General features: G+C 41.3%; 2 protein-coding genes and 1 long non-coding RNA gene across 10 annotated transcripts; 2 read left to right on the top strand and 1 right to left on the bottom strand.

Annotated features, from left to right (window-relative positions):
- The first annotated feature begins 29,237 nt into the window (after positions 1-29,237).
- Positions 29,238-80,091, top strand: UGT3A1 (UDP glycosyltransferase family 3 member A1). 5 transcript variants are annotated; one of them, XM_009208268.4, is made up of 7 exons: positions 29,238-30,519; positions 42,488-42,589; positions 65,243-65,357; positions 67,454-67,985; positions 75,866-76,097; positions 77,426-77,645; positions 78,712-80,091. In XM_009208268.4, exons 2-7 carry the CDS (start codon positions 42,556-42,558, stop codon positions 78,986-78,988), a joined length of 1,410 nt encoding a protein of 469 aa, XP_009206532.2. In that variant the 5' UTR covers positions 29,238-30,519; positions 42,488-42,555; the 3' UTR covers positions 78,989-80,091. The 5 variants fall into 5 exon arrangements, with proteins under 5 accessions (XP_009206532.2, XP_009206531.2, XP_009206529.2 ...); XM_009208267.3 differs by lacking the exon at positions 29,238-30,519 and adding an exon at positions 39,412-39,873; XM_009208265.3 differs by lacking the exon at positions 29,238-30,519 and adding an exon at positions 39,412-40,095.
- Positions 80,092-92,854: 12,763 nt separating this feature from the next.
- LOC116274880 lies at positions 92,855-94,076 on the bottom strand. The gene is made up of 2 exons (XR_004183687.1): positions 93,952-94,076; positions 92,855-93,111 (listed from the first exon to the last, which is right to left on the bottom strand). It is a non-coding gene; the product is annotated as an uncharacterized LOC116274880 (long non-coding RNA).
- Positions 94,077-94,241: 165 nt separating this feature from the next.
- CAPSL (calcyphosine like) lies at positions 94,242-131,118 on the top strand. 4 transcript variants are annotated; one of them, XM_021939284.2, is made up of 6 exons: positions 94,242-94,335; positions 102,881-103,034; positions 117,567-117,703; positions 124,854-125,031; positions 125,326-125,535; positions 130,766-131,115. In XM_021939284.2, exons 3-6 carry the CDS (start codon positions 117,567-117,569, stop codon positions 130,865-130,867), a joined length of 627 nt encoding a protein of 208 aa, XP_021794976.1. In that variant the 5' UTR covers positions 94,242-94,335; positions 102,881-103,034; the 3' UTR covers positions 130,868-131,115. The 4 variants fall into 4 exon arrangements, with proteins under 4 accessions (XP_021794976.1, XP_003899624.1, XP_031521966.1 ...); XM_003899575.5 differs by lacking the exon at positions 102,881-103,034 and having other exon boundaries at positions 94,246-94,335; XM_031666106.1 differs by lacking the exons at positions 94,242-94,335; positions 102,881-103,034 and adding an exon at positions 114,276-114,547.
- The last annotated feature ends 1,866 nt before the right edge of the window (positions 131,119-132,984 follow it).

Below are 132,984 nucleotides of genomic sequence, written 5' to 3'. Positions count from 1 at the left end.
TGAATCTCATTCCCAGGAGTTGCATATAGGGGCACCCCCAGCATGCAGGACCCCACCATCCACTAGATTTCCAGGCACAGACATTGCTCATCCCATTCTTGGGTCACCTTCAGACTGCCCATAAAGAAATATGTAGCTCTCAGGTGTACATAGCACCCTTTATCCCGTTTTATTGTTCAGTGGCCTACTCAAGGGTATGGAGGCACAGCCATTTGCAGCTAAGTCATAGTTGCATGAGCTCAGTTTCACCCCTACACTATTGTTTATAAGGTCCCTTCAGAAAGGGCTAGCATTATTGCAGTCCTTGTTTTCATCATTGCCACTGGGACACTTATCTTTTGTGTAATCAAATAAAATAGTGTGTCAGGCCGGGCACAGTGGCTCATGCCTGTAATCTCAGCACTTTGGGAGGATGAGGTGTGTGGATCACCAGAGGTCAGGAGTTCAAAACCAGCCTGGCCAACATGGCGAAACCCTATCTCTACTAAAAATACAGGTGGGCGCCTGTAATCCCAGCTACTTGGGAGGCTTATGCAGGAGAATCGCCTGAACCCAGGAGGCAGAGGTTGCAGTGAGTTGAGATCACGCCACTGCACTCTAGCCTGGGTGCAGTGGCATGATTTTAGACTCTGTCTAAAAAAAAAAAAAGAAAAAGAAAAAAAGTAGTGTGTTAAATTGTTAGCCCACCAAGGTTTTACTAATTGTAGTCATGACATTTTGCCGCCTTAGGTCAATTAAGCTGAAACAGGGCACCTCTGGTTCCTTTTCATGGCAGGATGAGAGGGCCACTGTGGTCTGCAACAGAATAAGGTACAGGGTGGCTGATCCAACAGTTCATCAGTTGACCCATTGTATTAGGCCATTCCTGCATCACTATGAAGGAATACCTGAGACTGGGTAACTTACAAGAAAAAAATGTAATTGGCTTATGATTCTGCAGGTTTCACAGGAAACATGGCATCAACATCTGCTTCTGGGGAGGCCTCAGGAAATTTTCACTCAGGGCAGAAGTTGAAGTGGGAGCAGACACTTCACATGGCAAAAGCAGAAGTGAGAGGGTGGAGGGAGGTGCCACACTTGACAACAACCAGATCTTGTGAGAACTCACTAACTATCGTGAGGCCAGCACCAAGCCTTGAGGGATCTTCCCCCAACACCCAAACACTTCCCACTGGGTGGCACCTCCAACACTGGGGATTGCATTTCAACATAAGATTTGGTGGGGACACAGATCCAACCCATATCACCCATGGTGACCACAGCTTGGGAGGACCTAAAGAAGGCATTGTGCTTCCAGGCCTCTGCTGCCATGTCCTTGTGGAGAAAATAGAATGACAGGTTGGTGCCCCACCCCCACCCCTTCTGGAGTATCTCATGTTCCCTACCTATTGGATAGGAGTTGGTCTCAGTTGGTGTAGCACCCAGTCCAGAGGCTACTATCTCTTTGGCACCCACTGCCCTTGTTGCTTAACCTAGACCTGTCAGCCTCTGTTTTCCAGTCCAGAAAGGGAGGAAACACACTGTAAAAACTTGACATGTCTGAAAACACCACTCACCTGACTGGAAAGATCAGATGTCCCTGGAGCCAATAGAGGGACCTGTGCACGGTAGTATTCCTTGGTCCTATCCATTACTCTATGAGACTCCATATAGGGGAGTTAACAGCAGAAGCATCAGCTCCAGGTTAGATTTCGTAAGCCCTGTCTGGGGTACTATGGAGGCCCAAACCACAATCCACCCCTGGGAGGTGCATTCTAAAGGGAGAAAGGAAAAAGAATGGTTGAGAATATTGTGACTGGGATTTCACAGGTGCAGCCTAATCAAGCAGCTGCCTGATCCACCTCTACCCTCACCAAGCCCAGTGTCTCCCGACATGCACTCAGGTCTGTGCTTCCCTGGCCCTAGAGAGCAGTGTTTGGTGTCCTTACTGCCCTACTCGGATAGGGGTGCTATCCCACTATCAGACTGTTCCTTGGTCAGAGTGAAGTCCTGCAGTATATCCAAAAAGATGATATAAATTCTTTTCATGGGTGGCCATGGTAGTCCCAGCATCCACACAAGTGACAGATATTTCTCCCTTTTAGGCAGCGAGCTGGTTGTACTCTTTGTTCCCACGCGGAAGTCCTTTAATAGTTCAGTCACTCGGTTGCCATTTTCCTGACCTGATAGTGAACAGCCTGTCGGTCAAAAAGTATGTATTAAGATATGGTAGCAGGGGTGACTGGCATGGCCATCACCATTGTGTGAGGTTGGCCTGGGCAGAACATCTATGTCCTATATAAGTCAAGAGATGGCCATTCACTGGCTGGCCATCTGTAAATTACATCTGGGAAACCACAAGAGACCCCGTCTGCTTGTAGTTTTCCAGAGCCATCTGTAAACCAAGAAATGCCAAGTGGCCTTGGCATTCAGCCTGCAACAGTCCACTGTTAGTCTTCATGCCCTGAGGCCTTTTTGACCAGTCAAATTGGGCTGTTAAATTGCAATAGAATGTTTTGTATCAAATCCAGAATTAACAAAGCAATGTGCAATTCTGCACTCACTATGCAGTACGGCTTTTGTTGAATAACCCACTGGGACTTGGGTAGCTTAGGTGATAGGCAGGAGTGGATATGTCCCATTGTTATGGCTTAAATTCTTGGCTGTGAGGGGCAGAGCCTCTCAGGCAGCAGTGATGTTCTGTACCAGAGCAGCCAACATGTCAATGCCTGTAACAATGCACTCAGGGTAGGAACCGCAGTCGTTGCCACACAAAATGGCACAAAAAGCTCCTTTTATGCTTGACAGCAGTATAGGACCACTGGTGTCTTGTGGGCACCTGGAGACCTTAACCTTACCCCTAATTGCACCATCCAGCCAGACATTTGGGTCTGCATTATCCCTTTATCAAACAACCACACCAACCACGCTGTGTGAGACTTCCCTGGACTTTCTCCGTATCTGCCTTTTGAAAAGAAAGTCTCCCTCTTGGTCAGGTCCCACATCTCGTGTGCATTCTCACTCAGAGACCTCAGGGATCATCTGAGACTGTCTTTCCTGTTCCCTCTCAAGTGCCTCAGGCTGCTGCTGAGTTCCCACTCCTGGAAGTTGCTGGCCCCAGTAATGAGTGATTACATAAGTGCCCCCAAACCAGAGGATTATGAGCTGCAGTCATGTTTCCACATCCCTTTCTGCTGCCTGTGTTCATGCAGCCAGCTCATTCACATCTTTGTGGGTGACTTTTGTTCCACTTCTCACTGTTCTGTCCTCAGAAAATTTCCAGATGCATGTTCAGACCCTGCAACCCAGATTGGCCTTTCCACCATGTGTTAGAAACGGTGGGGTATCACCCCTCCTGTTTCACTAATAAGCCATGCTTCTGTCAGACCGAGCCATGCTTGCTGTGCCAACTTTGTTAAACAGGTTCACTGTGCACGGGTTAGTAACTTATCTGAGTCCAGTGAGACAGAACCCAGCCTTCACCTCTAGCAAGCGACAAGAAGTGGGTTTATTACTTACAGATAGGCAGCAAGGAGGCCTAGATTCACTGGGAACTGATTCCCCACAGCTCAGGAAAGCTGCCCATTGTTGACGGAATCTCCATTTAGTGCGCCACACTTGCGCAGCAGATGAGAGACCCCAGAAAGCAGCCTAGCCTGGGTTTTATACCTGAAGGCAACGTGACATACTGGGCTAAAGACTGAAGGACATCCTGTTCTAGAGGTGGGGGCATGGGAACAGAGCCTGGGCTGTCCCAGTCAGCTCCTCCCTGTCTCAAGATGTTGCATTCCCAGTATACTATTCTACAATTATTCTTGAGATCTACAGGAGAGACATGATAGGAGAACTGAATCAGCCCAAGGCCATCTAGAGAACTGTCCTGCAGTGTAGGGAAAGAGAAAAGGACTATGGATGGCCTACAGATGAGTTAAATGTATGTCCAGGAAGAGACGGTCTACATTGCATATGAAAATTCTGAGAAAAAGTCCTCGGAGATCAAAACTTTGATGATAGGAAAAGGACACGAAAGCATTAGGGACCCTTGGTGACAGTCTGGAGAAGTCTTCATTTCCAAGGGAGGAGAGGGTGAAAGAAAAGAGGGGGCCATTCTTTGGATACTGGATGATGAAGAAAAAATATGCAATAGGAGGGAATGTGTGGTTCTGCAGAGGACAGACAAGTAGGAAGTTGGACAATGCAACCTCCTAACCCCAATCACCCCACAACAAAATCCATGCATTAAGGAGATCGCAACTCACCATACTCCACCCTACCATATAGAAGTCTTAAAATTGAGGGAAAAGCTTCAGCGAAAATCTCAAGTGAAAAATGGGCAAGTAGTCAGGCTCCTTGCCACCATGTCTCAGCTGGAGCAGTCACCAGAGCTTTGTGAGTCCCCGAGTCCACAGGAATGCCCACCTCTGCACCTGCCATGTCCCAGAGCCTGCTGGAGCCACTAGGGGCTCCCGGGGCCTCAGGCCTGGCTCAGTGCAGGCCTCCTCCTTTCTTTGCCACCCCAGGCTGCAATGGATGCCTTCCCTCCTCCAGGATGGTAGGCAAGGGTGACTGGTGGTCGCCTCATTCCTCTGAGGGGGATGGGGAATCAGGAATGTGAGGGTCACAGGGAGCTCCCTGGGCTGCCTGCTAACTTCTCCATAAAAGTTGTTGGTGTTGAGCAAGACAAAATAACTAAACACTGGTGGGTCTGCTCTATTCCATTCTCTTCTGTTCTGTTTTAGGGGTGTGTAAGGGTGGGAGAGGTGTGATCTTGCTGTGGTGTGACTCTGACAAGGAAGCAGCCTACCAGACCTCGTTTCAGAATCTTACTGGATTTTTGCTTCCTCAGGCTGGACACTGAACTCTGCTGTGCTTTATGATTGAGCTGAAGTAGGTGTTTGGATGGTCCAATCAAGTCTGCTTTCCACAGCTTCCAAGCTCACTGAGCACAGAGACCATCTGTTTTCTGGACACTCTGTTTATCTAACTGCAATTGTACTCTCCTTTGAGGATTCTCGACACTAGTGTTATTCAAATATTCCAATAGACTAACAAATGAGAAGAAACTTGAAAAAAATGGGCAAAATCTAAGAGCATAAAATTTACACACACACGTCTGTGTGCACACATGCATCACGTAAGTGACCCTTAAACACATGAAAAGATGCTTGCCTTTGCTTGCTTTCAGAGGAAGGCAAGTTAAAACTACATTATGATACTGTTTCTCACTAGATCGGCAAACATTAAAAAGATTTAGTAACACTCTGTGGTGAGGCTGTGAGGACACAGGCTCTGTCAGCATTGCTGGTGGGGAAACAAAATGGTAGAACCTTAGGGAGGAGAATTTGGCAATATTTAACAAAACTACACAACACAAACATCTAGGAATTTTCCTTGAAGATTTGGATCTCCAACAAGATCCAAATACATCTGCTTATTGCAGTATTATTTACCATACATTGAAAAATATTAGGAACATCCTAAATGCCCATATGTAGGAGATTAGTTGAAGAATCCATGGCACAGTCATACAATGGAATACTACACAGCCATGTAAATGAATTAGAAAGCTTTCTATACAGTGAAATGTTGTGGGTTCTAGGAGACGGTTTATTCTTTGAAAGAATTTATAATACCTTTTGTGTATCTGCTTAGTTTTGCAAAAAGAAATAAGGAAGGATAAATTAGAAAAGAATGAGACTGGCTATCTCCAGGGGCTGGGTGGAAACAAGGAAGGGATTGGGGAGGAGGTGACTTTTCCTTTCTAGATAGGTTTGACATCTAGAATTATGCTATTATGTTACACAGTTGTAAACCTAAATTAAAGAATGGAGACTAAATGGAATCAACATAAAAATAAATTGGCTATATTTCAATAAATAATATAACCATACTTAAAAAGAAGATAAGTAATATATATATGTTTTGAATCTATCTATCTATCTATCTATCTATCTATCTATCTATCTATCTATCTCTATCTCCCCAGTCTAAAGACAAAAAAAAGTACAAATAAATCTTGAAGTCTAACCAGTGTTGTAGTGTTGTTTAAATCATGATGAAATACAGATTACATAGAATTTACTACTTCAACCATTGAAAAGTGCACAATTCGGTGGCATCACATAGAGTCTTATTGTTGTGCAGCCATCACCACTATCTATCTTCAGAACTCTTTCATCATCCCAAACTGAAACGCCTTACTTATTAAAGAATAACTCCCCTTATTTCTTCCCCCTAGCCCCTGGTAGTCTGCATTCTACTTTCTGCCTCCATGAATTGACTATTCTCCATACCTCATTAAGTGGAAGTAGGTTTGATTTTACCAGTGGCATGAGTTAGAAAATTTGGCATTGTGTTCTGATTGTAGGACTGAGCAAATGTGTAAATATATTGAAGATGTCAGGAGTCAGATTGCTTACTGTCAGAAAGAAGACCCAATATAGAGAGGAAGAAAACTGGCAGGAATCCTGTGGTATTGAACTGAAATAATGGAACTCGAGTTATTAGTATGAACTCATGGTTTTTAATAAATATGTATAAATAGATGTAAATATATTTGTGTATCTGTACACTTCAGGGCCTAGACCTTCTTTTCTGGCTAAAAAGTAAGAACGTGCTTAAAAACAGAAGGAGGATGTAAACAAACCTAACAAAAAAACACACAGGCCCATTTTGTAAGGCTACAACAACTCAAACCTGGGACAATTTTAGCATTAAAATAAATACGATAGTTCTTGCAGTGCTGGCTTAGTAGTGGTGAATTCTCTCAGCATGTATTTGTCTAAAAAAGACTTTATCTTTTCTTCATTTATTAAGTGTAGTTTCTCTGGATACAGAATTCTTGGTTGAAAATTGTTTTGTTTCAGGAGGCTAAAGATAGGACCCCAATTCCTTCAATTAGCTTGCAGGGTTTCTGCTGAGAAATCTGCTATTAATCTGACAGGCTTTCCTTTATAGGTTACCTGATGCTTTATCCTCATAGCTCTTAAGATTCTTTCCATCATCTTGACTTTAGATAACATGATGACTATGTGCCTAGGTGATGATCTTTTTGTGGTATATTTCCCAGATGTTTTTTAAGCTTCTAGTGTTTGGACGTCTAGATCTCTGGCAAAGCTGGGGATGTTTTCCTCAATTATTCCCTCAAATATATTTTTCAAACCTTTAGATTTCTCTTCTTCCTGGGGAACAGCAGTTATTCTCAGGTTCAGTTATTTAACATAATCCAAAACTTCTTGTAGGCTTTGTTCATCGTTTTAGGTTCTTTTTCTTTTATCTTTGTTGAATTGGGTTAATTTGAAAGTCTTGTCTTCGAGGTCTGAAGTTCTTTCTTCTACTTGTTGATTCTATTGCTGAGACTTTCCAGTGCATTTTGCAATTATCTGTGCCCTTCATTTCCAGAAGTTGTGATTGCTTTTATTTCTGCTATTTCACTGGAGATTTTTCCATTCATATCCTGAATCATTTTTTGGTTGCTTTGAGTTCAGTTTCACTTTTCTCCGGTGTCTCCTTGATTGGCTTAATAGTCAACCTTCTGAGTTCTTTTTCTGGTAATTCAGAGATTTCATCTTGGTTTGGATACATTGCCTGTGAGCTAGTGTGATCTTTTGAGGGTGTAAAAGAACCTCGTTTTGTCATAATACTAAAATTGTTTTTCTGATTCTTTCTCATTTGGGTAAACTATGTCAGTGGGAAGATCTAGGACTCAAGGGCTGCTGTTCAGGTTCTTTTGTCCCAGAGGGTGCTCCCTTGATATGGTACTCTCCCATTTCCCCTAGGGATGGGGCTTCCTGAGAGCCAAACTGCAGTGATTGTTATTTCTCTTCTGGATCTAGCCACTGAAGAAAGCTACCAGCCTCCAGACTGGTACTGGGGAGTGAGTGTTTTCAGAGTCTTGCAATGTGATCTGTCTTCAGGTGTCTCAGTCGTGGATACCAGCACCTGCTCCAGTGGAGATAGCAGGGTAGTGAAGTGGACTCTGTGAGCGTCCTTGGTTGTATTTTTGTTAAATGCACTGGTTTTGTGTTGGTTGCCCTCCAGTCAGGAGGTGGCACTTTCAAGAGAACATCAGCTGTGGTAAAATAGGAGGAATCCGGTGGTGGGCAGGGCCATAGAAGTCTCAAGAGATTATATCCCTTGTATCTAAAAGAAGCTCTAAATATTGAAACAAATCTTTGAAATATACCAAAATAGGATCTTCTTAAACAACACAATGAAAAAAAGAAGCCAAGGCATACAGGCAACAAATAATGTGATGAATAGAATAGTATCTCACATCTCAATACTAACGTTGAATGCAAGTGGCCTAAATGCTTCACTCAAAAGACACAGAATGGCAGAATGGATAAGAATTCACCAACCAAGTATCTGCTGGATTCAAGAAACTCACCTGACACATAAGGATTCACAGAAACTTAAGGTGAAGGAGTAGAAAAAGATATTCTATGCAAATGGACACCAAAAGTGAGCAGGAGTAGCTATACTTATATAAGACAAAACAGACTTTAAAACAACAGCAGTTAAAAAAAAGACAAATAGGCACATTATATAATCATAAAAGGACTAGTCCAACAGGAAAATATCACAATCCTAAATATATATGCACCTAACACTGGTGCTCCCAAATTTATAAAACAATTACTATTAGATCTAAGAAATAAGATATATGGCAACATAATAATAGTGGAGGACTTCAATACTGCACTGAATCAGCATTAGACAGGTCATCAACACAGAAAGTCAACAAAGAAACAATGGACTTAAAGTATACCCTAGAACAAATAAACTTAACAGATATTTACAGAATGTTCTACCCAACAACTGCAGAATATACATTCTATTCATCAGCACATGGAATAGTCTCTAAGACAGACCATTTGATAGGCCACAAAACAAGTCTCAACACATTTTAAAAAATTGAAATTACAGCATGTACTCTCTCAGACCACAGGGAAGAAAACTGGAAGTCCACTCCAAAAGGAACCCTCAAAACCATGCAAAAACATGGAAATTAAATAACCTGCTTCTGAGAGATCATTGGGTCAACAATGAAATCAAGATGTAAGTTAAAAAATTATTTGAACTGAATGATAATAGTGACACAACCTATCAAAATCTCTGGGATACAGCAAAGGCAGTGCTAAGAGGAAAGTTCATAGCATTAAATGCCTACCTCAAAAAGTCTGAAAGAGCACAAATAGATAACCTAAGGTCACACCTCATGCAGCTAGAGAAACAAAAACCAAACCCAAACCCAGCAGAAGAAAAATAACAAGATCAGAGCAGAACTAAATGAAATTGAAACAAACAAACAAACAAAAAATACAAAAGATAAAGCAAAAAGCTGGTTCTTTGAAAAGATAAACACAATTGATAAACCATTAGCAAGATTAACCAAGAAAAGATGAGCGAAGAACCAAATAAGCTCAATTAGAAACAGAACTATTGGGAAAAAGCTGAGTGTTGGAAAGAAAACTGAGGCAGGGCATGCATGTCTGACATAATGTCCTCTGGAATGTGTCTAGACTTGCTGGCTCCTTGCTTCTAGCCCTCCTGGGCTCCTAGATGGATTGTATTCACATTATCTCAAGTAGCAGAACATGTTCCTTGTAAATGCTAAACCGTCACAGCTGTAGCTCATGCTCCTGCCCTTTTGACCCCCACATTCTCACCACCTGTTTCTTTGTTGGAATACCAATAAATAGCGTGGGCTCCCAGAGCTCAGGGCCTTCTCAGCCTCCATGATTGTGATGGCCTCCTAGTGCCCACATTTCTGTCTCAAACTGTCTTTTCTCAATCCTTTGACTCCGCCGGACTTTGTCACCCCCAGGACCTTGTGTTGGATCTGATCACCCAAACACTAAACAGCAGATATTACAATAGATACCACAGAAATACAAAAGATCATTCAAGGCTACTATGAACAGCTTTACACACATAAAGTACAAAACCTAGAGGAGGTGGGTAAGTTCCTAAAAATATACAACCATCCTAGAGTGAACCAGAAAAATATAGCAATTCTGAACATACCAGTAACACTCAGTAAAATTGAAATGGTGATTAAGAAATTAAAAAAAAAAAAAAAAAAAAAAAAAAAAAGCCAGGACCAGACAGATTCACAGCTGAATTTTATCAGACATTCGAAGGATTGGTACCAATCTTATGGACACTATTCCAAAAGATAGAGAAAGAGGGAATCCTTCCTAAATCATTCTGTGAAGCTGGTATTACCCTAATACCAAAGGACAGAACGTAGCAAAGAAAAGAAAACTACATATCAGTATCTCTGATGAACATAGAGATGCAAAAATCCTCAACAAAACACTAGCTAACTGAATACAACAGCATATCAAAAAGATAATCCACCATCATCAAGTAGGATTCATATCAGGGATGCAGGGATGGTTTAACATCTGCAAGTCAATAAATGTGATACATTACATAAACAGAGCAAAAATCACATGATCATCTCAGGAGATACAGAAAAAGCATTTGACAAAATCCAGCCTTCTTTATGATTAAACCCTCAGCAAAATCAGCATAGAAGGGACATACTTTAAGCTGATTAAAACCATCTATGACAAACCCACATTCGACATTATAATAAACAGGGAAAAATTGAAAGCATTCCCCCTGAGTACTGGACTAAGACAAGGATGCCCACTTTCACCACTTCTATGCAACATATTACTGGAAGTCCTAGCCAGAGCAATGAGACAAGAGAAAGAAATAAAGGGCATCCAAATCAGTAGAAAGGAAGTCAAATTGTCCCTATTTACTGATGACATAATCGTATATCTAGAAAACCCTAAAGACTCATCCAAAAATCTCCTAGAACTGGTAAATGAATTCAGCAAAGTTTCGGGATACAAAATTCAAGTACACAAATCCGTAGCCCTGCTATACATCAATAGCAAACAAGCTGAGAATAAAATCAATAACTCAATCCATTTTATAACAGTTGCAAAAAAAAAAAAAGTACTTAGGAATATATTCAACCAAGCGGGTGAAAGTCCTCTACAAGGAAAACCAGACAACACTGCTGAAAGAAATCATAGATGACACAAAAAAATGAAAACACATTTCATGCTCATGGATGAGTAGAATCATTGTGAAAATGACCATTCTGCCAAAAACAATCTGCAAATTCAATGCAATTTCCATCAAAATACCACCAGCATTTTTCACAAACTAGAAAAAAAATTTGAAAATGTATATGGAATCAGAAAAGAACCCACATAGGCAAAGCAGGACTAAGCAAAAAGAAGATATCTGGAGACATTACATTACCTGACTTTAAATTATACTATAAGGCCATAGTCCCCCAAAAAACATGACACTGGTGTAAAAATAGACATATAGACCAATGGAACACAATAGAGAACTCAGAAATGAATCCAAATACTTACAGTCAACTGGTAGTCAACAAAACCATCAAAAACAAAATGTGGGGAAAGGATGCCCTATTCAACAACTGGTGCTGGGATAATTGGCAAGCCACAGGAAGAAGAATGAAACTGGATCCTTATCTCTTACCTTATACAAAAATCAACTCAAGATGGATCAAGGACTTAAATCAAGACATGAAACCATAAAAATTCTAGAAGATAATGTTGGAAAAACCCTTCTGGACATTGGCTTAGGCAAAGACTTCATGACCAAGAACCCAAAAGCAGATGCAACAAAAGCAAAGATTAATAGATGGGACCTAATTAAACGAAAAATCTTTTGCACAGCAAAAGAAACAATCAGCAGATTAAACAGACAACCTACAGAGTAGGAGAAAATCTTTGCAATCTATACATCTGACAAAGGGCTAATATCCAAAATCTACAAGGAACTCAAATGAATTAACAAGAAAAAAACCAAACAATACCATCAAAGTGGGCTAAGGACACAAATAGAAAATTCTCAAAAGAAGAAATACAAATGGCCAACAAACATGGAAAAATGCTCAATATCACTAATGATCAGGGAAATGTAAATCAAAACCATAATGTGATACCACTTCACTTCTGCAAGAATGGCCATCATCAAAAAAAAAAAAAAAAAAAAAAAAAAAAAAATAGACCAGGCATGGTGGCTCACTCCTGTAACCCCAGGACTTTGGAGGCCAAGGCAGGCAGATTGCCTGAGGTCAGGAGTTCGAGACCAGCCTGGCCAACATTGCAAAACCCTGTTTCTACTAAAAATACAAAAATTAGCTGGGCATGGTAGTACATGCCTGTAATCCCAGCTCCTTGGGAGGCTGAGGCAGGAGACTCGCTTGAACCTGGGAGGCAGAGGTTGCAGTGAGCTGAGATTGCACCACTGCACTCCAGCCTGGGAGACAGAGCAAGACACCATCTCAAAGTAAGTAAGTAAATAGAGAGATAAATAAATAAATAAAAGATGTTGGCATGAATGTGATAGATGTGGTGAAAGGGAACACTTCTTTTCTTTTTCTTTTTTGAGATGGAGTCTCACTCTGTCATTAGGTTGGAGTGCAGTGGCGTGATCTCAGCTCACTGCCACCTCCACCTCCTGGGTTCAAGCAATTCTCCTGTCTCAGCCTTGTGAGTAGCTGGGACTACAGGCACATGCTCGGCTAATTTTTGTATTTTTAGTAGAGATGGGGTTTCACCATGTTGTCCAGGATGGTCTCGATCTCCTGACCTCATGATTTGCCCTCCTCAGCCTCCCAAAGTGCTGGGATTACAGGTGTGAGCCACCACACCCAGTCAAAAAGGGGACACTTTTACACTGTTGGTGGGAATATAAACTAGTACAACCACTATGGAAAATAGTGTGGAGATTCCTTAAAGAACTAAAAGTAGATCTAACACTTGATCCAGCAATCAATCCTTCTCCTGGGTATGTACCCCAAGGAAAAAAGTCATTATACAAAAAAGATACTTGCACATACATGTTTATAGCAGCACAATTCACAATTGCAAAAATATGGAACCAGCCCAAATGTCCATCAATTGACAAGTGTATAAAGAAAATGTGATATATATACACACACCGCAGAATACTACTCAGCCATAACAAGGTACAAAATAATGGCATTTGCAGCAACCTGGATGGAATTGGAGACCATTATTCAAAGTGAAGTAACTCAAGAATGGAAAACCAAATATTGTACATTCTCACTCATAAGTGGGAACTCAGCTATAAGGACACAAAGGCATAAGAATGATACAATGAAATTTGGGGTCTCAGGAAAGGTTGGGAAGGGTGTGAGGAATAAAAGCTCACACATTGGGTACAGTGTACATCGCTTGGGTGATGGGTGCACCAAAATCTCGGAAATCACCACTAAAGAATCTATTGATGTAACCAAACAACACCTGTTCCCCCATAAACCTATTGAAAGAAAAAAAAATGATAGTAATATATTATACCTCATTCAGTGAATTTAATATTCATGATTTGCTACTGATATGAAATAGATAGGTAAATAGATGAATTGACAGACAGAGAGATAAGGGATAAGGGAAAGTTCTTCCTTACAGCTGAATGCTAATCTAAAAAATATTGAAGGAATAATGGGTTTAGAAAAATCACCATTTTGCAACCATCATCCTAACAGCTAACTTTGCAAGAATCATTCATGGATGCTAATGGTAGTGGATACAAATTTGATGATATTTCATAATTTCAAAATATCGCTTCACTCAGTAATTATAAGAGGGAAAATAATAACTACCAATAAATGGACTTAATGAGTGTAACCAGTTCAACAGTATCACCAACCTCAGAACAGACAGACATCACATGACTGGGTTGTTGAGTGAGGTCTCTTCACTGTGGCTCATTGGAACTTCCCTGTTTTTAGCACTGAGGTTCATAAAATTTCAAATCTTCCAGGGCAGTTATTGTAGAAATATTCATACACACAAGTTTCAGATTATTTGCTATAGAGTTTATAGATATAGACAGATATCTCTATTTTATAGATACATACAGGTATCTATATCTGTCTCTTACTGGATAACGATATTATTCACTATGACAGGGAACATGAATGAAATTGTGACTCTTTTCCCACAATTTGAAAACTTCAATTAGCAATACATATACAGACTCGTATGTCCCTAAGCTTCATAACTGTCAAAAATTAACAACTATAGAATATTTTGACTATGCTTATAATTTGTTTTTGATAAAAATCCCACCCTGCACTTTTGCAATCCATGATTTGGTTTAAACTTTAAGGAGACTTGCATACATGTTTATGCATGCATGGCAGTTTTCTCACTGGTATTCTGCCCAGCAGTCCTGGACTTTGATATCTGATTTCCCAGTTCTGCAAGTTCACTGTACCCTGCCTGGGTTCCTCCTCTCTGCACAGCAGTTCAAAAAGAACCTCCGGGGAGAAAATAAGAGCCATTGGGAGGCTCTCCTCAAGTATTTCCCTCCTTTCAGGCATCACAGTTCTGCACCACTTGCTGTCCGACATTTGAAAACAATTGTCTCCTAGGTACCTGACTAGTTTTGTAGGCAGCGATGGCAGGAAGGACAATCTGGTTATAATAAGTAGTCTGTTGTGAATGAAAGGAGGAATCTACTTGTTTGAGTTTTAACTAAAACTTTTAATACTTTCTTAAGGTTCTAAGTGAGGCTTCATGGGTAAAACAAAAGAAGACTGTAGTAGTTTTCTCCTTCTGTGTGATAAATTATCACTAACTTAGGAACTTAAAGCAATGCAAATTTATTATCTCATGTTTATAAACTCAGATTTCAGTTTGTGTGGGTCTAGAGTCTGGAAATGGTTCAGTTAGGTCATCTGTTCAGGGTCTCACCAGGTGAAATCAAGATTTTGGTCAGCTGTATCCTTATTTAAAGGTTTAATTAGGGAAATGTTCAGTTCCAAGCTCCCTTAGATTGTTGGCAGAACTTAGTTATTTGCTGTTGTAGGACCAAGACCTTCAGCTCTCTAGAGGATGATAGCTGTTTCCATCCACATGGTCCACTCTACAACATGGTAGGGTGCTGCCTCAAAGCCAGCAGGAGAGTGTCTGCTGCTGCTTTCAATCTATATTAAGGACTCACCTGATTAGTTCAGGCATACCCAAGATAATCTCCCTTGTTATTAACTTAAACTCAACTGATTAATGACCTTAATTTCATATGAAAAATTCTTTTGACATATAAAGTGACATAATAACAAGAGTAATGTCCCATTATATTCACAGATTCTACTTACATTTAGGTGAAGGCTGTATAAGCCCACTCCTACATTACTACACAGAAGTATTTGAGACTAAATAGTTTATAAAGAAAAGAGGTTCAATTGATACTGGTTCACAGTTCTTCAGGACATATGGGAACCAAGATTCTGGCATCTGCGTAAATTATGGGGAAGTCTGAGGAAACTTACAATAATGGCGGAAGCCAAGGGGGAAGCAAGGCATCTTCATATACTGGAAGCAGGAGCAGGAGAGAGACTGGGGAGGTGTTATGCACTTTTAAACAACCAGATCTCATGAGAACTCACTGTCACAATGATAGCACCAAGAGAGATGGGGTTAAACCATGACAAACCACCCCCGTGATCCAATAATCTTCCACTAGGCCTCCAACATTAGAAAATACAATTCAATATGAGATTTAGGAGAGATCACAGATCCAAACTATATCATTCCATCCCTGGTGCCTTCAAATATGTCCTTCTCACATTGCAAAATACAATCCCAACTTCCTCATGGTCCCCCAAAGTCTTAACTCATTCTAGCATTAACTGAAGTCCAAAGTCTCATCTGAGACAAGGCTAGTCCCTTCTGCCTATGACACTGCAAAATAAAAAACCTTAGTTACTTTCAAGATACAATGGGGGTATAGGCATTAGGTAAATACTCCTATCCCCCATGGAAGAAATCTGCCAAAAAATAAAAGGGGGGCTACAGGCCCCATGAAATCTGAAACCCAGCAGGGCAGTCATTACATCTTAATGTTCCAAAATAATATCCTTTAACCCCACATCATACATCCAGGGGATCCCAAAGCCTTGGGCAACTCCAGGGATGTGACTTTGCAGCATTCAGCCCACAAGACTACTCTCACAGGCTGGTGTTGAGGGCCTGTGGCATTTCCAAGTACAGGGTGCCAGATGCTGGTGGATCTCCATTCTGGGGCCTGGAGGACAGTAGTCCTCTTCTCACAGCTCCTCTTCTCACAGCTTCTCACAATGCAGTGCCCCAGTGGGGACTCTGTGTGGGGAATACAATCCCACATTTATCCTCTGCTTTACCCTAGTAGTGGTTTACACTACTCCCTCCCATGAGAGCTCCACCCTTTCAGCAGGCTTCTGCCTGGACATCTGGGCTTTTCCATACATTTTCTGAAATTTACAAAGAAGCTCCTAGTATCAACTGTTGCACTCTGCACACCTGCAAGCTTAACACCACAGGGAAGCTGCCAAAGATTATGCTTGCATACTCTGAAGCAGTGGCTTGAGCTGTACCTGGGCCTGTTTTAGCCATAGCTGGAGCTGGAGCAGCTGGGATGCAGGTACCAGCATCCCAGTCATCCCAAGGCTTCACAGGGCAGTAGGGCCCTGGGCCTGGCCCACAAAATCATTTAGTCCTCTTAGGCGTCTGGGTCTGTGATGTGAGGGGCTGCTGCAAATGTCTCTGAAATGCCTTAGAGGCCTTTCCTCGTTGTCTTGGCTATGAGCACTTGCCTTCATTTTAGTTATGTAAACTTGTGTAGTCTGCTTGAATTTCTCCCCAGAAAATGGGCTTTTCTTCTTTCCCACATGGCCAGGCTGCAAATTTTTCAAACTTTTATACTCTGCTTCCCTTTTAAATACAAGTTCCAGTTTTAGGTAATTTATTTGCTCATGCATATGAACATAGGTTGCTAGAAGCAGCCAGGTCACATCTTGAGTTCTTTGTTCCTTAGAAATTTCTTCTACCAGTAACCCTAAATCATCACTCTCAAGTTCAAAGTTCCACAGATCCCTAAAGAGGGACACAATGTAGCCAGGCTCTTTGCTAAAGCATAGTAAAAGTAAACTTTACTCCATTTTTCAGTAAGTTCCTCATTTTGATCTGAGAACTCCTCAGCCTGGACTTCATTGTTCATACCACTACCTGAATTTTGGTCACAATAATGTAACAAGTCTCTAGGAAGTCCTATATCAGTCCATTCCTCACTGCTGTAAAGAAATACCTGGGCTGGGCATGGTGGCTCATGTCTGTAATCCCAGCACTTTGGGAGGCCGAGGTGGGTGGATAACCTGAGGTGAGGAGTTCAAGACCAGCTTGGCCAACATGGTGAAACCCTATCTCTACTAAAAATAAATCAAAAATTAACTGTGAATGGTGGTGGATGCCTGTAATCCCAGCTACTTGAGAGGCTGAGGCAAGGGAATCAGTTGAACTGGGGAGTGGAGGTTGCAGTGATCTGACATTACGCCACTACACTCCAGCCTGGGTGACAGAGGGAGACTCTGTCTCAGAAAAAAAAAAAAAAAGTAAAGAAAAAAAAAAAAGAAAGAAATACCTGAGACTGGGTAGTTTATAAAGAAAAGAGATCTAATCAACTCACAGTTCTACATAGCTGGGTAGGCCTCAGGAAACTTACAATGATGGTGGAAGGTTAACAAGAAGCAAGGACCTTCTTCACTTGATGGCAGAAGAGAGCAATGCAAGCAGGGGAAATACTGGATGCTTATATAACCATCAGATCTCATGAGAACTCATTCACTATCATGAGAACAGGATGGGGGAACTGCCCCCATGATCCAATTACCTCCCTCCCTCGACACATGGGGATTACAAGTTCCTCCTTGACACATGGGGATTACAATTTGAGATGAGATTTGATTGGGGCCAAAGAGCAAAGCCGTATTATTCTGCCCTGGCCTCTCCCAAATCTCATGTTCTTTATACATTTCAAAACCAAGCCTGCCTTCCCAACAGTTCCCCAAAGTCTTAACTCATTCCAGCATTAACTCAGAAGTCAAACTCCAAAGTCTCATCTGAGACAAGGCAAGTTCCTTCCACCTATGAACCTGTAAAATCAAAGCAAGTTAGTTACTTCCAAGATACATTGGGAGTATAGGCATTGGATAAATACTTTTATACCACATGGGAGAAATTGGCCAAAACATAGGAGCTACAGGCCCCATGCAAGTTCAAAACCCAGAAAGGCAATCATTAAATCTCAAAACTTCTAAATAATCTTTGACTCCCTGTCTCACATCCTGGTCATGCCGACACAAGAGGAGGGCTCTCACAGTCCTGGGCAGCTATACCCCTGTGGCTTTGCAGGGTAAAGCCTCTCTCCTGGCTGCTTTCATGGGCTGGTGATGAGTGTCTAGAGTTTTTCCACATGCACAGTGCAAGCTGTTGGTGGATCCATAGTACTGGGGTCTGGAGGATGCTGGCCCTCTTCTTACAGCTCCACTAGGCAGTGCCCCTGTGGGGCTGCTGTTTGAGGGCTCCAGCCCACATTTCCCTTCTGCACTGCCCTAGCAGAGGTTGTCCATGAGGCAACCACCCCTGCAGCAGGCTTCTGGCTGGACATTCAGGTGTTTTCATACATCCTCTGAAATCTAGGTGGAGGTTCCCTAACCTCAATTTTTGTCTTCTGTGCACCTGCAGGTCCACCGTCATGTGAATGCCTCCCTCCCTTGACATGTGGGGATTACAGGTCCCTCTCTTTATTTATTTATTTTTTCTTTCTTTATTATTATTATTATTATTATACTTTAAGTTCTAGGGTACATGTGCATAACGTGCAGGTTTGTTACATATGTATACTTGTGCCATGTTGGTGTGCTGCACCCATCAACTCGTCAGCACCCATCACAGGTCCCTCTCTTGAAATGTGGGGATTAGAAATGAAAATGAGATTTAAGTGGTGACACAGAGACAAACCATAACAAGTCCCAAATGTTCCCTCATCTTCCTATCTATTTCTGAGCCCTCCACACTTTTTCAACCTCTGACTGTTACCCAGGCTCAAAGTTACTTCCACATTTCAGTTGTAATACCCTACTCCTTGGGACCAATTTTCTGTATTAGTCTGTTTTCGCATTGCTATAAAGAAATTCCTGAGACTGGGTAATTTATAAAGAAAAGAGGTTTAATTTTCTCATGGTTCTGCAGGCTGTACAGAAAGCATGATTCTGTCTTCTTCTTAGCTTCTGGGGATGCCTCAGGAAACTTACAATCACTTTGTACAAGACAAAGGGGAGCAAGGCATTTCACATGGTGAGATCAGGAGCAAGAGAGAGTGGGGAAGAGCTACACACTTTTGAATAACCAGATCTCATGAGAACTCACTATCACTATACAGCACCAAGGGGGAATGTGGTAAATCACGAGAAACTGCCCCCATGACCCAGTCACCTCCCACCAGGCCCCACCTCCAACATTAGGAATTACCATTTGAATGAGAATTGTGCAGGGTGCAGATTCAAACCATATCAGAGGGCATAATACAGGATGTGGGCACCAGGGAATGGTAATCTCCAGAGCCATTTTTATACTTCTTCCTACTAGAAATACGAAAAAAAAAATCACAACTATAAAAACTGTTACCGTAAAAACACACACACAAGTTTCAGATTATTTGCTATAGAATTCTGTATATCGTTAGATATCTATATCTGCCTACCGCTTATTTTGTTCTCATACCGCTATGAAGAAATACCTGAGAATAGGTAATTTATAAATGAAAGAGTTTTAATTTATTTCCAGGGAGGCTGGGGAAGCGTCAGAAAACTTACAATCATGGCAGAAGCCAGAAGCCAGCTCTTCACAGAGCATCAGTGAGAGAATGAGTGCCAATAGGGAAAATGCCAGATGCTTATAAAACCATCAGATATCATGAGAACTCACTCACTGTCAGGAGAATAGCATGGGAGAAATTGCCCGCATGATTTAATTACCACGCACCAGGTGTGGATTATGGGGATTACAATTAAATATGAGATTTAGGTGCGGACACAGCCAAACCTTATAATACATTATTCACTCCTATGGCAGGGAACATGAATGAAACAGTGACTCTATTTCCACAATTAAAAAAATTCAATCAACCATGTATGTAGTCTCATGTCGCCTATTCTTCACATCTATCAAAAATTTACAAATTTAGAATATACTGCAAGCTCCATCTCCCGGGTTCACGCCGTTCTCCTGCCTCAGCCTCCGGAGTAGCTGGGACTACAGGCGCCGGCCACCAAGCCCGGCTGATTTTTTTTTGTATTTTTAGTAGAGACGGGGTTTCACCGTGTTAGCCAGGATGGTCTCGATCTCCTGACCTTGTGATCCGCCCGTCTCGGCCTCCCAAAGTGCTGGGATTACAGGCTTGAGCCACCGCGCCCGGCTAGAATATACTGCTTATGCTGATAATTTGTTTTTTATCAACTGTATAATGGAATATTAAACTTGTGGAAAATGACTCCATTAACAGATTCCAAGATGTACTGGAAATATGAAAACTAAGAAATTACAAAAATTATGAAAATTGGTTCTTTAAGAAAGGAATTGACTAAATATCTTTTTTCCTCACAATAACCTTATTCAATATTTTTGAAGGTTTAAAACTGTAAGTAAAATTTTATCATGTTCAAATGCAAATACAGTAATGAAACTATATATTCTATATACTTCAATGGCAATTATAGAGAATTATTATCTAATACAACTAATTTGGTTTGGATCTGTGTCCCTACCCATATCTCATGTCAAATTGTAATTTCCAATGTTGAAGGTGGGACCTAGTGGGAGATGATTGGATCATGGGGACAGATTTTCCCTTGGATAGATACTGTTTCACAATAGTGAGTGAGTTCTCATGAGATCTGGTTGCTTAAAAGTGTGTGGTACATTCCTCACCCTTTCTCCTACTCTGACCATGTAAGACTTACCTATTTCCCCTTCAAATTCCACCATAATTGTTAAGTTTCCTGTGGCCTCTCCAGAAGCAGAAGTCACTATGCATCCTGTACAACCTGCAGAAACATGACTCAATTGAATATCTTTTTTCTTTATAAATTATCCAGCCTCAAGTATTTCTTTTTGTTTCTTTTTTTTTTCTTTTTTTTTTTTTTAGACGGAGTATCTCTCTGTCACCCAGGCTGCAGTGCAGTGGTGTGATCTCAGCTTACTGCAATCTCTGCCTCCTGGATTGAAGCAATTCTCCTCTCTCAGCCTCCCCAGTAGCTGGGATTACAGGCATGCACCACCACCCCTGGGTAATTTTTGTATTTTTACTAGAGACAGGGTTTCACCATGTTGCCCAGGCTGGTTACAAACTCCTGACCTCAAGTGATCCACCTGCCTTGGCCTCTCAAAGTGCTGGGATTATAGAAGTTAGCCAGCACTCCTGGCCTCAGGTATTTCTTTATAGCATTGCAAGAATGAACTTATATAGAAAATTGGTACTGAGAAGTGTGGCATTGCTATAAAAGTACCTGAAAAGGTAAAGATGACTTTGGAACTGGGTAATGGGCAGTGATTGAAAGAGTGTGGAAGACTCAGAAAAAGAAAGAAAAATGAGAGAATGCTTGGAAATTCCTAGAGACTTGTTAAATGGTTGTGACCAAAATGCTAATAGTGATAGGGACAGTGAAGGACTGACTGAGGAGGTCTCAGATAGAAATGAGTAACTTACTGGGAACTGAACCAAAGGTAACTTTTGTTATGCATTAGCAAATAACTTGGAGGTGTTGAGTCCTTTGTCTAGGAGACTGTGAAACTTTGAAGTTGAGAGTGATGACTTCAGGTATGTGGTGGAAGAAATCTAAGCAGCAAAGTGTTCCAGAGATAGCCTGGCTGCTTATAACAATCTATGTTCATGTGTGAGCAAAGAAGTTACCTTATAAGGTAATTTAATGTATAAACTTTATATTATAAGGTAATTATAAGGAACTTATGTTTAGAAGGGAAGCTGTGTGAAAATTTGGAAAATATGCAGCTTAGCTATGTCACAGAGAAGAAAAGATTTTCAGGGAAGGAATTCAAAGAGGCTGCTGAAATATGTGTAATTAAAAGGAAGGAAAATGCTGGTAGTCAAAACAGTGGGGAAAAGGGCTTGAAGACATTTCTCAGACCTTCATGGAAGCCCCTGCCATCACAGGCAAGGAGGCCTAGAAGGGAAGAATGGTTTCATGGGCTAGGTCCAGGGCCTCACCATCCTGTGCAGCATCAAACACTGCCTCCTTTGTCCCAGCTGCTCCAGCTTCAGCCATGACTAAAAGGTGTCCAGGTACAGCTCAAACCACTGCTTCTGAGAGTGCAAGTAATAAGCTTTGGTACCTTCCACAAAATGTTAAGACTTGGTGCACAGAGTGCAAGAGTTGAGGTTTGGGAGCCTCTGCATAAATTTCAGAGGATGTATGAAAAAGCCTGGATATCCAGGCAGAAGCTTGTTGTAGAGATGAAGCCCTCTCAAGGAACCTCTACTAAGGCAGTGCTGAGGGGAATTGTAAAATGGAAGCACTGCCTAATGGAGCTGTGGGAGGAAGGCCACCATCCTCCAGATCCTAGAATGGTAAGTCCACTGGCATCTTGCACCCTGCTCCTGTAAAAGCTGTAGGGACTCAATGACAGCCCAGGAGAGCAGTCTTGGGGGATGAACCCCACAAAACCACAGCGTTGGAGCTGTTCAAGGCATTGGGAGCCCACCCTTTGCACAAGTATGCCATGGACATGTGATATAAAGTGAAGGGAGATTATTTTGGAGCTTTAAGATTTAACTACTGCAGTGTTGGGTTTCAGACTTTCTTGGCACAATTAATGCTTTTGTTTTGGCTGATTTCTCCATTTTGGAAGATGAGTATTTACCCAATCCTTGTAATCCCATTGTCTTGAGAGTAACAAACTTGATTTTGATTTTACCGGCTTATAGGTGAAAGAGACTGCCTTGTTTCAAATGAGACTTTGGACATTTAAATTTGGTGTTAATGCTGAAATGAGTTATGACTTTGGAGGACTGTTGGGAAGACACAATTGTATTTTGCCATGTGAGAAGGACATGAGATTTAGAGGAGTCAAAGGGTGGAATGATATAATTTGGACCTTGTCCCCATGCATATCTCATGTCAAATTGTAAATCCAGTGTTGGAGGTGGGGTCTGGTGTGAGGTGACTGAATCATGAGAGGAGATTTTCACCTGGGTACTGTGTTGCAATAGTCAGTGACTTCTCAATAAATCTTGTAGTTTAAAAGTGTGTGGCACCTCCCCATGCCTTCCTTTTTTTCTGCCCATGTAATTATTGGCTGATTCCCCTTCACCTTCCATAGTGATTGTAAGTTTCCTAAAGCTTCCTCAGAAGCAGAAACAACTATGCTTCCTGCACAGCCTGCAGAACTGTGAGTCAATTAAACCTCTTTTAAAAATTACCCAGTCTCAGATATTTCTTAATAGAAGTATGAGAATTTTCTAACATAAAAAATTTTTGATGGGGCCTGGTGGCCCATGCCTGTAATCCTAACACTTTAGGAGGCCTAGGTAGGTGTATCACTTGAGGTTGAACGTTCAAGACCAGCCTGGCCAACATAGTGAAACCTTGTCTCTATTAAAAATATAAAAATTAGCTGTGCATAGTAGTGCACACCTGCAATCCCAGATACTTAGATGGCTGAGGCATGAGAATCACTTGAGCCTGGGAGGCGGAGGTTGCAGTGAGTCAAGATATGCTACTGCACTCCAGCCTGGGTGACAGAGCGTGACTCTGTGTTAAAGAAAAAATTGGTACTGAGGAGTGGGGCATTGCTCTAAAGATATCTAAAAATGTGGAAGCTATTTTGGAGCTGGGTAATAAGCAGAGGTTGGGAAGATTGTGGAGGACTCAGTAGAATATAGGAAGACAAGGGAAAGTTTGGAACTTCTTAGAGACTTGTTGAATGGTTGTGACCAAATGCTACTTGTGATATAAACAGTGAAGGCCAGGCTGAGGAGGTCTTGATAGAAATGAGAAACTTATTGGGAGCTGGACAAAGGTAGCTTTTATTATGCATTAGCAGAGAACTTGGAGGCGTTGAGTTCCTTTCCAAGAAAACTGGAACTTTGAACTTGACAGTGATGATTTAAGGTATCTGGTGAAAAAAGTTTCTAAGCAGTAAAGTATTCCAGAGGTAGCCTGGTGGCTTGTAACATCCTATGCTTATGTGTGTGAGCAAATAAATTACCTGAAATTGGAACTTATATTTAAAAGGGAAGCAGAGCATAAACGTATGGAAAATTCTCAGACTGGTCATGTTGTAGAGATGAAAAGCCCATTTTCAGGGGAGAAATTCAAGCAGGCTGCACAAATTTGCATGATTAAAAAAGTAAATGCTCATAACCAAAACAATGAGAAAAAGGCTTTAAAGGCATGTCGGAGACCTTTGTGGCATTTCCTCCCATCAGGTGATGAAGGCCTAGGAGGGAAGAATGGTTCATGGACCAGGTCCAGGTCCTCACCACCCTGCGCAGCCTTGGGACACTGCTTCCTACATTCTAGCTGCTCCAACTCCAGTTGTGGCTAAAAGGTGCCCAGGTACAGCTCAAGCCATTGCTTCAGAGGGTGCAAGTCATAAGCTTTGGCAGCTTCCACCTGATGTTAAGACTGTGGGTGTGCATAGTGCAAGAGCTGAGAATTAGGAGCCTCTGTATAAATTTCAGAGAATGTATAGAAAAACCTGCAGAGTCAGGCAGAAGCTGCTGGAGGGATGGAACCCTCATTGAGAACCACTATTAGGGTAGTGTAGAGGAGAAATGTGCATTTGGAGCCTCCACACAGAGTCCCCACTGGGGTACTGCCTGGTGGAGCTGTGAGAAGAGGGCCACCATCCTCCAGACCCCAGAATGGTAGATCCATTGGCAACTTGCACTCTGCCCTGGAAAAGCTGTAGGCACTCAATGCCAGCCCATGAGAGCAACCTTTGGTGTTGAATTTTATAAAGTCACAGGGGTGGGTCTGCCCAAGACTTTGTGAGCCCACCCCCTTGCCCCAGTTTACCCTGGATATGTGATGTGAAGTCAAAGAAGATTATTTTGGGGATTTGAGATTTAATGACTGGTCTGCTGGGTTTTAGACTTGTATGGGGCTAACAACACTTCAATTTTGGCTGATTTCTTTCTTTTGGGATGTGAGTATTTAGTCACTGCCTGCCTGTACTTCCATTGTATCTTGGAAGTAACTACTTGCTTTTGATTTTACAGGCTCATGGGTGGAAGGACTTCCCTTTTCTTAGATGAGACTTTGGACTTTGAACATCGATGTTAACTTTGGCATGAGCTACTGTGGCAGGCCAGGCCTCACTAACAACTGTTTCAGTCCTGACTAAGGGGTAAAAGCCAGTGCCCTTATACAAAGGCTGGGATGTAATGAAAGCCCATCAAGGGTTTTGTCTAGACCTTTTCTGGGCCTTAAAGCATGACAAAATAATGACGAAATTCTTAACAGGACCCAGTTAGGGTTAAACAAGTTTTATTGTGCGTCTGAAGAACCCTGCCAGGCTTTCACAGTCAAGTTTATTGGGTGTCTGAAAAAACTCCTGAAACCTCTGTGATTTTAGCAGGAGACAAGATAAGGATAATCACCCCAGTACCTGGACCCATTTAGATTAAGTATTTATTGAGGCTCTCAGATGAAGGTCTTCAGGACTTAGACCTTAGTTATTCATTAAAAGAAGTTAATATCTTACATCTTTAGATGAATGCACAGTTACATGTAGACATATAGCTTAGAATGTATATAAGCTCTGGAAAACGTTGAATTTTGAGTTGGTCTGGTGATAATTTCCAGGCCTTCTCTCTGTAACCAGTTACAGAAATAAAAACTCTCTTCCTCCCCAGTTCATCTGCATCTCATTATTGAGTCACGAGAAATAGCAGCCTGACCTTCAGTTTGGTCAGGGAACATTATGACTTTGGAGGACTGTTGGGAAGGCATGATTGCATTTTGCAATGTGTGAAGGACATGATTTTTTCAGGGGCCAGGGGTGGAATGATATTGTTTGAATTTGTATCCTTGCCCAAAACTCAGTTTTAATTGTAGTCCCCAGTTTTTGAGGTGGAGCATGGTGGTAGGTGATTGAATCATTAGGGTGGATTTTCTGCTGGGTACTGTGTCACAATAGTGAGAGAATTCTAGTGAAATATGATAGTTTAAAACTGTGTGGCACCTCCCCTGCCCTTTCTTCCTTCTGTTCTGGTCATGTAAGATGTGGCTGCTTCCCCTTCCCCTTCCACAATGACTGTAAGTTTCTTGAGGCCTCCTAAGAAGCGTAAGCTGCTATATCCCTTGTATAGCCTGCAGAACCATGAGCCAATTGAACCTCTTTTTTTAAAATAAATTACCCAGTCTCAGGTAATTCTTTGTAGCAGTGAGAGAGTGGACTAATACAACTATATTGCCCAAAGTGACTTAGCTGGATTTCTGGTTACAGAAACATCAGGCTAGTTACCTCAGTAATTGGGCTGTTGTCTCTCAGCTTTGGCTTTGATCCCACCTTTCCATGTCCTACTCTGCATCTTCACCCCATGAAGATGGGGTGAAGACTCTGAAGATTGCATCCCAGCTCACTCCCTATTGGGATCCACTAATAGTGGACATATAGGGATACTGGAAGTCTTCAGGGGCAAAAAAGGACTTGTTCCTTCTTGCTGGCTCCCTGTTCTTCTTGTAAACACAATAGCTATGTTTTTTTTGTTTGTTTGTTTGTTTTTTAATTGTGGTAGTGATGGTTTTAAGCACAAGAATTGTTTTCTGCTTGCAGCTTTTCTAAATAACTGGAGTTAGCCTCACTGGGCCCCTTCACAGATATTAGAACTGGCAGGCTGGTGATCCCTCCTCAAAGGTCTAATTTCAGCTCTGTGGATTCCCTCTCTGAGTTCCTAAGGCATTAGTACCAGCTAAGCAGGATTCTTATCCTTCCCCACAAGCCTTGCAGAACCTCCACTTGCAAGGCTCTAACTTTTATCAATTCTTTCTTCTTCCTTCTGTTTCCTTAGCCTTAGGAGTGGTGGTTGCTTTCCTTAGCTACTAACTCTAATATCTCAGTGTCTCTTATTTGCCTTCTCAGTTCTCCGGTATCTGGTTAACAAGTCTTTATTTTCAATTTCCTTGGTTAGAATAATTGAATAGTTAAATAATTGAATGTGGCTTCTGTCAATGAAATAAGTCAAACTCTGTAAAATATTTAAAGAGATTCATTCTGAGCCAAATATGAATGACCATGGCTCATGACAGAGCCCTCAGGAGGTCCTGAGAACATGTGCCTAAGGTGGTTGGGGTGCAGCTTGGTTTTATATCTTTTAGGAAAGCATTAGACATCATTAAGAAATACATTGATTTGGTCCAGAAAGGCAGGACAACTCGAAGCGGGGGTTGGGGGTAGGGTTGCGCCGGGATGGTGCTTCCAGGATGTAGATACATGTAAACATTTTCTGGTTTACAAATGGTTGAGTTTGTCTAAAGACCTGGGATCAAAGAAAGGAATGTCTGGGTTGAGGTTGTGGAGACCAAAGCTTTATCACGCAGATAAAGCCTCCAGGTAGCAGGCTTCAGAGAAAACAGGTTTTAACATGTTTCTTTTCAGACTTAAAGTTGGTGTTGATATTAATACTGGAGAGGTATAATGAGGTATGTTGGACCCCCACTTCCTGCCATGGCCTAAACCAGTTTTTGAGGTTAAGTTTTAAAAGAACCCTGGCTGAGGAGGAAGTCCATTTAGATGGTTGTGGAGGGAGGGGGCTTAGAATTTTATTTTTGGTTTATACTTCTCTCTCCATACTGAAGTTCAACTGACATATCAAGTTATTCAGACCATTCTCCCACAGGAAACAAGTTTTAAAAGTTGGATAAAAAAGAAAAAAAGAATCTTAAAAGCACCAAAGAGCTAACAGCATAATAAGAAATTACCAAGCCAAATTCAAAAGAAAAGCTGGAATTCTTAGAGGCAAAAGGAGGAAAGAAACTTTTGCCCCAAGGGTTTGTTGATCCCTGGTAGATTTGGACTTAGGCTTTGGTTGTGAGAGGGGTAAATGTCAAGCCCAGAGATGAAGAGGCTGCATCTTCAAATTAATGATGAACTAGAGACAATTCTCTCCCTCCTCCCTTACCTCCATGGGTCTGCGCGGCATGCTGTCTTGGTGCTGAGCAGAGTAGGAGTTAAAAAAAAAAAAAGATAAATAGATAAATAAATAAAAAGAAAAGAGAAGAAAAAAAGAAAAGGAATCTTATCCCTGAGAAGCTGTCATTATGGGTGTGGAAGGAAAGATAAAATGGGACAGAGAAATATGTAGAGGAATAATGAAAATGTTTGGATACTTCTCTAGAACTGATAAAATGATATCAATACATAGATTCAAGAGGTCAAAGTAAGAGATACATTATACAGAAATTTTAGAACCCCAGCAACAACAGAAACATCTTTAAAGCTGCCATGGGTGGGGGTGGAGGGAGATAGATTAAACTCATGGAGCCTCAGTTAGACTCCCAGCAATTTTTCATGATACACAAAAATGGAAACAGAAAAGATGGTGGAAGGATATCTTCAATGTGCTAAAAAGAAGTAGTAAATGTATCTTTTAATTATGAGGATGAAAAAAGTCACTATCAGGGAAAAGAAAAGGAGAAAATTCTCACTGTCTGATTCTCAATAAAGGAAATGCTATAGGATATACTTTAGGAAGAGGTGATTCCAGGAAGAAGGTCAGGGTGGAAAGAAAATACAAAGAATAACAGGATTATGGTGGCTCACACCTGTAATCCCTGCATTTTGGGAGGCCGAGGTGGGTGGATCACTTGAGTTCAGGAGTTCAAGACCAGTCAGGCTAACATGGTGAAACCCCGTCTCTACTGAACATACAGAAAAAAATTAGCTAGTCATGGTGGCAGGCACCTGATATTCTAGCTACTTGGGAGGCAGAGACAAGAGAATCTTGAACCCAGGAGGCAGAGGTTGCAGTGAGCCACTGTACTCCAGCCTGGGCAACAGAGTGAGACCCCATCTTAAAAAAAAGTAAATGGAATGGAAAATACATGGATAGATCTAAGCAAGCATTGGGAATAAAAAATTTAAATAATAATATATGATGATAAAATTATTAAGTTTTATATAATTTGTTTGGGTGCAGTAGATCATGCCTGTAATCCCAGCACTTTGGGAGGCTGAGGCAGGTGGATTGCATAAGCTCAGGAGTTTGAGACCAGCCTGGGTAACATGGTGAAACCCTGTCTCTACAAAAAATACAAATATTAGCCAGGCATGGTGGCATGCACCTGTAGTACCAGCTACTCGGGAGGCTGAGGTGGAAGAATGACTTGAGCCTGGGAGAGGGACGTTGCAGTGACATGAGATCACGTCACTACACTCCAGTCTGGGTGACAAAGCCAGACCCTGTCTCAAAATACACACACACACACATACACACACACACACACACCCCTTTCACAATATAGTTCATAATAAAGTTTACACATTAGGTATTCCAATGGTATAATCACTTAGCTTCAATCTTTGTACCACAGACAAGCATTGAAGATGTTGATGGCATATAGAGGCATTAACAAATTACACCCCAAAAGCCCTAAATGATAGCTGCATGATCTCTCTTTGCTAAATAATGAAGTCATGCTTATGAGGAAAGCTGTGCTGCCAAATCTTATGGCTTTAAGTATACTCAAGACAGCCCAAGGGGGAACCTGCACCACCATAAAAATTGAATGCTGTGTTTATATTCCAGATGAATCTAAGAACATAACCTGACTTATGACTAATATGAAAACCCAGATAACCAACCTGTCAGATCCAAAACCCTCACTAATCAATTGGTTAAATGGTTGGTTTAAATCCTTGGGAACTTGGTGGCAGAAGCTAAGTGATCATACCATCGGAATACTGAATGTGTCCAAAAAGATTGTAAATAAAGAAGATTTGCTGATGTTTGCAAGGTTTGAATTACTTATCGTGGTGCCCAAGCATAACCTGAAAAACATTGTCCTAACCACCCTGGAAGTAACCACAGCCATAAGTTAGTGCCACATAGCCAATATGTCCCATCTGGAGCTAGTCAATAAATACCTAGTCACTGCATACCATCAGTGGCATGCTAGTCAGTGTCTTGTAAAACGATAATGTGGTCACCGCATTCTCCAGGTATCCACCCCATATCTCTTGTACTTTTTGGCCATAGGTTCTTGGTGTGGTTTCTTTGCTCCCAGTATAAAGAAGCATTTTGACTGAGTTGGCCAAATGAAGGGGTGAGCCAGATAAATCCATCCCAAATTTGCATTATCTCATTTTGAAAATGGGCTGTTGTTTGGGGTGTGGTTACCACTTCCTGTTTTTGTTGGGGGGATGCTAAAGTGAGAGCTAATGAGCTGATCCTTTCCCTTGAAATACTTTTCCTATGTCCCTTGTTCTTAAACATGTTTTTAATGGGCCAATTCTATATATTGTCTTTTGTTATGCCATTACTAAGGATACCAGGCCATTTCTGTGATGTAATAAATTTTTGGTATTCTATCCAGTCCTGACCTCAGAAGGGGGATACCCACCATGGCAGACCAGAGCCACTGGAAAGAGGCGTGAGTCCACATAGCCAGTAGGTATCCTTTTATAATCTGTCTGCATAATCCTGAGCCCATTGTAGAAACAGGTTCATTTCATTGGCATCTGTGATTGGGAAGAAGGTGTATGGACCTAGGATCAATGAATCAATGATAGCAAGGTTGGGAAATTCACTTTAGTTACTAAAGGATGTTAAATCAGACCGTTTAAATGCCCTGTTCTTTATAAGACAGGAGTTGCTGTTATATCTAGGACAATAATTGTAATGGTTATTGTACAGTAAACATAGGCATTCCTTTGTATACATGCCTGGTCCTGTGTCTTGGGGTTAAACAGTCCACAACAGCTGTCATCTGCTTTTAATCCTGGGTCAAAGATTGATGTTTAGTAAACTAGAGGTAAAAGTCTTTGTTGGGAGTTACAGTCCACTCAGGAGGTTGTGCCTTTCTAAGATAAGAGATGTGAATCCATGAGTCTATACCCTCTAATTTTGCGGTGCATGGATTTGTCAATGGTATCTGGTATGGGACCTTCCATCGTGGTTGAAGGGAATCCTTTATTAGATGTCTTTTCCAATAGACAAAATCTCTGGGTTACAGATCATGACCAGGCATCTCATCTTCAGGGAGCACACTGTAAAAGGAATTCTTTAATGAATCTTGGCTTTTTGAAGAGATGATAAAGGAGTCCCTCACAATATTGCAATATATCTCCCTTGGGAAAAGTTGGATTGGTTATCTTCATTTCCATATACATGGCCTTCCTGTTGTAATTTCATAAGGGGACAGTTAATGTTTACCAAAAGGGGTGGATTGTAAGCAGCACTAGGAGGAGTGCTTTGGGCCAGGGGAGGTGAAATGCCTTTGTGAACTTAGATAGATATGTTTTAATTATTCCACTGAGCCTCTCCACCAGGCCTGAGGACCAGGGATAGTAGACACATGGAAATGTTAAAATATGGGCCGAATTTTACAAATATTTTGAATAACCTGGCCAGTAAAGGGAGTTCCCCTGTCATTGTGAAGTACGCAGGGGACTCTCCGCGGTGGCATAATTTTTTTCTAGTAGATTTTTTCCAGCTGCCATAGCTGTTACCTGCCTGCAGGGAAAAGTTTCAATTCAAAGGGAAAATATGCAGACCATTACTAAAACATACTTGTAATTTTGAGATGATGGCAGCTGGATAAAATCAATCAATACCTCAAAAGGTCCAGCTGGAACAGGAAAATGACCCTTGGCCCCATGGAGAGACTTTCCTGAGTTATATTTGGACAAATATCACATGAAGAGTAAACCATTTGCCACCATGAAGGATGGTTTCCAGTAATATTTTTTTACACCAGGGTTTCATTTTATCTGGAATCCAATGGGTCAGATTATGAATATATTCCATAAGGGCATCTGATATCCCATTGGAATAATGGATTTATTATTAGGTCCACACCATATTTTAGTTTCGAAAGTCAAGGATCCCCCTGCTTGTTTCCAAGTGGATTTCTCTTTTGTTGGAGCTATGCTCTCGGTTTCTTTCAACATGTTCTTTAAGTGTTTCAGGTTTTATGGCCATTTCCTGGATTGGGGCTGGTGGCTCGAATGCTGCTTTTTCAGCTGTGGCATCAGCCAATTGGTTGCCCTGACTTTCTGTGGAGTCTAATTTTGAGTGACCTGGGATTTTTATAATTGTCAAACGTTTTGGTTTTAGCATAACTCCTAACAGCTCTGATATTTATTGTACATTTTATTATTATTATTATTATTTTGAGATGCAGTCTTGCTCTGTCGCCCAGGCTGGAGTGCAGTGGTGTGATTTCGGCTCACTGCAAGCTCTGCCTCCCGGGTTCATGCCATTATCCTGCCTCAGTCTCCCGAGTAGCTGGGACTACAGGCTCCCACCACCACACCTGGCTAAATTTTTTGTATTTTTAGTAGAGACAGGGTTTCACCGTGTTAGCCAGGGTGGTCTCGATCTCCTGACCTCGTGATCTGCCTGCCTTGGCCTCCCAGAGTGCTGGGATGACAGGTGTGAGCCACCGCGCCCGGCCTATTATACATTTTTTATGGGTTGCTTTGAGGAGGTTAAATACTCTCTCTCTTTCCATAGCATCCCAAAGTCATGAGCAACCCCAAAAGCTGTCAGTGTAAATGTTTGCAGCCTTCTCTTTTGCCAATTGACAAGCTCAGGTCAGTTAGGGCAATCAATTTGGCAACTCCACTTGAGCTGATCTGGCTTAGGGAAGAGGACCGGCTTCAATTACCTCTCATAAGGAAACCACAGCATATCCTGCTCTAAAATTTCCATCCTCTCCTCTTAAATAAGATCCATCTGTATACTATTCTATCTTAGCATTATCCAGTGCCATCTATTGTAGGTCTGCCATGGGGTAACAAGTCGGTCAGTCATTACAACACAGTCATGAGGGGTTTTGTCGGAAGGGCCCAGCAAGACAGTGGCTGGATTAAGATCACTATAGTGGGAAATAGTTATATTGGGAGATAATAAAAGCAAAAATTTATAAGAGGCTAACCAGTTGACAGACAGATCTTGAGTGGGATGACAGTTTAGAAGGGTCTCCAGAGAATGTAGCACAAAAATGATAAGGGGGTAACCCATAATAATTTCTTCAGCAGACTTGTACAGAAGGGCCATAGCTGTGATTGCTGTCATACAAGGAGGCAGCCCTTGAGCCACAGGGTCCAGCTGTTGGCTACAATAGCCAATAGGTCTCTGATGATCACCTTGTTTATGGGTCAGTACTCCAAATGCAGCACGTACAATTTCGTGTGCAAAAAGGGAGAAAGGAAATTTGTAGTTTGGGTTTTCTAAGGCAGAGGCATTACTTAGGATTTCCTTTATTTGTTGTACTGCTGATTGTCCCTCTGGAGTCCACATGATGGGATCAGATTGTTCATTTTTTTAGGTATGCATACAGAGGTTAAGCCATAGGGAAAAAAGTTGGTATCCAGTTTCTATAATAGCCTGCCAGGCCCCAAAATCCTCTAAGTTGTTTCTTAGTGACAGGCATGGGGATAGCTGAAATTCCTCTTACACTGTCAGGGTTCATACTCAGTCCTTTGACAGAGATAATATGCCCCTGATACTTAAGTCTCAGTAAACATAGCTGAAGTTTGTCTTTGGACACTTTGAGTTCCTTGGTGGCTGTTTGAGTAAATATAGTCTATCTTCTTAAGAGGAAGAGAGTGTGTCTGAACAAAGGAGAAGGTCATCCACATACTGGATGAGTGTTGAGCCCTGGGTAAAAATTAAATCCTCTGGTTTGGTGCTGTGGTTCATGCCTGTAATCCAGCACTTTGGGAGGCCAAGGTCAGGAGTTTCAGACCAGTCTGGCCAACATGGTGAAACCGTGCCTCTACTGAAAATACAAAAGTTAGCCAGGCATGATGCTGGGCCCCTGTAATCCCAGCTACTCTGGAGGCTGAGGCAGGAGAATCACTTGAACCTGGGAGGCAGAGGTTGCAGTGAGCTGAGATCTGCCATTGCACTCCAGCTTGGGTGACAGAGTGAGATTCTGTCTCAAAAAAAAAAAAAAAAAAAAAAAAAAAAAAAATTCAAATCCTCTAAATCAGCTTTTAATATTTGGGAAAAGTAAGTGAGACTTTCTGTATACTCTTGGGGCATTTCTGTCCATGTGTATTGTTATTCTTTCCAAGTAAAGGCAAATATCCAAATATTGGCAGTCCAGACCTACAGAAATACTAAAGAAGGCCCTGCAGAGACCCACAACTGAGAAATACTGGTTGTAGTGAGTATAGTTGATAGAAGCGTATGTGGGTTGGGGACTACTGGGTGTCTGGGTATTATGACATCGTTTATTGCCCTCAAGTCCTGCACACGTCTCCATCTTCTCCTGCTTGGTTTCTTTACAGGGAATATAGGGCCATTGAAGGGGATTGTGCAGGAAATAATGAGCCTCTTTTTCAGATAATCTTGTGTGATAGGGACAATTTCATCTATGGCTCCCTGTCATCGAGGATATTAAGATTGAGTAGGGGTTTCTTCGGGTTTTTCTCTACCTTTATTGGAGTAGTTGAGAATGTATTCCCTATATCTGTATTTGACTGAGACCATAAGTGGGATGGGACATCCTTTAGCAAGTGCTCTGCTTCTGTTGTTAACAGGAAGATTGGGGAAGCTAAAAGGAGTTTTGCTGCTTTCTACTCTTTATTCCAATGTTCTTTCTTCTCCCGTAATATTTCCTTCTCTGTCTTCACTTCACTTTCCTGGTCACAAGATAATGTTTTAACATTACTAGTACTAAATTGTGGTACATTGTCAGGACCTTTTTTAATTTGGTATTTTTGGTCCCGTGACTCTAATTCTTAAAAAAGTTCAACTTTTGATGAAAAAGAGATATGGGCATTATGGATGTTGAGGAGATCACAGACCAAAAGATTGACAGGGGCCCCAGGACATATTAGAAACACATGGGACCTACTAAGCGTGTCACACTTAGAGCCTGTGTCAAGGGGGCTGATTCCGATGAAATGGTAAGGTATAAGTTTTGACTTAAAACATGAGATTGTTTTATTAGACACACCCAACATGTTAATTATTTTATTATGCTGAAGAATGAGGTTTCTAAATAAGGTGAGATTTATCAGAGATATAGTCATGCGTGTGTCAGTTAAGGCAGTTGTAAGCTCATGGTTTATTATTATATGAATCTCTCCCAATTTGTTTGTCAGGGTAGAATATTTGGAGAAGTGAAACCCCTGTACTTTCTCAGAGCATCCTAGTCTTCCTGAGTTGCATTCTTCTGCCTTTTCTTTTGTTTCAGCCTAAGACAGTCTCTCTTAAGGTGTCCTGGTCTTTTACAGTAGTAACAGACTGGGAGGCAAGAGTCTTCAGACGGAGGGAGCTTAAAATCTTTCTGGGGCTGAGAGATTTGAGAGGTTAATTGCTTTAGCTGTAAATGCATAACCCGGGCAATCTTCTGTTTCTCCTTTTTTTCATCATAGTGCAGGATATTTGATTAGCTAAGTTAACTAGTTCATTAGTCCAATCATGGCCCAATTTGTCATGTGGCATTTTATAAGGGTGGCTAAATCATCATCCAGTCTGTTTAAGAAATTTGCATTTTATAATGTATCATTTTTTATTGTTTTCAAAGCAATGAGCTGACATCCTGCAATACTGTCTTAACGTTTTATTGAAATGTGTTAAATAATTTAAAACTGATTCATTTGGGTTCTGGCAGCATTGTCGAATTTTATTCCAATTCACAACCCTTTGGAACACTGAAGGAAAAATATTTAACAGAGCGGTCACTCATGCCCATGCCTCTTTATGCCTGTCTTCTGGCTTTTGGGGGGTGGGTTGGTTGTGGCTCTATTGGGCCTTCAGGGGTTAAATCTGCTATAGGGTCTGACTATTGTGCTTTTTCCCAGCCATTCCTTAGCTTTAGCTTCTGAGACCAACATGTGGACTAGCTGATAAAAGTCTGAATGACTTGGGTCATAGCTTCTGATAATGATCTCATATTTTTGGGCAAACCCAATTGGATCTTCATGGAGGTCAGGAAATTCTTTAACTATGCCTCGTAATTCAGCCTTTGACCAGGGTTGGTAAACAATTGGCAGGGATCCCCTACCTGTTACAGGTTGTTCCTGAAATGGGGCAATCATGAGAGATGTCCCTGCCAGCTCCCTCTTTTTCACCCAGATGAGATGCTGCCATTGGGGCTGTCAGAGAATCGTCAGGGAGTGGGGTCTTTGAAGTCAGACTACTGTTGAGTGGTAGACATGGAGGACAAGGGGGGAACAGATCTTATCAGGGAAGTTCAGAGAGGTCAAGGTAGAGTGAAGGTGGAGATGGAGGTAGAGGAGGTGCCAATAGCTCTTTAAGAGAGAGAAAAGATTAGAGAGTTCTTGGTGAGCATTTCTAAGTTTTTTGTTGGCCTCCTGTAGGGAGATGAAGCAGTCTTCCTCCCTTTTGTGACTCTCCAGATACCATTGAAAGTAGCTCCCCCATTCTGGTTACTTAGTTTTTGTGCCTGCGTTTTCCACCCTGGTTCACAGGTACACTAATTTGGGCATATCAAAAGATCCCCATTTAGGTCATGGTAACTTAGAATCTGCTTTAGTTATTGTGGTCCACTTGGTTAAATATTTGCATGACTATTTGCCACAATACCCATCTGGAGTTTCTGAAGGGAGAACTTTATGTTCTTCTAGGGTCTTAGAGACCTCATTCTCCATAATTTAGAGTTCCTTTTTGGATTTCACCAAGTTGGGATGTATGTTGGACCCCAAATGTGCTGCTTGTAGACCTAGCTTTTCAGGGCCATCACACCCTGAACTGGTTTAGTCCACCCATATCATGGATACCTGGTATATGTGTCAGGGGCCCAAGGTGTGGGAGGGGTCAACTCCTTATATGCACCTGTCAGTTGAGATTAGACCCTAAGTATGTTCTCCTGAGGGGGAAACCTATTCACTGGACATCTTAGAGGGTGTTTCTCTCCGTCACCCTCACATGATTCTCAGTCACTTGAGAATGCCCCAAAAGGCTGAGAGGAGCAAGGTGCTCTTATTTCTTTTTCAGAGTGGAAAATTCCACCCTCATGAGCTAGAGGGTTTGGAGTTGGTCAAATCTGATAGGGGAAAGAACCAACACACACACACACACACACACACAACAAACAAAACTGGCAACAAACAACAAAATCGTTAACCAAACTAACAATAATGACACAAATTATATGATTTCTGAGTGCTCTGTTAGCGGGAAATTAACACCAGCTGATTGTTGATGCTAATTTTAGTCATTTAAAAGAATTTGCAAGGCAGAATCCCAAACCCGTTCTTTACTTAGTGATGGAGATCCAAGCTGAAGTCTGCTTTCTGCTGATACAAAAGCAGACAGGCTCACCTTCCTTGATGGAAATGAGTGGCAACTCCCACAAAAAAAAGGATTTTTTTTTGGTTTTTTTTTTTTAACAGCAAATAATAAACCTCAGACCCCTAGATCCCTGAAAAACTTTGGAAGATCAGGGATCCCTGGAGGAAAGAGGTCCTGGACTTCAGAAAATTGTCCTATTGGTTTGGGCTATGAGGTGCCCAAGCTGGTACCAAACACCGAGAGATGAGAGACTGCAGGCTGGGTCACTTTCACTCAGGATCCCTCCATGGTTACTAGATGTCTATAGAGAAGAATGATGAGACAATACTCAATCATTTTAGGAGATTTATTTGCCAAAGTTAAGGATGCGCACCAGGAGATAGGTCTTTGCCTTTCTCCAAAGATGATTTTGAGGGTTCTAAATTTAAAGGGGAGATGGTAGGATATTGAGAAGTACACAATTTTCATGTGAGGGGTGGGTAGGGAAAAATAGTCATTCACACCTTTGTCTGGCTCAGTGAATCGGAGTCTCGCTCTATCACCAGGCTTGAGTGCAGTGGCGCGATCTTGGCTCACTACAGCCTCTGCCTCCTGGGTTCCAGCGATTCTCCTGCCTCAGCCTCCAGAGTAGCTGGGGTTATAGGCACGTGCCACCATGCCCAGCTAATTTTTGTATTTTTAGTAGAGACAGGGTTTCACCATGTTGGCCAGGATGGTCTCAATCTCCTGACCTTGTGATCCACCCACCTCGGCCTCCCAAAGTGCTGGGATTACAGGCATGAGCCACTGCGCCAGCCAATCTGCATTTTTTATATAAGATGACATAAAACAAATGGAGCAGAGAAAAAAATGCAGGGAATCTGCATTTTTACATAAGATAACATAGACAAAATGGGGCAGATATGCATTTATGTCTGGTGGACTGGGGGTGACTGCACCTGTAAAATTAAGCTATCAGTTTGCATTGCCACCACAAAATTTTAAGAGCTCATTAGGAATTTCCTTGTGGGCAACATATGGGGGCGGTGTGTAGCTTTCCATCTTGTAGCCATCTCATTTAGGAACCAAAAGGGAGAGGCAGGTTTGTGCGACCCAGTTCCAAGCTTGACCTTTCCCTTTGGTCAAATGAGTTTGGGGTCCCCAAATTTAATTTCCTTTCATAATAACATAAAATTCTTCTCCAAAGCAACAGTAACTACTTAATATCATCAAGTATTGTGCTCATTTTTCTCTCATACTCCAATAATTTTTTTAGAGTTGGTTTAAATCATACTATTTAATATGTTAACACTTCTAATACTTGACCTTTCATATCTCTTTCCTTGTTTGTTTTCTCTTGGTAGCATTTCCCAAGAATATATTATGTATTTCATTTCTTATTGTGTTTAGCATCTGTCTGACAAGCAAACAATAACTGGTGTAATAATTAGCTGTCAAAATAATTGCTGAATAAATGAAGAGCTTGGAGCTTGATAGCAAGTCCTTTATTTTGCTAATGCATTATAAAAGGTATAAGAATAGATGGACTGGAGTCTTGTGATGGCCGGTAAACCTTCCCTCGCCACACTTCTCTTTCCCCTTCTCCCTTTCCCTTCCCCCAGCCCGTGTGTGTGTGTGTAAGTGTGTGTGTGGGTGTGTCTATGTTTGTGCATGTGTCTGTCTGACTCTCTCTCTTTCTCATTTCCTCCCTCTCCACAATGGACATGTCTAGGTGAGGGATGCACAAATGTAATGCTTTAAATAAAATGTAATGCTTTAAATTCAGATTAAAAATATAATACTTGTAAACTGAAGGCAGGAATAGGACAAGCAGAATTCAAGGGCCCATTGCAGCCGGTAGATATAATCCATGGAAGGATTTCTCTGCCTATGTAGAATTGCTCTGAAAGCCTTTCCTAAAGGAAATCTTGGTTTGAGGATAGAGAGTACAAAGGTGACCATATCTGGTATAGTGATCCCTGTCCTTCCCAGGGTTGGTTGACCTTTCAAGGGGGCGGAATTACAAGCTATTCTCAGTTTGTGCTTTGGGGAGATTATCAAAGTATCACCAGGTCTATTTTATGACACACATTCAGAATCATAGTCTCTGTGTTTGAATTTCAGTCTCCAGGTACAGACCCAGAGTGACTTCCAGAATTAGAACACTAGTAGCTCCTCTTCATGAACGTTATCGTCTAAAGAGGCCCTCAGAGAGGGTAGATCAGTTTCCCTTAAGGATTTGCTCTCAGGGACATCTTGAGCTTGGGACACTAGCTAGAGATGTTCAGCAGGTTTCTGGGGAAAATGGGGGCATGGAGATGGCACTATGAGGTAATAGAGGCAGCTGGAAGGGAAGTAGAGTATCATAAGTTCAGACAGCTCCACAAAAGACAGGCAGTTTCCTTGGGGATGGAGCCTTCATTAACGTGGTTTACTGAGGCTCCTGTCATTCCTGGCTCTTAGTAAGGATTTTCCAGATAGGACAGCTGTGATTACACAGGCAGAGAAAGATTACAGATCAGGTTACCAACCCCCTCCTACTGACTTCAGGTAGTTTGATAGGGTGAGGGCAGATTAACGCATGGAGCATGCACCCAGGGAGGAGGGGCAGAGGGAAAGAGAACGAACAGAAGGGCAAGAGAATTGGCAGAATCCTCTCTCCTACGTCTTCCTAGGCCCACAGCCGGTGCCTTTGGCGCACTGAGGTGCACAGAGTCCCTTAGCCAGGCGCAGGGCGCGCAGCCCAGGCTGAGATCCGCGGCTTCCGTAGAAGTGAGCATGGCTGGGCAGCGGGTGCTGCTTCTAGTGGGCTTCCTTCTCTCTGGGGTCCTGCTCTCAGAGGCTGCCAAAATCCTGACAATATCTACACTGGGTGAGTGCTTGGCCGGAGAATTCCCAGACAGGCGCGTCCCGGATACCCGCACTGCCAGGGCTCCAGCGAACCGCGCTTGATCAGAGTCATCCAGGCGATTTTCCAGGCTGGGCTTGCGGACCCGGCTGGAGGAGGGAGAAGCCCATCCAGCTGTGGGGCAGAGAGGGGCCTCTGTTGCTGAGGTGGGGAAGATAGTTTTGGAGAAAAGAGACTCTCCTTTCCTCTCTCTTCTTGTTCAGGACGCGCTCCCCATCCCGCAGGGTTGGGGCCAGAAATTTGAGACCAGGACCAGAGCTTGAGTTCCTGCGCTGCCTTCTCCAGAGCGCAGTGGGACTTTCAGAGGCTCACCCTAAGCTCCATGGGGCGGGGGTGCGCAGTAGCTTCCAGTAGAAACCGTGGTGAGCGTTTTCAGGCTCTTGGAGACCAGGGAAAGGCGCTCCTGAGGGCAGCACCGCAAATGTTGTGAAGCTGCGTCCGGAGCCAGGGTGGCGCAGGCAGGTATTTCATGGCTGCAAGGCCAGTGGAGTGTTTTCCTCCACGGGAAACCTGGAGAACTGCCCAGGGCTGAGGAGAGGACCCAGGTCATTCGGATCTTTTGGAGCCTCATTCCTTTTACCTGTGCCGCTGACCGTTTTTGCGGGATTCATGGAACTGTTAATTCAGCATTTTGGGCCTCAGTTTTATTTCATTTTTATTTCAAAGGAAGTAGAAGATGAAAGAGAATTATATATGAGCTCGATCCGAGGATCGAGCCTCCCCAAGACTTTATTTCAATCCGTAGTGGGCTCTAATGGAGTCCTTTTAGATCACGGAGAATCAGGGCTTGTAGAGCTGGAAGGAACCACGGATCATCTAATTTAGTGTCCACTTTGGTTTTCTGAGAGGGCAACTGAGGGACAGGAAGTGAGATGCCTTTCTTAAGAGCCCACGAGGCCTCCCTAATGTCCCGTGAAGAATTGTTTAGGGTTTCTTACCCCAAGACCACGCTCACCACAACTTCTGCTCTGAAGCCCTTTTCACTAAGGATTTTCAAAAATCACTAAGAAACCGTGTTAGTCCATTGCAACAGAGCTTCTTGACTTCTTGAAAGTACACCGTCCTCCTTCCTCAGACTCCAAAAGGAAGCTGGTGTCATTTCTGAATCCAGGGGCTGGAATCCTGGTCTTTGCCCCAGAAAGCCATTTGACCTCTTAAGACTCACTATGAATGGCTGTTTCTGTGAGGACCCCTTCTTCCCGATTCCCTGTTCTTACGTGGATTAAAATTTGAGCAAGTTGCAGATTTGTACTTTATACATCCCTCGTTGCTTTAGACTATTCACGTCTGGGTATAAGTAAACCGAGTCATTCAGAGAGCTGCACAGTACTTCTCTACTCCCCTTCCACCTCCATCCTCAAACTCTTGGCATTTTTCCATTAATTTCTCTTCTGATCTTCCTTTTTTTTTTTTTTTTTTTTTTTTGCTGCTGAGACCCTTAGATTCTAGTGAAGGATCTTCTAAGAGAAGATATTAACATGATAAAATTTTTACCTCTTTTGAGGACCAAGCTTCTCTTTCCTTAGCGTGGTAGGGTTTTCCTAGAATCAGTGATTCCTTAGTTTTTGGTGCAATCAGGATCTTGTAGGCCCACCCCAAGGGCTCCACAGTTGTCCTCAGATATCTTAATTATAAGTTGAATACTGGCCAAATTGAGTAATTTCCTGCCAAATACATTTGAATCACAAAGATTTGGGCTCTAAGTAGTAGCTTCTGTCCAATGGCAGTTTCTTAGACTCACCTTGTAACTTCTATATTTCTGTCTGCTACAGTAGCATACTTTTCCAGAATACAATGACAGATAGCTCTGACTGATTGCTCATTAGGAACTCTTCATACTAATGTTGACACTACTGTGCTGTATTTTCTATCATTGCAGTTATATTTTGGAGACAGTGTCTCTCTAAGGCTCCAATTAACATGCAGTATGTACCTTAAGATGAGCAAATTTTACAGGCGTAATCACAGAGAAGCTCATTATACTGACACAGAGACTTTGAGCCACAAATGGAAATCTTTGATGGAGGATTGCCACAGATCCTGCACATAGGACAGGAAGGCTTTGGGTGCATGTGCCGGGCATTACCCAAAGTGAGATTGAGGAACAGGAAGCACTTGTGTCCATCTGCTCACTGTTCACCTTTCCTCTTCCCTAAACTTTTTCTGCTGAATTTCCATTCCCTCCTGCCAACTCCCATATTGTCATCAGAAACTCTATTTTCATCTGTACAGAATGACATTGTGCATTGTTTCTAGGTGGAAGCCATTACCTACTGTTGAACCGGGTGTCTCAGATTCTTCAAGAGCATGGTCATAATGTGACTATGCTTCCTCAGAGTGGAAACCTTTTAATCCCAGGTATCTTTTTAAAAAACTAATTGTTATATTCTTTTACTCTAAGAAAAAAGTGATAATATCTTTTTTATAGAGCTGCATAGTAAAATCTTTTTTGAATGTGGTCTTATTTCGGGATGAATAAATGTGTGTGTGGGTGCGTGTTCATGTTAAGTATTGGAATTCTCATTGGGGTCTGTAGACTAAGACTTCACATGCCATACTTCTGTGTTTTACCACTTACCTGAGTGTCATCCTATTCTAGACAACTTTCCACACATTATTATTAATAATTTTGAGGAACACTACACAATAGTATGGCTTAAATTTTTTTTGAACAGAAATATTTTGCCATATTTCAAGCTTTTATTATGTAAGTATAGAAGTTCTTCCTATCCCACAGGTTACTTTCTATTCTTGAGAGACTTGAAATTTATGAGAGATTTCCCAGGGAGCCTCTTAATTATGAACTGAGATGGGAATATATGATTAACATGACCTCATATGCTTGAAAAATTTGTAGCTATACATAAATTGTGCATAATGATGTCAAAAGTTCTTAATTGATTCATTGCCTCCAAAGAATGGTAACTGAAATGAAACTCATCAAATTCTGTTGACAGACAAGGAGAAGGAGGACCAGAGAACTTAAATAATTTGTTTAATGTCAAATGGGAAATTAATAACAGAGTTGGGTGAACCTGGGCCTTCAGGTTCTGGGTTTCTCATTCTGAGGGTTTCTGAAACTTTGAACAACATCAAAAATTAACCATCTTGGGAGAAAAAGTCTGAGTCATTATAAAATTCTGAAGGTAAACTTCAGGCCTTGTTAATGTTCAGATAGTTTTAATGCACTCTTGATCACCCTCTAGATTGAGTTTCAGAATGTTCACTGAATATCCTTTTTATACATTTCCCTTTGTGTCTGCCTTATAGTCAATCTGATTTCTCAGCAGTAATATATGGTCATCTTATTTTGGTGGTTCCAATAGCCTTTGAGAAACTGCTGAAAGCTATAGACCCACTACTTTAACAGACCATGCACGCCAAAATCTACAAATGATTCTGTGGATCCATGGATCTGTTCAGTTTTATCTTCGGGTTCAAGTGTTGGAGTTCAGTTGTTCTGGAGTTTCTTTCAGTATTTCTCAATCTTTGGACAGTTCTGAGGTTGAGATGAAATATTCTTTCTTCTATTTTGCAGTCGTATTTGGGTAGAGCTCTGAAAATAGGAAAAACACTTGATTGGGTTGTTTTTGATAGTCTGATAGCCAAATCAGTGTATTGAAATATTTCAACACTTGTTAACTACATGTTTCCATCACTTCCTTATTTAAAACTTTAATAACTGAATGACTTCAGGGATACTGAAGAAGTGTAGGTTTCTTGTGCTCACATGTAATATTTTTCCAATTCATAACTGAAATATCAAGTATAGGATAGCAGCCTAAAGGAGAACATAATTATTTGAGGTTCTGACTCTTTTTCCTTTTAAAAAAGATTTATACTTTTTTATTGCTGCATAATAGATGTACATATTTTCAGGGTACATGTGATAACTTAATACATTTATATAATTTGTAAGGATCAAATCAGTGTAATTGGGATATGCATGACCTTGAATATTTGTTCTTTCTTTATTCTAGAAACATTCAAATTATTCTCTTCTAGCTACTTTGAAATATACAATAAATTATTGTAAACTATAGTCACCCTACTTATCTTTCAAACACAAGATCTTATTTCTTCTGTAAAGCTATAGCTGTGTACTCATTAATCAACCTCTATCCATCTCCCCTCTACACTACCATTTCTGGTCTCTAGTAATCACCAGTCTACTCTTTACTTTCATAAGATCCACTTTTGTAAGCTGCTACATATGGATGAGAACATGGGATATTTCTCTTTCTATGCTTGGCTTATTTCACTTAATATAATGGCCTCTAATTCAATCCATGTTGCTGTAAATTACAGGATTTCATTATTTTCTATAGCTGAATAATATTTCATTGTGGATTTAAATCACGTTTTCTTTATCCATTAGTCCACTGATGTGCACTTAGGTTGATTGCCTTATTTTGGTTATTGTAAACAGTGCTGCAATAAACCTGAGAATGCAGCTATCTCTTCGACATACTGACTTTTTTCTTTTGGATTGTATATCCAGTAGTGGAATTGCTGCATCATATGGTAGTTCTGTCTTTAGTTTTTTGGAGATTCTTAGTAGAGTTTTCCATAGCGGCTGTACTAATTTACAGTGTATGAGGGTTCCCCTTTCTTGACTTTCTTGTCAGCATTCATTATTCCCTGTCTTTCAGATAAAAGCCATTTAACTGTGATGAGATGATATCACATTGTGATTTTGATTTGCATTTTTCTGATGATAAATAATGCTGAACATTTTCTTATATACCTGTTGGTTATTTTGAGAAATGTCTATTCAGATCTTTTTCCTATGTTTAACTAAATTATTTGCTATTAAGTTGTTTGAGCTGCTTATATATTCTGGTTATTAATCCATTGCGAAATGAATAGTTTGCAAATATTTCCTCCATTCTTTGGTTTGTCTTTTCATTTTGTTGACTGTTTCCTTTGCTGTGCAGAAGCTTTTTGGCTCAATGTAATCCCATTTGTCTATTTTTGCTTTGGTTGCCTGTACTTTTGACGTCTAACTAAAAAAGTCTTTGCTGAGACCAATATCTTGGAATAGTTCCTCAATGTCTTCTTCTAGTAGTTTCATAGTTTTAAATCTTAGAATTAAGTTTTAAATCCACTTTGACCTTATTTTTTTGTATGGTGAGAGATAGTGGTTTGGTTTTATTGTTTGTATCTATCCAGTTTTACAGTTTCTCCAGCATCATTTATTGTAAAGACTGTCCTTTCCTCATTGTATGTTCTTGGTATCTTTATTGAAGATAAGGTCGCTATACATGTGTGAGTTTTTATCTAGGCTCTTCTGTTCCGTTGGTCTATGTGTTTGTTTTCATGCCAGGACCATGCTGATTTGGTTACTATATGTTTGCAGTGTATTTTGAAGTCATGTAGTTTGATGCCTCTGGCTTTAATCTTTTTGCTGAGGATTGCTTTGGTTACTTAGGATCTTTTATGGTTCCATATACATTTTATAATTTTTTTTCTATTTCTCTGAATGATGTCATTGATAATTTGATAATAATTGCATTGAATTTGTAAGTTTACTTTGGATAGTTTTGGCATTTTAACAACATTTATTCTTCTAGTCCATGAACAAGGAATAGCTTTCAATTTCTTGTGTCCTCTTCAATTTCTTTCAGTGGAGTTTTACAGTTTTCCATATATATCTTTTACATCTTTTGTTAAATTGATTTCTAGGTATTTTATATTGTTTTTGTAGCTATTATAAATGGAATTTCTTTATTGCTCTCTTTTTCAGGTTGTTTGCTGTTGGCACATGGAAATGCTACTGATTTTTGTATGTTGATTTTTTTACCTGCAGCTTTACTGAATTTGCTTATGAATTCTAATAGTTTTTTTTGCTGGGGTCTCTAGGTTTTTTAAGTATAAAATCATGTTTTCTGTGAACAAGGCTAATTTGACTACTTCCTTTCCAATTTGGATGTCTTTATTTATTTCTCTTGCCTAACTTCTCTGTCCAGAACTTCCACTATGATGTTGAATAAAAAAAGTAATGGAAGTGGGCATCCTTGTCTTATTTCAGATCTTAGCTATTTTCAATTTTTTGCTATTTGATATGATGTTAGCTGTGGTGTCTCATATATAGCCTTTATGATTTTGAGGTATGTTCCTTCTATACCTAGTTTGTTGAGGGTTTTTTTTAAATCATAAAAAGGTGTTGGATTTTGCTGAATGCTTTTATGCATCTATTGAAATGATCATATGGTTTTTGTTCTTGGTTCTGTTAATGTGATGTATCATGTTTGTTGATTTGCATACGTTGAACTACCCTTGCATCCCTGGGATGAATCTCACTTGATCATGGTGAATGATCTTTTTAATGTGTTGTTGAATTTGATTTACTAGTATTTTGTTAAGGATTTTGCATCTATCTTCATCTGTTATATTGGCCTATAGTGGTTTTTTTTTCTTATTATGCCCTGGTCTGATTTTGGTATCAGAGTATGGCTGCTCCTATAGAATGAGTTTGAAAATAGTCCCTGATCTTTAATTGTTTTGAAGTCTTTGAGTAGAATTGGAATTAGTTATTTGGATGTTTGATGAATTCATCAGTGAATTCATCAGGTCCTGGGCTTTTCTTTAATGAGAGACTCTTTATTATGGCTTTGATCTCATTCTTTATCATAAGTTTGTTGAGGTTTTCTATTTCTTCATAGCTCAGTCTTGGTAGGTTTTATGTGCCTTGGAATTTATCCTTTTCTTCTAGGTTTTCCAATTTGTTGGCATATTGTTGTTTGTAATAATATAGAGACTTTTAATGATTCTTTGTATTTCTGTGGTCTCAGTTGTTATATCTTTTTTTCTGTTTCTGATTTTATTTTTTTGATCTTCTTTTTATTTTTTAGTCTGGTGTATTAGTCTGTTTTCACACTGCTGTAAAGAACTACTTGAGACTGGGTAATTTATGAAGAAAAGAGGTGCAATTGACTCACAGTTCCACAGGATGTATAGGAAGTGTGGCTGGGAGGCCTCAGGAAACTTACAATTGTGGCAGAAGGTGAAGGGAAAGCAAGCACATCTTACCATGGTGGAGCAGGAGAGAGAGAAAGCAAGGGAGGAAGTGCTACACACTTTCAAACATCCAAATCTCATGAGAACTCAGTCACTGTCACGAGAACAGCAAGGGGAAATCTGCACACATGATCCAATCACCTCCCACCAGGCTTCTTCTCCTACACTAAGGATCACAATTTGAGGCGAGGTTGGGTGGGGTCACAAAGCCAAGCTATGTCATTCCACCCCTGGCCCATTCCAAATCTCATGTCCTTCTTATAATTCAAAACAAAACCATGCCTTTTTAACAGTCCCTCAAAATCTTAACCCATTTCAGCCTTAAATCAAAAGTCCAAGTGCAAAGTTTCATCTGAAGCAAGACAAGTCCCTTCTGCCTGTGAGCCTTTTAAATCTAAAACAAGTCAGTTACTTCCAAGATACCATGAGAGTGTAGTCATTGGGTAAATACTCCCATTCCAAATGGGAGAAATTGTCATCAACAAAGGGAGTATAGGCCCCATGCAAGTCTGAAACCCAGCAAGGAAGCCATTAAATCTTAAAGTGCCAAAATAATTTCCTTTGATTCCATATCTCACATCCAGGGCATGCTGATGCAAAGGATGGCCTTCCAAGACCTTGGGCAGCTCTGCCCCTGTGGCTCTGCAAGGTATAGCCCCTATGACTGCTTTAGTGATCTGGTGTTGAGTGCCTGAAGCTTTTCCAGGAGGATGGTGCAAGCTGTTGGTGGTTCTACCATTCTGGTTCTACCACTAGGCAATGCCTCAGTGGGGACTTTGTTTGAGGGCTTCAGCCCCACATTTCTCCTCTGCACTGCCCTGGTAGACGTTCTCCATGAGTGCTCCACCCCTGCAGCAGACATGAAGGCATTTTCATATGTCTTCTGAAAACTAGATGGAGGCTTCCAAATCTCAACTCTTGCCTTCTGCACACCTGCAGGCCTAACTCCACACGGAAACCACCAAGTCTTGGTGCTTGCACCCTCTGAAGCAATGACCTTAGCTGTACCTGGGCCTCTTTTAGCCATGACTGGAGCTGGAGCAGCTGGAGGTGCCATGTCTCAAGGCTGAACAGAGTAGTGGGGTCCTGGGCCTAGCCCACAAAACCATTTTCCCCTCCTAGGCCTCTGGGCCTGTGATTGTAGGGGCTGCCATGAAGGTCTCTGACATGCCTTAGAGATATTTTCCCCATTGTCTTGGTTATTAACATTTGGCTCCTCTTTACTTATACAAGCTTCTGCAGGTAGCTGCTTGAATTTCTCCCCAGAAAATGGGTTTTTCTTTTCTACCACATGGTCAGGCTGCAAATTTTTCAAAAGTTTATACTCTATTTCCCTTTGAAATATAAGTTCTCTTTGCTTATGCAAATGAACATGGGCTTTTAGAAGCAGACAGACCATGTCTTCAATGCTTTGCTGCTTAGAAATTTCTTCAGCCAGATACCCTAATTATCTCTCTCAAGTTCAAAGTTTCACAAATCTCTAGAGCAAGGTCACAACGCCACCAGTTTCTTTGCTAAAGCATAGCAAGAGTGACCTTTGCTTCATTTCCCAGTAAGTTCCTCATTTCCATCTGAGATCACCTCAGCCTGGACTTCATTGTCCATATTACTGTCAGCATTTTGGTCAAAATCATTCAACAAGTCTCCAGAAAGTTCCAAACTTTTCCACATCTTCCTGTCTCCTTCTGAGCCCTCCGAGCTGTTCCAACCTCTGCGTATTACCCAGTTGCAAAGTCATTTCCACATTTTCAGGTATCTTTATAGCAATGCCTCACTTCTCTGGTACCAATTATCTGTATTAGTCTATTTCCACACTGCTATGAAGAACTACCTGAGATGGGTAATTTATGAAGAAAAGAGGTATAATTGACTCACAATTCCACAGACTTCACAGGAAGCATGGCTGGGAGGCCTCAGGGAACTTACTGTTACATACAGCAGAAGGCAAAGGGGAAGCAAGAATGTCTTACCATGGTAGAGCAGGAGAGGAAAACGAGCAAAGGAGGAAGTGCTGTACACACTTTCAAACAACAAGATATTGTGAGAACTCACTCACTATCATGAGAACAACCAGAGGGAAATCTTCCCTCATGATCCAATCATCTCTCACCAGGTCCCTCTTCCAATACTAAGGATCACAACTTGAGATAAGATTTGGATGGGAACACAGCCACACCATATCATCTGGCTAAAGATTTGTTGATTTTGTTTATTCTTTTAAAAAGTCAACTTTTTGCTTCATTGATCTTGTGTCTTTGTTTTAGTCTCAATTTCACTTATTTCTGCTCTGATGTTTTTACTTTTTTCTTTCTACTAATTTTGTTTTTTTTTTGTTCTTGTTTTTAGAGTTCCTTGAAGTGTATCATTAGATTGTTTATATGAAGCCTTTCGAACTTTTTAGTATAGGCATTTATTACTATCAACTTAACTCCAGTGTTTCTTTGTTGACTTTCTGTCTAGATAATCTGTCCATTACTGAAAGTGGGATGTTGAAGTTCCTTACTATTATAGTATTGCACTCTGTCTCTCTCTTTAGATCTATTTATGTTTGCTTTGTATACTTGGGAGCTCTGGTATGAAGTGCACAGATATGTAAAATTGTTATATCTTTTTGTTGAACTGACCCTTTAATCATTCTATAGAGACCTTCTTTGTCTCTTTTTACAGTCTTTTATTTGTATTCTTTTTTTTTTTTTTTTGACAGAGTCTTGCTCTGTCAGCCAGGCTGGAGTGCAATGGCACAATCTTAGCTCACTGCAACCTCTGTCTCCCGGCCTCAAGCTATTCTGCCTCAGCCTCCCAAGTAGCTGGGATTACAGACATGTGCCACCACACCCAGCTAATTTTTGTATTTTTGGTAGAAACGAGGTTTCTCCATGTTGGCCAGGCTGGTCTCGTACTCCTGACCTCAGGTAATCTGCCTGCCTCTGCCTCCCAAAGTGCTGGGATTACCGTCGTGAGCCACCACGCCCGGCCGTATTCTATCTAATCTGATATGTAAGTATAGTATTCCTGCTCGTTTTTGGTTTCCAGTTGCATGGCATATCTTTTCCCATCCCTTCACTTTTACTCTACTGTGTCTTTATGGGTATAGTGGTTTTTTTTTAATGTAGCATATAGTTGAGTCTTGTTTCTTTCTCCATTCAGCTATATGCCTTTTAATTGGATAATCGAGTCCATTTACATTGAGTGCTTTTTTTTTTTATGTGTAATTACTTTTTGTTGCTTGTTTTCTAGTTGTTTTGTAACTCCTTTCTTTCTTTCTTCCTTTCTGTCTTCATTTGTGGGTAAGTTGTTTCCTCTGGCAGCATGTTTAATTCATTGCTTTTTATTTTTAATGAATCCTATTATAAATTTTTGTATTGTGGTTGCCATGAGGCTTCTAAAATATCTTATAGACATAACAAATTATTTTAAATAAATGACAACTTAAGTCAAAAAGAACAGAATACAAACAACAATCAAAAAGAGAAAAATGACCTCTGCACTTTAACTTCATCCCTCCCTCATTTTGATTTTATGCTATCTCAATGTGTATACTTTTGTATTGCCTATTTATTAATAGGTTGCTGTGGCTATTATTTTGTTTTCAATAGATTTGTCTTTTGGGCTTCGTACTAGAGTAATGAGTGGGTTTCACACCACAAGTACAGTATAGTGTATTCTGGGTGCATCCATGCACTTGATTTTACCAGTGGATTTTATACCTTCAAATATTTTATTTTTGCATGTTAGTGGTTTTTTTCCCCTAGATTGGAGAGCTCTCTTTAGCCTTTCTTATAAGACAGATCTGGTAATCCAGTAGTTGTGAATTCTCATAGCTTTTATTTGGGAGATACTCTGTCTCTCTTTCGTATTGGAAGGATAGCTTTACTGGATACAATATTCTTGGGTAACAGGTGTTCTTCTTTCAGCACTTTGAAAATGTCATTTTACTCTCCCTGGCATGTATGGTTTCCACTGTGAAGTCTATTTTCAGACGAATTATACCTCTTTTTTATGTTACTTGGCACTTTTCTCTTGGTGCTTTTAGGATCCACTCTTTGTCCTTGATCTTTGAAAATTTATTATATACCTTGGGGTAGTTTTATGTGGGTCTGTTTGGTGTTCCCTGACCTTCCTTTTCCTGGATATTTATCGCCTTTTCAAGTTTTGGAAAGTTTTCCGTTACTATTTATTCGAAGATTTCTATCCCTTGCTCTTGCCCAACTCCCTCTTGAACACCAATACTTTTTACATTTGGTCTTTTGAGGTAATTGTATATACCTTGTAAGTAATCTTTGTTCCATTTCATCCTTTTTTTCTGTCTTTTCTCCTCTGACTTTATATTTTCAAATAGGCTGTTTTTGAGCTTACTGATTCTTTCCTCTACTTGATCCATCTTGCTGTTGAACATCTCTAATGAATTATTCAGTTCAGCAAATGTGTTTCTCGGTGCCAAGATTTGTTTGATTTTTTTCCTATTATTTCATTTAAAACATTTTTTAGAGATAGGTCTTGCTCTGTCACCCAGGCTGGAGTACAGTGGTGCTGCAGTCATAGCTCATTGCAGCCCTGAACTTCTGAGTTCAAGAGATCCTCTGCCTTAGCTTCCTGAGTAGCTGGGACTATAGGCCTGTGCCAACTAATTTATTTTTTGATTTATTTATTTTTTTTTGAGATGGAGTCTCACTCTGTTGCCCAAGCTAGAGTGCAGTGGTGCAATCTCGGCTCACTGCAACCTTCACCTCCCAGGTTCAAGCAGTTCCCCTGCCTCAGCTCCCCGAGTAACTGGGACTACAGGCACACACCACCACGTCTGGCTAAATTTTTTTGTATTTTTAGTAGAAACGGGGTTTCACCATGTTGGCCAGACTGGTCTTGAACTCCTGACCTCAGGAGATCCATCCTCCTTGGCCTCCCAAAGTGCTGGGATTACAGGCACGAGCCTCCGTGCCCAGCTGATTTCTTTTTTTTAAAGATGGGGTCTCTCTATGTTGCCCAGGCTGGTCTTGAACTCCTGCCCTCAAGCAATCCTCCCACCTCAGCTTCTGAGTAGCTGACGTTACATGCGTGAGCCACTGTGACTGGACTAATTCAGTTTTTCAAATTAAATTTCTCTGATAAATTTCTGAATTCTGTGTTATCTTGGAGATTGACGAATTTCTTTAAAACTACTCTTTTGAATTCTTGGTCAGAGAGTTTACATATTGCCATCTTATTAGGGTCAGTCACTGATTTCTTGTGTCTGTCTGGGGAGGTCATGATTCTCCATTTCATGTTGTTTCTTGTGGATATAGGTCTATGTCTTTGCATTGAAGGATTAGTTATTTTTTCCAGTTTTCTTTGTCTGTCTTGTCTTGGTTTCAATTGGATATGTTTGGTTAGAGATTCTTTGCACTTTGCCTGTTGATTTTTTTTTTTCTTGCTTTTTATTTTCCACTAGGCTGCTGCCTCCTTTTCAGCTCTAGATGGCACCTTAATCCCAGGTTTGCCTTGGTTCTAGCACAGTCAGAGTGCCACTCATCCTGAATCAAGAAAGTCCCAAAAGGGATATATTGGTAGTGTAGGGAGGCTGGTTAGGGATTTGCGTCGAGAAGACCTGTGGAATGGACCTTTTACAGCATGGTGTTACTGAACATCCATTCTGATTTGGCATCTCCTTTGACTGAGTTACAGAGCAGAGTATCCAGAGTTGGAAATGGTAGTCCTGCCTCCTCCCTTTGTTTCTGGGCTCCCTTTGTCTCTGTCCTCAAGGCTATTTCTCCTTTCAGACACTCTCATGCTTCTTGTGGGTTGAGGCAGGGACAGGTCTTCTATCAGAGGACCCAAGATGGTGGGGAAGTTGGTTGTCCACCTCGACTTCACTTTTTTCAGTGTAAAAGTGAGAGACAGGGGAAAATTTTTGACATGCTTGGTGATGGGCAGATATGGGGGAGGGGCATCATAGATACGGAATTTCAGTTCTCTTAATGCCTATTTGGAGTTTTTTCACTCTTCTGTGGCCCTTGGAACTGTCTCCTTCTCATATTTGAGTTCTGGGATATTGCAGGTGATAATCTCAGCACTGTATATTTATTTTTGGTTTTCTGTAATTGGGGAGAGAAGCTAGCTTGATTCTCTGACACCATTTTGGAAGCAGAAGGCCTCTTTTTCTTTCTTTCTTTAAGACAGTTTTCTGTGCCTCACCGTCTACCTGGTATATTTTTCTCCAAGTGACAAGTCCTCATTGTTTGTGGGTGACTGCCCAAGTTATATCAGTGATCTTCATGGGCTGACTCCAAACACTCAGGGCAGTGATTTTCTTCTCCTGACCAGAAAATTCTCATCCTGACCGGCAGGTCAGTTTTGACTTTTTTAGTAACTAGGTAGGAGAGCAGATCAATAGCTAATATGAGGAAATCCATAATTGCAATTCAGGTTTCTAATTTGGCCACTGGGCTTTTCTCTTTCTCTATAAGTGGTGTTTACTGTAGCCCTGAGGAGTGAAATGTACAGCATCTTTATCTATCATAAAAGGTAAAGTAAATTTCATGTTGTTAAGATTTATGGAACTTAATAAAGTAAAATTGCCTTTCTTCTGAATATCAGAACCCATGGATAGGTAATGACAGGAGTTAGATAATGATCAAAATGCCATACTTTTTCCAACTGCTTGGAAAACTTATCTTTAGATCTTTACTAAATATCAAGAGTTGAATCCAAGATGAGTAGGGGTTTGAAGAGAGGCCTTGTATGATGTCTGGGTATTATGCTACCTGATTATTTCTGGTAGCCATTCCTGACCTTGGTAGTGTCCATGAAAATGGACTAATAAAGAGTGGTTCATGCTTGTAATCCCAGCACTTTGAGAGGCCGAGGTGGGTGGATCAGTTGAGGTCAGGAGTTCAAGTCCAGCCTGGCCAATATAGTGAAACCCCATCTGTACTAAAAATACAAAAATTAGCCAGGCCTGGAGGTGTGCACCTGTAATCCCAGCTACTCAAGAGGCAGAGGCAGGAGAACTTCTTGAATCCAGGAGGTGGAGGTTGCAGTGAGCCAAATCACACCACTGCACTGCAGCCTGGGTGACAAAGTGAGACTCTGTCCAAAATAGAAAAAAAGTAAACATTAAAACATATATACAATTTGATGTTTGAACATGTGTATATACTTGTGAATCCATCAACATAATTAGGATATGAATATTTCCGTCATTCCAAGAAAATTTCTCTTGTCCCTTCACAATCCCCACTATGTGTCATCCCACCTTCCAGCTCCCATTGCTAGTTAGTCACTAACACATCACTATGTGTTAGTTTGTATCTTTTATATTTTATGTAAATGGGATTATAAGATATGTATTCTTTTATTTTGCCTTGTTTTAATTAACATTATTGTATTAGTCCATTTCACATTGCTATAATATGTCTATTGCCTGAGGCAGCATAATTTATGAAGAAAAGAGGTTTATTTGACTCACAGTTCTGCAGGCTGTACAAGCACGGCACCAGTATCTGCTCAGCTTATGGTGAGGCCTCAGGAAGTTTACAATCATAGCAGAAGACAAAGGGGGAGCCGGCTAGTCACATGATGAGAGAGGGAGCTAGAAAGAGTGGGTGGAGGTGCTAAGCTCTTTTGAATAACCAGCTCTTGTGTGAATTCACTACCATGGTGACAGTACCAAGCCATCCATGAGGTATCTGATCCCAAGACTCAAACACTCCTCACTAGGCCAACCTCGATCTTTGGAGGTCACATTTCAATGAGATTTGGAGGGGGCAAACATCCCAAGAATATAAATTATTATTTATAGATTCATTCATATTGTGTTTATGAGTTATTTATTCATTTTTATTGTTCTATTGTATCAATAGTGTTCTATTGTATCCATTACTAAAATGTGTTTATTTAGTTTTCTGTTGATAGACACTTGGTTATTTTCAGTTTGGGAATATTACAAATAAACCTGCTATGAACATTTTGTGTACAAGTCTGTTATAACTTTCTTTCTTTCTTTCTTTCTTTCTTTCTTTCTTTCTTTCTTTCTTTCTTTCTTTCTTTCTTTCTTTCTTTCTTTCTCTTTCTTTCTTTCTTCTCTCTTTCTCTTTCTCTCTTTCTCCCTTCCTTCCTTCCTTTCTTCCTTTCTTTTCTTCTTTCTTTCTTTCTCAACAACAACAACAACAACAACAACTTCAAACAACAACAACAACAACAACAACAACAACATGGCGCCCACACATCACTCCACTCCTCATCCTCCTCCTCCTCCTCCTCCTTCCTTCATTCGGCTATTCCTTCATTCCTTATTATTCCTTCCTTCCTTCTAAGCTATTCCTTCCTTCCTCCTTCTCTCTCCTTTGTACCTTTTTCCTTCCTTCACCATACCATATATATACCTTCCCTCCCTCCTTCCTTCCTTCTTTTTCTTTCATTGTTATTTTTGGGGTAGGCTCTTGTTCTGTTGCCCGGGCTGGAGTGCTAGCACAATCATGTAATCACTGCTGACCTCAGACTTGGGCTACAAGCAATCCATCCTACCTCAGCCTCTTGAACATTTCAGGGTTCTGGATGTGCACCCCCAATCAACTAATTTATTTTTATTGGAGTCAAATTAATCTCTTTATGTTGCTTGGGCTAATCTCTCAAACTTCTGGTATAGTTGATCCTCACCTTGACTGGCCTTTCCAAAGTCAATTGGGATTACAGACATGAGCTACTATGCCTGACCTACATTCTTTTCTCTGGGTTAGCAACTAAAAGCGCAGTGGCTGAATCGTATTGTTTAACTTTTTAAAAAATGGACATACTTTTCCCAAAGTGGCTGTACCATTTTAAATTCTTACCAGAAGAAGAAAGTGGGGAATGAACCATTAGTTATCCTTCTTAAATTGGGTTGTTGCAGTTTTTCACTAATTTTAATCACAGGGCATATTAATATTTAGAGATGCCCTAAGAGATCTTCTATAATGCAAACTTACCCTTTTTTACCTCCAATGTGTAGGAGCAACACAATTTCAACTTGATAATCAGGATCACCAATTTCAAACAGTACAGTAACTTCTTTCTTTGCCATTTGATTCAGAAGCATGGGGAGCCAAAAATGGCTGGATTGCATTCTTACTTTTCTGTTTCATAGAATTATTTTTGTGTCTCTTGGTGGAAACATTCCTTCATTTGGAACTCAAATCCCTAGTCTGAAAGAGCATAAGGCTGCAGGAACAGGAAGCAAAAACACTGATAGTGGATCACTAGGGGAAATAGTGAGTGGTGATTCTGCCATTTCTACCCCTTGATACCTGAACCCATGAATCCTGGCTATAGGAGAAGCAACATCATATATTACATGTGATTAAGCACATATATAGTCTCCTGGAGAACACTACCCCAGGCTTGTAATGTATTTCCACCACCTGTAGCTGTAACTTCGTCTTTTAAAAATCCTTCACTGTTTCATTAAGTCAGCCACTTTAGGATGGTGGCGCACATGGTAAGACGATAAATTCCATAATTATGCACTCATGCTGCAGTTCATTTGCAGTGAAGTGAGTTTGTCAGAGTCAATGCTGTGTAGAATTCCACATCAGTACACAAGGCATTTTGTAAGTGCATGGATGGTAGCTTTGGCGGAAGCACTCCATGAAGGGAAAACAAGTCAAATCCAGAGTAAGTGGCTTTTTGAGTAAGAATAAAGTTCTATCTCTTTCATAATGGAATTGGTCCAGTGTAATCAATCTGCTACCCAGATAGCTGACGGGGTTACCCTGAAGAATGATGACAATCAGGCAATCAATGCTGTTCTCTGTTGCTGGCTGACTGGGTACTCTGCAGTGGCAGTATCCAGGTCAGCTTGGTGTGTGGAAGTCCAGTTTGATATGCCCATACATAAACTCCATCCCTGCTACCATAGCCACTATGTTTATGAAACCATTAGGCAAAAAACAGGGTTGGCTGAGGAAGGAACTTAGATGTTATCCACAGACAGGCCAACTTCTCCACTTGATTCTTAACGTTCTTGTCTGCTGAGGTCACCCTTAAGTGAGCATTTACATAGGACACAAATTTATTTATGTTTTGCCCATTCAGTTAGGTCTTACAACATACCTCTTCCCCAGAACTTCTTGCCACCAATTTTTAAGTTATGTTCCTTGCAGGTCCATGATGATCTAGCCGAACCTTTGGCCACAGACAATGCAATGGACAAGTGTGATTTGTTGTGGAAGAGAAATGTTAATAAGTTTCATGCAGACTAAATGATGTCACAGGGCTGGAACATTGATATATCCTTGAGGTTAGAGAGTGAGGGTGTATTGCTGGCTTTGTTAGATAAAAGCAAATTGCCTTTGATGGCCTTGACTAACGGGTGTCAAGACAAATTTGCCAGATCAATAGTTGCATATCAGGTATCAGGTATTGTGCTAATTTGCTCAAGCAATGAAACTATTATCTGGAAGAGTAGCTGCAATTAGACTTTCCTATGTGGTTATGTTTATGACATCTATCATTCTCCAAGATCCATTTGTTTTCTGCACAAGTCAAAAATGCAAGTTGAATAGGGATGTGATGGGAATCATCACCCTTGTAATCTTTAAGTCCATAATGGTGCCATTAGTCTTTGAAATCTCTGTAGAGTGCAATATTGCTTTGGTTTTCTGTTTTTCCAGATACAGGTCATTTTAGTGACTTCTACCTGGACTTTCCAACCATGATAGTTTACACTCCACACTTCAGGGGAGCAGCATGATTATTCTGCCACTGCTGAGTATATCTATTCCAATTACACATTTCAAATCTGGGGAAATAATCACAATCAGTTTGGGGAATTAGACCCCTGGAATTAGGGTCTGATTTCAAGATCTAATGTTCAGTAGTCTCTTGAAAAATATAATTATTTTATTTCCCCAGTGCATAGCCACACTGGTAAAAAGCTGTAGGTTCCTTTGGAGAAGGCTGGAGAGAGGGTAACAGTATATATTTCTGGTAGTGTAGTGGGGTATTTTCCCAAGGGACCTTGCCTCCTCTTTGTTCCAGGGCTTTTGTGTCTATAGATTGTCTGAGGTCTGTGTGTTTGAACTGAAGTTATACTTTTGTTTAATCTATTTAGGACTCCTTTGCTTGTACCAATCAAGTAACAATTTTGTAAACTTCTCATTTTCTTTTCTTTTTGGGACGTCATGATGAAGTAGCTAATGCTCTAGGTCTCCATGAATCAGATTATTCTAATTATTGCTTTGACTCTACTATTCCTCATGGTAACCATGCCTACCTTGATTTTGGTGCTTAAGTGCTACCACTTGACCCCAGCCACCCCAAGATGCAATTAACTCCATTATATTTAGGGATCCCACTTCAATGGCATCATAATTTCCGACCATGAAGAAGAACAAACATAGAGCTCTCACCCCTTGCAAACTCACACTCATGGTGAAAAAAAATGTGTCCTCTTGTTCTGTTTCCTTCCTGCACTGGGTTAGCAGGCCTTACATCTTCATTTCCCTAAGCTGTTTGATACTTTTCAGGGTACCAAGGCAGATCTGGCATTTTATTTTTATTTAGTGTAGGCCACCCTTTCATCCATGTTTAATTTAATTAACCAAACAGATCCCCTTTTAACCTATTGAGCTACAATGATGAATCAAGAATCTTTGTCTAGTGCCTCATATCAATAAATTCAATCTAATCAAACTTTACATGCCTTTCACCATTACCTCACATACTCTCCTACACATGTACCCCAGATTTTTGTCATACATATTGTTCTTTTGGTGTATAGTGAAACTTCTTATGGGTAACCTTTGACACTTCCTTGAGCTTGAGTCTATTTTTGAATCTAAAAGTAAAGAGGGATGCTAAAACAGTATCTTTCAGCAAAATAACTGAAAGAGACTGTACAGTTTCTCATGCAAATGAGATTAACTTCTCCAGATAGGTGTAGGAAAGTTGCTTCTACTGATAAAGAAGATTCAACAGAAGTTAGGGGTTCAATAGCCCCAGATTCATAGGATCTGCCCATATGTCCCCATCTCAATTTTTAGGATCTCATTTCCCAATCATTGCCTGGACTTCAACAGAAAATACCTTGCAAGGTGGGGAATTAAATTTCATTGTAATTCAGTCTCAGTAGGAGACTGGGTTTGATTTTCAGAAACATTCAACTCAGTAGCTGTAGGAGATTTTTTTTTTAGGGCAGACAAAGAAGCTTTCAGGTCATTAATGTGGAGATGGAGCTTGGAATTTAAAGCCTTGACCTCATTCTTTTCTTTCTGTGCTTTCTCTATCAAATTAGGAGAAACCAGCTATACTCATTATACTCATGAGTTTGGTTTAAATATCCCAGAACATTGCCTTTTAGAAACATTTGCTTAGGAGTATCCAATGATGATATTTTGCCACATATCTATTGCCACCTAATGCCACAGGATGAGTGCCCTCTTTAACACTGAAAAGAGTTATTGACTTCAAACATAATCAATATTTGAATCACTTGGTCCTTATAATAGAGAACCAATCCTAGGAAATCAGAATCTTAGGAAATCAGAAAAACAGTATCAATTGGAGACACACACACCCACACCCACACGCACACGTATTTCAAGGACTTGGTTTACATAATTTGAGGTGTTAGCAAGTCCAACATCTATAGGTCAGGTAGGCAGGCTGGAAAGTCTCAAGCAAGATCTGATGTTGCAGTCTTGAAGCAGAATTTATTTTTCCTCTGGGAAACCTCAGGGTTTTTTGTTTGTTTGTTTTTAAAACCTCTCAACTGATTGGTTAAGACCCACTACATTATTGAGGATAATCTATCTTACGTAAAGTCAACTGATTGTAGATAATAAGCATGCTATAAAATATTTTCATATCAACACCTAGATTAGTGTTTGATTAAATAACCATGTACTCTATCCTAGCCAAGCTTACAAATAAAACTAACCATCAGAGAAGAAAATTTGGAGTGCTCTATTTTATGGCTTCCTTCTCTACTTGTGAAAAAATCTTTGAAGTACAGCTCTGGACTTGAGGGTGGTGCTCTTCTTTCTGAGTCACATCTCTACTTTGGTATCTGAGTGCTATGTGGAGGGGTGGGCAGTAGGCATAGGTCTCCTTGCTTTCCTCCCCCAGCAGGAAACCTCACACTTACAAGGTGGGTCATGGTTAAGTGGCACCCCAGTATTCGCAACACTGCTGTGCCCAAGGTAGAGCTCATGCTTCACAAGTGGGGGCGGGTTGGTAGAAGGGAGCCCCTACCTCCTGGACACATTTGGCCAGAACTTAGCTGCAGCAACAGGTAGAAGAGGGCAGGATGAGAAATGTTTACATCCTGCTCCTCCCAGAAAAATAACTCTGTGGCTGAGAGCTGGGGTAGGGGCAAGAGGGAGGGAGCCTGCATTCTTGGCTGCAGTTTGGGAGTTGGTGGGAGCAGTCAGAGGAAGTCGGCCTCTCAGAGTTGGTTGAGTAAAGGGAGACAGTGGGTGTTCATTCAAATACCACAGACCTTAGGCTCAGTTTTCAGTGAATTTTTGTAGATTTTCTTGAATAGATATTTCTTCTTTTTCTGTATGCCCTATAACAATGTCCAGCATTTGTGTGTGTGTGAGTGGGTGTGTGTGTGGTTTTCACCAGTTTTGGTATGAACAGTGTCTGAAGAGTTACTCATGCTATTATGCTGGGAATGGAATGCTGGTAATGATGGAGCATTGTTAAACTTACCAAGCAATTCTTCTCAGGAATGTAACTGAAGCACCATGCCTTCTACTTTGTGTGTGGCAATGGCACATCCCTTTTTGTGAGTTCCTTTTTATATATAGTATGTCTTGAATAAGTGCACCTTGTGTATGTCTTGAATGATTGTGCTTGATGAATCTCCTCCAAGGAGGACATCTTCATTGTAATGTCATAACTGCTCCTGGATATGGTTGGATATGGTGATGGTCTTCCTGGCAGTGAGTGTGGGCCAGGATATTAAGGTTCCCCACAGTGAGCCAGTTACAGGTGATTTATGGCCTTTTAAAGATAAAAATAAAGGGAAACTGACTGAGATCCTATTGAAATAGGCCTTGAATGGAGCATATTTGCAAATCTATGGTTGCAAAATATTAGTTAGTTAGTATTCAAATGTAGTAAGCAATTTTTAATAACCATGGGTATGAGGTTCTAAATGTGATGGATCCTGGCATTAAGGCTATAGTAAAATGTTGTGAGGCATCATTAATTCTTGCTAGGTTTAAAAATAGTCCAATGTGGGCTTTTAAAGGGAGAAAGAATGGAGAGAATCAACCCTTTTCTAAATAGATCTTTCATAATGGAGTTTAATCCTTAGAAGCCCTGTTTTAATCTATTTTGGACAGTGTTAATAATTTTAATATGTTGAAGCAGATCCACAGCATCCCTTTTTGTTAAGCCAATTCTAAGTGCCAAAGAAATAATTTTATGTTAGTTTTTTAATTGTTAGATAGGAGTAGCCATGCCCAGAATGGAATGGAATATTTTAGGAAATGAGTCTTAAGACTATGGAGTACTGATATGGTTTGGCTGTGTCCCCACCCAAATCTTATCTTGAATTCCCACGTGTTGTGGGATGGACCTGGTGGGAGGTAACTGAATCATGGAGACAGTTCCTGTGCTGTTCTTGTGATAGGGAATAAGTCTCATGAGATTTGATGGCTTTTTTCTTTTTCTTTTTTTTTTTTTTTTGAGATGGAATCTCGCTCTGTCACCAGGCTGGAGTGCAGTGGCGCTATCTCAGATCACTGCAACCTCCGCCTCTCAGGTTCAAGTGATTCTCCTGCCTCAGCCTCCCGAGTAGCTGGGACTACAGGTGCGTGCCACCATGCCTGGCTAATTTTTTTGTATTTTTAGTAGAGGCAGGGTTTCACTATATTAGCCAGGATGGTCTTGATCTCCTGACCTCATGATCCACCTGCCTCAGCCTCCCAAAGTGCTGGGATTACAGGCATGAGCCACCATGCCCAGCTGAGATATGATGGTTTTATAAGGGAGAGTTTCCCTGCGCAAGTTCTCTCTCTCTTTGCCTGCTGCTACCCATGTAAGGCATGACTTGCTCCTCCTTGCCTTCTGCCATGATTGTGAGGTCTCCTCCGTCGTGTGGAACTGTAAGTCTATTACATCCTTTTTCCTGTATAAATTACCCAGTTTCAAGTAGGTCTATTGGGAGAACCCACTCCCGATGTTTAACATGGGTTCTTTTCTATTTCCCAAGTGTCTCGGCTGGGTGAGAAATAAAGGGAAAGAGCACAAGAGAGAGAAATTTAAAGCTGGGTGTCCGGGGGAGACATCACATGTCGGCAAGATCCGTGATGTTCCCCGAGCCGTAAAACCACAAAGTTTTTATTAGTGATTTTCAAAAGGGGAGGGAGTGCATGAACACGGTGTGGGTCACAGAGATCACATACTTCACAAGGTAATAGAATGTCACAAAGCAAATGGAGGCAGGGCGAGATAACAGGACCACCGGATGAGGTAAAATTAAAATTGCTAATGAAGTTTTGGGCACACATTGTCTTTGATAACCTCTTATCAGGAAACAGGGTTTGAGAGCAGATAACCTGTCTGACTAAAATTTATTAGGTGGGAATTTTTGTCCACCTGATAAGCCTAGGAGCACTACAGGAGACCGGGGCTTACTTCATCCCATCGGCTTCGACCATAAAAGACGTCCCGCCTTAAAAAGGGGCCCTCTATAGGCCTACCTTCAGGGCGTATTCTCTTTCTCAGGGATGTTCCTTGCTGAGAAAAAGAATTCAGCGATATTTCTCCTATTTGCTTATGAAAGAGGAGGAATATAGCTCTGTTTTCGTCCAGCTCACCGGCGGCCAGTTCAAAGTTACCTCTCTTGTTCCCTGAACATCGCTGTTATCCTGTTCTTTTTTAAAGATGCCCAAATTTCATTCAAACACACATGCTCTACAAACAATTTGTGCAGTTGACACAATCACAGGGTCCTGAGGCAACATTCATCCTCCTCAGTTTACAAAGAAGATGACGGGATTAAGAGATTAAAGACAGGCATAGGAAATCACAAGGATATTCATTGGGGAAGTGATAAGTGTCCATGAAATCTTCACAATTTATGTTCAGAGATTACAGTAAAGACAGGGGTAAGAAATTATAAAAGTATTAATTTGGGGAACTAATAAATGTCCATGAAATCTTCACAATTTATGTTCTTCTGCCGCGGCTTCAGCCGGTCCCTCCGTTCGGGGTCCCTGACTTCCCGCAACATAGGTCTTTATCAGTAGCATAAAAACAGACTAACACAGGTATTTGGTACCAATGCTTAAGATGGGGCATATATATTTGCCCTCTATATTATATTGGATAACTCCTTAAGAGTACAGAAGATGATATTACTTAAATTTAGTGAAATATTCTGATATACTTGTAACTTTTGCCCCATTGTTGATTAAGGTTATTATGGTTTGCATGGGTGTATTCGATCTGATGTTAATCTAGAACTTATAATGTAGAGAGAAAACAGCCAATCAGTGTCCTTTAATTTTTCTGTAAAAATAAATGTTAGATTTCCAAAAGGTTAAGTTGTAGACCTTTGTTTTAGTTTTTGTTCTTGCATCCCACCTGTCCCCCTCCCCACCCCTTCTGGCTAACCTAATTCTCTCTTTCTCTTTTTGGTTGTTATCAGGTGTACTTTTGTGGTGGTGGGTGGGTGTCGTTTCTAACATGCTCATCTTTGTAAGTTTCTTTCTGAGAGAGTTCCAGTGAGTATCAGCAAGGTTAGAGACCTTCTTTCTGGTAATTTTGAGAGACCCAAGGCTTAAATTGGGTTTGAAAGTACTCTTTGGCTGTACAGTGTTGTCATGGGTGCTTTTCCTGATAACTCTGTTCATCTGGAGCATTTTTAGCTACAGAGATATAATCAAATACATTTTCTGAGGTCCCAGTGGACCATCTGAGGTCCCAGTGGACCATCTATTTTTAGGATTGTGGATGTGAGCATGCCATGCAATGACTGCCATTCTTCCCACCATTTGGTGGGATCATATATTGCACTGATGTCAGTCTTAACCCTGAGTGCTCTTTACAATGATGTGTGTGTGGGAGGTAATATCTGATTGGGACACATAACCAGTGCTCATAGGGTAAGAGTTACTCAACTGATCTAGTGTCAGCCACAGCTTGTGCTGTAATTGAGAAACACAATTCCATCTGAGTCATACAGATAGCTTTGGTTTGAGACACATCACCCAGAGCTACTGAAAAGAGGGTCCCAATTTGTCATTCCTGTCTCACAATGCAAATTATTGAAACTTCTGATTGAAACTTGAATTGAGGTGAGGATTTTCCCACTTTGGCCTGGCTTGCTTGGTTTGAAGTTCTCATTAGTAACAAGGGAGAATGAGTTGAAGTTTTCTTCTTAGTTTGCCCAGATGTGACACAGAAAGTGAAGTAGGAGCTGAGGCTGGAAAGGAGTCAGCAGTCGAACTCCAAGAATGGAGTCAGACTTCTTATTACACATGGGTGATGGGGGAGGGGTGGGACTGGTAAATATAGTGAAGGGAACTACCATTTTTAAATTTTGCCCTTTAGAACTTTTTGACTTAATAAAAACCTATTTGTAGGTATCATTTTAAATAAAGAAAATGAATTTTTTCTGAAAGAGAAAAGAGTATGGGCTCTGAAATCAATCTGACCTATATTTAAAAACAAGCCCTACAGGTCATTATGTGTGCAAAGGAGACAAATTACCTCACACTGAATTACTCTCTATTGTCTCATCTATAAGTGTAATAGCTGTTCCTTTAAATAAAAACTTTAAGTGGAAACTTTTATAACTTTAAATTGAATAAAAGTGCCTGGATAATGATAAAGTCTCAACATTATCAGGTTGTGCAATAGAATGAATGAAAAAGAAAAACAAAACCAAATCAACATAAAACTTTAAAAGTAAACATTTCCATAAATGTAAAATTAATAGAATAAAACTTTAATATCATCATGCTAATGTTAATCCATGTTGTATGATATATTTACCTTTTTAACCAATTGGTATTTTCTTAGATATTAAAGAGGAGGAAAAATCATACCAAGTTATCAGGTGGTTTTTACCTGAAGATAATCAAAAAAGAATTACGAAGCATTTCAATAGCTACATAGAAACAGCATTGGATGGCAGGTAACTTCTTTTTATTCTATGAAGCAAAGAGTCACTATTTTAGTAATACAAATGAATAGAGAGATGCATCATATTTGGAGTGAGTTTTAGAGAAATGGATGGGTGGGTGATGGATAGATGGAGGAATAGATGATATGTGAGTGGATGAATGGATAGATGGATGAATGGTTGGATAAATGAGGGGATGGAGAAATAGAGGACAGGTGGGTGGTCAGGTGGATAGAGTAGACAAGGTTTGCATTCCCAACAATTGAGTCTATATTGTCCTTCTTCTACCATAAAGATTCTATAGAAAGCAGGAGATTGCTCCTCTGAGCCTTCCTTACAACACTTCATGTATAATCTTTGTATGCATTCTCCCTAATAAAGAAGCTAGGATCTTCAACTCTTTTGTTTGTCAAGAAAAAAGAAACACCTATTCTCACTTATTTTCCCTCCTTTGTCCTTTCATAAATTCACCAGTGGAGAAAACTCTTATGAATATTGATTTTTCACACCTTGAACCTTCACCTTTTAAACTCCTTAAAGATAATCAAATACCTGGATCGTACACAATGAGAGATGAGCCTGAGACTTTTTGACCTCACCTGGAATACAAGGAATCTCCTTCATCTGCCACATAAAAGAGGAGAAACACAAATCCATGCCATTCTTAGTTAATTATAGTGGCTTCATCCTTTTTGCTTTCCTTGAAAATTCTACTCAGTAGTCAAGGTGGTGCTCAAATCTAATTATTCCATAAAGCTTGCTTCCTCACTCAAGCTGGAAGACCACATGCTCTCCTCCATAGATCTGGTATATAGCACTCATTTGATACTTAGTCTATGGCATCTTGTGTTGTTATATATTTTTAAAGTGTATGTCTTGTCTCTTTTCTTCCAGCTTGATTTCTTTGAAGACAGGTTCCAGATACATGTTAAATATTGACTAAGTTACTGGGATCAGTGCCTTCCTGTGATTTTTTAAAATTTATTTACTTGAAATATGATTAATGTTATACTTTTGAGAAGTTTATACTGTATACATTGAATTTATCCACAATATTTAAAAATCATTCTTTATGTAAAATCTTTTTAAAAAATGAAATAGTGGATAATTTCAGAGAATCATCATTGTTGTAATTTAAAGTTGATTCTTAAGAACAGGCAGAGATCTGCATGTCACTCATGAGTTCTAAACCTGTAGGCCTTCTTTATGTGAAGTGACAGGCTTGCTGGGCTATTGCTTCTTCCTTTCTTTATGTGATTAGGAGGTCTGTGGTCTCCAGAGCACCTGTACCTATTACCACTGCTCAGGAACTTCTTCATCTATTCTTCTGGATTCTATACAAACAGGATCATTTTCTATGCAAGCAATGATGGGAAGACATTGAAGGGCAGTAGCTTCTGGAATAGTGACATAGGCAAGAGTCTTAACTAGGTGTCAGTAAAACTTTAGCATTATTTTATATGAATGTTCCAGCCAGCATGAAGTGAAAAGACTGATAATAAACTTCAAACCAGGCTTTCATTTTTATTTGTTTTTTACTACTTAACTCCTAGGCTAGGAAGACGAATCTCATTTCAGCTGAGATTTTGGATTCTAATATTGTGATCAAAAAGTTCACTGCACGAGACAATCTGTCAAATGCAAGATACACAGTATTTTTTAAAAAGACTACGTCATCAATAGTTAAGGAGCCTGTCAAATTACTTACATAGATTTCTGGAGAAAAGATAGTCACTCACAAAAAGTCAGTATATAAATGAGGGTTAACAGAGCATCACAGGATTTATAAAGGAGACATAGAACTCTGAGGCCTGCTATAGTCAGAGTTGGCTCCCAGAGTAGAAGGACGTTGAATTGGCATTGATGGTGGGTGGGAATTGGGTCAGGGGAGGAAATAGGATGGGAGCAAGTGGGGACATTTTAGAGAGCAGAAGTATCTGGACCAGAGTGACCAGAGCTGAGAGTATTTGTTGAAACATTGTAGAATGGGTGGATGGATACTGGTTATATTCTTACATACCTGAAATATTTTTTTGAGTCCAACATTCTCCCAAATACTGTAAAATTATACTTTCCTAAATATTTACTATTTATTTTCTTTATTACAGAGACGAATTTGAAGGCCTTCTAAAGTTAATGGAAATATTTGGGATTCAATGTAGTTATTTGCTAAGCAGAAAGGATATAATGGATTCCTTAAAGAATGAGAACTTTGATCTGGTATTTGTTGAAGCATTTGATTTCTGTTCTTTCCTGATTGCTGAGAAGCTTGTGAAACCATTTGTGGCCATTCTTCCCACCAGATTCGGCTCTTTGGAATTTGGGCTACCAAGCCCCTTGTCTTACGTTCCAGTATTCCATTCCTTGTTGACTGATCACATGGACTTCTGGGGCCGAGTGAAGAATTTTCTGATGTTCTTTAGTTTCTCCAGAGGCCAATGGGACTTGCTGTCTACATTTGACAACACCATCAAGGAGCATTTCCCAGAAGGCTCTAGGCCAGTTTTGTCTCATCTTCTACTGAAAGCAGAGTTGTGGTTTGTTAACTCTGATTTTGCCTTTGATTTTGCCCGGCCCCTGCTTCCCAACACTGTTTATGTTGGAGGCTTGATGGAAAAACCTATTAAACCAGTACCACAAGTAAGTGACCCTCAGCATTCAGTTTGGGATTCACACAGAGTCCTTGGGTGCATAGTTGGTGGCTGCCACCTGCCAGTGGATTCCTGAAGTTGAAGTAGGGATTGGCAAGGGAGGCACCTAGCGTATGTTCTTAAAGGAAGTGCTGACTTTCAGAGTTTGGCAAGTACAGTGTCAGGTCTTGCAGGATCCTGAGATAGAAGATTTCCTTAAATTGGCTCTTCTCTTGCCATGCCCTGGACTTAGAATCAGTGAGATGAACCCTTCAATTAAAGTTGCCATTTTAATTTTTATTTTGTGTGATTATGTGTAAAATAAATATGTAGTTAGTGCCCATTACATGCAATAATTGTTAAGGAGATGAGCTACTCACAGTGAAACAGACAACACTGTGGATTCGGAGTAAGCAGGGTGGGACTGCATGGGACTGACAGCAAGAACTGACAGTGGTATCTCCAGTGTTCCCTGCCTGTAGAGCCCTGGCTCCTGGCTCCACCTAGACTTTCTGACTTGATTTGTCTGGAGTGGGCCCCTGCTATTGTAATTTGTAAATGCTGCCGGGTGATTCAAATGTACAGTGCAGACTCAGAACCACTGCTATAGAAGGTTTTCAAAGGGAGGAGAACTCAAATGAGTTGGCTGCCTGTTGCCTCTGAGCACTGGGTTCCCATTTTACAGAAATCATCATATTTAGTATCTTGCCCTCTATAGGGAGGTGTGGTCATCTTCATTTTTATTAATGGAGGAGGACAGAAGCACAGGTGATGTAGGTGACCTTCCCACCACTGTGTAGCGCAGAGGTCCCCAAGACCCTGGATTGGGCCTGGGCTTTCCAGGTACCAAAGTGACTATTCTTCCTCTCCTGATCTTATATTGAGTAAGCAGGAAGAGTTGGGGAATGATCTATGGATGAGATGGGCTTTGCATTAGTGGTAGGTGTATTTAGGAATGGAGCTGGGAGGGAAAGCACCCCAGGTCAGAGAGCAGGGGACCTAACGTGTGGAGGTGCAAGTGAGATGGCCATAACACTGGGTTCTCTGGGTGACGCTGGCTAGATTAGTGTAGTAGAAGATTCGTTTGCATTAATAAAACCATGGGGATTTAGCCGAGGTCTTAGCTACTGGGAGGGTGGGTCAGGTCTTGGCATTGGGGCAGTTGTGGAAATTGTTAAGAAGAGAATAAAGGGAGTTGAGATTATGAGATAACAGATGCTTATTTTCAAATATTTTTTCTCTTTTTGATTATTTTAATTGCAGTCAAATATATATAATATAAAATATACCACTTTAACCATTTTTAAGGGTATGCTTCAGTGGCATTGAGTACACTTATATTGTTGTGTAACTATCATTACCATCTGTCTCCAGAACTTTTTTTTTATCTTCCCAAATTGAAACTTCCTGTGGATTAAACAATATGTTAAATAGAATGAGCATTTGACTCAGCCGTCAAAGATGCGATTCAGAATAAAGTGGTTTCCATTTTTTCTTAGAGGTGCCATACCCACCCCACATTCCAACAACTACATGCATGAGCAGTGCACAGCACCTCCCCTCTTATCCCCTACCTTCCCACCTCGGTACCTGGCTGTGTCCACAGCATGAACAAGCCATTCCCAACAGCTACAAGGGGTGGGGAAAAACGTGGGACTGCCATTGTGGCCCCATGAACCAGCTGGCCAGCGCCTCCCAGTGGGACTTTTTCTCCCCTGGCCAAGGAGTTCAGCCTGGCCTGAACTGGGGGAAGGCTATAGTGATTAAAGGAACCTATTTGCACAGAGCAAGAGGTTCGTTCTCCAGGACCTCCCCCTTTTGCCCCTTAAGCTGTGTTTTTCTTTCTTTATTTTTTTCGTTTTCTAAGCGAGAGGGTTCCTTTTCCTAGCACGCTGCTTCTGATAGAGAAAATAATGGAGGAGCGACCCCTGCTGGCTGATAACTGCAAATTCGGCAGGGCCCATTTGAGACAATCTGAACAGACACACGCAACCCCTGAAATCTGTTTTTGTCCCAAACTCAATTCCAGGTTTCAGGCTGAGGCCCTAGAAAGGAAAACCTGATTTGAGGGATCAAAAGTCAGGCAACAGGCACAATGTAAATGGGCAGGACCAATTCCTGCTGACTAAACCCCCACTTCATGGAGGGAGGCTATGCTCCATGGCATAAATGAGGCCCAGGGAACTCAAAGGTTTTCAACAGCAGGGGAAATAGAGGCATAGGTGAGGGGAGATAATTCCTATTCTCTAGTCCCACCCTGCTTCATGGGTGCAGACCACAATGGCACCTGTGGGTGGCATCCATGAGGTTGCCAGGACTCAGGGACAACAGATGGAAGAGAAAGTCCCTTGCTTTCTCTCTGCTTCACACCCTGAGTTTTCGTTGAAAGAAGGAAGGGAAATGAGGGACACCTCTATTTCCCTGTCTTTCAGAATGGGCCACCAGCTCTCTTCACCACCCCCAGCTTATTCTCCTCTGGAGTGTATCTTGAACCACTGAGACTGCTTTGACCCTCAGAATCTGGAGGAAAAACACCTCATAGCCCTCAAAACAAAGGTTTGGCCAAATTATGAAAGACTGGCTTGGTCTCAGGAAGGAACCATTCATTTTGATACCATCTGGCAGCTGGACCTTTTCTGTAGACGTGAGGACAAATAGTCTGAGGCCCCATATGTGCAGGTTTTCTATACCTTGCAGGGAAATCTAGACCCTTGCTGACAGTGTAGGATTGATCCAGCCCTCCTGCTTGTCATTTCAGGAGAGGCTGCAAAGGGCAATTCCAGGGAACTAAAGAAACAAATCCCAGAGGCACTCCCAACAGGGGAGCCAGCTCCCTCCAGCTCTGCTCCTCTGGGTCCACCTCAACCTCCCTGTCCAGCTTCAATCTCTCGCTTGCCTAATCCTAGAAATCCTCACCCTAGACAAGCCCCAGTCTCACTCCTGCCCTTCCAATAGATGCCTGGTGAATTTGGCCCCAGTAAGGTCCAGGTCCCCTTCCCCCTACAGGACTTAAAGTAAATTAAGGGGGATTTTGGGAAGTTTTCGCATGACCCTGACAGATATATAGAGGCTTTCCAGAATTTAACCCAAGTATTTGAACTCTCTTGGAGAGATGTTGTGTTACTTTTGAATCAGATCCTGATGGAACACTGAGAAGCAGTCTGCTCTGCAAGTAGCTGAGAGATTTGGGGATGAACTTTGTTTCACATATAGTATCAGGAAAGGGGGCAAACTTTATCCAACTGGAAGAGACGCAGTACCAGTAAATGACCCTGGATGGGATCCCAGTGATGAGATGGGAGACTGGAAGAGAAGACACTTTCAGGTGTGCATCATGGAGGGATTAGGTGGGACTAGGACCAAGCCTCTTGATTATAGCAAGCTATCTATGATAGAACAAGGATTTAATGAAAATCCCACTGCCTTCTTGGAGAGGCTAAGAGGGGCCTTGTTAAAGCACACCTCTCTATCTTCTGGTTCAGTCAAGTGACAACTAATTCTGAAGAATAAATTTATTACTCAGGCAGCCCCTGATATGAGGAGGAAGTTGCAGAAATGGGCCTGGGACCAGATAGTACTTTAGAGGACTAACTGAAAGTGGCCACCTTGGCCTTTTACAATAGAGATGGGGGGACACAAGAAAGAGGCAAAAGCCTTAATGGCCACCGTGCAAGCCCAGAAACCCCAGAATTCCCAGGGTACACTTGTTAACTGCTACAGATGTGGCAAGAACAGTTGTTTCTCTTCTAAAGTTGAACTGCTTCTATACAAGGTTTAATTTCTTCCACCAGGGTGAAACAGCTCAAAGCACAATGTTATCAATATTTTGACTTGTTATTTCTGTGATCTTTGGCACTAGATTATTTTCTTGTGTAATACACATGTTTAACTCATGCATACTTAACCTTATAAAACTTGGTTTTTCCTCTCACCTAGAGGCCATCAAACTGCAAATGGTCAGGCAACGGGAGCCTCAGGAACAATGCCTCCCTTTTGCAAGGACCCTTAGATAAACCTCTGGGAGGAATCTGACTGCTGTTTTCTCCAAAACAATGCCCCCTGTCAGCAAAAATTAGCTAAGATTGGCCATCATTCATATTCTAATGGCAGTTAGATGTGCCTCTTCAGAGAGGGGAGTTGATACTGCTAGGAGACAGGGAAATACTGGGTAGAAGAGGGCAGTCCCTTGGCAAAGGTCCCACCTTCAAGCCTGGAAACCTCTGGCCCTAACTGAGAACATGCATTCCTGTTTTCACACAAAAAAGTTGCCTTTTGGCTCTCCACATGCCCCTGTCCTGTACCCATATAAACCTCAGGCCTCAGGTTCCAGAAGCAGATGAAAAGTAGATGAACAGGAGAGCAGAAGAATGGCATAATGGTGTGGCAGAGAGAAGAGAAGGAGAATCTGAACACCAAGAGGAGTTCAGCTGGGGGTGATTGGAGAGGAAATTGGCCACTGGACGGCTGAACTCCAGGAAGACCATCTTCCCATTCCATCTCCTTTCCAGCTCCCCATCCATCCCACCTTCACCACTCAATAAAACCCCCACATTCACTACCCTCAAGTCCATGTGTGACCTGGTTCTTCCTGGATGCCTGAGAAGAACCTGGATACCAAGAGAGCATTGAGCTGGTTAACACTTAAGCTGTCTGAGGATAGCAAAGCTAAAAGAGTGCACTGTAACACACACCATGCTCACTTGGGCTTTAGGAGTTGCAGGCACCCACCCTTATACACTGCTGTGGGGCTGGAGCCCCAAAGCACTCACCCAGGCTCCTGCACCTGCCCATCTGCATGCTCCCCCTACCATAAGGAGTTTGAGCAGCAGCGAAGGCTGCAGCCAAACTGACAAGCTACACCCTTGTCACATATCCTGCGAGGGAACTTTCCCATTTCGCTGTCATCAAAATTTATTTGACCATAATGCAAAAGTCTGTTTCTGGGTGCTCTCTTCTATTCCACTGGTCCATGTGTCTATCTTTATGGCAGTACTACACTACTCGGATTACTGTAACTTTGTAATATGTTTTGAAATCAGCAAGTGTGAGAACTCCTTCTCTGCTCTTTTTCAATATTGTTTTGACTATTCAGGGTTCTTGATAGTTCTTATACATTTTAGAATGATTTTTCTGTTGCAAAAGAAGTTATTGGGATTTTGATAGGATTTGTATAGAATATGTACATCCCTTTGGACTGTACATATTTGACATCTTAATAAGTGTCCCAATTCATGAAGCCAGAATGCCTTTCCATTTTTTGTGTATGTCTTTAATTTCTTTCAGCAAAATTTTGATGTTTTCAATGTACAATCTTTCACCTCCTTGATTAAGTTTATTTCATTCTTTCTGATGTTATTGTTGATGAAATTGCTTTCCTAATTTCTTTTTTGAATTGTTCATTGTTAATGTATAGAAATGCAGCTGACTTTAGAGACTTGATTTTTTTCCCTTCCATTTTGCTGAATTTGTTTATTAGTTCTAACAGATTTTTAATTTTTAGTATGTGTGTATATTATCTTTAAGGTTTTCAAATATATAGAATCATGTTATCTGCCATTATTTCTTCAAATAGCCTTTCTTTCCCTTTCATTTTCTCTCATAGTGCATATATTGATCCACATAATGATGTTCTATTGTCCCTTACATTTTGTTCATTCTTTTTTCTTTTTCTTTCTCAGAGTTGACAATTTCAAATAATTTGTTTTCAAGTTCACTGATTATTTCTTTTGCCCATTTGAGTAACCTATTGAAACTCTCCAGAAAAAAATTCAATTTGATTATTTCATATTTCAGCTCCAAAAATTTCCCCTTTTTAAATTTCTCTTTGTTGATATTCTAAATGTGTTTAAATATTGATTTTCTTCTTTACTTTAGTTTCTTCCATGTTTTCCATGAGCTCCTTGGGCATATTTAAGACAGTTTCTTTAAAAGTATTTGTGTAGTAAGTCCAATGCCTGTGTTTCTTCAGGGAGGGTTTCTGGAAATGTATTTTGTTTTTTAAAATTATGCGTTTTGACTATTTCTTTGCATGCCTTGTGATCTTTTGTTGAAAATTAGACATTTGAACAATTAGTTACCTCTGTCAGTCTTTGCAGTCTGACATGGAAGAGCATGTTTTGAGAGTTTTTATCAAGATTAAGGTCTTCTCAGGTGTTTTTTTGGTTATGCGTCTCATCTGGACCTTTGTGTGTGTTTTTCTTCCCCCAGTTCCCTCTGTATGCTCAACTGTTTTTGAATGCCTTAATTTCCCAATGAACCTCACCCAGACTCTTCTTGGACTTTAGATGTTCTATTATATTCTTCTGCCCATAACCTCTTGACCCAAACCTTCATAGGTCTGCAGTATCCCTGAAGCTTTCATACGTCTTGGTACCTACCACTGCTTTCTGTGGCTTCTGTCAGCTTGAAATCTGAGCTATGTCACCATTCCCAATGTGAGCTCTGAATCAGGTGAGACAAACCAGTCACTAAGTAGCCAACAGACAGGTTAGAATGTTGTAAATAGTTTCTATTCTGTTCCTTCCAGCTGAGGGAGGGAATGCACAATTGAGCTTTTGCTTCTGGACTGTGGTCTGCCACTCCAGGGCAAAGGTAAATAAAATGGATTAGAAATTTATACTGTTTGAAAGTGGCTTTTTCTTGATTGGGCATTCAGTTGCTTGCTATGTATGTTTGACTGGTTTTCAAAACTCTATGGAGTTATTTGTGTCAGTCTCCAGTTGATTTTCAAATGTTTCCCTGAAAGAACAAGGGCATGCGGCTTCTGATTAACATTATTGCTCTGCTTCTTTTGATTTTATATTATGATTTTATAATTACAAGAACAACAAAGCTGTTTCCAGTTTGTTAATTGAAATGGTAGTTCAGGCAGTGTTATGCTGGATGGAATCAAGTTATCCCACAGAATGACCCAGTAGAATGAAGCGCTCAGAACTAGAGACAGTCACAAAAATGCTGAGAGAGGAAGAGTCTGAAGAAATATTTGGAAGTAATAAATGATGAAACAGTGCTAAAGCTAAGTTTTAGGGCATTAGATCATAATCTTTCTTAAGAATTACCTGAGGACCAAAATAGGCTGGGTAGCTATGCAAATATCAGACAAAATAGAGTGTATGTCAAAAATATTTACAAGAGACAAAGACATTACATAACATAAAATTTTATGTTTGCAATAACATAATTATAAGTATCATTTAAAAATATATGAAAGATCATCAACAATATATAAGAGCTATAAATATATATGCACCACACAACAGAGCACCAAAATATGTGAAACAATAATTGATGGAATTGAGGAAGAAATAGACATTACTACAGCAATAGCTTGGGACTTCAATACCCCATTTTTAGTAATGGAAAGATTATCTACACAAATGATCAATAAATAAATAGTTATCTTGAACACCATCATAAACCAACTAGACCTCATAAAAATTTAGAGAATACTCCACCCAACAACAGCAGACTACACCTTCTTCTCAAATGCACACAGAATATTCCCAAGATAGTCCATATGTTAGGCTACAATATAAATCTCAATACATTTCAGAAGATTGAACTCATCAAAGCATTTTCTGTGATCACAATAGGATGAGCTAGACATCAATAACAGGAAAAAAACTTTAAAAAAGTCACAAATTTATAATTTATATGCAAAAAAGTGTCCTCAGGTATCAGAAAAATGACTTCTAGGTCATCCAGACAGAATATGAGCACAGTGCAGAGGACACTGAGCTCTGCCAGGAGCCATAATAATAGCTTCAGGAGAGTGAAGACAAGGCACTGATGGGAGGGTGTGTTTAGTAAATAGACTGGGTTTCATTTCATGGCCTCTTAGGCTTTCTCAAACAATTTTGTCACCTCCTTTCTTTTGTCATCTCTCTCTAGGACTTGGAGAACTTCATTGCCAACTTTGGGGATGCTGGGTTTGTCCTTGTGGCCTTTGGCTCTACATTGAACACCCAGCAGTCCCAGGAAGTCCTCAAGAAGATGCACAGTGCCTTTTCCCACCTCCCTCAAGGAGTGATATGGAAATGTCAGAGTTCTCATTGGCCCAAAGATGTTCGTTTAGCCACAAATGTGAAAATCATGGACTGGCTTCCTCAGAGTGACCTCCTGGGTAAGGACTGCTGAGATCTGCTCTTCTCTTTCCATTGACCTGTCTTTGGGGCTCATTGGTGTTCTGACCTCTAGCTGGGCATTTGTACCAGCCTAGGAAGTAGCTAGTCATAGGTAAAGGTAACACTCAGAGGGCAGGAAAAGAACAGCTAGCTGGAATTCTTTGGGAATCAGGCTGTACTTCAAAAGTGGTGAAAATAGTCATTTTCTCTTTTTCTTTCTAACCCGAGAGAGGCCTGAAGTTTCCAACCAGAGGTGATATGTGGTCATGTTCCCTTGACCCTACTACATTTGACACTGAAGAGTCACCCCAACACAATCTAAGACAATATGTAAACTCCAAGAGCACATATCTGGGGGTATGTTGCCCCTGTTCTGTGGCCTCCCGACCACCTGTTTAGCAATGAATGTGCCATTACACAAACGCACATGTATCTATATAAATACATCTTCTTTATCTACTAAGGAAGTGAAAGATTCATACACTCACAACATTGATTCCAACATTGTTTGAAGGATGTGCCACGATATTAGTGCCAAGGTGAGTAATCACATAGTCAAGTATTGAGTCATTTGGTAACAGAGTTCCTTACACTTCAACAGGTTTTATTGTCCTTGTGATAGTTTTTGGAGATTTCTCACTGACATCCTCAGTGACTGGATCAGAGGTTTATAACTAAGTTTATGGTTCAAAGTCAGCTTGGTAATTTAAGGTACAGATTTCTGTATATTTAATTTATAAGACATGGGGCAAGGAAAAATATTTTCATTTTCAAAGGAACACAAGTAGAATAGAATCCATGCTTCTGTTGAGAAACACAGATTTAACTCTACATTATCAAAAGTCACTAGCTTGCTCTAAATAAAGGTGGGGCAGGCAGACAGGAACTAGAAATACAGAAGTAGAAGTGTATGGTTTATTATTCCTTACTTTCACAGCACTCTTCAAATGGAGAAAATAGCACATACAGTGTAGGTACTATGAAGGAACAGAGAGCAGGAAGTAAAGGGAGAGATGAGGTGAAGAGAGAAGGATGGCTGCGTGGATGGAGAAATATGCCTTGTTTATCATTCTTCTCTGCAGCTTTCCCTGCATTCAGAGCCTTAGATGGGTTGGGGCTGAGGTGAGGAATTTCTACAGAAAGGGAGGCTGGAATCTTGTTTCCTGGAATGTGCACACTTAAGTGCACATTTCCCAAGTGAAATGAATGAATTCATTTTCTCAGCAGACCTTGATTTCATTGGTGTTTCCTCTGACTTTTCTGCTTTACCTGGTGTTCCAAAATTTTTCATCCTGAAGTGTTCCACTCTCTTTCTTATTTGCCACAGCTCACCCCAGCATCCGTCTTTTTGTCACTCATGGCGGGCAGAACAGCGTAATGGAGGCCATCCGGCATGGTGTGCCCATGGTGGGATTGCCAGTCAATGGAGACCAGCATGGAAACATGGTCCGAGTAGTAGCCAAAAATTATGGTGTCTCTATCCAGTTGAATCAGGTCACAGCTGACACACTGACACTTATGTTGAAACAAGTCATAGAAGACAAGAGGTATGTGGCTCTCTGAGCATGTGGTCACTAAGGCTGAATGAAGATAGAAAACAAAAAGGATACTCTGTATTTTTCACAATAATAGCTGAAACTTCTGTGACATGGAATAATATGTATGTGATGCTAACAGTCCACCTATTTTCTCTGGTAAGTCTCTAGGAAGACTAATTTAGGTTAGATGCTGAGAGTTTATCTGGGAGTACCTCTAGTGGAATTCCAGCTGAAGCAGGGTGTTTCTTTGTGTGTTTCCCCAGTGTGCCTGCTCTTCTCGCCTCTGACTTCTTTGTCTGTGCTGCTCCCTAGGACACCCTTCCGTTCTCTTCACAGGACTGGCTCCTTCATGACATTTGGGTCTCTTCTCCAATGTTTCCTCCACAGAGAGCGTTGTGTCTTTGACAATCCTAACTAGCCTCCTCTCTCACTCAGCCCAATCATAATATATTATTTCCTTCATAACACTTTTCAAGATTTGTAATGACTCCATTTATTTATGTTTTTAGTAATTGTCTGGCCCCCAACACAAGAGAGTAGAGAGTCAGCTTCATAAGTACAGCAGTGTGTCTCTCTTTTTTTTCAACTGTGTTTCCATGAATTTCAGTTAAGTGAGGAAATAAAAGTGGCATAGTGACCTTCTTGGTTACTACCCATCCAGCCAATGATCTTATAATCAAGAAGGACGGAATATCTTATTATGGCTTCAGGAACACAAACCCTGAATCAGGTATATATTCTCTCATATATGGTCATATATATGGTGTTTTTTCCTTTAGTATACCATAAGCATCCTGGGGACATGGACTAGTTCTTAGAGATTTAATCACTTTCCTACAGCTTAACACTTTTAGAATTAATCATTGATCTTTGTATGTGGGTGTTTCTATTGAACTTTTCAAGAGGATTCAGCGAGACGGTGGCAAGGCCATGACAACAAATTTTCTTTGCAGCCCAGCCTTGGTGCATGTGTTAGAAAAGTGTTTGTATGCTTGTGTGTGCGCTCACGCAACACAAAGTCTCTAAGACTTGTGAGGCTGTGTCAGTAACATACCCTCTCTGTCTCTGCCAACAGGTACAAGTCAGCAGTGGCGGCAGCTAGTGTCATCCTGCGCTCTCAGCCCCTGAGCCCTGCACAGCGGCTGGTGGGCTGGATTGACCACATCCTCCAGACTCGGGGGGCGGCACACCTCAAGCCCTATGCCTTCCAGCAGCCTTGGCATGAGCAGTACCTCATCGACGTCTTTGTGTTTCTGCTGGGGCTCACTCTGGGCACTGTGTGGCTTTGTGGGAAGCTGCTGGGTGTCGTGGTCAGGTGGCTGCGTGGGGCCAGGAAAGTGAAGAAGACATGAGGCTAGGTGTAGCCTTGGGTGAGGGGAGGACATCCCTGGTTCTTTGAAGGTTCTCCCCACCCCAGCACAGGCCACCCTGTGTTCTCTCTTCAGCTCCACCTGCCAATGATCCTGCAACTTGCTTCTTTCAATTATCTGCCTCTGTTTAGAAATCTTCATGCACTACTAAGGTTTCTTGACTTGCCCCTTGTGACCTGGAGCCCCCAGCTCAGATACGAACTTTCACCTGCCAGCCCTGCCTCCTCCTTTCTCCCTTTTCCTAGACACAGGACTCTGACAACTTCACCTTTCTTGTTTAGATGACTTCCCAATCTCCAGTCCCCATTTCTCCTTCTATCACTTTTCATAAAAAAACACAGGAAATATTTGACATATCTTCCATTTCAAATTCTTCCATTTTATGCATATATCTTGCCCTTCCTATAAGCTCTCCTCAAAGTTCAGGAAACCTGGTCCGCTCTCCTGCATTTAGGAAAGGAGAACCTCGGCCAAGACCTTTGCTCACTGCCTGAGACCCCTTCCTTAGAGAGCACTTCCTTTGCTGGTCAGACATGGAGCCTGCACTTGGTCCCAGATGATACTGCTTTATTTCAGTTTTTACAGTTTCCTTCTTAAGATTCCCATCTTATAAATGGAGTACAGTAAACCTCAAGTAGCGAAGTGGAAGCCAATGTGTAAGGCTTTGTGGCTTCAGGTACCAGTGGCTAAGGCAGTTTTAAAGACTTCGTTGATTTTAGAAAAATTCCATCTTCCATCCCCTACATGGTAGTTAATACCGTTATATATGGTAAAACCTTAGAGATGACATTAATCTGCTAGGAACAGAAGCAAGAAAAACCATGGCATAAACAACCCCAGAGTTTTTGTTCGTTCGTTTCATCTTTCTTGATAAAGCCCGAAGGTAGCCCATTCAGGGCTTGTGTGGTTGGTTACTCCACCATGTCATCAATAACCCATATGTTTTCTTTTTGATCTTCCTTAGTGTAACACCAGACTACCTTTCTGATAGCTGGTGTTCATGAAACATTTTACGTTCAAATGATTGTACCTATTTTTGGCTTTAGAGTTCTGAAATAAAATGAAATTCCACTGTAATAAAACTGTCAAATGTGTGGTATCTGATGACTTAAAAACATAGAGTAGAAAACAGGCATATGGAGTGGCCCTGGATGAACCATAGTTTTAGATTGTTTAATTCTAGAATTGTGAAACAGATCTTGAAACAATTCAGATCAAAAGATGAAACTGTTACAAATGCTCCTGCAGAAATAGAGAATGCCCCCCATCAAAACCTTTGCCAGTTCCTTGAAAGGATTTGCTTGGAAGTCTGCAGAGCTGAGTGCTGGATGTCTATGCATTTTGCGAGGTCTCATGACACAAGAGCCAGAAGCATGAAGCATGCAGAAGTACATTAGAGTGTGTGTATCTGTGTGTGTATAATATAAGGTTTTATTGCTGTAATTTTTATGAAACCACATGAATGGATCAATGACAATACTCCAGTGAAGGGCAGACATGGAGCCTTCTCTATGTTTTCTTTTGAATCAACAGCCACAATTTCATTCCCCTCATGAACAACACAAGGTCTTAGGGATAAGCCTCCCTGGCCAGTAACTCCTCTCCCACCTCAGCACATAGCCTTTTTCTAACACTTGGTAATTCATCGAGGTCAACTTTGTGCCAGTTGTACTAACTTGCATCCCTAAAATCTGATCATAAGCAGCCAATCAGCCAGACTGATGCTTCTAATCTTGTTATTTCCAAGCACCCTCCACAGGGCTGTGAGCATGGCCCTGACAACCTAGAAATCTGGTGTTATCCTTCACTGTTTAAAATCTTTGTTCCCATTGTGTGCAATGTAATGGTCCTGGCTACCAATCTAGGCACACCTGGAGCAGTTCTCCACCTACTCTTTTCCAAATGTTCACTACACCCCCTCAGAACACATTTTGCTGTTTTTAACTTCTGGGCTTTGTCTATGCCCTTCCCTCTCTCAGAAATATCATCCTACTCTTGCTGGACTAAGAAACTTCTGCTTATCTCTCAATATCCAGTGTGATCGTGTTCACATTGGTAAGCCTGTGCCTGACCACTACACCCGAAATGGAGCTCACTGCCTTCTCTTTTGAAGCATTTTTCTTACTACTATATGGCAATTATTTATTACAATATCTGTTTCCTATTTAGAAACCATAAGGTCTTTGTCATAAAGACATGGACTGGTTCCTGTTTATCTTGTTATTACAGAACCTGGCATAGTACCTGGAACAAATACTGCTGGGACAACTGGATAATATTTAGAAAAAAGGCAATATTTGATCCAGACTTCACACTATATCAAAAAATGAAATCCAATGCACCAGATATCTAAGTACAAAAAAATGATACCATGCTGAGTCTAAGAGAAAAAGTGAATTTTTCCATAGCCTGCGTATAGGGAAAGACTTTCTAAATAGGAATCAAAACTCCTGATACAACAAGAGAAATGTAAATTAATTTGACATAAAAACTTTGGTATGACAAAAATCATGGTAAGAAGATTAACAATCCAAATTAAAAAGTCAGAGAAACATAGCTGCAACATATATCTCACATATAGACCTAATATTTATGATAAACTAAAAACTATTAACATTGAGGAAAGAATCTATGATACATATACATACTGAAATAATATTTAGCTTTAAACTACAATAAAGAAAAGCAGAATAAGCTATGGAGTAAATTCCAATACAGTTAAGTAAAAAGAGCAAAGAGTAAGAGTAACTATAAGATGTATCCTTTTTTTCATAAGAAAAGGGAAAGTATGTATATGGCGGATAATGAAAAATGTATATCTATGTGCATTGCTTTGCAAAAACAGTGCAGAGGGAACAAACCAGAGTGTGATAGATTATCTATGAGGGTGGTATTTGAATAGGGTGGAAGGATCCATGGGTTTATGTTTTTACATAGTTTGGATTTTGGAAACATTGATACTTTGCATACCAAATATATGTTTAAATTAACAAGGAGAGAAAAACCAAGTACTGAAATACAGATGGAAACAAATGAAATCAATTTTTTTCCAAATGAAAATGTAACTATACTGTAGAAAAAAATTAACATCATTGCCTTTTAAACACAGTACTTTTACTATATACTGTATACAATCAATCAAAAGACAAAAAAGAACTCCAAATGAATCTTGTAGTCTATTGAGTAATTGTATTCTCAGTTGGCAAATTAGTATATCTGAACCTAATTTCTGTGCATATTAGCCTTGAATAAATGCATCAATGACAGTGAGAGTCAGGTTTCTTATTTTGGAAAAAGGAATTAGAAATGTGGGAATGGGGAAGATTAGAATAACCTGTAGTGTTGTATTGGAATTAGAGTTATCAGTATAAATTTATAATTTTCTGTAATACAAATATAAATATAGGTATAGGGAGAGATATAGGTATGTATTCTTTATACTCACATTTATATATGTATATTTCTTAGCTCTGTCCGTGGAAGAGGAATTACAAACAATGGTGCTTCATTAACAATGAACACACCTAGCAACATCCCTTGTTTCTGAATATCACCCCTCACTAAAAGGTTTCCTTGAGAAATTGTAGGTTCTAAAATTGGGACAGGGAAAGTGCAAGATAACCCTAGAGCATCATGTGCAAGAAAGAAAGAAAAAGCTAAAAAATAATGGAGCTTCCACAGGAGCAACACAATGAACAATGATAGTAATAGGTTGTATCTTACTGAATAAATAAGAATTTAAGAGACAATACTGATAATAAATAAATAGATTAGATAGATAGATAGGATCGAAGATAAATGTTAAACAAAATGTGATATAAAACATAGAAGGGATGTTAGAGATTAAAAAGCATTAATTTGCCACCATCATTATGATAATTGATTCAGACAAGAATCCTAAAGGATGATAAAATGTGAGTGGAAGTTTGATAAGGAATAGGATGCTTATACAGTTTCAAAATAGCTCCACACAAATTAATTACTAATTATATGGGGAAATAGTAACTTTACAGTTGAGAATGTTGGTGGACATGACCTTAGCCAAATGATCGAAGCCAGTATCATGAATAATGGGACCATCTCAGGTCATGTGGCTCCTACTGTGATTCACTGAGATAGAGATGATGTACCTTTGTAGTATTTTAAGCAAAACTCCACAACACAAAGTATAATGAAAAATCATCAGATAAATCCAAACTGATAACCATTCTACAAAACAAATGGCCTGTATACTTCAAAATGTCAGTGACATGAAATATGAAGAAAGGCTCAGAAATCAGTCTTTATTGAAGGGGGTGAAATCTTCAGGATAATCAAATGCCCTGCATAATCCTGGATTAAGTTTTGCACTATAAAAATAATATTACCACGTGCGACATTTGATGTTAGTGGGACAATTGGCCAAATTTGACTAAGGTCTAAAGATAATGTTATTATATCCATGTTAAATGGTACCTTCATAATGAAGATTGTTTACTGGGAGGCTACAATATCTGAAATATAGTAATTGTCAACATGCATGCATGTAATGCCATGGTTTCAAAGAGTATAGCACAAGAATGCATAGAACTACAAGAAAAAATTGAATAATGTGAAGAGACTTTAAAAAGCTTTCCAATGAAAATTTCTAACATTTATAAATGCAGTACTTAGTGTCTTCCATCCAGCCTCAATGATTACTAACTCCTGGCTGATACAGTTTGTCTCTGTGTCCCCACTCAAATCTCATATTGCATTGTAATCCCCAGTTTTGGAGAAGGGACCTGGTGGGAGGGTGATTGAATCATGGGGGCTGATTTCCCCCTTGCTATTCTCATGACAGTGAATGACTTCTCACAAGATCTGGTTGTTTGAAAGTGTGTAGCACTTCCCCCTTCTCTCTCTCTCTCTCTCTCTCTGTCTCTCTCTCTCGATGCTCTAGCCCTGTGAGACGTGCCAGCTTCCCCTTCACCTTCCCCCTTTATTGTAAGTTTCCTGAGCACCCCCAGCCATGCTTCCTGTAATAGCTGTGGAACCTTGAGCCAATTAAACCTCTTTTCTTTCTAAATTACCCAGTTGCAAGTAGTTCTTTATAGCAGTGTGAGAATGGACTACTATGTTGGCCAACTTTCTTTATACTTTCGGTGCCCCCACTCATTTTCCATTCCTTGTCACCCAAATAATTTTGAAGCAAATTCCAGATATCATAGCATTTCATCCATAAATATTTCAGAATGTATCTCTGAGAGTCTCCCTTTTTCCATACCACAATAACATTATAACACATCCCCAAATCAACAGTAACCTCTTAATATCAAACATTCATTGTTCAGAACTCTCTGATAGGGATATGAGATTTGTAAGAGTTCAGTTGGATCACCCTGATACCCCACCCTTCATGTGTCCTTCCCTGTTATTTATTACTAACACACCACATATTTGATTTATTTATTTTGTTATCACTTGACTCCCCAACAAGGATGTAAGTTCTGGGAGGCAGGTGTTTTTGTCTCTGTTGTTCAATGCACTCTGTGCAGCAGCAGAACAGTGCCTCACAGATACTTACCTATTAGTATGATTGTTGAGTTAATGAACAAGTTTAGGATGAAAAAACAAATTCTCTGTTTGCTAATGCATTATTGGAGGTCCAAAAATAATAAACGGGCTGGAGCCTTGTGACGCCTGGTAAAGACCTGCCCCTGCCCTTTGCACCAACTCCTCAGTGACCAATGAACATGGCTATGTTGCAGAAATGTCTAAGGATGCAATACTTTAAATTCAGATTTTTTTTTAAAGGCGTATGGACAGAAAACATGTAATAGTGCAAAGCAAAATTCAAGGATCCACTTCATCTTGTAGGCATTGAAGGACTTTCTCTGTCAGTTTGTTGTTTGTTTGTTTGTTTTTTAGATAGAGGATCTCAATACATTGCTTAGGCTGGCCTCAAACTCCTGGGCTACAGCCATCCTTGTGCTTAAGCTTCCTGAATAGCTGGGATGACAGGTGCATGCCACTGTGCCTGGCTCTGCCTGTTTGAAAATTGCACTGAAATCCTTTATTAAAGGCAGCATTATATTGAGGATAGGGAATGCAAAGATGATATTTGGGAGTAGTGTGCCCGCCCCTTGCCAGGGCTGACATTTCAAGGGAGTAAAATTGTAAGCTGTCTTCAAATTGTCCCTGAGAAGACTGTGGAAAAAGCCCTGATTCTATTTTATGATACTTATTCAGGATTATAATCTAAACTTTAGAGATTCATGCTTTCAATGAAGAAGTGAAATTACAGGGGGGCTTAACCTGTGTGGACACTAGAATCATTTTATGGATATGGTATCTTCTAAGGAGACTGCCTGAATAATAATCACAGGCCATTCCCCCTTTGTAGATCATTATGTCTTGGGGGATTGGCTTCCAGAGTTCTAGAGCTTGGGACACTAGCTAGAAATTTTATGCAGGTATCTGGGGAAATGAAGCACAGGGATGTCAGTATAAGATTATGAAAGTTGTCAGAATCAAAAGGTAGTCACCTGTGTTAAAACTGTGACCAGTGGAGCCAGGGAAGGCAGTGAAGGGAGGTTCTCACACAGTATCCCTGATAACAAGAACTATCACATAAGATTGCAAAAACCACAACCTTGGTTAGGCCACTGCATCCTTACACAAAAAAATACTTCTGTGAGGATATCTGTCCAGCAACTGCCTATCCTACCTTGGACTGATGTCACTCTTGTTATTGACCCTTCTAGCCAAGGATAACTGTCTAAAAATGACCTGTGTAACTCTCCTCATTTTTCATTTAAAAAGCCTCATTGTCTTCCTTTATCTCCCTGAATATGCCCATGTGTATTCCCACTGGAATGCTCGTTTCTTTCTTTTCTTTTCTTTTTTTTTTGAGACGGAGTCTCGCTCTGTCGCCCAGGCTGGAGTGCAGTGGCCGGATCTCAGCTCACTGCAAGCTCCGCCTCCCGGGTTCCCGCCATTCTCCTGCCTCAGCCTCCCGAGTAACTGGGACTATAGGCACCCGCCACCTCGTCCAGCTAGTTTTTTGTATTTTTTAGTAGAGACGGGGTTTCACCGTGTTAGCCAGGATGGTCTGGATCTCCTGACCTCGTGATCCGCCCGTCTTGGCCTCCCAAAGTGCTGGGATTACAGGCTTAAGCCACCGCGCCCGGCAGCCCATTTCTTTTAAAGAGGGTCTCCAAAAGGTTTCTTTTAGAGAGCCTCTCTCAATGTAAGTTATTTGGATTTGACAAGGTCATCAGAGTAAGAAAGGAAGTGTGGCACCATAAGATCAGGGAAGGATCCATAAAAGGGAGATGGGTTCTCGTCACCTCAAGCTGCAGCTGTCATCCATGTGATTTCTTAGGGTCCCTAGTGTTCTTGGTTCATACTAATTTCCAGGAAGGGAGAGTGGTGCTTACATGATTAGGGCAGGGTTAAGGGTTCAGTTCACCAATCCCCCCTTTCCACTGTCCCTGGTTTGCCAGAGTGAGAATAGGGTAGCTAATGGATCATGAACTGAGTAAGAAGGGGCAGAGGGTGAGAGGGGACAGGCAGAAGAGAAGATAGACAGGTTCTCTTCTCCTACCCCTTCTCAAGCCTATAGCCAGTGTATTCCCACTGGAATGCCCGTTTCTTTTAAAGAGGGTCTCCAAAAGGTTTCTTTTAGAGAGCCTCTCTCAATGTAAGTTATTTGGGTTTGAGAAGGTCATCAGAGTAAGAAAGGAAGTGTGGCACCATAAGATGAGGGAAGGATCCACAAAAGGGAGATGGGTTCCTTTGGTGCACAGGGTTCCTTAGGCAGGTGCAGGGCACACAGCTTAAGGGCTGGGTTCTGGGGCTTCTGCAAGAGTGTGCATGGATGGGCAGCTGGGCTCTGCTTCTAGTGGGCTTCCTTCTCTTTGGGATCCTGCTTTCAGAGGCCTCCAAAATCCTGATGACTACCACACAGGGTGAGTGCTTGGCGGGAAAATCCAGAGACAAGTATGTTCCAGGTACCAGGCATGGGCACTGGCAGTTCTGTCACAGGGTCATCCAGGTAGGTTTCCACGCTGGGCTGGTTGGTGTCTCAGGCTGGAAAAGGAAGAGGCTGGTAGGGGCCGTGGAGCCAAGAAGGGCCTCTAACCTGGGGTGAAAAAGACAGTTCTGGAGAAAACGGAAGTTTCCTTTTCCCTCTCCAGCTCTGGACGTGCGCTGCATCGCACAAGGCTGGAGCCAGCATTTAATTTCCCAGTCCAATACGTTCGCCCTGGGCCACCTTCCTCAGTGCTGGAGAGACGTTCGGTTGCTCATTCAGTTCTTCTAAAGGGGTGCTCGGTAGTTGCCAATAGAAATTGTAGCAAGCATTTTCAGGCTCTTAAAGACGGAGGAAAGGTGCTCCTGGACGTGCCACAGCAAATTGGGGTTGTTTTCATCCATAGGAATCCCGGAGAACTGGCTGGGGCTGGTGAGAGGACCCCTGGACAATCGGGTGTTTGGAAGCCCTTTTATCTTTCATTCAAGCTACTGGAAAGGTTTTGAAGGATAAGTGGGGCAGTTAGTTTTGCATTTTGTGCCCCTATTTTTATTTCTTTTACTTTTATCCCCAAAGGAATAGAAGATAAAAGAGAAAATATATCATGGGAAAGGAGGGCGCTCCCCAAGACCCTTCTTAAGCCCACCCTGAAAGGATGGTGGGCTGTCTCTTAGATCAATTTAAGATCGTGGAGAATCTGGGATTCCTGGAGCTGGATGAAACCAAGGAGTCCATTTAATTCGGCCTTTCCATTTTATTTTCCTAAGGGGGATACCAAGGATTAAGGAAATCGAGGCACCGTTTTCAACAGTGCACCCAGCCTTCCTAATGGCCCTTGAGGTGTTGACTCCTGATGCCTTACTCCGAGTCGGGAGTGGTGGCTCACGCCTGTAACTCCAGCACTGCGGGAGGCCGAGGTGGCTGCATCGCCTGTCGGAAGTTGGAGACCAGACTGACCAATATGGTGAAGCCCTGTCTCAACTAAAAATACAAAAATTAACCGGACGTGGTGGTGCATGCCGGTAGTCCCAGCCATTCGGGAGGCTGAGGCAGGAGAATCGATTGAACTCGGGAGGTGGAGGATGCAGTGAGCCGAGATGGTGCCGCTGCACTCCAGCCTGGGTGACAGAGCGACCCTCCATCTCAAAACAACTACAACAAAAACAGTTGTAGAACGCTGTGACTCCGTGTTAATCCTTTTTTGCGTGTTTGTTTTTCCTGATCTTCAGGAGAAATTAAAAGTGGATCTCTTCAATTACACTGTTTCCCTGCCTCAGTCTTCAAGAGGGAGTTGATGTGGTTTGTGAGGTGCTAAAATCCCGGGCTTTGTTCTAGAAAACATTCTGGCTCATCAAGACCCACCATGAATGGATGCATATGTGGTCACCCCTTGTCTCTGCTTCTTACATGGATAAAATGTGACTAAGAGCAGGCAGTCTGAGGGGTAGGAGATTTTCACTTTATGTATTCCTTATTACCTCAGACCACACAAGTGTGGATGTTAAAAATAGTCACTCCCACAGATACATACTATTTCTCTAGCACCACAGCCTCTACTTCGAATCCAGTCGCTATGGGACTTCAGCTCCCAAATAATACTTGCTTCTAATTTTTGGCCATTGCCATACCTTCTTTCCTGATCTGGCTTTCTCTGCTGCCAAGACTCTTAGATTCAAGAAAACGCCCATACTGAAGCATGGTTTAGGAGAAGACATATGTAGAATTAAATGATTCAGACTTAGAGCTGTTGGAATTTTAACTTACTCTGAGGCTTGAGAGGAATGTGAGTTACATAACATGCAGTCAAGTAGCATGCAGCTGCAATTTATGCTTCTCTGATTATAGATTAACCTCCTTCCTTATTCTTCTCTGGTAGATAATTAGGAAGACCAAGAGGTGCCAGAGACAAGACTCCCTCAGGTCCTAGCCCTTTTAAGGAGTAACAAAGTAATCTTCCTGGGGATGCAGCAATCTGTAACCAATCAAATCACTGTAATGTGTGCACTGATTTTGTATGGCAAATGTTGTAATACTGCTAAAACTTCTCTGTTCTTACCTTTTAAGTGAAATCTTAACTTCTCCATTTCAGAACACTGACCCCATTTGTTTGGAGTCAGTGTTTTCTGGGTGGTCATCCTCAAGCTTTGCACTGGAATAAACTCTGTACCTAATCATGTTTTCTAAATGTCATTATGTAAGGTCGACACATTAGTGTGATGGAACTTGTACCTCTCCTGAGAATCAAACTTTTCTTTCCTTAGTATCCCAAGATTGTTCTAGAACGGGCGACATCCTAGTCTGTCTTGCAACTGGAATCCCATGGAATCCAGTTGCAAGAGAGACTAGGATGTCGCCCGTTCTAGAACAATCCCACAATTTTCCTGAATGTCTTAATTTGACTTTGCACAAAATTCAGGCCCCAAATAAGAAATATCCTGCCAAATATTGAAAGTAATGGCAAAACTGCAATTACTTTTCCACCATCCTAATACATTTCAATCTCAAGAATTTTGGCTGTAAGTGTTGACTACATATTTCTCCCTCCAGTGGAAGTTTCTTGGACTCACCCTTTAGCTCCTATATTTCTATCTCCTACAGTAACATAAAATTCCGAAGTGAAGGATCCCAGAAATAGCTCTGATTGGTTGTCCATCAATAATTCTTCAACTCACATTCACAGCTCTGTGCCATATTTTCCACCAATGCAGTTATTTCTTTTGGGCACAGTACTTCCATAAAATCTCTGGTCAGAATGCAACATGTATCTTGGAATAAGAAATGCCTAAGGTCTGAGCACAGAGAAGAAGCTCATCACACTGACATGGAGACCACGAGTCATAGAAGAAATCTTTGGTGGAAGATTGCCACAGATCAGGGATTTGGGCAGTTGGAATATAGGTGCCTGGGCTGGGGCTTACCCAAAGTGAAATGGAAGAACTGGTGAAGCTTGTCTTCACGTGTTCACTATTCCACTTCTTGTTTCCTAGACTTTTTTCTCCTGGCTTTCCCCCATACCTCCACAAACCCCTATCATGTGAGCTGCACCCGGCAAAATCATAGAGGTGGAATTGCCTGAGGCCTTGAGGGCCCAATCCTAGCCCAGTGTGTCCAGGAGGTGGCACATGGGGTCAAAAGAGATTATTCTCTAGCTCTAAAATTTAATGTCAACCTGCCTTGCTGAGTTTTTGTCTTACTTGGAGCCTGTTATTTTTGTTGGGAGAGGGAGCATGGAAGAGTGCTCTTTCTCACTTCTGGAATGGGACTGTCTGTCTTACGCCTGTATCACCATATGCCTGTATCACCATTGTATCTTAGAAGGTGTCACCTTATTTTGATTTTACAGGTTCACAGATGAGACTCTGGATTTTGGACTGCTGAGTTGATACTGAAACCAGTTAAGACTTTGGAATTAGAGGGTTGGAATGGATGTATTTGTATGTGATAAGGACATGAGTTTTTGGAGGGCAGTGACAGAATGTTCCTGATATTCCAGTCTTGAGGCACAATATCTTCAAATAAACTGCTTGCAGATATTAATCACATCTAAAAAATAACATCAGAGCAACACACAGATTAGAGTTTGATTTAATAACTAGGTTCAATGGTATATGTCAAGTTGACATTTAAAAAACACAGTTTAATACAACTCTTCTATAGCATACTGGGAATATACTAACTCTTCCCCAGAGTAGAGGTCCTTGGGTGATGTTCACTCTTATCCCTGACATTCTGTAACATAAATACTGTGAAGTAATATATTAGATTTTAAGGTGATAGAGTGAGAAGAACACAATAGTATTCTACACACTCACAAATTCATAACAAAATAAAAGGTAAATACTCATAACATTTACAATCCTTTTGCAACTGATCATATGGTGATAGCTAGCATTTGTATATCATATGCCCTTTGCCCTCGGCAAGTACTGCAATTGATTTTTTCCTGACTGGGAAGGGGTTCCAAATATTCATTTTTGAAGAGTTGGGGCTATTAGTTTTCCTTCCTGAATTGGGCTATTGTAGATTTTTTGTTGACTTTAATAAAAAGGCATGGGCATACTTAGTGATGTGCTAACAGAGTTCCTATATCCCAGGCTTACTCTTCTTTTTAATGACCTATAACAGTAAACCAAAGAAATGATCGCAGTTGTGACAAGTGCTACAAAGAAAATGAAAACATAGTATTTGCTTCTTTTTTTTTTTTTTCCCAACTTTTATTTTACGTTCGGGGGTTTATGTGCAGGTTTGTTACACAGGTAAATGTGTGCCATGGTGGTTTGCTGCACAGATCCTCCCATCACCTAGATATTGAGCCCAGCATCTATTAGTTATTCTTCCTGATCCCCTCCCTCCTCTCCCCACATCCTCTGACAGGCCCCAGTGTATGTTGCTCCCCTCCGTGTGTTCATGTGGTCTCATTATTTAGCTCCTATTTATAAGAGAACATGCAGTATTTGGTTTTCTGTTCCTGCATTAATTTGCTGAGGATGGCTTCCAGCTCCATCCATGTCCCTGCAAAGGACATGATTTTGTTCCTTTTCAGACTTACTCTTTACATCAGCGTGTAGTAGCAACCCAATTTCCCTTGGTAATCATGTCTTGCATGATAAATCCAGTCCAACATTTCAATCTCCCTACACCTTTACATACCTTCCTCTTCAGTGTCCCAAGGCAATTCTGGTATTTCAGCTTCATTTAGTGCAGGCTACCCTTTGTTTCATTTTTAACTCAACCAGACAAACACAGAGCTGTATATAACCCATCGAGCTGCAACGCTATATTGAGAATTTGTGCTTTGTGGGCCTGTATCAATAAATTCATCTCGAGTGAACTTTATGTTCCTTCAACCATTATTTCACACTATTAACTTACATTCTCACATGTATTCACCAGATTTCTGTCTGTATAAATTGAAAAAAATGCGCACTACTTTTGGTATGTACTATGTTTTCCGTTGGTTCACAATTTTAATTTCTCTTTCAAGCCTGTTGGGACTAGAGTCTAGATAGAGTTCTACAAGTCAAGAGGTTTGGTGGAAGTAGATTCTGAGGATAATCAGCAGTGTCTTCCAATTAAAATACTTCAGAGGTGCTAGTACACTTTCCTTTGAAAAATCAGGATGAACTTTCTCAGACATGAATAGCAGGGTTGCTCCTACTGGCAAAGAAGATGCAGGAGAATTCAGAGGTTAAGTATCCTCAGCTTCATCAGGATCTACCCTACATGTTTCATTCCAATTTTCAGAATCTCATTCCTTCCCAATCAATTCCCTCAGTTTAGCAGAAGATACTTTGCCTGTTTGGGAATTCAATTTGCACTGTAATTCTGCCACTCTCAGGATGAGACTCTAGATTTGATTCTCTGAAACCTCAGGCTGATGACAATGGGAGATAAATACATTCCTCTGGGAAGACATAGAAGGTTTCAGATCATTTATGTGGAACTTGAACTTGGAATTTCAAGCCCTGAGTTCATCCTTTTTCTTTACTTCGTCTACCACAGTTAGGAGCAGTCATCCTCATTACATTTATTAGTTTGACTAAAATATTTTAAGGTATCACAATTACTCAGAGATTTGCCTTTTATGAATATTTGATTAGGAATCCAGTAGTAATATTTTACAAATCTTTTTACCACATTGCACCATAGACTATCATTGTCTTCTTTACCACTGGAAAGAATACTTATGCCTTAAAATATAATCAATCATGTCAGAAACCCAATACCACAAACCCAGATCTAGTTTTTTGAACTGGATCTGGTAGATACTATCTCTACACATGGTGAAACCCTTGGAATTACACCAGTTGCTAGGAGTAGAAACAAGCAAAAACGTTGCTTAAGTACTCCAGAGATTTTGTTCTTTTTACTTTATTTGACAGCCTAGAGGCAGACTATTGAGGGCTTGCACGATGGCTCCATCATACTGTCCGTCGTCCCCATTTTCCTGTTTCTTTTTTATCTTTATTGCCCCAAACTTGCTGTCTGGTAGGTGGCTTTCAAGAAAAACTTAATATTTAAATGTTTGTACCCTCATATTTGCTTTTGCATTCGCAGATGGAATTAAGTTTCTTCTTAAAAGTTTAAAATGCATGATACCTGGGTTAAACCACTGAAAAGAAAACATTAGATATCTGAGGTCGCCCTGGAAGAACCATAGTTCTAATTGCTTAATTCTGGGACAATTCTTCAGACAATTCAGATAAAAGGATGAAATAGCTACTATGCATACTCCCTGCAGATACAGGAAAGGACCCAGACCCTTGTCAAATCCGTGAAAGAACTTGCCTTGTAGTCTGCAGAGCTGGGTGCCTGGCATCTACTCAGTTCTGTGAGTTCTCATACTGCAAGGATGCTGCACACAGCCAGGATTATGTTATATACAGAGGGATGTGTGTGTGTGTGTGTGTGTGTGTGTGTGTGTGTGAGAGAGACAGACAGACAGAGAGAGAGAGAGAGAGAGAGAGAGAGAGAGAAAGAGAGAAAGAGAGAGAGAAAGAGGGAAGTGTAAGGTCTGAATCACCAGTAATTATACCTGCCTGCTCCTGAGAGCAGGATGTGCAGGAGTGGGAATGGCAAGGGTAGGGTGGATGTCATAGACACACAATGAAGGAGAGCGTAATGTAGATATTTTCCTCTAACTAAGCCACAAGGTTTCTTCTTATCTGGCAAAGTAACTGCTAGGGAACATGTGAAAAACAGAAGTAAAAAGAGACAAAAAGAGAAAAGAAGAGAAGAAACCAAGGATGAAAACAGCAAAAATGTCATCCTCTGCAAATACAGAGAAGGAGGGAGAACCTTGAATCACCTATAATTACTCCTGCCTGCTCCCAAGAGTTGTGGTTTTAAGTTTCACCTAGTAATGAGGCACCCTAGCAGTAAGGTTTCTGGGGACAACAGAAGGACAGGAAAGTGCTGCCTAAAAGAAAGAAGACCATGTGCTGAATACTACCTTACAAAACATGGGAGACAAGTTTTGATGCTGTTCTAGAAACCAAACCATTGCCAGCAAAACTTCCTGCTTGCTTCTCTCCCAGTGCAAATGGCTTGAGCTTTCACAGTCACTGAGATATCCTAGGCAACAGGAGTGTAAACTTGAGAAAAGGCAGAACCAGAGTAGAGATTGACAGTGAGCAGAGCCAATCAGGCTGTGAGTCTGCAGCAGTAATCGCAGGCCGTCCAATTAATACTAAGAGAGTGGACCAGGGCCTCTGAGGAAGAAAGGTAAGAGGGAGGAGGCTAAGGTGGCTTGGGAGGAACCAGTTTTCCTAGATGCAGGAGACAGCGTCCATAGTTTCAGTTTGAAGCAACTGGTGGCAAAAGGTTAGCATTTAAGGTAAATCAATTTTTTTAAATCTATTCTATAATTTGATGTTTGGTTTTTTTCTTCTTGGTGTGTCTTAGCCAAGAAAAGAAGACAGTAGATGGTACTCTCTAAAAAGAAAACCTAAAAGTCTTTGAGAGTTCTTGGACTAACGAAGCCATCACTAGGCTGTTAGTGAAAAGAGGAAAGAGCTTGGTACTGGGAAAGATTTTTGTAATCTTTGCAAAAAAATGCTTAGATAAACATGTACAAAAATCAATTTCATTCAGTAAAGGGGAAGGAAGTAAACATTACTGAGCAGTCATTAAGTACTAGGTATTTGAGCGTGAAGGGTTTGGGTGAATTGCTCTAACGATCCTGATGACCACTGATAAAACTGAGTTTCAGGGAGGTTCAGCATTTCCAAGACACAGAACAATAAAACATTTCAACTTTCATTCAGACCTTGCTTTGTCTGATACTTAAACTTATGCTATTTCTGCTATACACTGATAACTGAGAATCAGAATAAAAATTAGAATGCTTATTAAAGTGTACTTACATGGCTTGTTCAAAATTATATCAAATATTTGATTTGATTCATCAGAGACTTGAGTGGGTCCTTCTTTACATTCTCAGTAAAGGACACCACCAATGACCCAGGCAGCCATCTCTATTGTCTTCAGTCTGAGGAGTATTTAAGCCATATTAAGTAGATGAAATTATTTCCTTTTTTTTTTTTGACTTATTTTTTCCTCAAACCCTACAACCACAAAAATCTATTTTGTAATTAAAAGTTTTAAATATTGAGATTTGAATTTCAGGCATACATTTGTATTTATATTCTGATAGCAATTACCCAATAGTAATGGCAATGATAAATTCTGATAGCAATATAACAGCATCTTGCTAAGCCCTGATGATATGATGATAGGAAACACAAAATATACAGCCCTTGCTCGTAAGGACCTTATAGTCTGTCTAGCAAGGCAAGTAATTCTGAAAACAAATTACATTGTCAGGCAATGTGAATGCTATTTGGACTTCACCACATGATTATGGAAGGATGGGTGGGACTTCTCTGGGCCAACAGGAAAAAGAAGGTGTACCTGAAAGTATGACTACATGTACAAAGGCACAGAGATATAGAATGCTATGGTGTGTTTGGGGAAAGTGAGTGAGTAGAGATGCAGGATAGATTTTGAATGGATGGAGAATTACTAGAAATGGCTAGAGACATAGGAAGGGTCAATGCATGAATTCAGTGCTAAGAACTTTCATTTTACCTGTATACAATGTGGAACCATCAAAAAGTCTTAAACTAGATCGTGAAGTTCATGTTTTCATTTTCTAAAGATTGCTCAGTCTTCTGAGAGACAAAGCAGAGAGGGCAAAGCTAGGAGCAGGAAACCAGCTAGTAGACAGTTGCAATGGTGGAAATGAGAAGTTACCATGCCGTGGGCTGAGTCAGTATCCGTGGCAATGGAGATAAGGGAATGGAAATGCAGGATGTGTCAAGGTAGTGAAACTCTATAGGACTTAGCTGCCAATTGGATGTAAAGGGAGAGGAAGAGTCTAGGATGATAGTCAGTTAGTGATCCGGGTAAATGGTATTGCTGTTTCCTGAAGCAAGGAGTAAGGAAGATAGGTAATGAATTTGGCTCTGGAACATTAAACTGAAAGTGTCTGTAGGTCACCCAAGTGCACATGTTTTGTGAGAAATCTGGCTCCAGAGAGTGCCTACATTAGAATAAAGTTTGGTAGTCATCATTGTATCAGGGGATATGGCTGAGATTGCCATAGGATAGTGGAATAGTGAGAAGAGAATAGATAACTGAAGCCTGAGAAACAGCACTTAAGAAGCAGGTGAAGACAAGGAAGAACCAAAATAGGACAGATCCAAGAGGGAGGAGGAGAGACAGGAAATTAGATTTATAGCCATTGACAGAAAGCGTGTTAAAAAGGAAGAATGACCAATAGTCAACTCTTGGGAGATGTGAACTAAGGGCTAATGACTGTTGAAGTTGGCAAACAGTTTAGCAATGACTTATTGGAGAGTATATTTGTTGGAATGACAGAGTGAAGACCATACTGAAATGGACCAAAGTATGAATGGGGCATGAGAAAGTGGAAAGTCTGGACATTCTTTCAAATAGTTTGACTTTGAGGGATGATAGCTAGAGGGAGTCCAGGACTGAGGGACAACAGCGGATTCATGAACTAAAGGAAGGAGCTGGTGGAAAGGAGGAAAAGGGCATAACTGATGGCTGAGAGTCTTAGAGGGTTAGGCTTCTGTGTTACAGGTAGAGAGGGCATCCTTAGATGGGAGGAAGTTCAGAACTCTCTTGGGGGAGGGATGATGAAGTCAGGATGCCCTAATAGCTCTATATTTTTATAGATTTGGAGGAGGGTGATGTGAATTTGTTCATAACTTGTGGCTCCATTTTTTTCTGGGTCTTTCAAGGCAAGGTCTGGAGTGGCAAAGATTTGGATTAGCCTTTGAGGAGACTGGAATAAGAACCTGACCAACATCATAGAAAAGTAGAGTTGTGTGTTGCAGAAGGCCTAGCTGTGGTTAAGGAAGAAATGCAGTGACACCTGTCCCTGCTGGCATGTGGGTTTATTTAGCTGCACTTCAGTCTGCCTTTAAGTACATGGAGCATGGGCAAATTGAACCAAGTTAGCTATTATTTTGAGAGGGTGGGAGATTGACAAATGAGAGTCAAGAAGGAAGGCACTGGTACTGGATGGTCAGAAAGATGCGCAGAGTGTGTAAAATGGATAAGAAAGGAAGTGAATCCAGAAGGGAAAATGAGGTAGGTAATGTCTGGGGTGAAAATGTAGGGCCAAAAGACTGGAGGTCTCATAAGGTCAGAAGCAAATTGGAATAATGGAACTGAACAGTGCAGAGAAAGTCAATCTTGAATTTTGAACTTTCAGTCTGGGCACAGTGGCTCATATCTGTAATCTCAGCATTTTGGAAGGCCAAATTGGGAGGATTGCTTGAGCTTAGGAATTCAAGACCAGCCTGGGCAACATAGCAAGATCCTGTCTCTACTAAAAAGAAGTAAAAATTAGTTGAGTGTTGTGGTGCGCCCCTGTAGTCCTAGCTACTTGGGAGGCTTTGGTGGGAGGATCACTTGTGCCCAGGAGATTGAGGCTGCAGTGAGCTACGATGGCACCACTGTGCTCCAGCCTGGGCTACAGAGTGAGATCCTGTCTCAAAAAAAAAAAAAAGAATTTTGGACTTTCAGAGGAGACCAGATTTGGTTGGGAGAGAATGCTGAGACAAAAAACAGGTAGAGTTGAGTTGGTAGAAAGCAAGGAGCTCCAGGAACTTCATAGCTGCCTGTTGGATGGATTATCTAGATGAGCTCTAGGTTTTCCCAGATTGATGACACTATTTGAAATGGAGAGGACATCTCTGAGGCAACATTCAGAGTCTCAGTGATTTATAAACTGACAGAACCAAAGAGGAATATAGGAAGTCTGTCCAGCTAGGCTGTGCTTCAAAGAAGGATGTGGGTATAGGTCATGACGTGGAGGTGACAGGCTGCATCTTAAAATCTGTGAGGTTCCTTAATACTTAGAATTTGGGGTAAGAGGTGCTTTCATCTGAGAAGACTGCAAGAGGGGTAGGGTTCCTTAGGCAAAATCAGATACCATCCAGGATAAAGACATTGTACCAATCAGTGTCTTGGCAGGAAATTGATGGCACATTCAAAAGTAGTAACAGAAAAGAGTTTAATGAAGGACAATTCACAGAAGTGTGGATAGGGCTAAGCAATATAGAGAAAGCATAATGAGACACCCAGCAATGCCGCAGTCAGAAGGGGCAAGAAAGGTGTTATCCATAGCCCTAAAGGGGCAAAAGGAGGAGTGGTTTTCATATCTCAATCAAAGCATTTCTGTAGGGAGGGCTGCCTTTGGTGAAGGATATGGTCACTGAAAAACTGTGGCTTGGCAGAGTGGAAGCTGGGGAAATAAATACTCCAACCTCTATCTCCTCCTCTCCTCTGATCTTCTGCTGATGCCTCCAAATGGTGGAACACAGCTGGAAGCCAGTGAGCAGGGAAGTGTGGTTAACACAGTTTATGGAGGTTAACCTCTTGTAGCACAGATGTGAGTGGGGAATGAATCAGGAGAAGCACACGGGCTAACAATATTCATCTCATCAGTGACGACTGCTGTTCAGAGGTTGATCAAGATGAGGAGGCTTATAATTGAATGAGGAATAGAGGAAAATCTGGGTGTCTCTGGATGGAAGGTGCGCTTGGTGCCAAGAGGGCCAACCTCTGCTCGTAACTTGTGGAGGTGGTGGTGAGGTGCTCCAGAGCAAGGAGTGGGAGTGTTTAGCTCGTGGAATAACACTTTTGGCTTCAACTGTTGCTTTAATCTCTTGGAAAATGAAATAAGAATTTTCTTTGTAAAATGTTGCTCTTTATTCTGATATCAGACAGCTTTGTATAAAGAAAACATATCAAGGTTCAAAAGAGCAGTTTTCTGTATTTCAGAAGTCAACAGATTGGCATTTGGGAGAAGATGGCATTACAAGACACAAATGTAGAAATGGCCACATGTTGGCTTCTCACAGGCAGGTTTCCTAATGCCCATGAATGTTTGTTCAATTCATGATATTCTTTGGAGCAGATTGTCTCCCACATTTTTAGCCATAATTCCATTGCCACTCAACATACTGCTTTTCCTGCAGTCTGAGAATAATTTTAAAATTCTTGTATATTTTCTTGTAAACTGAAGTCAAATAGAATTAAAATTTCCCAAACTAAAAAGTATAGTTTGAGACAGCAGGACAGTCTTTGGTTGAGAGGTGGATGACAGCTCTTCTTACTTTCTTTAGAAGCTCTGCTTAGTGTGTGTCCTCTCTGCAGTTACCCCTCTAGCCTAGACAGGAGTTCTTCACGCCTAGGGAGGAGCAGGCAAACACTCTTCAGTAACAAACAGCATCAGTCCTTCTTACTTAGTGTACTTTGGACTCAATATTGCTAATAAGCCTGACCCAGTTTTATAAATGAGTGCCCTGTGAGAAATGCAAATCAAAACCACAATGAAATACCATCTCACACCAGTTAGAATGGTGATCATGAAAAAGTCAGGAAACAGCAGGTGCTGGAGAGGATGTGGAGAAATAGGAACACTTTTACACTGTTGGTGGGACTGTAAACTAGTTCAGCCATTGTGGAGGACGGTATGGCGATTCCTTAAGGATCTAAAACTAGAAATACCAGCCATCCCTACTGGGTATATACGCAAAGGATTATAAATCATGCTGCTATAAAGACACATGCACACGTATGTTTACTGCGGCACTATTCACAATAGCAAAGACTTGGAACCAACCCAAATGTCCATCAATGATGGACTGGAGTAAGAAAATGTGACACATATACACCATGGAATACTATGCAGCCATAAAAAAGGATGAGCTCATGTCCTTTGTAGGGACATGGATGCAGCTGGAAACCATTGTTCTCAGCAAACTATCGCAAGGGCGGAAAACCAAACACTGCATGTTCTCACTCATAGGTGGGAATTGAACAATGAGATCACTTGGACACAGGGTGGGGAACATCACACACCGGGGCCTGTCGTGGGGTGGGGGTAGGGGGGAGGGATAGCATTAGGAGATATACCTAATGTAAATGACGAGTTAACGGGTGCAGCGCACCAACATGGCACATGTATACATATGTAACAAACCTGCACATTGTGCACATGTACTTTAGAACTTAAAGTATCATTTAAAAAAATGAGTGTCCTGTGGTGACTATAGGGGTTTCCTGTTTTAAAAAATGAACATTTTTTGAGATAAACCAGGTCAGGGGCCAAATTTGGCCCACGGGGTGTGGTCTGATGTCCCGGGCCTAGATTATTTTAGATTATGTTTGCCTGCACTGACGACATCCTTCCTAACTGCCCATGGAAAAGTGAGTCTTATTTGCTTTGGGTGAACGGAGGTGAAAAGGGAGAAGTCATCAATGTGTTGACATCTGCCCTTAGGGCTTTCCTTAGTCTTCTGCATCAGAGTGACCTGGTTGCTCCATGTTTAGAAAGCTTCATGCTCCACATGGTTTTGTGAAATAAATTATCCACAGATAATTTACAAAAGGCTGCTGGGGGACTGGCAGATGCAAAAGGCCCTGCTCAGAATCTTCGTTTTGCTACTGATGTATGAACTGAGACAACCTCCAAATCTCTCTGTAGCTCAGTTTCCTTATTTTGTGAAAAGTGGATATAGCTATGTCTGTAACCTATACGAATTGTTATCAAGACTTACTTTATACCAGACAAATTTTCTGTTCTAAACAAACTGTGAAAAACTTGCAAGACACAGGCCACCCTTTTAGCAGAGAACATGGGACAGAGTAAGTGTGCAGAAAATGTTTCCTATTACTCTTGTTCTTATCTTTTGCATAGTCCTGGAGGTCAGCAAAGTATTTCTGTATAAGGCCAGAGAGTAGGAAATTTAGGCTTCATGGTCCAGAAGGTCTATGATGCAGCTATTCAACTTTTGAGTTGTAATGCGAAAGCTGCCACAAACCATATATAAATACAAGCATGTGGCTATTTTCCAAAAAAATGTTATTTACAAAACCAGGTGGAGGGCCAAATTTGGCCCATGGGGTGTGGTCTGATGTCCCAGGCCTGGATTATTTTAGGTTATGTTTGCCTGCACTGAGGGCGTCCTTCCTAACTGCCCATGGAAAAGTGAGCCTTATTTGCTTTGGGTGAACGGAGGTGAAAGGGGAGAAATCATCAATGTGTTGATGTTTGCCCTTAGGGTTTTCCTTAGTCTTCTGCATCAGAGTGACCTGGTTGCTCCACATGTTTAGAAAGCTTCATGCTCCACACGGTTTTGTGAAATAAGCTGATTTAGACATGCTCGCACTCTTACTTTTTGGAATAACAATATTTCTTCTGGCAACTGAGGCAGAAACTGTAAGTTGCCTACTCAGTAGCCACTGTCTTCTTTTTTATAAACAGAACCTTGTGGGTGGCAAAGTATCCAGTCAAAAATCAGGTTTCCCAGACTCCTTTGGAGTGGCTGATGAGATTTACATAGAAGGAACTGGGCGAGTCTTCTGGGAACCAGTTCAGAAAGGGCTGATTTCGTTGAGAAGAGCATCCTTCTTGCCTTTTCCCCTTTTTCTTTTCTTTTGCTTGGAGTGTGGAGGTAATAGCTGGAGCTGCTATGGCTATTATGTATGAATATTATATACCTTTAGGCAACTTTGAGTATAAAAACTATGCTAGGGTAGAAAGATAGGAGAGTCTGGAAACACTGATGACGACTTGAAGCACTTCCAGACTTCTTTTACGTGAAAGTAAAGTAAATCTCTATCATTTTCAGAGACAGGACCTACTTCTATTATGAGTTGCTGGACACAATTCATAACTGATATGCTGATCTACACTGATGTTGGCACTATGACATTGGATTTCTTTTTTTTTTTTTTCTTTTTGGGACAGAGTTTCGCTCTTGTTTCCCAGGCTGGAGTGCAATGTTGCAATCTCAGCTCACAGCAACCTCTGCCTCCCGGGTTCAAGCCATTCTCCTGCCTCAGCCTCTGGAGTAGATGGGATTACCGGCATGCGCCACCATGCCCTGCTAATTTTGTATTTTTAGTAGAGATGAGTTTCTCTATGTTGGTCAGGCTGGTCTCAAACTCCGGACCTCAGGTGATCCACCCGCCTCAGCCTCCCAAAGGGCTGGGATTACAGGTGTGAGCCACCGCGCCTGACCTGACATTGGATTTTTATCCCTTAACACTTTTTGGTTTTCTAGAAGTATCAGTTAAGAACAACTAGGATACAAATAATTGACTAGATTTCTAAGTGGTCATAAAGTAAACATTAAAATAGACAAATGACTCCAAAAGAAGCATTCATTCTAACGGACTGCAAGATAGTTACTAAGTGATTTTGGTGACTAATGGCTGCAAAAGGGCAAATGTCCACCAGAGCTGTGGCTTTACCTGCATCTAAAAGGGTGATAGAAGATGTACCAGTTGGGCTTTGTCCTTGCAGTGGGTTTGAAATAATTTTCTGAGGTCACGACTTCATAGCAAAAATGGAATATTTGAAAGTTACCTGGTTGATCTTAAGAGCATAACCATTGAAATCAAAAGAAGTTTTATTTTTCTTTTGTCTTGGTTTTATTTATTTGTTTATTTATTTCTCTATTTTGCAATTCAGCTAAATCTTTGCTTACCTTCGCACAGTTTAGGTAGCTTCTTACTCTGTTTCTTTAAGATGTTGCATCGAGCAGGTTGACCTAACTCAGAATAGACTGTAAGCTATTTCTTGGTAAAAACCCTAGAGACTCAAGGCACAGCAAAGGGAAAAGCAAGATGGAGAAGACAGCAAGGAGAGAGCTATTAGGAGAGTGCATGCCCCTGACATTCCCAGTGGGTGCTTATTATGAAAAGGACCCTGTAACCTTGGGGCCTCTGTATTTTATTAAACCTGGGTTTCTTTTTTTTTTTTTTTAACCACATTGTGTCAGTTACATGGGTTCTTGAATATTATGCTAAGCTGTTTATTTTGTTCTCTTTCATAGTCAAAAGTGCTGGAGAGACTGCTACTTGACAAAATTCTGCTGAGAGAAGTGGTTATAATGGAGTGACTTTCTCTCTCGTCATGATTCTCAGGGGTGAATCTCTTCTCACACTGGATTGCTAGTTATTTTACCCAGCTAAAGGTCACTATTTACGGTCAGTCCAAACATAGCAGGAATAAGCTTTTTGCCGTCTGTATCAGTTAGGAATAATTTGACTGCAAGTGACTGAAGACCTGACCAACAGCCTATTAAACAGATAATGCAAAGAGATTTATGTTTCTTACAAGACAGGAGTGTGAAGTCAAGAAATTGCCAACATTGGTGCAGCAGCTCGATGATGTCAGGGCTCTAAATTGGTATGGATATGATTCCCTTGGCCCTTCCCTCATGATTGCGTAGAGGCTGCCACAGTTCCAGACATTACATCCTCACTCAAGGCATGAGGAAAGCAAAAGAGATGAGAGAGATATTCCAGAGCTCTCAGCACTTTCCTTTGGGTCCCTTTGGCCAGAACTGGTTCCTATGCCTACCCAGTAGAAAGTGGAATACAGCAGAGAAAAAGGGGAATAGAATGACTTTGTCTCAGCCAGGTGGCAGTGTCTAAAAAACTAGCTGTAATTCAAATTTAATCAAGTTAAAACTACTTCTAGGAATGTAAACTTCCAAGGGTTGGAACCTTGGCTGTCTCATCATTCCTCTTGTATGGCACATAATAGGTGTTTTATAAACATGTGTTAATGCAGAACCAAGACTAGAGTGAGGCAAGGTAGGTGTTTAGGGTGCACTATTTAAGGAGACACTCATTCTCAGGCTTGGGCAAGTGTATGGTTGACATTTGCATGATTCTGAGACTGTGTGCCTCTTTAAACATTATGCCTTTTTCTTACTTAGCCCTACTCCCAACCCTGGTTCAGTGAATAAAATGAAATACGAATATGTATGAAGTAAACACTTTATCACAATGATATTTATAAAATATTATTTTTAAAATGTACCATATCACAAACATTAAAATAAGGACTGAATTCACATCTCAAAGATCACTAGAAAGAAGTAAAGACTGTGGTTTAGCATAAATGGGCTCTACACAAACCTGCCTATTGAGAGTGGCTGCAACATGCATTTTAAGCATTTTGAGAAAATGTATTTTGATGCACAGAAAAACTGGCAAGATGCCAGACCTCAGTGACATCTTATTTCCACAGTATGCTATTTCACTTAAGTATAGATGAAATGCCATCATACTTTATGTGGTATGTGGAAGTTGGAAATCCAAACAAAAACCAGATGTTTCATATATTCATACATTTTAGAAAAAATTTTAAAAATAAATTGTGGGAAAATAGTAAATGATATGAAGGTAATCAGTGCAGAAGTTTTGAGTTTGATTTAAAAATCCTCACGCATCTTTTTTTTTCTTTTTTATTGTACTTTAAGTTCTAGGGTACATGTGCACAACGTGCAGGTTTGTTACATATGTATACATGCGCCATGTTGGTGTCCTGCACCCATTAACTCATCATTTACATTAGGTATATCTCCTAATGCTATCCCTCCCCCCTCCCCCCACCCCACAACAGGCCCCGGTGTGTGATGTTCCCTACCCTGTGTCCAGGTGTTCTCATTGTTCAGTTGCCACCTATGAGTGAGAACATGTGGTGTTTGGTTTTCTGCCCTTGCGATAGTTTGCTGAGAACAATGGTTTCCAGCTGCATCCATGTCCCTACAAAGGACATGAACTTATCCTTTTTTATGGCTGCATAATATTCCATGGTGTATATATGCCACATTTTCTTAATCCAGTCCGTCATTGATGGACATTTGGGTTGGTTCCAAGTCTTTGCTATTGTGAATAGTGCCGCAGTAAACATACGTGTGCATGTGTCTTTATAGCAGCATGATTTATAATCCTTTGCGTATACACCCAGTAATGGGATGACTGGGTCAAATGGTATTTCTAGTTCTAGATCCTTGAGGAATTGCCACACTGTCTTCCACAATGGTTGAACTAGTTTACAGTTCCACCAATAGTGTAAAAGTGTTCCTATTTCTCCACATCCTCTCCAGCACCTGCTGTTTCCTGACTTTTTAAAGATCACCATTCTAACTGGTGTGAGATGGTATTTCATTGTGGTTTTGATTTGCATTTCTCTGATGGCTAGTGATGATGAGCATTTTTTTCAGGTGTCTGTTGGCTGCATAAACGTCTTCTTTTGAGAAGTGCCTGTTCATATCCTTTGCTCACTTTTTGATGGGGTTGTTTGTTTTTTTCTTGTAAATTTTTTTGAGTCCTTTGTAGGTTCTGGATATTAGCCCTTTGTCAGAAGAGTAGATTGCAAAAATTTTCTCCCATTCCGTAGGTTGCCTGTTCACTCTGATGGTAGTTTCTTTTGCTGTGCAGAAGCTCTTTAGTTTAATTAGATCCCATTTGTCAATTTTGGCTTTTGTTGCCATTGCGTTTGGTGTTTTAGACATGAAATCCTTGCCCAGGCCTATGTCCTGAATGGTATTCCCTAGGTTTTCTTCTAGGGTTTTTATGGTTTTAGGTCTAACATTTAAGTCTCTAATCCATCTTGAATTAATTTTTATGTAAAGTGTAAGGAAGGGATCCAGTTTCAACTTTCTACTTATGGCTAGCCAATTTTCCCAGCACCATTTATTAAATAGGGAATCCTTTCCCCATTTCTTGTTTTTGTCAGGTTTGTCAAAGATCAGATGGTTGTAGATGTGTGGTATTATTTCTGAGGGCTCTGTTCTGTTCCATTGTCTATATTTCTGTTTTGGTACCAGTACCATGCTGTTTTGGTTACCATAGCCTTGTAGTACAGTTTGAAGTCAGGTAGTGTGATGCCTCAAGCTTTGTTTGGCTTAGGACTGTCTTGGCAATGCAGGCTCTTTTTTGGTTCCATATGAACTTTAAATTAGTTTTTTCCAATTCTGTGAAGAAAGTCATTGGTAGCTTAATGGGGATGACATTGAATCTATAAATTACCTTGGGCAGTATGGCCATTTTCACGATATTGATTCTTCCTATCCATAAGCATGGAATGTTCTTCCATTTATTTGTGTCCTCTTTTATTTCACTGATCAGTGGTTTGTAGTTCTCCTTGAAGAGGTCCTTCATATCCCTTGCAAGGGATTCATTGATTTTTTTGGAGGGTTTTTTGTGTCTCTATCTCCTTCAGTTCTGCTCTGATCTTAGTTATTTCTTGCCTTCTGTTAGCTTTTGAATGTGTTTGCTCTTGCTTCTCTAGTTCTTTTAATTGTGATGTTAGGGTGTGAATTTTAGATCTTTCCTGCTTTCTCTTGTGGGCATTTAGTGCTATAAATTTCCCTCTACACACTGCTTTAAATGTGTCCCAGAGATTCTGGTATGTTGTATCTTTGTTCTCATTGGTTTCAAAGAACATCTTTATTTCTGCCCTCATTTTGTTATGTATCCAGTAGTTAGGTTGTTCAGTTTCCATGTAGTTGAGCAGTTTTGATTGAGTTTCTTAATCCTGAGTTCTAGTTTGATTACACTGTGGTCTGAGAGACAGTTTGTTATAATTTCTGTTCTTTTGCATTTGCTGAGGAGTGCTTTACTTCCGACTATGTGGTCAATTTTGGAATAAGTGTGATGTGGTGCTGAGAAGAATGTATATTCTGTTGATTTGGGGTGGAAAGTTCTGTAGATGTCTATTAGATCTGCTTTGTGCAGAGTTGAGTTCAATTCTTGGATATCCTTGTTAACTTTCTGTCTCGTTGATCTGTCTAATGTTGACAGTGGGGTGTTAAAGTCTCCCATTATTATTGTGTGGGAGTCGAAGTCTCTTTGTCAGTCTCTAAGTACTTGCTTTATGAATCTAGGTGCTCCTGTATTGGGTGCATATATATTTAGGATAGTTAGCTCTTCTTGTTGAATTGATCCCTTTACCATTATATAATGGCCTTCTTTGTCTCTTTTGATCTTTGTTCGTTTAAACTCTGTTTTATCAGAGACTAGGGATTGCAACACCTGCCTTTTTTTGTTTTCCATTTGTTTGGTAGATCTTCCTCCATCCCTTTATTTTGAGCCTATGTGTGTCTCTGCATGTGAGATGGGTCTCCTGGATACAGGAAATTGATGGGTCTTGACTCTTTATTCAATTTTGCCAGCCTGTGTCTTTTAATTGGAGCATTTAGTCCATTTACATTTAAGGTTAATATTGTTATGAGTGAACTTGATCCTGTCATTATGATGTTAGCTGGTTATTTTACTCGTTAGTTGATGCAGTTTCTTCCTAGCATTGATGGTCTTTACAATTTGGCATGTTTTTGCAGTGGCTGGTTCCTGTTATTCCTTTCCATGTGTAGTACTTCCTTCAGGAGCTCTTGTAGGGCAGGCCTGGTGGTGACGAAATCTCTAAGCATTTGCTTGTCTGTAAAGGATTTTATTTGTCCTTCACTTATGAAACTTAGTTTGGCTGGATATGAAATTCTGGGTTGAAAATTCTTTTCTTTATGAATGTTGAATATTGGCCCCCACTCTCTTCTGGCTTGTAGAGTTTCTGCTGAGAGATCTGCTGTTAGTCTGATGGGCTTCCCTTTGTGGGTAACCCGACCTTTCTCTCTGGCTGCCCTCAACATTTTTTCCTTCATTTCAACTTTGGTGAATCTGACAATTTGGTGTCTTAGAGTTGCTCTTCTCAAGGAATGTCTTTGTGGCGTTCTCTGTGTTTCCTGAATTTGAATGTTGGCCTGCCTTGCTAGATTGGGGAAGTTCTCCTGGATAATATCTTGCAGAGTGTTTTCCAACTTGGTTCCATTCTCCCCATCACTTTCAGGTACACCAATCAGATGTAGATTTGTTCTTTTCACATAGTCCCATATTTCTTGGAGGCTTTGTTCATTTCATTTCACTCTTTTTTCTCTAAACTTCTCTTCTCATTTCATTTCATTCATTTGATCTTCAATCACTGATACCCTTTCTTCCAGTTGATTGAGTCAGTTACTGAATCTTGTGCGTTTGTCATGGAGTTCTTGTGTCATGGTTTTCATCTCTATCAGTTTGTTTAAGGACTTCTCTACATTGGTTTTTCTAGTTAACCATTCATCAAATTTTTTTCCAAGGTTTTTAGTTTCTTTGCGCTGGGTTCGTAATTCCTCCTTTAGCTTGGAGAAGTTTGATTGTCTGAAGTCTTCTCTCAACTCGTCAAAGTCATTCTCCATCCAGTTTTGTTCTGTTGCTGGCAAGGACCTGCATTCCTTTGGAGGGTGAGAGGCTCTCTGATTTTTAGAATTTCCAGCTTTTCCATACTGTTTTTTCCCCATCTTTGTGGTTTTATCTACCTTTGGTCTTTGATGATGCTGACGTACAGATGGGGTTTTGATGTGGATGTCCTTTCTCTTTGTTATTTTTCCTTCTAACAGTCAGGACCTTCAGCTGCAGGTCTGTTGGAGTTTGCTCGAGGTCCACTCTAGACCCTGTTTGCCTGGGTATTCGCAGCGGAGGCTGCAGAAGAGTGAATATTGCTGAACAGAAAATGTTGCTGTCTGATCGTTCCTCTGGAAGCTTTGTCTCAGAGGTGTACCCAGCCGTGTGAGGTGTGAGGTGTCAGTCTGCCCCTAGTGGGGGATGTCTCCCAGTTAGGCTACTCGGGGGTCAGGGACCCACTTGAGCAGACAGTCTGTCCATTCTCAGATCTCCAACTGCATGCTGGGAAAACCACTACTCCCTTCAAAGCTACATCTGCAGAGGTTTCTGCTGTCTTTTGTTTGGCTATGCCCTGTCCCCAGAGGTCGAGTCTACAGAGGCAGGCAGGTCTCCTTGAGTTGCGGTGGGTTCCACCCAGTTTGAGCTCCACCCAGTTCGGCTACTTTGTTTACCTATTTAAACCTCAGCAATGGCGGGCGCCCCTCCCCGAGCCTCGCTGCCGCCTTGCAGTTAGATCTCAGACTGCTGTGCTAGCAATGAGGGAGGCTCCATGGGTGTGGGACCCTCCGAGCCAGGTACAGGATATAATCTCCTGGTGTTCCATTTGCTAAGACCCTTGGTAAAGCACAGTATTAGGGTGGGAGTGACCCAATTTTCCAGGAGTTGTGTGTCATGGTTTCTGTTGGCTAGGAAAGGGAATTCCTTTCCCCCTTGCGCTTCCTGGGTGAGGTGATGCTTCGCCCTGCTTCGGCTCTTGCTTGTTGGGCTGCACCCACTGTCCTGCACCCACTGTCCGACATGCCCCAGTGAGATGAACCCGGTACCTCAGTTGGAAACGCAGAAATCACCTGTCTTCTGTGTCGCTCATGCTGGTAGCTGGAGGCTGGAGCTGTTCCTATTCTTCTATGTTGGAGCCTAATCCCATACATCATTTTAATTAAAACAAACAGAGAAAAAAATAGCTGCTGCAACAGGAAGAGGCTAAGTAAAACTTTTCATCTTAACCAGAAGGGATTTACACTGAGCCTTAAGGACTTGAAAACCCAAGCAAGGACTTGAGATGGGAGAAGGGGTCATGTTTAGGGACTGTGAGTGGCCCAGCTTTGCTCTGCACTGCCGTCCTCACTCTCTGCTGGTATGAAATCCAGCAGCACTCCAAAGTATTCTTTTCCCTGAAGTTTTTCTTTTCCTGCATCTCTTATTTCAGGGACCTTCTCTGAGTCCCCAAAGCAATTAACCAGTTTTAAGCAACATCATGGTGTAGCTGTTGCATGAAGTGACTTAGAACTGTTTTCAAGGCCGGGCATGGTGGCTCACGCCCATAATCCCAGCACTGGGGGGCCAAGGTGGGTGGATCACAAGGTCAGGAGTTCGAGACCAGCCTGGCCAACATGGTGAAACCCTGTCTCTTCTAAAAATACAAAAATTAGCTGGGCGTGGTGGCAGGCGCCTGTAATCCCAGCTACTCGGGGGGCTGAGGCAAAAGAATCACTTGAACCCAGGAGGTGGAGGTTGCAGTGAGCTGAGAACACACCACTGCACTCCAGCCTGGGGGACAGAGCAAGACTCTGTCTCGGGAAAAAAAAAAAACCAAAACAACTGTTTTCAGCCCTGGCTCTGCTACTCCCTAGTGACACATTCTCAGACAAGTGACCTGGGTTCTTCAGGTCTCTGCTGACTTCCTGTAATAGGGCAGCAGTATTTGATAGAATCCACCACATGAGGCAATATGTGGATGTATGTAAAGTCCTTAGCCAAGGGCTTGGCCCCCAGCATAGTTACAACTGTATTACTACATGTTCTCTTCATGCCTTTATCTTGCCCTGTGTTGTGTTATAATAAGGCCTTACTCCTCTTACTAGAGGGTGACCTTGTAATTCCTATAGTTTATGTTCTCAAATTTAGGGATACATAAAAACCAACTAAAAACAATAAAATGCCCAGCCACAGCATCTACACCAAAAGAGTCTAATTTACTGCACTTGGTGAGTGCTGTGGGCATTTTTGTTTTTCAACAGCACCCACAGTGGTCCCAGGTCTTTCCCTATTGCAGGACTTCTGAACATCAGTACTGCGGACATCTCTGACTGGTAATTCTTTGTTGCCAGGGGCCGTCTTGTGTATCTTGTGTAGGATGTGTAGCAGCATCCCTGGCCTCTACCCATTAGATGCCAATACACTCTACCCTACTTCCATTGCAACAACCAAAAATGTCTTGCAGGAGGCATTATCAAATGTCTCCTGGGGTTGGGGAGGGATCGTACCCAGTTGAGAAGCACTTCTCTATAATTATTGCCTGAAGAGTTAGCACAGTGTCTTGCATAGCTAGTGGTGCTAAGGGTATGTTCAGTTGATTCAAACTCAAATGGGCTCCATGAAGTAACTCTCACGATGTCAACAACACTGACAAACATTCTTGTCTGAGGCTTCTGTGTACTGCAAAAGCCACGTATTCAAACTGTCAGAGTCTTCAATTTGAGTCTCTTTGGGAGGACATCACTATTTATTCATTTCCTAGCCACCTACTAGGCTATATTCAACACCTAGTGCTATGATTTGAATGTTTGAAATTCATGTTGAAACTGAATCCCCAATACAATAGTATTAAGTGGTGTGGTCTTTAGGAGTTGGTTAGGTCACAAGGACCCCTCCCCCATGAATGAGATTAAGGTGTTTATAAAAGTGACTTTGCAAATTGTTCAGCCCTTTTTTGCCCTTCCGTCTCTTCTGCCATGTGAAGACACAGCATTTGTCCCCTCTGGAGGACCCCGAGTTCAAGGCACCATCTTAAAGGCAGAGAGAATAGTCCTTGCCAGGCACCAAATCTGCTGATACCTTGATCTTGAACTTTCCAGCCTCCAAAACTATGAGAAAGAAATTTCTCTTGTTTATAAATTACCCAGTCTATGGTATTTTGTTCTAGCAGCACAACTGTACTAAGACATCTGAAATGCAATATATATTTCAGAAGGGCATTTTCTAAGGGGAAACTTATTGAGAAACTATGGGTTTTTGCCATCTACCACGTAGTAATATCTAGTTTATTGAATGGACTAAAGTCAGTGCAGATGGTTTAATTTTTTTCCGTTAATTGCCTTCAGACATGGTCTGTTGTATCTCTCTTCTCATACTGAGATGACGTTTCAAGTATTGAAAGGTCCGCTGAGTCTTAATCAAAATTTCACCCTTATACTCAGTTTCCAACTACAGAGAGAAAGAGCAAAAACCATATCAAGTTCCCCATCTCTGTGGGGGACTAGTCTCAGTGCTCAGGATCAAGCCTGAGCTAGCAGAAATAGGAAATGTTTTGTCTTGGATGAGAATTTAAAAGAAGGCAAATATTTTCCACCTTCTTGGAACTAGCTTGATGCCCTTCAAGCCTCATCAGTAGCTGCTTACTGTATACATTTCTCCTTTCTTCTCTTCTCATCGTAGAATGTTTTAAAAGCACATGGAACCATTGTAGCAACCCCAGGTTCCTTGCTATTGAAAATAGCTAATGTACTTGCACAGGTATCTAACCATTACAGAAATGCCTACAAATGTTCGTAAGGCAAAAATAATGACATGGCCTGGCTGTGGGGAAAAAGGGCTCAACAGCATCAAGAGATGGGACAGGTGCTCGGAACAATTGGACTGCAGATGGCTGCTGTTGTCACAGGGTTGGACCTGCAGGACTTCCTCAACAGGACAGCTTCCTCGCAGTACCTGCTGTTCCAAGCAGTGGGGTGCAAAAGAAGACTGTCCAGGAAACATATGGTCCAGCCATCACAACTGCACGTCCGTGTCAGCGGGGAAGGCTCCTTTTCCTCCTCAAACACATCTCGCCTCTGTCCCCTACACCACATTTACTGTCCCTTTCTATTTATCTAATTCTGTCCCTCCCTCTCCACTTTAACACAGGTTAACCCTGCTCTTCTCTAAAGTTCATCCGAGCTGACTAAACCTGCTTCAGTTCCCTTTCAAGGAACTGTATTTCCCTGAAAAAGGAAAACCAGGAATGTACTGTCAGAGAAGTCAAAGGAGGGAGGGTTTCTTGAGGGTGAGGTGAGAATTTTCCATTGGATTTTGCAACAAAGAGGATGTAAAAGCCTTGATGCCTTATGGTGTCTGGATCAATGATCTCTAGGGTTGCCTCTTTAGCAGTAAGATCCCCTTCTGTGTTTGCAGGTGGAGAGGAACAGAGAAAGAGGAAGAGAGAGATATGTAATTCAGCTTACTGCCACCAGGGAGCACCAAAGACAAGTCAATAGATGCGGGCTAGGGCTAGAGCGGTTCCCTCTTCTAAGGGTCCACTTAAATCTGTCTCCGAACCTTATAGAGGGAACCGTGAAGATATAGACCCCACGCATTTTCCGCTTTCCACATCCTTCCTACAATAATTCGCAAAATCCAGGCCGACAGAGAGTTTGGCGTGGCAGTCGGTTGTGCACCGGGACAGTGGAATGAGACAGCCTAAATGGGACCACTCCACCAGAGTGGAGAGGCTCCACTCTGCCTCTGCCCCAAATCTCCAGGCTTCTGTGAATATCCTCCGTTGCCACCAGCCACTGGAGGGTGGGGGTGGAGAGTGCAAGCAACAGCTCTGGATGCTAGCCTCGAGTCCGCCCTCTCCCTCAAACTGCACGTTCTGCCACTGGTCATCTTGTATCTCTTCCTCTCTCTCCGTCCACACCGTCCAGGCAGCATAGCTGGAAACAACAGTCTCCCACTGGCTAGCCTTATGTCCCACCTTCCTATCCATCCTTTTCACTGTACAATGCAAACGGCCTTTCCCTTTTTAAGAAGACTTTGTGGTCTCCTGTTGCTCTCAGGACAAAGTCCAAACCTCACCCTGGCACCCCAGGCTCTTTGGGATCTGATGGCTGCCCGCCTGCTCAGTGTCATCTTTACCCCAAATTCCTCCGAATCTCCACGACTGTTCATCTCCCCCTGCCACCCATACATCTATTCTCCAACCATACTGAAATACTTGTACTTTCCTAATTATATTGGTTTCTCTCTTACCTTGGTCTAACAGTTGGTACACCTGCTCTCTAAAATATCCTTCTATCCCCGCGTCCCCAGCCTCGATAACTACCACCTTCCATTAGGATGAAAGCTCAGACATCACCTCCTCTGAGAGGTCCTCAAAAAGCCCCACTCTCAGGCCAGGTAAGCAGCCCTCCCTCTTGTGATTGCATTCTCCACTCAACCCCCAGGCTGTAAGCGTTGTGTTGGTCCCGCTTTCATACTACCCCTGGCACATCGCGTGGCGCTTCCTGAGCTCTTAGTAGACCTGCGTGAAAGGCAGACTGAACCGCACGCCTGGCCGGGGGACTGCGCAGACGCCTGAGAACACGTGGTGGCGCTGCGGCCAAGTGGGTCGGGAGTGCAACCTCTTCTCCACCTTGCACAGGGATGCGCTCCGTTGTCACCACGCCGGATCTTTAAGGTTCAGACAGTCTTCTGCAGGCAGGGACACTTTGTGTACTGCTGTGAAGTCGGTGACATATGTTTGGGTACTGACTCTTGGCCTGGTGCCTGGCGCCTTTATTGAAACTTCAACGCTGAGGAGCTCCCTTCTTCACTTGAGATCCTGTGCAATCCTGCCTTCCTTAAAAGCCCCGGTGCTTAATAAACTTTTTGTTTTCCGTTCTGCTTAAATATAGGAGATCAGGATTCAAACTAATGAAGACTCTAGGCTATTCAGGGGCTTGGTTCTCTGAATAATTCCTCACACTCCCGCACTCTGTTCCTGCATAGTGTCTTGAAAAAGTACACAATACAATTAGCTAGTGGTTGGTGAACTGGGTGATTCAATGATTCAAAAGGATGGTTACTATGGGCATTTCAAGCTTCATGGTAGGGTAGCAGGAGAGAATGGACTTTATTTCCCCTTGAATTTATTAAAGACTCCAGATAAAAACTGCCCACGTCATCGCTGGGTAGGGTCAGCCACAAGAGGTAGGACAGCCTGGAGTACTGGGCTGGCTGTTTCTTGCCTTCCTGGACTTGATCCCACTTTCCTATGAGAAAGCACCATCAAACTGTGCTTTGAGATCCTTATATTTTATTTCATAAACCACAAACATGATGAAGCAGAAAGAGCCCTGCTTGGGAATCAGAAGCCCTCTGTTTTGGTCTTGGCCAGGACTTTTGAGCAAGTCACTTTGCCAACCCAAGCCTTCGTTTCCAAGTTTGCAAAATGAGGTTGCACCAGAGGATCTTCAAGGGTCATACAATTCTAACAGCATGTGGATTACTGTGAGCCACGTTTCCGTGTGACTTGGGCAAGTTACCTGATTTCTCTACATCCTAATTTCTTTATCTGTGAAATACCAATAATAGTAGTAACTAGCTCATGGGCTTGTTTTACTTTTTTAACTTTCGCTAATTTACCAAGATGACTACATGCCCAGCACACTTTAAAATTTATTTTTTAAATTGACAGATAAAGTTGTATTTACCTTGTATAACATGATGTTTTGAAGCATGTATAATTGTGAAATGACTAAATCAAACTAGCAACATCTGTGCATGGGTTTTATTTTATTGAGATGAATACACATAACATAAATTAGCAATTTTAAAGTGTATATTACATTCACAATGTTGACAAACCAGCGTCTATATCAAGTTCCAAAACATTTTTATTACCCCTGAAGGAAACTTTACACTCATTAAGCAGTCACTCCCCACTGGCCTTCTCACCCCAGCCCCTTGCAACCACTAATTTGCTTTCTGTCTCTATGAATTTGCCTATTCTGAATATTTCACATAAATTAAATCGTACAATGTGTGACATTTTGGGTCTGGCTTCTTGTACTTAGCATAATGTGGCCAAGGTTTATCCACATTGTGGCATCTGTCGGTACTGTGTTCCTTTTTATGGCTGAAGAGTGTTTCATTGTATGGCTACACCACAATTTGTTTATCCACTTATCCATGGATGGACATTTGGTTTGTTTCTACCTTTTGGCTGTTGTGAATAATGCTGCTATAAACATGGGTATATGTGCACTGGTTTGAGTTCCTGTTTTCAGTTCAGCTCACGGGGTTGTTGTGGGAACTGGACACATGGTTACTACCTAGTCGGGGCATGGGGGCACCACTGATGCCTTTAATATTATTCTGAAGGTGTGCAAAGAGGGTCCTACTGGGGATCTGTCCCAGATCCAGGAGCCAGATCGCACTTTCTCTCCATGACTGGTTTTTAGTCTCTGTTTCTCTTCATTCTCACTTACTGTCATGGATGGCAGAGAAAAACCAGAGCAAAATGAATAAAGTGGACAAGGTAGGGGAGATGTCATGGGAAATGAGAATGGGAGGTGTATGGCTGGGGACAGCCATTGGGAAAGTATCATGAAGAAGGTCGAGGGTCAGGAAAGATGGTGGTGGTCCTGGGAAGGATCAAGACTCTGAGGTGGGTTTGGAGAATGAGAAGTGCATGTTGTCGACACCAGTTCCTGCTTCCATAGGGGTTGGGGTGGGGATGGGGCACATGCCACTGGCAGAATATGATCAGGGCAAGGGAATGGCTCAGGCAAGGATGAGTAAGGCAGCAGGAGATGGCTAGATGAGTGAATTGGTGGTTTTGTCCGTGACTCAGGATTCTGGCTGTTAATGAGGGGAGAGTTAGTGCTGAAGCTGGGAATGAGCTCTGGGAATTGTCAGCGTGAGGTCGGGTGACAAAATAGTAATAAGCAAACACCAGTTATTAGAAAGCTAAAGCTGCCAGGAAGGGCATGGTCTTGGCTGCAGGTGTCCCTGTTGGATGAGAATTGGAACATGCTCCTTGTGTGTGCCTGGCAAGAACGGAAGCCTCTAAGCGCAGGGTGTGCCACCGTCTTGAGTTCCAGGGAAACTCTGGTTAGGTGCCAGAGGAAGCAGAGGAAGACTGTGTAGCTTTAGACAAAGCAAGTTTTTCCTAACGTGGAGTAAAGTAGCTGAGACCTAGATAGGTTTCCTTCTTGACCCGAGGTTCAAGAGAACTGAAAGGAATTGCTCCCATCTTCACCCACATACTGGGAATCTGGATACAGGGCAAGAAGGTGGGATCCTGTACGTTGGTTCAGTTGAGGCTGCAAGAAAGTGGCCATGTCAAGTGTGTGCATCCCTGAATTGTCTATTCTGGCCTCAGTTATTGGTTTGATGAGATTCCCTTTCCCAAAAGTCAAATAAGGAGTACCCTGTGTGGGAGACCTTTCAGGGTGTATAGGAGAACAACAGTCTTGGCATAGACGAGGTTGTGAATCTGCAGGTTGCTCTCTTTGATGAAAATAACTCCGTCCTAACGTAGCACTTAGGGGAAGTGCCAGAATTTGACGAGGGAGGGAGCCTTGAAGCCAGGGCGGAACCACATTCTAATACTATTTTTTTTCTGCACATTGCATGCTGTCCTTTGCACATCCTTCAAGCCTCTTGCCTCTCATTCTTTTTATTTCACAACTCACAAGTAACTTCTAGAGCCTCCTGAGAGCACCCATGAGAATTAGTGTTTTTTGAAGCTGGAATGGAATTTAAAGACCATCTTATCCAATCCTCCCATTTAACAGAGGAGGAAACACAGGCTGTGAGATTCACTCACAGGGAGGTTACCAGGCAGATGGGGGTGAGGAGTAGGGGGAGTTGTGGGGTGGGGATTGAAGAGTCAGGACTATAACCCAGGTCTCCAGGCTCCCAGCCCAGTGCTCTTCCCACTGTTGTGCAAGCTTTGAGAGCTCATGTGTGGTTACAGGAGTTTGTACGTCCCTCGGGGACCACTCAGGAGACAGCACTTCACTGCACCCATCCTAAGAACCTTGTTAGGTGTTAGTGGACACTAACTTGTGAATCAAGGAGACCACGCCCATTACCAGTAAGAATCATTAAGGATCAAGTGCTGAAAATCTCATTCAAGACAGAAGTAACAAAATCAGAGGAGAACATTAAATGTCAGGGTCAAGGGAATATGGAAAATTCTACATAAAATAATGTGGCATATAAGGTTGGTTCAAAAAAGAGAGTATAGAGAAACTGGACTTCTTTTATGGATGGAGGAGGGCCTCAGAAAGATCACAGCATCTTGGGAAATGGTGATATATTTAAGATTATTGTCTGGGCTGGAGAAACCAGATGTCCTCAGGACTAGATAAGTAAGTTATAAATATGCCAGGCACACAGTTGGCATAGAGAAAAATGGGAAATTTTGAGAGGTTTCCTGACAGAGAAGGCTGTAGATTTCCTTCTCAGTGAGACTGCTGTCACCCTGCCCAGCCAGAGGCAGTGGCAAGACCTGGACTCTGCTAACATGCTATGGCTTCCCCTCAGATGGCAGGGACAGCGCGCCATGACCGAGAGATGGCAACCCAGGCCAAGAAAAAGCTCACCACGGCCACCGACCCCATTGAAAGACTCCGACTGCAGTGCCTGGCCAGGGGCTCTGCTGGGATCAAAGGACTTGGCAGGTAGGACTCAGCTACGGGTAGCGGGAAATGGAATGGGAAGGAACGACTCGGCGAGGTGAGGCTAATGTTGGCCACGTGGTCTTGGGCAAGTCATTTCCTCCTAGGGTTCAGTTCCTTATTTGTAAAATGTGGAGTGTAGAAGAGTTGATCTATGAAGTCCCTTATAGTTTTTGGATCTTAGTCCCAGATTCAGCAAGACTCATATCTGCTACAAGACAGTGCAGCTCTGGGAAAATATGAGGTAAAGGGAGAAGCAGCATGTGCCCTGGCATGGAGATGCCTACCAGGACAATGAAAGGAACTCTCTCTGCAGCTGTGATAATAAAGTCCAGGGTGGAAGAGGGAGGAAGGAACAGCCATTTAGCCCTAATTGCAGAATTTGGAGTTTTGCTCTCAGGCAATCATTTCTCCGTCACTTTGAGGGACACTGGTATTGCTTGTCAGATAACTGACAGCTCACTGCCAATGAGGTTCTATCAGCTGGGTAGCTCCTGTTCTCCCACCCTCTGTCCTCTGAGTGTGAATAGTTTTAAGGACTGAGAAACCCAAGGGGAAAGAAGATTGTGAGCCTCCTGAGGGCAGGTCCTGTGCATCATAACAAACTCCATCAAGAGCCTGCCATGGGCCAGGCATTGGACACATCTCAGGGACCCTTGGGTGAACAAGGCTTCTTAAGCCCCCATGGAGGACTAAGACTATGGAGTACATGAGTGATCTAAATGTATCTCAGTGGTGTGAGAAGTTGTATATTAGAGAGTACAGGATGCCAATGGGAGGGAAATCCAGCCTTGCACCCAGCTGATGTGAAAGGCTTCACTTCCAGCAAGGTACTGAGTGCCTGGGAGACAACTCTGAACAGTCCCAAGTCTCAGACTAAGCCCAGATCTGTCAGAAGGCCAGGCAGTGGGGATATGGACCCTGGTGGCCAGGCTGCCCCAGTCCAATGGGAAGACCAGTCCCCATGCCCTCAATATTGTGCCACTTCAACCTCTACTCTGTTCATCATGGGTCCACATCATTGTCCTTAGTGCAAACCCTTGAAGAATCCTCTCTTCCACTCTCTGGTTCACTCAGTGGAATCCCTCCTGCTGCCTGTGCTGTCTTCATCCCATACCCACACTGCACACTGTGTCTCTACCAGCCTTTCTACTGGGAACCAGTCTACGGTGAACAGACACCATTCCATCCTAGACCTTTTGCAGAATGTGCCGTCTGCCTGCCTTACTGACTTTGGCCTTCTCTAAGTACCTCCTAACTCAAGTGGAAGCTGCCCCTTCTCCTCCACTCCTACCTTAGGATCAGTTGAAGACTAAATACTCTCCTTCAGTCTAACTCCAAATCCCAGGTCATATTCACCCCTTTGTTCATTTATTTCTTTCCCATAAATCCTGTCTTAGAAGGGCATCTCTTCAGGTTAGACTCTGCCATCTTCCCACCTGCACAACATTTAGCATTCTGTGAAGTGTTGGCTCCTGGCACCATCTTTCCACCCTGTCTGAGTCTTTACCCTGACCAAGATCAAGATGACTTTATCATTTATAACCTTGACACCTTCATTTTTTGACATGAAATTCTCATGGTTTTCAACAGTATATGTTCTTTCTTAGTAATTTCCAATTGCCTTGTAAATGTAGATACTTCTCTAGTATCTAAATTTTCAAGATTCTTTTGCCAGTATCCTTAATTTATCAGACACTTTGGCTACTCCTGAGTTAGCACATCTCTACTCTGGCCCCTTGCCACATTCTTGGAATGATATCCGTTCCTGAGATACAAACTAATTTCACCATATATATATATATACACACACACATATACGTGTGTATGTGTGTGTATATATATATATAAAATCAGGAAAGATATAGCTAATTAGCCAACTAACTAGTGAATATCTCTGTGTGGTTGCCTTACAGAGTATCTAATCCAAACAAAACAGGAGTCTTTTTTTTTTTTTTTTTTTTTTTGCAAATACAGCTTCTTCTGCAGCCCCTGCTGTCTTCGTGGTATTACTACTCTTCCAGGTCCTTGGGTTGAAAACTTTAGAATTACCTTCATTAGCCCACCATATTGACTCCTTTATTTTTATAATATCTTGAAATCTTTCTTTTTAAATTTTCATTCCAATTGCTCAAGTATAGACACTCAACATTTTTTCACTGGACTCTTACGATAGTATTCTTACTGGTTCCTTTGCTTCTAAGTTTTCAGTCCTCCAATTCATTCAACCCACTGTTGCTAGAGTTCTCTTAGTTCTCCTATTGCTAAAGTTCTCATTATTTTGATAATGTCACTTCAAGTCAACCATTTAATGACTTTAAAAATGACTTGCTAGTAAAGTTCAAACTTTTTAGCATGTAAGGACATTTAAAAGTCTTTAGATTCTGATTACTTCAACTTTCCATCTTTTATAAAGATTATTCTTTAATTGCTGGGATACATGGGCAGAATGTGCAGGTTTGTTACATAGGTATACACGTGCCATGGTGGTTTGCCACACCCATCAACCTGTCATCTACATTAGGTATTTCTCCTAATGCTATCCCTCCCCTAGTCCCCCACCCCTGACGTTCGTGTTCCCATGTGTGATGTTCCCCTCCCTGTGTCCATGTGATCTCATTGTTCAACTCCTACTTACAAGTGAGATCATGTGATGTTTGGTTTTCTGTTCCTGTATTACTTTGCTGAGAATGATGGTCTTTGGCCGGGCGCGGTGGCTCAAGCCTGTAATCCCAGCACTTTGGGAGGCCGAGACGGGCGGATCACGAGGTCAGGAGATGGAGACCATTCTGGCTAACACAGTGAAACCCCGTCTCTACTAAAAATACAAAAACTTAGCCGGGCGAGGTGGCAGGCGCCTGTAGTCCCAGCTACTCGGGAGGCTGAGGCAGGAGAATAGCGTAAACCCAGGAGGCGGAGCTTGCAGTGAGGAGACCCCCCCCCACCACACCACCCTGGGGGAAAGAGCGAGACACCGTCTCAAAAAAAAAAAAAAAAAAAAGAATGATGGTCTTTTAATTGGGGCATTTAGCCCATTTACATTTAAGGTTAATATGATTATGTGTGAATTTGATCCTGTCATTATGCTGCTAGCTGGTTATTTTGGCCGTTAGTTGATGCAGTTTCTTCATAGTGTCGATGGTCTTTACAATTTGGTATGTTTTTGCAGTGGCTGGTACCAGTTTTTCCTATCCATGTTTAGTGCTTCTTCAGAAGTTCTTGTAAGGCAGGCCTAGTGGTGACAAAATCTCTCAGCGTTTGCTTGTCTGTAAAGGATTTTATTTCTCCTTCGCTTATGAAGCTTAGTTTGGCTGGATATGAAATTCTGGGTTGAAAATTCTTTTCTTTAAGAATATTGAATATTGGCCCTCATTCTCTTCTGGCTTGTAGGGTTTCTGCAGAGAGATCCACTGTTAGTCTCATGGGCTTCCCATGGTGGGTAACCCAAACTTTCTCTCTGGCTGCCCTTAACATTTTTTCCTTCATTTGAACCTTGGTGAATCTGATGATTATGTGTCTTGGGATTGCTTTTCTTGAGGAGTTTCATTGTGGTGTTCTCTGTATTTCCTGATTTTGAATGTTGGCCTGTCTTGCTACATTGGGGAAGTTCTCCTGGATAATATCCTGAAGAGTGTTTTCCAGCTTGGTTCCATTCTCCCTGTCATTTTCAGGTACACCCATCAAATGTAGATTTGGTCTTTTCACATAGTTCTATATTTTTTGGAGGTTTTGTTCGTGATTTTTTATTCTTTTTTCTCTAATCTTATCTTCACGCTTTATTTCATTAAGTTGATCTTCAATCTCTTATATCCTTTCTTCCACTTGTTCGAATCAGCTATTGATAGTTGTGTATGCTTCACGAAGTTCTCATGCTGTGTTTCTCAGCTCCATCAGGTCATTTATGTTCTTCTCTAAACTGGTTATTCTAGTTAGTAATTCCTCTAACCTTTTTTCAAGGTTCTTAGCTTCCTTGCGTTAAGTTAGTACATACTCGGTTAGCTCAGAGGAGTTTGTTATTATCCACCTTCTGAAGCCTACTTCTGTCAATTTGTCAAACTCATTCTCCATCCAGTTTTGTTCCCTTGCTGGCAAGGATTTGTGATCCTTTGGAGGAGAAGAGACATTCTGGTTTTTGGAATTTTCAACCTTTTTGTGCTGGTTTTTCCTCATCTTTGTGGATTTATCTACCTTTGGTCTTTGATGTTAGTGACCTTTGGATGGGGTTTTTGTGTAGACGTCATTTTTGTTGATGTTGGTGCTATTCCTTTTTGTTTGTTAGTTTTCCTTCTAACTCTGCTGCAGGTCTGCTGGAGTTTGCTGGAGGTCCACTCCAGACCCTGTTTGCCTGGGTATCCCCAGTGGAGGGTGCAGAACAGCAAATATTGCTCCCTGTTCCTTCCTCTGGAAGCTTCATCCCAGAAGGGCACCCACCAGATGCCAGCTAGAGCTCTCCTGTATGAGGTGTCTGTTTACCCCTGCTGGGAGGTGTCTCTCAGTCAGTATGCATGGGGGTCAGGGACCCACTTGAGGAGACAGTCTTTCCCTTAGCAGAGCTTGAGCACTGTGCTGGGAGATCTGCTGCTCTCTTCAGAGCCAGCAGGCAGGAACATTTAAGTCTACTGAAGCTGTGCCCACAGCCGCCCCTTCCCCAGGTGCTCTGTCCCAGGGAGATGGGAGTTTTATCTATAAGCCCCTGACTGGGGCTGCTGCCTTTCTTTCAGAGATGCCCTGCCCAGAGAGGAGGAATCAAGAGGGGCAGTCTGGCTACAGTGGCTTTGCTGAGCTGCACTGGGCTCCACACAGTTCAAACTTCCTGGTGGCTTTGTTTACCCTATGAGGGGAAAACTGTCTACTCAAACCTCAGTAATGGTGGCCCCCCTCCCTTCACCAAGCTCGAGCATCCCAGATCAATTTCAGACTGCTGTGCTGGCAGCAAGAATTTCAAGCCAGCAGATCTTAGATTGCTGGGCTCTGTGGGGGTGGGATCCACTGAGCTAGACCACTTGGCTCCCTGGCTTTAGCACCCTTTCCAGGGGAGTGAATTGTTCTGTCTCGCTGGCCTTCCAGGGGCCACTGGGGTATGAAAAAAAAAAAACTTCTGTAGCTTTTTTTAGGTGTCTCCCCAAGTGGCCGCCCAGTTTTGTGCTTGAAACCCAGGTCTCTGGGCATGTAGGCACCTGAGGGAATCTCTTGGTCTGTGGGTTGCAAAGACCATGGGAAAAGCATAGTATCTGGGCCAGAATGCACCATTCCTTATGGCACAATCCCTCACAGCTTCCCTTGGCTAGGGCAGGGAGTTCCCCAACCCTCTGTGCTTCCCGGGTGAGGTGATGCCCCACCCTGCTTCTGGTCACCCTCCATGGGCTGCACCCACTGTCTAACCAGTTTCAGTGAGATGAGCCTTGTACCTCAGTTGCAGATGAAGAAATCACCCGCCTTCTGCATTGATCTTGCTGGGAGCCGCAGACCGGAGCTGTTCCTATTGGCCATCTTGCTCAGATCACCCAACTTTCTATCTTAATTTCGTTATTTCTTCCTTCAGAGCTGTCCTCTAGCTTTCTGAGATGCCCCAAGAATACTCTAGAAACTGCCATTGCTCTGAAATGCATCCTTTCTCCCTTCACTTAAAACCACTAATTATCCTTTTTAGTGTTTCTCTTTCAATAACTTCTTAAGACCAGAGACTGCATCTCGTTCACCTTTTTATTCCTCTTTACAGGGCTTAGTGCAAAGTTTCATGCATTATAAATTCCTAAGCAGTGAATTTTATTGAATAACACATGGTGGCTTAATAATACATAATTAATTTCAGATTTATTTATGTTTTACAAAGAAACTGATAAGTTCACTTTCTGTAGCACTGCTGTCTGTTCATTAATTAGTTATATGTGCTTGTTGTTACTGGAACATTATTATTTCTAGGTCTTCTTGGCTGACAAAACAAAGAAATATGTGTGTGTGTAGTAATCTGCATATAAACATTTTTTGTTTATTTGTTTATTTTTAAAAGACAGAGTCTTGCTCTGTCACCCAGGCTGGAGTGCAGTGGTGCGATCTTGGCTCACTGCAACCTCTGCCTCCCAGGTTCTAGTGATTCTCCTGTCTCAGCCTCCTGAGTATCTGGGATTATAGGAGCATGCCCATGCCTGGCTGATTTATTGTATTTTAGTAGAGATGGAGTTTCACTGTGTTGCCCAGGCTGGCCTTGAACTCCTCAGCTCAGGCATTCTATCTGCCTCGGCCTCCCAAAGTGCTAGGATTACAGGCATGAGCCACCACGCTTGGCCTAAATATTTTCATATGTAATGATTTATGTCTATATTAAGCTAAACATGAATTCACACTGATGTCTCCAACTCTAATCCATGCCTCTTTTCCTATCTTATCTCTAAATTCTCACTTCCACTTTGAGAAACCTGGCTTCCATCTTTGTTATCCATTTACTTGATGGTTCAACTTCAGTATACATGTACATCAGTGTCAGAATTGTTAACCTGTATCCCTGTGGGAAACAACTTTATCAACTAGAGTACAGTAAATTGTGTGCAGTTCCTGTGTCCTTACAGACTCTACTCATTTTCAAAATACTTAAAGCAGCACCTGTCTCTCTTATCCCTTTACCCCTTTTGGGGATGTTTTGTTCTTTCATAATACAGTGAGATTTTCTTGTCACAGTTTGCATTCCTTCCTGTGATTTTCTGACTTCCTAAATCATTTTTTTAAAAAATTCATATGCATTAAGGTTTATGCCTTGTTTTGTAAAGTTCTATGGGTTTTAACAAATGTATAATGTCATGTATCCACCATCATAGTATTATAAAGGATAGTTTCATTGACCTAAAAATCCCATGTTTCACCAATTCAATTATTTCCTCTCCCTTTCATCTTTTTACTGTCTCCACAGTTTTGTCTTTTTCAGAATGTCATGTAATTAGAATTATACTTTGTGTATGTGCGTGTGTGTGTGTGTGTGTGTGTGTGGTGGGAAGAGGCTCTTTAGTTTTGGAAGGGAGGGTGCAGAGAAGAATTTAAGACTTTTTTATTTTTATTTGACGAAACCCTGAGTATGGATTTTTTTTTTTTAAAAAAAATCTTTACACTTACACCTGTTCTTTGTAAAATTCTTCTTAATTTTTGTGTGTATTTTCTTCAGAGTGTTTAGAATTATGGATGATGATAATAATCGAACCCTTGATTTTAAAGAATTTATGAAAGGGTTAAATGATTATGCTGTGGTAATGGAAAGGGAAGAGGTGGAAGAGCTTTTCCGGAGGTTTGATAAAGATGGAAATGGAACAATAGACTTCAATGAATTTCTTCTCACATTAAGAGTAAGTGGCCCCATTAATCAGTATATCTGGTGAGTTTGGCTTTCACGTGGTTTGGGTTGGCTACCTTGAGGTTTTGTTTTCACAAGTTGTTAGTACACTGTGGGGAGGGGGATGAGCAGAAGACTGTGAACAGACTTAAGAACCTTTTGGAGCAATCGTAGTGCTGCTTATTATATAATAGCACACAAATACTATTTCACATCATTGAGGGGAATAAGATATTTTGTCACATAGGATACCAAAAAATCTCATTTGCTTATGTATGTCTCTGCATGTATTCTTCTATTTTTGTAGCCTCCAATGTCCAGAGCCAGAAAAGAGGTAATCATGCAAGCTTTTAGAAAGTTAGACAAGACTGGAGATGGCGTTATAACAATCGAAGACCTTCGTGAGGTGTATAATGCAAAACACCATCCAAAGTACCAGAATGGGGAATGGAGTGAGGAACAAGTATTTAGGAAATTTCTGGATAACTTTGATTCACCCTATGACAAAGATGGATTGGTAAGTAAAACAGTCTAATCCAGGGGAAATTTCTTCAATTTGAAATTGTAAGTGGGAAATAGGTTCAAACCCTGTTCAAACCCTATATATTAACACGTGGATATATATTTGTAGTAAATAGAAGTAAACTATTTCCCTAGGAACCATCTAGAAACTTCCCCGTTGCCAGGGGAAACTTTCATGTTACTTCAGTTGAAAACTAATATATGTATGTGCACGCACACACTCATAGACATATATTGACATATATTGGTAAGGGATCCACATAAGTGATGACCTGTCATCTGGGGAATGTGATGTTTTGATTAAACATGCCATTTTATGGTTATTATATTTACCATACTCAGCTAGTTGCATTCCAATGAACTATAATAAAACATTTAACTTTGAAATTAGATCGTAATTTAATTTTGGGAAACAGATTTACAAGGCTTTTCAGGATGTTTTAGTGCCTTCACACTCATCCTTATGAGCCTCATTTGTCATCACACTTTGTTATGTGGAAATGCCATTTGAAGGTAGTTTTCGGTAAAGGGGATGCCAAATAACAGAATTTACTCTGATTTATTCTTTAGTGTGCTTTGAGATTAACTTACATTTCTAAACTGCACTGAATTTGAAAACAAAATCAACCGCCCCATCTCCATTAACTTTTATCTTCAAGTTACAAATGCATAGCTTGGTAGGGTAAGGAATTATATAGCTCCATGACTGTGTCTAGGCTGAAATGAAAATGTCATCTGTCCTTTATCAACAGCCATAAATGGACTTTTTAGGAAAAAAAACAAAAACAAAAACAAACAACCAGAGCCAGTTCTGTTCTTAGGTGACCTAAGGATTTTGGTGATAAGGAAAGGGGGTTATCCCCTGGATAACAGTCAGCAGCAGCACAACCCCAGGGTTCATTGTCTCTTAAGCCCTTTACAGCACAGGAAAAGATTAGTGGCCCAGTGGACAAGAAGACGGTGGTTAAGGGAAGAAGAAATAAACCTTCCTCTTCTGAAGGGAATGTCCTCCAACTTTTTAAATGAAACTTTGTGATGAGTCTCATTAGCAAGGGGTGGGGGATAGGAAGGTGACCTTTCTGTCCTTCCTGCTGCCATTTCCCAGTCAGGGATGGAGATATACCCTCTATTTCAGGCTGAGGATTGTGGAGGCAGGTTTACAAAAGGGCCGAAATTCAATAGGGCAGCCAAAATCTTAGGGACAGAAATAAAAACTATGTTTTCTTTCAGTATTGCTGGCCTTGATCAGTGAGATGTCAGTGGAAAAATAGCCAACTGCCATTTCCCCAAATTAGCCCACCCCTTTGTGGATCCCAGAGTGTGTCTGCTTCCTCTCTGCAGGTGGTTCCTTCTCATTGCCAGGGGAAACCTCAGCTACCCTTTTCTCAACAAAAGTCAAAATCGCCAGTTGTGATTCGGCTGATTCAAGTCTGCACACAACCCTTTTTGATATTTATCTTAAGAAGCCACATTAAGCTCTCAAAAGCTCATAAAGGTTATTGAGGTTTTTAGCAGTTATAGCACTTGATGTCATCTGAATGCTACAGACCCTGTATTGATACCCAACTCTGGCTGTTCATAATCATCACCAAGAGGGTTTATTAATAATGTAGATTGCTAGCTGTACTGCAGAACCACAGAATCTGAATTTTTGGAGGGTGGAGTCCGAGGCTTCACATTTTAATGTGTATCAGATGACTCTTACACTCATGCATATTTGTGATCCTTAGCTCTAAAATGTTCAGAAATGACTGTTTTAAAATTACTAAATATAATATGCACATGATACCATTTAGCATAATAATGAATCTGGGCAACATTTTTGAGCACATATCAACTGGGCATTTGCTAACGGCTTACCAGGGATACCTCATTTAATAGACATAATAAAAGTTTTCTGAGAAGTGATGTGTAATTCAAACTTTTGCACGCTGAATTATATTTTAAATGCACAAGAAATTGTTGATGTAGAGGAACTCCATGGTAAAGTCTTTTATGAGGAGAATAATTAGCTTCTAATTTACCTCTTGCAAGTTGAATTATTTTGCATATGAAGATTTTTTGTGTTGAAGCATAGCTCTACTTGAAGCCAGTGTGCTCATTTATGGTTAAAAACATCCCATATAAGGCAAAATTTAAAATAATGCAAAAAATTCAGCATAGCTCCTAGTTAAGGATATTGTTTAAACTTGATAATCTAGGCTAAACTCTCAAATACCCAAAAAGGTGCTGGAGTTTGCAGCAGTCATGGAATTTGATGTCATAAATCTTGCACTAATACCCTACTGGACTCCCATAGCAGCTGGAAGCCATTTGGATGGAGGTGTGAAGCAATCAGATAACCTGTGAAACAAACTTTCCTTACCCCTTTTCTATCACTAAACCCCACCCCAATTTGGTGACACATTTACTTCTTATTTTTTAATATCTAAGTTTTGAATTCTTCATGTGTATATATGACTTTATAATCACCATATTTTTAAAAAGCCTCTTAGGCCTTAAGCCCTTCAGGGAATATCAGTCTATTACCTCATCCATCTCATAAAAAATTTTTAAATAATTAAAAAGATGTTAGGTCTATTACTGAGTGTATGTATTAATAGTAACCTAGATTTGCTTTAGGATTTTTCTGATGAATTTAGAGCTGAGGAAAAGGGATTGTATTGTGACTTCCATTATCCCCATCTGGGACCTTCCCCTGTATATATGATATATACCTTGTCACATAAATGTAGCCTAGTCAAGAGGCCTGCTAAAAGTAAGAGTGCCCAGTCTCTCATTTTTTCTAATATCAAATAAAATGAATAAGGATAGTAATTATTGCTAACCAGCAATTTACTATGATGAGGGCAAATTTATGGGAGATTAGAGAATTTGCAATTCAGGCCATTCCCAATAAAAGTTGAGTCTCAGAAAACAAGCAAACACCTAGCTAAGAGTAACTGATGGCTTTTTCTGAAATGATCAAATACATTAGCTCTGACCTCTGGCTTGACATCATCTGACTTCCAAGTGAGATTTAATGCTTCCTTTATCTTTTGCTCATCTTGGATTCCTTCTCCATTCTCCATCAGAGCCAGCTCAACTCAGGTCACCCCATCCCATTGGGGGAGTTTGGGATGGAAGCATGGGGGTTTCGATACCAGTCTCAATCATGTATTGGTGTTTCAGTTAGGGTTTGCTTTCAATCCAAGAAATAGGAAATCTTATTAAACATTGGAATACACAAAGTAGGTTTTTTTTTATTCTACTTGATGTTCTCGCTTAAGTGGCTTAAAGAGAACACAGCTGAGGTCTTTGTGATTTTCCTGGCCTTTCCTTCATGATCTCAAGATGGTTGCCTAACTTCAGCCAGCACATCTGAGTTTCAGGCAGCAGGACAAAGGAGGGAGAAGGAGGGAATGAGAAAGGGCTAGAGCCTGCATAAGGAAAGCAAAAGCTTCCCTAGAAATTCATGTCAGATTTCTGTTGTATCTTATTGGTGAGAACTCTATCACTTGGCCATCCCAAACTGCAGCTGCAGGGGAGTCTGGGAAAGTGAGTTTTGAGTCCTTCAACTTTCATGGGAGAGAAAAGCTAGGGACAGGAATATTACAGTGGATTTGGAGGGAGTCTCACTCAATGGCTGTCACCCCTGGTCAACCAATAGACAATAGAAACAACAAAGTAAAAATATTAGGAGTTTGGTAATTTTAATTAAAAAATAATTAGCTGTAAAAATGTTCCTCAAACTGTCACAGTAAAGTGCACAGTCAAAATGGCTCAGGGTCTCGTGTATAACGCTTATACTTTACTTGCTATTTGCTGTTAAAATGATCCACTTACTTTGTTGGAGTATTTCACCCCTGCGGCCTTTTTGAGGACTAAGACTTTGTCTTAATTATCTTTGATATTCCCTGTTAAATTATTGTAGTGTGCACAACAATTAACTGGGATGTTTAGATTTTTAAGTAGTAAATTCCGCAACCACTTGCTTCCGAGATTCTGATTTAGCAGGTCCATGTAGGGTAGAGCCTGGGGACCTAGGCTTATGACAGGCACCCCAGGTGGTCCTGATGTAGGTGGTATGGATCCACACTGATAAACATTTCCCTGGAACCTCACAGAACATGAGAAAGATAGAGAGAGGGTAATAATGATGTGTGAAACTAAATGTAATCCCTTAATGAGGGAATTGAAAACAGAGGCTGAGGAATCCAAAGGAGGAGAGGAATAAAGAAGTTCAAGAAAGGGGGACGCAAATGGTATCCTAATTTTGACAGAGGCTGTATGCATGTATTGTAGATGTGTATTTACAGTTCAACTATGAGTTGAGTTCAAATGCCTTTCTTTCTACTGCCCTTCCTTATGTTTTTAGTGGGAAGGGGTGGTATGAGAGAGAATTATGGATCCTGTGACTTTTCTTTCTGTTCACTTATAATTTCAGCAAACAGGAGAAGGGGGTCAGTCGTCTCTTATGATTCCTGGAAGGCATAAGTATGTCCCCAACTCATCATGTCAACCGACATGGTTAAATTAGAGTGTACATATTATCTAGACCTGTCAAAAATAAGACTAATAACTGTTTTTTCTTCTTCTCCAAAGGAAAGTAATATAAAATCCCAGCATAGATAAACACATTAGTCGATATTTCAAAGAGATGGTCATGGGTGTAGAGTGGAGAGAAGCCAGGATGGGTGGGAGGCATGAAGCAGGGGTAAGCTTTTTAGTCACTCTGGGCCTTGAATGAGTTATTTATGTGTTAGAAAAGCTTGCAACCCAGGAGTGTTTAACTAGAAATCTGTTTCTTCACCCACAGGAGAGAACTCCATTTCTGGAAAGGAAAACATCACTTATCCTGACACAAGGACATGAAATGTTATTTCTGACGTGTCACAGAAAGACAGAAATAACTACAGTTGCAGAGCACTTCCTTCTTACTCTGAGTTTCAGTCTCCCTTATCTGAACTGAGGGCTCCCACCCTTAGAGAAAAGATGACAACCTGTGTCACTTTCCATTTAGGTTGGCTTAGAAACTTTCAAGACTTTCTTTCTCTCTTCCTAGGTGCTGTTCTCACACCATCCTCAACTTCACTTGTTCTTTTGTGTTAGATCAGTTCCTCAGCCATGATCACACACACAAAGAAATCCTCTATTTCCCTTCTGTTTACAGGTGCACAAGGTGGGCCCCCATTGACAGAGTGAGAAGCAAAGTTTTGTTTTTGTTTCTAACTTTTCCACTGCAGGTGACCCCCGAAGAGTTCATGAACTACTATGCAGGCGTGAGCGCATCCATTGACACTGATGTGTACTTCATCGTCATGATGAGAACCGCCTGGAAGCTTTAAGCATGTGACCTGGGGACCAGGCCTTGGGACAGCCATGTGGCTCCAAATGACTAAACCTCAGTTCAAAAACCAGAATCATATTTGATTTCACACTCATCCTAATGTTTTTTTTGTGTCAAAATGCTGCATTTTCTGGGGCCAAAACCAGGCAGAAATAAAAGACATCGAGTAGCCAACTGTGAGCTTGCCTTCCCTGAGACTGTTTCCTTTGCTCTAAAATAGAACTTAAATAAAATGAGCTCTGTAAATCTCCTAGTGCTGTGCTGATACATGCAGGTTCCTAATCAACTTTAGGTTTTATCCCTTGGCTATTAATGAAAGCTTGAGTATTTTAATGAAAACGCTCACCCATGGACTCATAGTTTTTTTTTTTTTTACCTCTTTTGAGATGATCCGTTTCTAGGTGAGATGACAATTTATCTCTTTTTATGACTGATTGAAAGTCTTTAAGTGTTTCAGTGTCATTTGGGGACCAGAAGAAGACCACGTGTTAGCCTCAATTTCTACAAGAAAATCTTGAGTTTCACTGCCTAGGGTTTAGGGAAGCCACAGTTTGACAAATAGATTTAAAATGATTTATTTAAATAGTCATTTTAAAGACTAGTGTGAGAGAGGAGGCCATTTCTGTGAGCAGTAGATCCACGACTGTTCACAGTACTCCTGTGGCTAAAGTTTTGAAACTGGACTGGGCGCCCAGATTTTATGTGGGACATCTTGCCCTGTGTGTGGGCAGGCTATCCCAGAAAGCCTCCACCTGGTGGAATGTTTACCTCTTCTCTCTCTGCTTTCTGCCAATTATGTTGAAATTCCCACCAGCGAGGGCTGGGTGCAGTGGCTCATGCCTGCAATCGCAGCACTTTGGGAGGCTGAGGCGAGTAGATCACCTGAGGTCAGGAATTCGAGGCCAGCCTGTGCAACATGGTGAAAACACTGCCTCTACTAAAAATAAAAAAAATTAGCTGGGCTTGGTGGCACATGCCTGTAACCCCAGCTACTCCAGAGGCTGAGACATGAGAATTGCTTGAACCCGGGAGGCAGGAGCTGCAGTGAGCTGAGATCATGCCAATGCACTCCAACCTAGAGCAAGACTCTGTCTCAAAAAAAAAAAAAAAAAATTCCCACTAGCAAAAGGAGATTGGGTGTGACACAGACTAGGATCACAATAATATTCCAAAGCAGGTTTTCCATCTTGACACTTCACGGCTTAACGCCTCCTCCTCCCAGCACTAAGCTTTGGCTTCATGTCGTTAATGTGTAGGACTCTGCCCATGAAAGGCTACTAGAAGCAAAGACAGCCCAGAGGCTGGAAATAGATAAGGAAACTACAGCTCTCCTTCTGTGTATTCTGTATCTGGGGCCAGAGATAAAAGCACAGTGACCGGTCTCTGGTTATGGTGCTAGAGACAATGTCCACCCACCTTGCTGCTAGGTGAAATATCTCCTTTTGCCTCTGTCCTTAGCTGTACTCATCCCCCAGTTTGGAGACATAGGCTGGGTTAATAGTCCTCTTTAAGATCTTATATATTTAATTGGCTCTGGATTCAGAGTTTGAACACACTTGCCATATTTTGTATCAATTCACTGTTTAGGTTTTATTTCATAGGCTTGGAAGTTGAGATTCGGATATGTATTGATTTAAAACATGTGAAAACCAGTGCTGCTACATAAGCATTATAGCAGTTATTAAATAACTTGCTGAGATGCTCAACTTTTTCTTGAGGATGGGTGCATCCCTGTATTACCAGAAACTAGTTTTTTTTTCTTGATTGCACAAGTCTGATTTTGTATTGGATTTATTATCTCTGCTCATAGAGAGATTGGTTGGGCCAAAGATATCAAGTGTTATGAAGAAATGTGTAGAATTATGGAGAAAAGCAGAAGAAATGGTGAAGAAATGTATAGAAAAAAAATCCATGTATTTTTGCAGCCTGCACCTTGCAGATTGTGGCTAAGGAGAGGTCCCCTGTTTCCTGGGGATGGTGGGTTTCAAGCCTTTTGCTCTAGAAAGATTCTTGTCTTTGATTCTGGGTATGACTCATGCCTCAGCTTAACTGGGGCTATAGAGTGAGCATGTGATTCTGAGCAAGGACTAGGTTGCAGCTATCAGCTTAGCCTTC

This window comes from Papio anubis, chromosome 5 (assembly GCF_008728515.1).
Source record: "Papio anubis isolate 15944 chromosome 5, Panubis1.0, whole genome shotgun sequence".
Classification (NCBI taxonomy): domain Eukaryota; kingdom Metazoa; phylum Chordata; class Mammalia; order Primates; family Cercopithecidae; genus Papio; species Papio anubis.
The sequence above is the reverse complement of the archived record's forward strand: the minus strand, read 5'-3'. Positions and strand labels throughout refer to the sequence as shown.

What these genes read in the sequence shown, in the direction of transcription:
- UGT3A1 (XM_003899579.4), top strand. Translation starts at nt 40,102, where the DNA reads ATGGCTGGGCAGCGGGTGCTGCTTCTAGTGGGCTTCCTTCTCTCTGGG. An exon ending in CCTGACAATATCTACACTGG is followed by an intron (nt 40,196 to 42,487) that starts GTGAGTGCTTGG and finishes CATTGTTTCTAG; the next exon opens with GTGGAAGCCATTACCTACTG. An exon ending in TGGAAACCTTTTAATCCCAG is followed by an intron (nt 42,590 to 65,242) that starts GTATCTTTTTAA and finishes GTATTTTCTTAG; the next exon opens with ATATTAAAGAGGAGGAAAAA.
- CAPSL (XM_009208262.4), top strand. Translation starts at nt 116,770, where the DNA reads ATGGAATTTAAAGACCATCTTATCCAATCCTCCCATTTAACAGAGGAG. An exon ending in AGGTTACCAGGCAGATGGGG is followed by an intron (nt 116,869 to 117,566) that starts GTGAGGAGTAGG and finishes GCTTCCCCTCAG; the next exon opens with ATGGCAGGGACAGCGCGCCA. An exon ending in CCTATGACAAAGATGGATTG is followed by an intron (nt 125,536 to 130,765) that starts GTAAGTAAAACA and finishes TTTCCACTGCAG; the next exon opens with GTGACCCCCGAAGAGTTCAT.